Here is a 139,498-nt window from a genome sequence, read left to right as displayed (position 1 = left end):
AGTCCTTTTTGTTGCACTTTTACTGAAAGCCAACCTTTATGTCGGTGTCTTACTCATGTTCCTTGCATGCTTGTCTATAGTGACAAACTTGTACATTCATCAAGATGAAGCCACAAGCTGAGAGAGTAAGAAAAGCTCATGCCTATATAGTAAAGGAGCATTACACTAAGCAGCTTCAACAGCTTGCCGTTATCCTGATTACAAAGAGCTGACCTGGAAATACTTGAACCCGCCACACCCTAATCATAGTCGCAATAACTAAAGAGGACGTAATTTTTTGGAAAATCTCACTCAAGGAATCCGACTTGCATATCGGAGACCCATAACAAGCTTTTTTTATTCAAAATCACCCACATCATCATTTTGGCAAGACACCAGCAGACTTGAGATATTCCACTGATTCATCAAATATGCTTTCAATTCCGTGCTTGAAGTTAAAGCCTGCTCCGACTAGCTTCTTTGTGGATATGCTAAGCTTAGCTTTTGCTGGAAAATCACCAAAGCTGCAGGTTGAAATATTCAGAACTTGGAACCAATATAATTTTGTAATACGAAATCCACTTTTCTCACATTTTGAGAAAATATACCTATGCTGTGTCACACAGATGTGGAGTGTGGGTGTGGATGCGGGTGCTGGTGCTGGTGCAGCACATCCTCAAAAAAATGGGTGCAGTGTATATATATATATATATATTGTTGTTTCTTAGCTTAATTTATCCTTTTTTTACTTTTATTACTGTAAATAAAGAAAGAGAGGGAAAGAGAAGAAAAAAAGGAAAAAAAATTTGAAAGAGAAACCATGATATTATAAATAAAATGTCTAAGAAAATAAATTGAAGAAAAAGGAAAAAACCGAGCTTGCTTATAAGGTGATGGAAAGATTCCCATCTTGTTGACTATGATGTAGCACTGAGAGGTCGCTCTACTGATCTAATTGTTCCATGTTCCTATTTGACTGAATGAGCAAAGATAAAAAATGTAAAGTCAGATACATGCAAGTGCTTACTCTGTAGGGATCTTATACTCTGGGTACCGGTTTGACAGAAAATGTGCAAGCTCAACAACACTTGTATTGTGAGCGCAGCATATGTATCTTCCTGAGACTGATTCTTCCTCTGCAACAAATATATGAGCTCTGCACACATCTTCCACATGTGCAATCGATATGGAGCCTGAAACCATTTGCATACCCTTTAAGTTGTTGATTAGAAAGTCATTTCCTGCAAAGCCAGAACTTGTGATTTAGTCAGTCTGATTTTGCTTCTCTGTAAATACTCTTAATGATATTCAATTTTCTCATTGTCAAAACATGAAGTCGTGCACTTCTATTGACTTCCATATTTTCTTTTTCTCTCTCTTTTTTTTTTAAATGTTCAAATAGGCAAATACGATCATAACATGTGCACTCTCTCTTTCTCCCGCACACACACACTAAATGCATACATTTCAAGAGCTTTTCGTGAAAAATGCTATAACCTTTTGCATGTGTGAAGAAAGGTTATGCTTTCACCTGTAACTAAGGCTGTAGCCATCATGACGCTGCTGGGGACGGCCGTTGTAATGGAAGGGCCAGTCATCAAAACAGGAATGACAGAGACAAGGTTCAGATTGTTTTCTTCTGCAAACTTCCATGCTGCTTGTTCTGCTAGCGTCTTGGAAGCTGGATATCCCTGTCAATTCATTATTAACGTGAAAATGAGTATTCTGCTGCTGAACGTTGATTGTCTTTTGGTAGTTATCTTGTTCTCCTTCAGGTTTACGATGTTCTATGATGTCGTTGAATGAAACCAATCAAGCCAAGTCCATGAGGTATGCATTCTCTAATGAGTCCCAAAGTAGAAAAGTATGATGTTCAATAACATATATGCAAGTGGAGTCATCCTACCCAAGTTGGTGGCTTCTCCGAGTACAGGAAATCAGTATCAGTCCAGCACGTTTCATCCATCACCATGTTTGCATCGTCTCGCTTATTGAGTGTTACAGCGGCAGCAGAGGAGGTCAACACCACACGCTTGACTGACTTTGCCTTTAAGCATGCCTTGAGAACGTTCAATGTCCCTTGGACAGCAGGCTCGATCATGTCCTTCTGCAGGGTTGTAAGAATTTAAATAGCAGGTTCAAGCTTTTAGGAGTCTGTGCATGGTAAATGCATGGCTCAAGCATAAGTTAATTGGTTATCCCTGTTGAACTCACCGGTCGGTTGACATCCATAACCCCCTTACTGCTAATTTATGGGATGTAACAGCCTAAGCCAGAGGCTTTCCCATGCTTAACTTGCATGAGCATACGACCTAAACTGGTAGTCTTGGAACTCAATTGCCATTCTTCAGCAGTATTATTTTTTTGAATTCATACTTACCTTCCACCAAAAGAACAGAATGTCATGCACCCAACAGATTTTCTGTGGGCTTGTGCTGGTCTTCATGTAATGGGCACAGTCTCTGTGGATATTGGAGAAGGTTGGTCACAACTAAATTGGCAGCACTTCGATTGATTAAGATAAACTATTGGATGAGGAAACTCAATCAGCCGAAGTGGATAGTTCGATCTGATGGAGTTATGATTTGGTCAATTATATCATCGTCAAGATATGTTTTTATCTACCATTTTGCTAGATCTGAGAACTCATTTCACAGCTTCAAAACCCTTTTCTTGATCAGAGGAAATTACAGTGCAGAATTTTGTGTCGGTAAGTTGTGAATGTAATATCATGTGCTACATATATATCCTTAAGAAAAAAAGTAAGGATGAAAAAAGCAGATGTCCTAAACCATTTTGGTGGAAATGGGATTGGGCTAGTTGGAAGAGGGGAAAGGGGTGGGTGTTTTTGTGGGTTTACCAAAGGCTAGTAGGGAACGGACCAGCAAGAGGAAAGGAAGAAGAATGCTTTGCTTAGGAGCCATTGCTGCTATAGAAATCAACGACGCCCAATTGACACTATTTATAGAGCGAACATGGCCTCACATTGAGAAGCTGAGTATTGATGCAAGGCACAGGCCGCAGGCTACATTTCGGTGCAAATTTGTCTCCTATCATATTAATTTATAACTATTCATTCATTCATATATATATATATATATATATATATATATATATATATATATATATATATATATAGAGAGAGAGAGAGAGAGAGAAATTGGTAAAAACCAGACATTTAGGTCAGAGATAAAATCAGCTTTACTTTTTGGCTAAAAAATCATTTTAAATAAAATCTAAACATCCTAATATATTTATAAAAATTATTTTAATGTAAAATATGTTTTAAATTAAGTTGCTTTTATGAAAAATGTTGAATTTTCTATTGTCAAAATGTTGATGCTAGGATAGCCATTCATTTTTTGTTTATTATAAAAACACTATTAAAACCCACAAAATGAGCAACTTATATATATATATCAACTTATTCTTAAGATCATATTGGTACGGTTACATTTCAAAAAAACAACCTTTAAATATCATACCTATTGGTCTAGTCACTAGTGTGTGTTAGAAAAAAACAATCTCAGATACCAACGATGGCCTTAAACAGTTAAACTATCGAACCCGTCGACGGCCAACCTGGTCCAGCCTAGCCTGCCAAGTAAACTAAGTAAACGGGCGAATCCGGGCGTGGCCCTGGCTCTGATTCAATAGGCTCGACGGTCGATTTCTCGACCAAAGTCCAACCTATTACCGGCCTGATGCCCTTTCATATTTTTCTGAAAGTTCCTGATCGTCATAGGAAATTAAAAATATAAATATATATATTTATGGCTTTCAAATATAAATGGCAAATTTTGATGCTTCTAAAGCCGCAAATTCTCAAAGCCAACACTCATATTGCAGGGTCTCCAAGGCTCATGTATATTATACAGGAAAAATCATGAGAAGACCATAAGTAAATGGAACGATGCTGTTGGGGTGAGGAAGATTAATCTTACCTCTGGGTTTGTAGACTCGAAGTGCACCGGCGTGGCCGTGTGGAAGACATAGTCACAGCCAGAAACAGGGAGGTCAAGGCTCCCCTCTACTGTAATGTCCGCAGAGAAAAGCTTCAGTCTCTCTTTAGCTCCTTGGATGCCTACCAGATGTGCCACCTTCGCCTGATTCTCTGCATATATTAAGTAAATGAAACAAATTATCGTCCCCTCGACATCTAATCGTGTGTGCAGGTGTTTAAAATCCAGTGACAAAAATTTAAAACCTGTCGATCTAGCGATTCAGCTGACTCTATTATGAATCGGGGAAAAAAAGATATTTACTGCATTTATTTTTTCAAAAATGGTATTTTCATATAATTAAACAAAAAAAAACTTCTTTTAAAAATAAAGATCGTGGCATTTCTATTCGATTCGCTTTGCTGCGGGTGGCAATTAAGGCTCATTTTCAATGCATGGACAGTATTTGGTTGGGCCGTTGGGCAATTTGGCATTCCTTTAATTGCTTATGACTTTCATTTCCTTTACTTTTGCTATCTTGGGTAGGGATATACATCTCTTCGTTTTTGCAAGAAGAATTATTAGTGTCGCCACAACCGAAAAGTTGCCTGGTATTAAAAAAAAATTAATTGCCATCACTCTCTTAAGATAGTCGGTTGCTATCCATCCCACCCATCATCTTTACAAGAAAAAGAGTGGACACTTTTATTAGCAATATGTGATTTATTGGATGCAGTTCTCCAATCACCATTGAATGTCAAACCAGGATTTTGGGTTTGCTTTGTAAACTGTTTTTGTTTTCAATCCATGGACAGTTCTGAGAGAGAGAGAGAGAGAGAGAGAGAGAGAGAGAGAGAGAGAGGCTCTTCTTTTGGACAAAAGAGAAACCATGCTGCTGATTCTAGTTTCTTGCTTAGGACAAGAGGAAAGCTGTGTTGCTGACCGAATTTATTGGCATGAACTGTAAGTCCTCTTCCCACAACCTGTGACCTTCCCATATCACCCTACAGAATCAGCAGAGTTCTGTGTGGGCAAATTATGTTTTAAGATCAGCTTACTACAGTTCAGTTCGTGAATGAAATCTAAATAGTTTGTTAGAAATGGAAGTTTAAATGGAAAAAAACTGACAGTTGAGCATCTGGGGCCATCCGTTCCCGGAGCAAGAATGGTTGTCTATATTGCTGTTATACGCATTCTGCATTCAAAACTGTAAGTTTGAGACCCAAAATCCCGTCAAATTTTGAAAGTCGAAAATAACTTTTTTTCAAGAGTTAATACAAGAAAGAAACAGAACAGACGCAAAACACGGTTTTCAATAAAAAAATTTTAAAATCAGTATGTTGCCGCAGCTGAGCCAAACATTTAGAAGGCGAGGCATCATCTGTCATTCAGGAAAAAAAAATCTCACTGGGCAATGTATCCAAATGGGGACTATGGTCGACAATTGTAATGAACTGGATCTTTTAGATTGGATGTATTGAAGCCATCATGGGGGCAGTTTGGCAACAAGAATAGTTTGTAACTATTTCATGAATATATTTCAAAGATTAAGGTAGATTCATAAATCACTACAAACTATTTGTTTTCTTTACTCAACGGATACGTTGCTGCATAGTTGGGCAGCAAGTTATGCATCCTGCATAGTTGGGCAGGAAGTTATGCATCCTCCTTGTAATTGTTACAGAGTTCAGCTTCAGTTACCTCTTGGGAAGGGACTACAAATCAACGGAAAAGATAACAGCATGTGATGCGTGCGTGTGTGTGTGTGTGAAACATAGAGACGGAGAAGAAACCACTAACCAGCGTCTCTAACAGTTGCATGGACAGTGTAGCCTCTGTCAAGCAATTGCTTGACAAGGATGGAGGCCATGTAGCCATTTGCTCCTGTAACGCAGGCGGTCTGAGCTTCTGCTCCTGTGACTGTGGCCATGGTGGTAGCTCGATGGGGCAATTACAGAGGCACTTCTTGATTGCTTATGTTGCTTCTACTGCATCCTGGCCGACTTATTTAATAGAGGAAGGGGACAGCCTCCTTCTCAATTAACCTAACAAGATGGGCAGGTGAGAACGTGACTTTGACCGGTTGCGGTCGTAGGTGTTCTCGGGAGTAGATCCGGCCGTTGGCTCTCTCTCTCTCTCTCTCTCTTTCGCTCTCGCTAAAAGGTCGGAAAATGAATGAAGGCAACATAACGAAGGTGAACGAAGAATAAAAAATAGTTCTGTCCATTTCTGCGTCGGTACAGGAAAACAGCTGAGATGAAAGGCGAGCTTTGCTGGAAAACGACCAATTCGACCAAACTAAAGTGATGATATTGCAGACTTTATTAACATGAGAATGAGTTGCGTGCACCACTCTAATCTTTGCACGCAGTAAATATACACTAAAAATGAAAAAGGTGAGAGTAAGGTATGTTTTAATTTTTAAAAATAAATATTATTTTTGGTCTTTTACTATTTCATACTTGTTTTCATCTTTATAAAAAGGTTTCTTATTACTAACTAAAGATATTTTGGTTATTATTTACTCTGTCACCAAGGGATTGCATATAACCAGCTTTTGTAGTAGTTCAGAATGAAAGTGCATCTGATCTTGGGCAAGCGTGATCATTCACAATAGACAAGGAGAATAAGCCTGAGCAACGGGCCCAGGTACCCGGTACCTAGCCTGATCGGGCCCGGGTTCAAGCCTGAAAAAGTCAGCCCGATAATATATCTGATCGGCCCAGGTGAGTCTGATTCGGTTCGATTAGTTTTTTTTTTATTATGTTTTTTATTTAATAATATATATTTTATTATTAAAAATATATTTTATATTCAAAAAAATCTTTATATTTAAAAAGTATTTTTTATTTTAATCAGGTTGACCCAAACCTAGGCTCGGATTTCAGGTATCGGGCCGGGCCAAGCTGGGCCTACCCAATGCCCAGGTGTAGAAGGGAAGGAGCATGGGCAGACCCAAACAGTTTTTTTTTTTTATGTGGAGCACTAAATACATAATTAACACTATATATATATATATATATATATATATATATATATATATATATATATATATAAACCCCTCTTGAAATATGTTGCCCAATGAAGACCCCAATTAAAGACAAGGTAAACCATCAATTGGCATGTTTTATGTTTACTTATTATTATTTCTTTATTTATTGTTTAACTTAAAAAATAATTCTACATTAATTTAAAAATTAAAGCAAAAAAAATTGTAAAATCATATGGATAAAGGGTATAATGGGATGCCAATGAATCACATTCTAGTGGGATGTATTTTTAAAACCAAATCTATTTTTTAAGGGTGTTCATATATTTGTATTCAAATTCAGATATGGATGCGAATGAAAAAAAAAAAAAGGTCGTATTCGAACTCGATCTTCATAATCCTAATCCAATAAAAACCCAATTTTTGAAAGGCAGCATGTGAATCCAAATTCGAATTTTGAACTGAATCCTAAATCCAAACCTGAATTGTAAACCAAATCCATACACATTATCATATGTCAAGAACCAACGTTAAAGTGATATATAAACTTGTTTATTTAAAATAAACTTGATCCAAATCTGAATATGATGTTAATATCTTTTTATGTCGAATTTTGGGCTTGGCATGCAGCCATATTAAGTTATTAACAAAATTGCTTCTGGTTGTTTCATTTATAATAGGTCATGAGGTCGATTTTGCCGCCAGTTGTGCTTGGTGGATGCACTCACTCGTTGCCAGAAGTTCCATGAGCAGAAAATTGATGGTTGCAAATGGTTTTTCGTTTTCTTCAATTTCAAATAAATGTTACCGGAAATTCTACTGCAGTGGACCGCTTTTTCCAAATCTGGAAAGCTTTCCGGCGTAGCGAGCGGTTTCTCCACTTCGTCAATCGTCTGTTTATCATTAAAGCAAGACGGTTCAAAAGCATTGGACCGCTAAGTGGTTGGGGGTTCTTTAATACTCGCGGTCTTGATCGTTCTTGCACGGCATACCAGAGGCGCCGGAAAGATAAGGTAAGTTCGCCTCCTCCTCCTTCTCTTCTTCTTTTGTTGTCACATTATGAATTGTCGTCGGACTTTGCAATGCTTCTTAGAGCAAAAAACTTTTAGGGTTTAGCCTCATTTTCTCCTCCACTCGCTGCACTCACCAACGCAAGTTCTTCTTCTTGTTCTGCTTTTTCTTTATACACTAATTTCGTCATTCCCGTTTCTCGTACTGTTCCCAAGCAAAAAAGAGCCGGCAGAAAACTGGGAAGAGAAAGACAAAATGCTCCATTTCTCAATTGATTCTGTTTGAATCATGTTTATATTCTGTGAGTAGAGAATAAAATCTGTTGTGTAATTTTTGACAGATTATAATGGGACAGTGGACAGAGCTTCGATCGCTGGGACCAGTTCATCTGCAAGAACCACATCGAGGGCTCTAGCTAAGACGAATCACTTTAGCAACTAGACATTGGCTTGACGGCTTCTCTTGGTTTTTTGGAAAATGTTCACACCCATATCTGTACCATGTGTAATAGGTCAAAATATACTGCCATGGACAGGCATCCAGTTGTGCAGGTTTCGAACCCTAGGTTAATTGTGTCCTGTGTCACACAGACACTTTTTGACAGGCAGCCATACCATGTTGATAAGGCTGGACACAGGTGTGGGTATGGGGCATGGCGACCCAACTTGTTGATCTTTTGTATATTTTGTCAGTTTGCTTAGTAAATCTATCTTTTTTATGAATGTGTATATTGAATATATGTTTTTGTTTCCGTGCTTTTGAACACAAGTTTTTTAAAATGCCTTGCACCTGTATCTACTTTCGGACATGCACCCTTGTGATGTAGCTGTAAATGAATAAGTGAAATGACAATATATCTGTGTTTATTTTTAATTCATTTGCACTTTTTCCCTATATCAATATGCTAGGAAAAACTCATCTGGAGGCTCCATTGCTGAGGAATGTGAATCTACTCATTGATCTAGCGTTTGTCTTTTGTTGGGTATTCTTAACTTATTTGGTTGCTTTGTCTTGGCATTTTTTTATCATACCAGTTAACTTTCTGTGGCGCTACACTCTGGTAAGTACTGTTCTCGTTAATTTCATCTCCTTTTCTACTAATGGTGTTCTTGTCGCCTATAAACACATGAATTTGAATTTGCATAACTTGGTAGGACAAAATTAATTTAACCTGCTTCAACCTATGAATACGTTAGTGTTGGGCACAGTCCACTTCTGCCTTTATTTTCAGAAGCACACCTATGTTCTGCATGGTTCAACAAAAATAACTTTTTGCCGATTAATCTTAGGTTGTCACTTAAGTTGGTATTACAGTGATGTAAGAACTAAAATACTCTCAAGTAAAACAAATTTTAAGTTCATTAGTTATACCCAATTATATCAGTAGGTATACCCAATCATATCAGTAGGTAAAGTATACTCAATTTAGTTAAGTTCTTCAATATAATGCGTTAGGTGATTGTTTCTTTATTAATTCTAGACAATTGTCTGTGGAAAACTTATAATGCAGCCAGAAAATTATTTTATTTTTCATGTAAATTTTTAAAAGGCAAAAGCAGTTTTTACTGATTTAACGATTATTCTGACAGAAAATGATGTGGTGGACTTCCTTATTAATATTGGGAAAACTTGGGTGTTCTCTTAACAATATTGAAATGTTCAGTTATGGTGTCCAAAATCGCAGGCTTTTTTGTGTTTTGGCAAAATTTATTATTATTTTTTAAGTAAAGCTGAAGACGAACCCAATGATAGGCTTCTTTGCAATTGATCTTATGATTAATTGAAAAATTGTTATGATAATTGGAATGTCCAAGCAGACATCAATAACCAGCACATACTGATAAGGTTGTACAATTCCTTTAAATCTGTTTGTCACCCTTAAAATAGTCTTGTTGAGGTCCAAGATGCTCATCCGCCAACCAACAGAAGGTGCAATTCACTTGATGTTATTTAAACTTCTTAAGATTGAATGTTAAGCTTCTTAATTGAAAGGCATTCTTAGGCTTTTAAGGCAAAGAGTAAAATTTAGGGATGACTTGATGCAAACTAGTACAAAAGTTCCATGGTGTATAACAGTATATTCGTTGTCAAAGATTTTATAGAAGTTCAAATTTTATGGTCATTAATTTGTTTAAAGGTTCCAAGTTGTAGCCATACATGATGAAAACTTATTTATTTCGATAACTGTTAAGTACTGGGAGATTTTACTTGTCATTTCTGATTCTTCTAGAGAAACCATGCATACTGTTGGTAGCATGGGCATTACCTGTTATTTTGTTATGTTTATGCAGTTGATATGTATACACCATTTATCCTTTTGATAGATGACATTTCCTATACCATAGTTGCTTCTAGATTCATGTGCAGCTCCGTAAGAAAAAAAGAATGTTAGGCTCATCTCGGGTTACGCAAGATATCCGAAAGTCACGCAAAATGAGTTTGTTTCGTTTGCAGCTTTTGTTTTGTTCAACATTAACTACTAATTAATTAAACTGGTCCTTCATAAAGTAAATTCAATTCCTACAATACTGCAGTTTTGATGCTTAATAAATACCTTACAGATACAGAATCATTTGATATGCACACCAGTCATTCAAGAAAAATAGGGCAAACTTATGTTATTGTGAGACCTTGAATTTTTATTTAGTTTCAGTATTAAATTTATCTTGTATAAGTCAGCTATATGTTTCGCTCGATCATCTGTTGTTTAGGTATGAGGCGAACGTCTTCTGTTTCCTGCGAACTTTTGCTTCGTGAGGAATTGTTCATTGGTATATACATTTAGAACGGTGATAAGATCATCAATGTACGTTTAATGCTACTGTTTCGTTGTATTGGAATAAGCTTGATGCCTGTGTAGGCTTCAAATTCGGGAACGTCAGCGGGCAAGCTAGATTTACATCCCGTGTTCGGTAGGACCAGTGTTTTACGTGAACGCGATTTTAATTTTTGACATCTAATCAGAAAGATACATCCTCCAGTGATTTTTTTTACTAAAAAACTGAGATTATGCCTCCTCGCCTTCGAAATTAGGCTCAAACACGGCCACATACTGATTTTTAGATTTTTTTTTTTAAATTGTTAATCGTCTTTCGCATTTGCTCTCTCTCTCAATTGCAGGAAAGAATTGTCAGTGTCGCATAACAGAACTTTCGTTGGTTCCAGGAAATGTTTTAATAATTGCCATTTTCGTTATTAAATCACAATTCACATATTGCTGGAAAAAGGTAGTCCACTCCTTTCTTGTAACAGGATAGTTGGGATGGATCGAAACTCACTGTTTTAAGAGAGGGATGACAATTAAAACTTTTCCCGCAGCCAGGCAACTGTTCTATTACGCGACACTAAATAATTCTTACTGCAAAGCTGTAGAGAGAGAAAGAGTGTGTGTATATATATATATATATATATATATATATGTTAGATTTATGAATCTGCCCTATTTTTTGGAGTTATGAGACTCTATTACTGTTGCCAAACGAATCCTAAAAGTATTAAAATTTACCATATGTATTGGAAAACCATAAAGATATATGTACATATATTTTCTCTATATCGCCACAACCTTGTAATATCTCTATGCATGGCACCAGAAACGGGTGGAGTATTGTGGTCTTGGATATATATTGGATCTATTTCAAAACAGAGAATATATTTTTTCTTCAAAACCTGATAAGAACAAACTCCTTCTAATGAGTTTGGTTTGATCTGATCTATTTAAATTGAATTGAGTAGGCATTGGATGAATTGCCTAGCTCGCGCATGCCCCACTTAAACCGGGCGTGGCCCAGCCTGTTTATTACTGTGGCCCAACGGACAGGCTTCGTTTAGGCCCGTCAAAGCCTGCCAGGCTTTACAAGCCACCTAACAGGCCAGCCATGGCCCAGCACTCAGCAGCCCTACAATCCGGGACAACCAAAGACCAAAACTCAGTGCGAGCTCCCACTGCTTTAAGGCTGACGCCATAGAAGAGGCCAAGCCGCAAAATGGAAAAGTTTACACTGGATCGCTGGTCTTCAACTTGATGTCTGGTAGAACACCTTTCACCAGAACCACTGGTGCCTAATGGGGCCGATTCTCTCCGAGTCAAGATTGCATACTATCACTGTGATGTGGGCAGTCCTGGTTCGATTCACATGGGCGTCAGTCCTCACATAAGCTGAAGCTATAAATCGGGGTTAAGGTGGTAGGCCTGCCCCCTGTAGAGTTCAGGACCGTGTTTCCCTCGTTCTTATTTGAAGAAAAACAACATGCCAATAAAATTTTATTACAGTTGGTTCCTGCAGGGCTTGCTACTTAAAATTAACTCCCGAAGAACATGGTCATGGATGAAACATGCCGGACTCGGGTTGAACATCTTATGAACATCATCCGATTCCTCCTTCTGACTTATCTGAAACCACGAACGTCATGGACTTGGCTTGATCGGTTTTGACCAAAACATCACACACACCGTAAATTAACCGGAAGGAGAACAAGTGAACTGCCAAAAGCTATCAAGGATCAGAAGCAGAATGCTCTGTTCATGTCAGTGACTGGACAGGGATACTCAGTTTCTAAGACGCTAGCAGAACATGCTTTTGCAAAAGAAAACAATGTCAACCATGTCTCTGTTGTTCCTGCTTTGATAACATCACAATTGGCCCCTCGGTTACCATCTCCGCAGCAGCGTCAGTCTGCCTACAGCCATAGATGCAGGTCCAAGTACAACCTTTCCTCACATCAAGCTCGTTATAACATTTTTCAGGAAATCTTCTTGAAGTGTCTGTGTGAGAGAGAGAGAGAGAGAGAAGTGTAAAAGTGAAGATCAAACTAAACCACAACTTTCGGCTTTGCAGGAATTGACTTCTTAAGAAACGAATCGAGTTTATCCAAAAGCATTTAGGCTCCATAATTTGAGCACTTGAGTTATCCGATTTTACTTTTTGTATCTTTGCACATTCAGTCAAATAGGAGCATGGAAAAATTAGATCAGTAGAGGTAGCTTTCAGTGGCTATATCGTAGTTGACAAGATGGAAACCTGTCCAACTGCAGAAAAGCTCGATTCTTTCCCCTTCAATTTATTTTCTGATACGTATTATCCGTAGTATCATAAGCATACTTTTCCATAAAGGGATAGAAACAAAACTGGATTTCAAATTGCAAAGTTGCAAAACTTTTTCCAAGTTCTGAATAATCAGTTTGTGATTACGAAATTCTTAGCGTCTTCCTTGAATATTTTGAACCTGCAGCTTTGGTGATTTTCCAGCAAATGTCAAGCGCAGTGTATCCTCGAACAAGCTAGCTGGAGCAGGCTTCAACTTCAGACATGGAATCGATAGCATATTTGATGAATCAATGGAGCATTTTAAGGCTTCTGGCGATCTCTCTGTGGTTTGAGAAAACACCTACATAGTATAAGTAGATAATGACATTGTTGTGGTGATGTTGGGTATATAATATTTTGAAACGATTCATATCAAGCATGAGGCCTTCTCTAGTTGAATGTGGAGAGTCTACCAGTCGGAAACACGTTAAGATCATGCAAGTGTTTTTACAGTATCTGCTTGGTGTCTCTATCTACATTCTACTAATCTTTTGTGGTACAAGAGTTACATTCTGATAATTATAAGTGTTTTCCAAGATGGTCAACCGCCTCTGTGCGTTTCTTTTTAAGATCTGGCCTGCAAACCGAAGCCCCATGCCTCCTCCTCCTCCTCCCTCCCCGCTTCCACTCATTGAACCAAAAAGATCTTTAATCAACACAGTCAGGGATAATCCCTCTCTTTTCTCTCTTTCAGTTTAAATTACTGACGAGAACTACCTGCTTTGAGAAGAGCGAGCGTTTGGTCGATCGCTAGATTCCCGGTGTTCTGAAAATTTGAAATCCTAGTCCCCAAAATTTCAGATCCTTAATTGGCAACAAAGATCTGAATCTTTTCTGCTTCAAAAATGCGAATTACACAATGAAATTGTAATCTTTGCATCTTAAAGTTTAAGCATCTGATCGTACTGTCATCATAGCACTTGACGGAGAGACCCACTTGCCTATTCATGTGTACTCTTTGTAATATGACGGCACTCTTTATTTCCCACTTCCTCACATTCAATGTTTTAAGGGAGTGGCACTATATATGTTTCAATTGGTTCTTTTGGCTATAATTACATTAACACTACTTGGGAGGTGGGTGGTTGGATTTGCAGAGAATTAAATCTCGTTGGGTGAGCATCACAGGATTCACCGTATCAGCAGCCGGTGTTGGCTACATGTACATTCTCCCAGGAAGTAGACTCTTTCTCGTGAAAGGTCCATTTTCACAGGAAATCTCCTGTTACAGAAAGATGCTGAATCCACTTTCGTGAGAAGTGTTTCAGTCTTGGTGCCACTTTCTCCGAACTACATGTTTCTTTCATCCGTGATGCTAGAAGAGCAGCTATAAGCCAAACGTGAGAACTGAACTGAACGAAATCAAGTTGAATCTGAACGACAGAGACTGTATCTGAAGTATACATGGTAGTAGTGGGCCTGGTGAAATAGTTCAAACTGAAAAGGAAGCTCTATATCATATTCATGTCTGAAGTTTCCTAGGCAAGGACATACGTAGACCACCTTTTTCAGTGAAGGAAACCCGCAAAAAGCCTGGTAACCTTCAGGGTCACTCAAAGGGAATAAACGAGCCATTGTTATCACCTCACTGTGACATATACAAGGCAGAGGTAAGAAGAGACAGAAGAATCAAAGAGCTTCAACAAATCGGCCATGGAAGCTGTCGATCGCCAACCTGATCGGAAGGGGACTTTCTGTGTGACCGGTGCCATCGGATTCATGGGATAGTGGCTCGTGCGATCGCTTCTTGAGAAGCGGTATAAGGTGCACGCCACGAGCAGGGATCCAGGTTCAACCCTTTTGTCTCTGAAACTGCCATTGGGTTACTAATGGGAACTAAAATCTTAGTGGGGACTGGAAGTATGCCTGTTCTTCAGCTAAACTTTCAAATTCAGGGAATTTTGGAGTTCATCAACTGCCATTTTCCAACCTTCCACCATGTCGAGCTTACTTTTGAGTCCTAGTAGATGTCTTCTCCAAAGGTCGGTAATCCGGCGGCAACCTGATAAATAACCAGACATTAACTCAAGAAGGCCGACCAAATATTTAGGGAGAACATTTTTATACAAAAAGGTGAAGTCTTAAGAACTTCAGGGCCTGGCCTGGCCTGGCCTTGCCCCCGTCACTGATTGCTTTAAAAATGCCAGGATAATTAGAGAACAAAACAAAGATTTTTTAAAACAATTTAATGCCAAAATTAAGTGGAATAAATAAATTATGAGTGGATCCATATGATCACGTATCATCATATATACACAAGTTTTAGATGATTTTGATGCATGAAATCAGATTAGTACTTCCAATTCAATGGATTCAAATCTCCAAAATCAGATTTTGAAGGACCCAATTAAGGTAGGGGACAAATCCGATCAATTTGAATCAAAATCCAGCATAATTAACAATAAGTCACTATTTTGGATCTGAATTATCGATCTTGATAAGGTGGTGGTTAAAATTCTTAACCATTTCAATTGCTGTTCTAAGTTGCATTTGACTGATGACTGTCAAATATGATCCCTTTCCATATATGACATAACCTTAGGCACTCAATGCGGCAATAACGACATCATCAACCAGCATATAGTGGATCCAAATAAGCAATCAGGTTGAGGACCTTTAGTTAATCTAAATCAAATCAGATACTCAAGCCAAACACTAAGAATGGTTGTGGATATGGATCCTTGCGGAGGTTATATCTTCTTCCAGATACCCAAAAAAAAAAAATTATACTAAAGAACTTTCAAAATTTTCTATATGACAGATAGCTAAGCTGCTTGGAAGGCTAAATCTATCGGTGAAGAGGGTGTCCCGCCTCAACTCCATTGATGTGGTGATGAGCCCATGGCTCGATATCTCGGGCCCAGCCCACTTGGTGGGTTCATTCCCAACTCTGATCCCTTGGTGGCGGTAGGGCCACCAAGAAGCAGGGGTGCAGCCAAAAAATTTGTGTTAAAATTTTAAATTTGTAAGAAGTATCAACATGTAAATAATATAACTACCCCAAAATATAGATAAACATTTGTGGGTCTCTGTACGCTACGTCCCCACAATATTCTCACACCTGCCTCCCCCTCTCAAGAATATATATATATATAATTCTTTACATTTTTTCGCATCCCATGCTTGAAGGGTAGGATGGACAGATGGCTTGAGCATTGCAATTCCTCCACACACACTTTTTTTTCTTGTTTTTCTCGCAACCATTTATATACTTCAAATAAACGGCTCGGCCCTGATTAGACGACCAGGTAATAATCATATCATTTGTATACTCTAAATGATGACTGTGGCTATCTAGATTCATTCAACCAAGGGCATAGCTAGGAGGGGGCTCAGTGGGGCTCAATCTGAAACTTTGAATTTACATGTTGGATTTTGATATAATTATATGGAGTAGTTCCACGAGACCTGGATTGCGGACCCAAGTTCAATTAAAAATTTGTTAATTATATATTTAATACCCTATGAAAAAAAAATTCTAACTTTGCCCCCACATCTAACCATCTAATCAGGGTCATCCATCTAAAGTAAATGGGGGGTTGAGAGAAAAACAAGAAGAAAAAGTTGTGAACCAATATTAGATGATGAAAATATTCATCATATTTTTTCTTTGTTTTTCTTTTAACCGTACATCATGATGGATCGAACCATGTTGCTTGGCTGTGAAAACCATGTGTATATGCTCAATGGGTGGAAGCCTACCTCCAAAAGCCAAAAGGCTGAAGGAGACGGGCTTTGAATTCAAGCATGGTGTGAAAGATGTAATGAAGGAGAGCATTGATTGATTGCTGCGTGGAGTGTGGGTTCTTGGACACCTCTGGTCTGTCCGGTGTTACATAAATAACGCACAGATATAAAAAGAAAGTAGGTAGTTGACGATGGGGCAGGCTAAGTATATATAGAACAATAAATCCTGAACTCTAGGGTTGTAAAGGCTTGGAGTAAATGCCTGCTTAATTTCTCGTGTCAGGACCGTGTTCAATCTACGCGGTGCAAATACCAACTTAATGTGTGAAACTGTCAGAACTGTTTTAGAAAGAGAAAGATCTGTGAAATAAATTGTGTGAATGTCCGAACTGGGTCAGTCCTTTTTGAAATTTGAAATTTGAAGATCCACTTTCAATATTTCATGGATTGCATTAATGAGTTATTTTAAAGAAAATTTCTTCATTAACAAATGGTTAACCTGACAACTAAATGATGCACTAATTCTTGTAAGACTTTGTTGGTCTGCTTAATTTTGCCTCTTTTAAAAAATTATTAATTTTAAAATGTCCACAATGTTAATTAAGAAAGAGAGAGAGAGAGAGAGAGAGAGAGAGAGAGAGTCGATAAAATGAGAATACATAACAAAATTTGAGGACAAGAAGTCCCTATCTATAAGAACAAACCGCAAAAACATAAACAAAATGACGAAATATACAAGACAACTGCACAGTAAAACAAAATAAAAGGGGTGGGGAGAGAGTGGATAGACAGAGAGGCACAATCACCCAACCGTAGATGGAGGATAGCGCCGTATCCAAATAGCAAAATGGGCATCTCCTGTACATGTTGAGCCACAGAATCCGGCGATGAGAAGGTGCCCCTGAAGTCCATGTTGTTGCGCTCCTCCCAAATGAGAGAATTGACAAAATGAAAATATAATTGACAGAAAATGTAACAAGCTGCCATCGAAGATTACAAGATAATAAATCAACACGACAAGAAGAGTTGGTATTTAGCGACCTGGACATGTTTTCCCTAGTTCTCATAGCTCTACGAGTATCTTTTTTGTTGTGATGGATGCCATGTTCGGGAACTTGGAAATGTATATAAAAATCATGCTTTTAATATAAGTCGAGTTGAGAAGAGAGAAAGAGAGAAAGAAAGAAATTGGTAGAACCAGACCATTAGATCAGGAACAAAAATCAAACGATTTAAGTTTTTGTTAAAAGTTTATTTTAAATAAACTAGAAGCACATTAACATATTCATAAAAAACTATTTTGATATAAAACATGCTTTGATTCTTATGAAAAATGTGAAATTTTCCATTATAAAATTGTTGATTTTGTTTATTAAAAAAAAACTGTAAAAGTCCAACAATGATCAACTTAATATATGTTTCGTATCAACCTATTCCTAAGATCATATCGATAAGGTTAAATGGCTAAACATCACATTTAAACAATCTGGTTTTGTGGTTCTGTCCCTGACCTAATGGTCCTAAAAAACAGGATGAACTGGTCGGAACTATGGATTAGACAGACTTATTCATCCTCGCTCTTCCCCGTAGACAGAACCCCACCTACACCTACACCTGCATGCACGCTCATATGTACACACATATACAGCTGGAGGATTCGCTCATCACGAGATTGTCCCTTGCCTAAGAAACTGCTGAATATCGAGATCTGCAACATTTATTAGGATTTAGTTAATATTGCAGCATTGCATGAACAGCGTCGTCACCCTTGAAGCCCTTCAATTTGTAGGTTGACGGGCAAAGATTACAAGTCAAAGATCGATCCCTACGAATCCACGCCAATCAAGGCAATTTCACTTGCAAATATCCACCACAATGAAGATTTTGTCATATGAGGCTTTGAAACTTGCACCATAGATTTGCTCAACTCATTTATGGCGGTGACCATGTTAAGACATGCAGTATATAATACCAGTTATGGTATCGGCCGGCCGATGCAGATCGTATCAGTTCATCATATGGTTGTGTTCTATAAACCTCCTTGATAAGAAAAGTTCTTGAAATACATGTTCCTAAGTTACATGTCTCAAAAGTTTATATGTTCTCATTTTATAAAACATGGTTTGATTATGTTCAGTGTCTACTTATTGAATTCAGAAGTAAATAGCATTCGTAATCATATGATATTGAACAAGGTGTCATCGAAGTATATGGTCTAAGGGTACAATGTCGTTCCTATCAAACGCCCTTACAAAAGGCACTACTAATTCAAATTTTGAACACTTTCTGGACTTAGTACTTTTGCCTAAAACATGGTACGATTACGCTAGTCCACCAGCGCCGAACCAGCAAGAGAAAAGAGATATATTTAAATATATACTTCATTAATCCCTGAAAACAATTCATCGAAAGTATCGAGTGAAAGCTTTCAATCTAATTAAAAATTGCAATCCACAAGTTAGTAGTCGGAGAAAGGAAAAGAAAAAAAAAAAAAAATCTTTCTTTCTCAATATTTTGAGGTGCAGTAACAAGACCTCCGTCGAAAACCCACATCACACATGGTACTGTTCTTGTACGCATTTCTGATCTGTTCTCGACCTTGCCTTCATTTGGATTTGGATCTATCTTTTTCCCATTCAAAACTGGCCTGGTCTTTCTCTACCATGTAGGGAAATGTGTCAGGCACTTGATCATTCAATTGATCCCAAAATGAAGAACCTTTCGGCTTTGGTATTTATACAGTAATTGGTACAAGGCAGAAATATGACCACGGGTGGAATCGGAAACTTTAGAATGTATAGTTAAACTTTAGTTTCTGCTGGACTGGAAACAAAAAAAAAAAAAGGAAGAAAGCAAGAGGAACAAAAATACCCAAAGACATGTAGGTTTCAACATGTAAAAAGGTTACCCAATACTTGAAAGCTTAACTTTAGAAATTTTCTGAAAGTTGAGCAACCATGGTAATTTTCTATTTGCCAATGTTATTTTGTTTTAAGAAAAAGAGATATAGAGTAGGAAGGAGTACAAACCATCCATGAGTTGTCTTGAGAGGCGTAGCATAGCTGGTGGTACTTAAAATGAGAAGCAAAGGTTCAAGACTTCTTCAGGACCTGGGTGGTCTTATGGTACACTCTTCAACTTTAGAAATATCGCATATGCTACCATTTGTTGTTCAGAAGAATAGTAGCCACGAAAATCAAACTGAGGACACCTCATTTGCATGCCCTTCTGAGAGCACTGGTCTGGCTATTCATATTTATTATTTTCCAGTTTGAATTTTTTTACATTAGTAAAATGATTATTAAGAAATGACCAGAGCATGCACTGGTACTTTCTCTATCGCAAGGTTTGAGTTATACAGTAATAAATAGCTTCCACGTAGTCCAGGAAGGAAGAATATTTTCCTTTTCTCGGAAGTTAATTGAATTAGAAGAAGTGAGGGACAATTTGACTGGCTTGTAAAGAGGACAAGAAAAAAACAATTTGAGAGAGGGAAGGACGGACTGTCAGGATGAGTATATAGAAGAGACAAAATTTTGTGCTCTTGATACTTATTTCGATTGGATTCATTGGGGCGTCTCTTGGCATTTCCCTGAGTAAAAGTTATACCTCTCAGTGGCGGCCTCTTTGCTTTCCATGTGGCCATCACCACCCTGTACAGTGGATAAAACAAGTTTTAAATTGCATCACCTGTTTTTCACCTAGAGAGAGAGAGGTTTCCATTGTGAAAATCTTTTCTGTACGTATGATGTTTCATGTTCTTGCAACCAATGGCAAATTTAAGCATGTAACATCAAATGGTAAAATTTGAGTTAGTTTAATAAACATGTGAGACAAGCTCATATTTTTAAAGCAAAAAACCCTGTATTTCACCAGTTTCTAAAGCCAAGAATATGGCGTGCGCCAATTCCGAAAACCTTTCTCTTTGGGCCTGAGAGTGATGGTAATAAATGTTGCACTAATGACAAAAATAAAAAAAGCCAAAGGAAAAAAAAAAAACAGGTCCTTGATGAAAAGAATGGGAGAACAAATTGAAACAAGAAATCTGAATGTAATAAAACTAGAAAAGCATGCCTACCACATTGAATGAGCACCAGTTGCTTTCTCACAATATCAGACATGCCTCTGTTATCCCCTATTCGGCAGCTTAGTACTTATTACTTCTCCGAGAAGTTTACACAGCCATTCTGTTTTGGCATGTAGCATTGCAGCTCTGAGAAGTTCAAAACGCCATTGTTTTGGCATGGAGCAAACTTGTTTGGCATGACATTCATAGAAATTATATTTGGATGTTAAATAAGAACTACACAAATACACGCATGAAATCAAGAAACTAATTTTGACAGAACGGTCGTGCTTGCCATTATAATCTACAGAAATACATTCTCTTGCACAGAAGATAAAGATGGAATCTGGAAGTCAATTTTGACAGGAAGAAAATGGTTGACATTATAATCTACAGAAGCTGGACCAAGCAGTGAGAAAAGGCAGCGAGTATCTTTACTTTGCCTTAGTATGGACATGAATACAACGACAGAGCTGAAAAACTTTGATTGCCATGGTTGGGGACTCAGAGTACGATGTGGCAGAGAGTGGTCTGTCATCAAGATTTACAGATGACCACAAAGCATGGCAGGAGAGCTCTGGGATTCAGCAGGTAGAGCTCCTCAACGTTTGAATAAGGACCCACTTTTCCCGCAAGCGAGTCAAAACCCAATTGGCCGCTCACGTCTAGAATGTTTTCAAGTGGTCTGTGAACTCTTCCTGCAATCACCCTGCAGACCAGCAGGGCCTTCCTTACTGAAGGATTGTCTTCATACGCTTCAATGGATTCGTATGCTCTTCCACTCGTGGACGTTGTAAAGACTCCAACTCCTTCTTTCATTTCCTTTTTCGTCGAAAACCCATGTCTGATAATCCGGCAGACGCTACAGTTCTCAGAGACGCAGAGGCTGGACGAGCCGTTCATACCTAGAGGACAGGAGAGAGTGGTGCCATAAAATCTCAACAGTTCATTTCCATCAGCAAGGCAGCGTGGATGTTTCTTTGGTAGCTTGCTGGCTTTCATCTTTACTGATTCCCTGTATTCTTCAAATCGCGCAAGGGTCCTTTGCATGTTATGAACCTTTAAGACTCTCTCTATTCGGCCGCATGGATTCTCAGACTTCAACCAGCTTGTCCTGCAAATTATCTCCACAATCTTTCGGGATGAATCGCCTTCAACCAGCTCAGTAACTGCAAATATATGCGACACATTTATTCTTAAATTCTTGTGACTTCTCAGCAGAAGAACACAATATGTGAAGTTTCAAATGAGAACAAAATGTATTAATGCTTCAAAAGGATCAAAGACAATGCTGGACCAGAGCTGCAGCGTTTGAGATGAGGATAAATGCATTAAAGAGAATCTGTCGCTTTCATTTTTCGTTCTCCTTTTTATGTCTTCAAGCGGGCTAATGGGATTAGATCGGTTGTGAGGATGTCCACGGGCTGGAGGAGAGAATCAAGAGCCTAGAAATGTTTTGTCATTGGTACCAAAAGGAACTAGCTGTAAAGACAAAGGCTCGATTCCATGAGAAGTTCGACCAAAAAATAACCAGTTTCTTGCAAGGAAATGAAGCCTGGGAACTCCTTGAAGGAGTTTGAAATAATGGTAGACAAAAGTTATGGCAAGCTTGGAGACATTGACCAAAGGAAGAGAAAGCAACAATCTCTGTAAAGGAAAACATAATATCCGGAACCACCGTGAGTTGCATCCGTAGCAGGATTATAGTTGAAGAAACTATATGTCCTACAGGTCTAGAAGACTTCCTATTCTGCTCTGATCTGAAATGGTACAAAACAATTTTGGGGTTTGGGTTTATACGAACCAGGTGGACATTTCAATAACGTAATGTTTAACCCAGGTTTGACACTGTTAAGCATCATTCTGTCTGGCAATCTGAAGTTTCTGTCCTATAAAAATCAGAACAAGTAACAAAAAAATGCGCCAATGATCGCATTCTGAAGAAGCAACCTTAACTGAGACATGGAAGTTCTGCCCAAATTGAAGAATCTGAGAAAACCAGAAACACATTCACACAAGAAATTCATTCTGAGTAGCTGTGAAACCTATATTTGGCAGAACCGTCTTAGTCGGGAAGAGATGAGCAATTTAGACAATGAGGATTTCCAGTACAATGTAACAAAATCCAATTGGTCTCCCAAGAAGAGATGAGCAATTTAGACAATTGAGGATTTCCAGTACAGTGTATCAAAGTCCAATTGGTCTCCCAACCTCTCCTTTCTTCAGGGCCTTCTTCACATCAAAGCCACGCCCTCCAACCCCAATCATAGAGATACGAAAACGTTAAATTATTGGGACACTAGATGCAAATTATGCCACAAAGCAGAACGCTGAGAGAGAAGAAGAACAAGATATCACTTCAGTAGCTGAGCTAAAAAAGAACCAAGACGCTTCGGTTCACAGTTTTCTGCCATAAATCGATCATGCAAGCCGAAACCAAGGAGTACAGTATGATGACAAACGAGAAAACAAGGAAATCAAAGAAAGATTTCACAAATCTCAAAGCATGAACAACCATGACAAACCAGATAATTTCTTTTCTTACCAGCATGTTTTGAGAGATGATGAGATTCAAGAGCTTCCCACTTCACAAAATGCTCGCCACATTTGTGGCACGCAATACTGGAACATGCTTGAGCTTCGGAGTCCAGAGAAAACCTCCGGGTAGACACGACGCAGCCGCTCCCGCTAAAAATAGCAGCAGAAAGAGCAGCACCACCATTAATGGAGGGCTCTCTATTGGAGAGATGGAGGCTGGGGGATTTTCTTGGAGGGGTGGCGGCAAAGCTTCCTGTAAAAGCAGGACCATAGTGGAGGGCGCTTTGCCCTCCGGGACCAGGGGTACCAGGCCTGAGCGTACCCACAAAAGTAGACCCACCATCATTAGCACCATTGAAGCCTGTGATCTTGAGCTCACACCTTGAATTGCTCAGAATGACCTCATGGGTAATTGGATTGAGGAACTCACTGCTGCCTATTGACCTTGGGCTGCAGCTTGGGGGCCTGTCCATGTGCCTTTTGCTGCCGTGAATGACATCTTTGAGATTAGCAATGGACCTTGAACAACCTGACCTCCCACTTTTCTTGGTGTGAATTGTGCTCAAGCGGCGCCTGGCTTTCGGGTCATACACGTCTGAGGGCTCAGACTTGCAGTGCAGTGATCTCTTCAGAGCAAACCACACCGTTGGCATTTTTTTTTCCCCTTTTTTCCTCAATACCCTTGAGATTTCATGCCGTGTTGTTCAGAAATCCTCGCCCCTCTCAACTGTAACTCTCAGAAACTTCACCTTTCACTTGGTGTATCTCTTACACCTACCATGGAGCTTCTTTTCATCCAAAGCAGAAGCTTCCTGCTATCGGGCTGTGCAGTTTCACAGCTACACTACCGAACTCCTTTTCGGCCTCTGAAATAACAGAGCAACTAATAACGAACGTCCGGCCTTTTGCTCTGCTGCTTCAAGACTCAAACTACAGTTACAAAATCCTTGTCTACTCATCAGACAGAATAGGAACTCTACAGGAACAAACAGTAGCACTTGTTAGACATCACTGTTGCTACTTTTGGAAGGGAATTGACCAAGAAGGCCTGGCTAAAATGATACAGTTGGAAGAAAATTCAGGACGGAGAATTGAAGGCAAGCTGGCACTATGAAAGCTTGCTTCTCACTAATCTAGAGGTCAAGCCATAGATTCTCCCAAACAAAAGCTGAAGCTTGAACATGCCCGAGTTGGACTTCAAGGAAATTAACAAGACTCATCTCTCTTTCCTTCAAAGCCAAACCCGGATCTACCCTGAACAGAGGTTGTCTCTGTTAAAAGAAGACGCAAACCAGAACTCTGAAGGTAGGCTACTAACAGACAAAGAAAACCGAAATATGAATTCGCACCAGAACGACAGGACCTCACATGCAAGAATGGTGCCAAGAGACTATTTCATTGCTCTTACCTTCCTCCTGTGAGAAATGTTCCGCCATTTAAAATTGACCAACCTGTCAACCAGCCTGAGGATTCATCTGAAGAGTGCACTTAATGCTCCATTTACCTTGCAGAAGAGATGGTCCGGAAATGCCTAAACAATTAAAATCTAAAAAAAAAGAAAAGAAATGGGGCACAAGAAACAACAGTCGGAGGACCCGCGACTTCTGAATCTTGGTTTGGTTGCATGAAATTCAAGGCCTGAAAATTCAACTATCTAGACGGCAATACTCATAAAAAAATCAAATTAAATATTTGGGCTTTGAAAATCTTGAGACTATCATTAATTAAAGAGTCAAGTGGCCCCAAGTACATCTTGGGTATTAAAAAAATAAGGGAAGTTGGTGATGAAAGACGCAAATGAAAGGGAAAACATGTCTTTCTGGGACAAAAATAACGAGTAATCTTTGCTATGTTCTTGTCTCTTGCAGTAAAAACTAAAGGTGGAGATAAATAAATACGCGGGTATGATGGTACGCGGGTATGATGGTACTCATCGCCCCCACATGATTTTATGAGACACGTGACCTTCCGTATCCGAATGACCAAACAATGCTTCATCATGAATCGCCTTGTCTTTGAAAACTTGGTAACTCCAATTTTAATAGTTCTCCTTTGAGCTAGCACAGTAAAAACAGTCGGTAGTTTTTTGAGAATTCCCTGTTATAATCGTGGGATAATTCAGGATTCAATGCAATGATGAGAATTTTTGGAAATATTTCAGTAAGAATAAACTTTTTCTAGCAATATGACAATTTCCTTCATAATATTTAGCCCAACAAAGCACGCTTCTTGGGTTTTTTATGTCACCCATAGTTCTGTTTGTGATTTAATTTACTTTGTGTGTAGTTTTGTAAGGGATTAGACCATATTCGGATCCAACATTCCATCATTCATGTACTTGGATTTAGATCTAGACCTAGAAGTGACCAACTGCATGGAATCCAGGTTTTGTCAACCATTCATGCACGTTGACATGAATGGTTGACAATTCGTACATAGATTATCAATTTGGATCAAACGGACCTCGCAGGACTTGTTCTGAATCTGGATGCCGAAAGGCCCTTTCATGGTGTGTTTGATTGAGACCCGATGTTGATCTCAGATCTCTTGTATGTGGAACCTACCACTATTTGAAAAGGTCGCTTTGTGACCAAAACCTTATATTTGAGGTCGGATGAAAGGGGGTTTAACCTGGATTTGAGATTTCAACTGATCTCAAATCACTTTGGATCTCAAAATTTTAAATCATTTTGGATTTCAAATCCGAGACTATCAAACGCCCCTTCGATCGGCTTTTGGATAAGCGTTAAAAATTGAATATGACTAGCTGAATGGGGAGAGAAAGATCCAGATCCAGAACAGCCATAAATGAAATGACCCAAGTCATTTCATCAGTAACTCGACGATGCTGACAAGTGTGAACCGCGGGCCTTTCTCACTCCTTTGCATGCTTTATATGAAAATTACGTGTCTCTCGCCGAGAAGATATTTCAACATCTTATTCGCTAGCATATTTATTTCATGCTTGCAGATACTGTCCACAGAGGGCAACATGTTGCCAATAATAACTTCATGCACATGGCTACTTTCTGAGATCTTCAATCGGAGAAGGTTAAGGGTTCATTATTGTCGCGTGTCTCTTTACACTATACATTTAAGAATTTGTATAACCAGTTTATCAATCAACATAAAAGAAAGGCAAATCCATGCAAATGCAGATTGGGAATAGTAACATATTGTTTCATCATAAAAATTGAAAGCAGATTCATAGCATATTATATTACAATGATATATGAATCTAGGTACATCTTTAAGACAAATACATGAAATAATATGTTTTATTGTCAATGTCAAACTGCCTCTCACATTCTTTTCAAAAAAATTGGTAGATTCATTTAAACAATTTCTTACTGTTCCGATTACCAAACGATCATTTCTGTGCATCGAAAGTTTTGACAATAAGTCAACTCAAGGTTTACCTCATAATTTGGCGAAGTCAGTAAGAGCTTGATCGATGCTTGGAGTTTTTCTCCCAATCAAAAATAAATATGAATAAGTGACTGGCTTTTCTTTAGGGTCTTGTCAAGTTAGGTTCGGACATTAGGTTGAATAAAAGTCTGCCTAACCGTGCTTGTCTAGGGAACCCAGCTCATAATCTTATAGGAATTTGCCTTATATTTTAGCTTCTACAGAATGCAGTCTAACGGCTAGCCTAACTTTGCTTTGAGAATGTAACCCAGGCTAATTAGCTAGTGAGAGTTCACTGATTTGACAAAAAGGTTGAGGGCAATATGTTATCTTTTTTTCATTTTTCATCCCTCAGTGATGTGAATCTTGTTTAGAGAAACATATCTCGACTCAGGACACTCATTCAAAATCTTTAATTTCTTTGAGTCCTTTATATGTATAACAATCAAATATATCAAAACATTAACATATCTATTAAACTAATTTCGTGAAGCCACCTTGTGACACTGCCATTGTCTCAAAGAAGCTGAAGTCTTTTCTCCTTTCGTCTTAAGTGGAAAACATATATCCATCAATCAATTAGAGTGTTGCACATCTACCATTTACAGTACATAAAAGATATAAAATATAACGAATTAAACAGAACTTCACATATTCTGGTCACTCAGCGCAAAGAAAAATTGAAGCGAGAGTTAGAGTATTTTGGAGATTTTTCAAAAGAAAATGTTTTTTTTTTTGTTCTTTCTAGGAGCTCCCACTTTTATATGCCAAAGGTGTTATGATCATTATATATTTTCGTTCACACATTTTTGTATAGAAATGTATGCACATAACCAGCTTTGCTCATATTTACGGCACCACCTTCCCGATCAATTCTGGTTGCACTTTTATGTATAACATTATGAAGGCATGACAGTAGGGATCCCTACTGTCTTGACAAGGCTGTTGGTGCACAAAGTGACTGGAGTAAAGACTGAAGTGACCGGACCAGGACTATTTTGAACGGAAAACGGCACTGTGGACTGAACATGATGTTTCACGCACAAGCGGGACCAAGTAGAGGCATGAACTGGACATGGCTCAATCAATGACTGTCAGAATCTTGTCAACAAATCGACCAGTTCAGAACAATCTAAATTCATTTGGTAGTGGTTATTGCGTTGTAGTTTAAAGTTCCAAGCGGTTTCGTGAGTTCGATTCAAGGAGCTTAGATACACAGCTGCGGTTCGAACTCTATAGTCGTCAACTCTAAGCACAAGTCCAAACATTTATACGTTAATAGAACATGAGAGGAAGACAACTAGTCACAGTGGTTTCAAACACCCTTTACTTTAAAGTCTCCTCTTATATCTCTTGTTTGACATAGTTGGATTTGGACAGCTTGTGAATATTCTCACATTAGGGGCCGCTCATGTTATCACAGTCAAACACCTCCTTAAGACCCAAAGCTCCCTTCATGTTTTTCTTGTTTTGCATCATTCATCTTTCTATACTTTTAAACCGTTTTTGTTAAATCAATCCAAAAATGATTCATCAATGTATATATATATATATATATATATATATATATATATTATGGCCCCGTGTGGAGAACACAAGTTGAGCAAGATGATCAGAACATGCAGGCACCGGGTGTAATTGGCCAACTGGAGGTCTTTATATATTCTTTAAAAACATGATTGACAACTTAGAAGAAAGCAGCTCTAGGATGGTATGGGCCTCCCCTATTAATTATCTTTGGACCATCTTATGAGTCCAAGAAAACCTACCAAAGACCAGCTGCCTTTGGGGGACCAGGCTTCTCTAATTCCTGGGTGTGAGCTCCTCCATTGTCTACTGCGCCTCTACCTTTCCTCACTTCTAGTAAACAAAGTCTCCCCTTCTTTTGATCAGCTTGGACTTGAAGAGTATGAAAGATCATCATCTTATATATGTATATATATAGACATATTCTTCATATTAGTAAACCTAGTTAGGCATCAAGAAAAATTTATTTCGCATATCTTAGATCTATAGCAATTCTAAGATGAACATCCCGAATAATTTAAAAACAATTAGTTATACAGAAGGACATGATTTTTTTTTTTTTTTGTTTCGAAGATTTTCGAATAGTGCAATTAGTTCTGTAAATCGAGATATTGTAAAATATACTTGTTTTTTGTACGACAAGGTTGAGTTATTCATTTTAATTATTGAATTGGTAGCAGGTACTTCTGAAATTAAATTATGGGTGACTCCTTCAACCTCGGGTGAACATTGAAGAAAGGCACATGGCGGAGGTGGAGCCAAAATAATCGATGCACATTGTTGTCCTTGAATGACGTCGCATTGCATTCAACATGTGTGACCCTTTCATGGAACCTGCAGGATTTATATATACATATATATATATATATATATATATATATGTATATAAAACCTATTTTTTTAAACCTTAATTCAATATTGAAATTTTGAAGAACCTAGGTCCAGTTATATGAAGTAGCCTCACAAAATCCAGGTCACTATTCCATGGTCAATTAAAAAAAAATTAACATATATTTAATGTCTATGGAAAAAAAATTTATAGCTCTACCACCCATACTTATGGGAATCGAACTGAGGACACTTCATCAGCATGACACTTGGGCCGATGGGCTATGTTCACATAAAAGTGAAAATCTAATAAGTTAATGTTGAGACGAACAGTTTAATCACTTTCAAGCATTGATCGGAAGGTTACGTTAAGAGCAACTGTTTACCCTTTTTCAAGCAAAACATGAAATGTCCTTTTATAACAATTTTCTTACTTGCGCAATATTTTATAAAGATGCTTAATCCCAGAAAGGGCCCCGAGATATTTTTAATAGTGCTTTTCCCTTCAAAAGGAGACGTGGATCTCAAGAGACAGGGAAGAGACAAGGAATTTGATTTTTTAATTATTGCCCAAACATGCCTGTCCCTGGAGTATCGTTTCTTTGTCAAACTGAGAAAATAGAAACAAAACCGGTTAGGTGCAAAATCTATTAAACTACAATAGATAGATTGTGTACTTGACAAAGACATTGATGCAACATCTAGACAAAGTTAAAACAACACAAAATGCCAAACCCTTTTAGTTTGTACAATAAGATGAGGCGCCGAAGAAGGCGCTTATTGACTCTGCTACATTTATAATGGCAGATTTGGATTCATATTAAAAAAAACAAACAACTTTTTGACATCATATGGCGTCACTTATCGTAAGCAGGAAGCTCGCTTCGAGCACCAATCTAAGATCTTATCATCTCTATCTTCGAATCCCCTTTTTTTGGATCTTAGTAATTTATATTTTTGTTTGTAGCTCTAATCAAATTGGATCCAGTCCCAATCCGCATCACCCATTTAGTGAAGCATATAGATATGTGCACTATCTATCAATATCTAAAGAAATGGCTTTAAATTGTTTTTCATTAGATATTTTTAAATCGACTGCCTTTTGCATTTTTTTTCAAATGAGAACTTGTTAAATAATAGCCTGAAAAGAATTTTGGTGAGCGGAAACTGAAAATTTATTAGCTACATTTTTTTTTTAAACATACTCTCTTTCATAGTTTTGGTAAACAGCTCCTGCTTTTGGGAGGTGAAGAAAAATGCGTTTGAGACCCTTATTTCCTGGTTTTGCAAAAAAGTCTGGCCCTTATTAAAAATTGCAAAATTCGTTTCGGGTTTTTAGATAGCAAAAGCTAGGCCCTCCAAAAGAAAATGTGAGAAAAAAAACGGCAGTCCCATCGGCATTTATGTGAAACCAACCCCTTGGATGTTGCAGCATGGCCTTTGGTCCCTTCCCTCCTCCCATCACTTTCATCGCCTTTTTTTATCGTTCTCCTTCTTTTACGCTTGACCAGTTTTTCTGTTTCTTCAATTCAAACTTGACAAGCAAATGCCCGCAAAAGCCTCTGTTCGCCAAGCAACAGCCACGAAAGCTTCATGAAGATGTCATGAGTTTGACTCTGTGCGTGTGTGTGTGTGTGAGAGATATAAAGATGCATCGTTGTAAAAATCTTTCTCTGCTAACAAGTGTGATCAGCTCATACATGACAATGTTTACGGTACTTGGCTACCATGACAGAAAGATTAATAGCTAGCCGAGAAAGAAAAAGTTGCGGTTCTACTTTGATTCATGAATATGAATGTGTGTTCATAATTTATAAAGAGATTATGCACGAACATTTTAATGCATGAAATTGGTAATAATCTACTCGATATCAATTAAGGATCTATAAGAAGTGTGCGATGCACCGAAATGAGATATGCTTTACAGCAGCACGTCTTTAGTTTTAGTATAAATGGACCATGCATCATTCCCAGATTCAGATCAAGTCAAAAGGTTTATGATCATAAGCCTTCATTTTTCTATTAATTTATTGGTAGCATGTTGTAAACTTTGTTGTAAACTTCGAAAAGGGTGTACGTTAGGGACTACTGCAAAAGGTACAAAAAAGAAAGTAGACGATCTCAAGGGCCGTAATCGTATCCCAACCGACTGGACACTACCATCATCCCACTTTTTTAGTTTGTTTTCAACAAGCTGGGGCTGAGCGGATCCTGCCAGTCTATTAAGCATGCGAAAAAAAAATTATGTACACGAGAATAATTATTAAGACAGCACAATTTAGATGGCCTCTTCTTCCAAAACGGAGATCTCACTATACAAGCCTAATCAACCAGCGCGCAAGCCATAATATTACAAAGGCGTAAAACTGAAACTATTTACAAATTTTGTAAACTGTACAAGGAGTCAACAATTACCTCTGCCCATTTCATGCCTTCTGCTACAGCTTGCTAGATCACATCTAGAGATTTCTAAGAATAACCTGTTGTAGTTATCAACTTATCTATGTTCCACAAATTTCTGACCACAGTTCCCATTCCTTCCTCTCCGTTCTTTTACCACCTATGAAAGGAACCACCAAGTTTGTTCTAGACATCATGGAATTAGCCACACCAGGGGATGAACTGTTTCTGTTTCTACCAATCCGATCTAAAGCCCCTAGGTACTCCAATATCATTATTTCTGCCGTTATATTTGGTAAGTTGGTTTTACGAATGGATCTTGCATACTACACAATTCAACAAGCCAAACATGTATATCTAAATCCTAGAAAACCCAAACGACTATCTACTCTTCTTCCAGGATATTCAACAGTCAAACACAGACAGATAAACCTCAAAGTAGGTGCAAGAAATGGATATCTCAGGAGTACCAAAGTAAACAGTAGCTCAGTAGATACCCTCAATCTTGCTCCTGTAGTATTTTATTTGATATACTACACTCCATTGTCAGGTAGCACTAGAATGCACAAGGCCAAAGATAAGACATGGACAACTTTTCTCTCGTATTTACAGAAACATGTGCACTAGATTATTGCAGTGGTACACAGTGAATGAAACCATCTTACAGTACTGCTGAAGCGATATATACAAACATCTGAGGCTAACCCTAGATTTACTTATCTGATCTGAGCAAACTCAGACAGGTTTAGACAGAAGCAATATTACAACTATAACAGATTGTAATCAGGCTGAACCTTTTTTAATCTTGAAGATAGACCTGCATACGTAATTCTCAGAGATAAGATTCAGTATCAGAATCGACGGGCAAAGAATGGAGATCGCAGGCATTCAAGCTTCATGAGCTGAGAGTGATCAATGAAAAGGTTCACCTGAAGGCCAAGACAAAAGAAAAAAGGGTCGTGTGATAATTTCAAATAAGGAAGAAAATATGGTCACTCAAACTAACCTACCAAAGCCACTAGCATTATTTGAAAACCTGGCAAATAATTGCCATGTGTCCCATGCACTAGGTGTCTTGAAGCAAAATGTGAACAAAAAAGCACTTACCCTTGGACCATAGCGTTCAACAAACCACTCTGAGGTGCCAGGAGTAGACGCCTCAAACATGGTTCTCTCCAGTCCCAAACGTCCAACTATTTTTGAAATTATATCAGCTCTAAGAGAATTAAAGTACTCGCAAACTCCATCAGCATCAATCATGATCATATCCGCTCCAGCATTCAGACACCTCTCTGCCTTTCTTATCAGTAGATCAGTGTCCTCAACAAAAACTGCATAGTTTGAAGGTAGACTACAATCAAGACACTTTTAGACAAAAGCACAAAAAATGCACTAAAATATGGAGGACGGACAAAGGGAAACCCTTCCAAGTACAGTTCAAGGATCATTAATGAGGATGTCAACTCAAGAGATCCCTTGAGGCTGCAACACAATGGTGGTAAAATTGCATTTCGATTAGTGGAAGGAAAAAAAATGTAATGAAGTTGTTGCCATCGACACAAGTTTCCAGTCCAGTTAAAGAAACAAAGACCCACTGATTTACTTGTAGAGATAATAAATACCATTAATAATTTACTGTCAGATTTAAATTAATTAGTAAATTATGCAAAATGCCCCTCATTTTCTCTAATGCACAAGACAGAACTTTTGAGAGGGAGAAAGTGCAGGCTGCGACTGACTCACTGGACAACCAATTCACTTGTCAGTTGTCACCTTTCTTCAACCAAAACACACAAACCTCCACCTAGGATGTAATTTGACTGCAGAACCTTAACACATTAAATATGAGAATTTTGATAGAATTGAAAGGCTGAGGAAAAAAGAAGAAACAAGTCGCACATGCCCGGAGGACCAGAGGTCAATGCTCCAAGATCTACAATAAGCATGAAGAGGAAAGAGAATGAACCAATGACATGAACAACATCCTTGCATAAAAGAAGTTAACTCTTATCTGGTCACCCAAGATCAGTGATCGCCTACAAGGCACTTGTGAAACAAATTGCATTTTCTTGGTTTTGTGAATCCTTTAAAACTAATTTGTCCAACTATGGAAACAAACACTAAGTTTTATGCTAAATTACATAATTAAAGAATCGTCAATCTAAAACATGTACATCACAATCATTTACATCAAGTATCCATTCGCATCAAAAAAATGTTGAAGCATGACATACACCTAATTGAAGATTCTGGTAAGTACATGACATTAATATAATTAAAATAAAACAATTTTTCACATACATGATTCGTGAGAAAAAAAGTTGTAGCAACAAATCAGATTCAAGCATGAATTTGAGTCCAAAGACTCCAAACGGATATCAAATGAGAAACTTATTTTGCCTCATCCACCAAAAATATATAATAATTTTTCAATTTTTTTTCCACAAACCTAACATGCCACATGCATGCAACACTCATTAGGTCAAAGCGAAAGGCTTCACTATTAGTATAAAGCATAACTAAACAAGCGAAAGAATAATTACCAAAAGTTATCCCAATTTCAAAATGAAGTTATGTCCAAACAAGTAGAAAAATCGCAAATAAGAGATACAACGTCGACAAAGGAACTATCAGAAGTAACTCGAGAATAAAGGAATAGTAATAGATCTTCAAATCATTGTTGCAAATATCATTCTCGGGCTTTTATCAGCTAGCCTTTTCTCAAGTATTTTCAGTAAAGTTTTTTTTCTTCTGGAAAACTTCGGCCTCTCAAGAAATTTTAGGGAGGTTCAAAATCAAGAAACTATACAAAATAATATAGAAAAAAAAATGAAAAGAGTTTCCCATGTAATTTCTTACAAAACATTGACAAAGATTCAAATAAACAAAACGGATTTTCAAAAATTACAACAATAAATAAATTATGCGATATTTTCATTTGGTGATATTTTCAACTATCATGGTATTTTTGCCTCTTTGCTTTTTCCTTTATTGGCAATATTATCACGATATTTTGAAAATGTCAGTGATATTTGTGCTAATTCTTCAACTGTAAAGAACGTTAAATGTAGCAAAGCTTCCACAATGACTTGGTGCAATTTGAAGCCAACACAGACCCAGATCAAACGCAAGATAAAAATGATGGTGAAATCCTTTGAAACTAAATATGGTATATGACTGGAAACAAACATGTTCAGATACCATCATCTGGCTCTATTCAAATTGACCCGGGACTTAGTCTATTACTTGCACTTAGTCATACACCATGCTTTTTACTTCACCAAACCACCACCTTATCATGACTTCGTGCCAATCACATCATAACAAGGTTCAGTGAAATGGAAAAGACCAAGATCATTTATGCAGTAGCATGCAGTTCCAAATTCCATTGCACCAATAATAGAACTTAACTTTCAATGAAAACATTCATTTTGTCCCATGGCCGGTGAGCAATATAAGCTTCTGTATGTTCATATAAAAGAAAAGAACATGAAGTCAAAATATAACTGTAACAAACTTACCAGAGGTGCGTGGAACTGGAGCCATATAGGCCCCAAATGCCCTATTTTCTTTAGCAGGGATTTTTGATGTCTCCACTTTTACTGAGATCTGAGGTTTTACTTTGAGGCCAGCATTCTTTATCAAGTGAATGTATCTCAAAATGGTTTCTTCAGGAATATCCAGTGATCCAACGTCTAGCTCAATAGTGTCAAAGCCCAAGTCCTTGCATTCCTATTACGTTCAACTTTTCAGCAACCGAAAAAGGTAATGATGCATCTGAAACAATAAAATCAGTGCTTTAGCATACCTCAACATATCGCTTGAATGTGGCTGGTCCTTTATGAAGTAAATGCTCCGCCCAATCTCCAGTGCTGACATAGACGTCATGTTTGTGAGCCATATCTGTGATTTCCTTGATGAAAGCTTTTGGCAACAGACTGTGCGAACCCCCAGAGAACTTCAAGCCATCCACGAATGGTCCCATAGACTCCAAAATGTCCTGCAGAAAAGCATTAAATTACACAAACTGCTTTCAGATAACAAATCCCATGAACTGTATGAAAATTTGTAAAAGCATAGCAAAAGTAATTTTTTTCTTTAACAGGTCATGAAGCATGAAAGCCATAAAATGCAGACTGCCTATGTCATACCTAGTTTTCCTTTTTGCCATTTTACACCACAGAACCACAACCAAGGTCAGTAGACATTGCCGCTCACCCAGGTACACAAAAACATGTTCCCCTTGGCCCCAAAGGAAGGACCTGCATTGGCTTGTGCAAGGGGTGAGGGCCCATGTGGTTCAAACCTTCAACTGCTTTTTTTAGTAGTTGTCGCCTGCTCCCCACCAAGCAGCACCACCTAGTTTCTATGTTATTCCTAGTTTAATTGTTATGTTATATGGAAAAATCGCAAAGCATACATAGTCCACTTACAGTCTTAAGATTCAGCTTCCTGTCACGCATGTTAACACTATTTTTGTTTGTTTGCCCTGGGATACTACAAACCCTACAGCAGTTGAGTAATTGTTCTCTTCTGCCAATGAATATAAACAATTTTGGGATGTGACATTATGTTTTTGATGGTCACAAAATGTCACTAATATAGTGACAACATTGTCTGAACCGAAAATTATACTGTAGTAACATCCTTCAGTTTGCCAAAAACTAATGATAAACCTTCAAAAAAGAACAGTTTGACTTTACTTTGTTTGTAACGAGTTTTTCTCATTTAGTGAAGACATCATATGCCAACAGTAGAATAGGGATTCACATCATGAAGATACAAAAGATGGAACTCATAGAAGTATGAAAGAAAAAATAATAATAAGTAACGCTCTTCTCAGGATGCATTTTTGTCTGTTCCCCAGTTAGGTTCTTGAAGAGGATAGCGCAAAGTGTTTGTAGAAGAACTGGTGGTTACATATGTGTTCACGAGAAAATATATTCTGAATCAAACTTAAGTTAATGAAAAAACTTTAAATCTCTTGCAATCATTTTGTAAAGAATCTATATTATTTATTTACCAACCTCTTTGGAAAAACAAACAATGCCATAAAACATCAAAACCGCTTTGTTCTTCTACAGTTCTACTAATTAGCCTCTGATAAAACCAATCAATTGTTCAGGTCCAACCAAAAAAAATAAGAGTGTTCAGGTGGGTCTATCAAGGGAATCTAACGAGTGAATCCAGTGGAGAGTGTTTCTTGTTTTCTTATATATATATGTATATACACACACACACCAAGAGAAACACATTTAAAATTTTAAATAATATAAAGGCAACAAATGTTGATAAAGAAACACCAATTCAGGTTGATGAGAATCACCAATAACAACTAAAAGTACTTAAGATCAACAAAAAACATGAATCTTCTTTACAATTTATTGCAGAAAGCTTCTCAAAGGGCAATATATCTTTGAAATCTCTTTAAAAGCTTCTCAAAGGGCAATATATCTTTGAAATCTCTTTAATTTGTATTGTCATCCTACACCAAAATCTTGAATAGACATCCATCAGATTTTATCATATTACTTTCAAGATAAATAGGCTTTGATGCACAAAGTGACTAAGTGCGAAATACAAACAGTAATATAGGTGTGCAATTGCTACCATTTGTCATACTTGCTTGAAAGTTGAAACTTTGGAACCTGTTGAGTTCGTATCACCCCTTATGGTAGCATTTCTTCCCAGGAGAACGTGTTACATGACTTGATTGGCAGTTTCCAGATACCTTGATTGGCATAATTGTCACTTGAAAACATAAAAAGCAGACAGACAGACCAAAAAGCAGAAACATGGGGACATGACATGGTTTCATCAATAACTAGAATAAAATACCATAAAGGAATCATTAAAGCTGCTTGGGTGGATCAATGTTATGAGTCCAGTCATTTTTTTGGAGCATAGCCGCATAGTGGACAAACCCATGACTCGCCTCAGGTTGGCTGACAGCTAGGTCACTGGGTCAGTGCATTGACACAACAACTCGGCTGCATTAGGTCATAAGTTTTTATATTACATTTTTTGTACAAGTAGATGAACAAGGTCAGTTGGTCAGAAGTTCATGTTTGAGTTTTTTCTCATGTAAAACAGTAAATTGAATAATGTGTAATATGAACGTTTGTGTGCATGTTTATTAAGGTTAATGGTTGGATGGCTAACAAGGCAATAAGTTAGGGAGAAGAGAGCATAGGTGTGTGCCCGTTCTTTGCTCACTTTCATTACCAAGTCACTGAAAAGTGAACATAAAGACAAGTTTACAACAAGAGGAAAACCATTTTACAACCATCAAAGATTGTTATATATTTCACAATTCGCAAAATAAAAACCTTCAGTTTCTAGCAAAGCAAGACAAAAAAAAAAAAGCCTTGTAATTAGTTGACAATCCCAGCCGACAAATGCCCTATTAGATGCTAAAGAGGCTTCGATCTGACATAAGTGGCATACAAATGGCCTATGTTATGTTCTTTTTCCATCTGAAACTTTACCCCAGATATCCTTTCAAGCACTTTAGATTGTTACATTGTAATAGAAGATTCACCTAGTATGCTTCTATGCAATTGCTACTATTTCATTTAACTTTTGATATGTAAGTATTTATTCCTCTTAAGGAAGGAATTATCATCAAACTAATAACTAACATATTTCAGTCTGCGCCACATGATGTGAATAAAGCTCATGACATCATTACCAAAGCAAACTGCCCAAGATGGACACATCAGAAGCTTTATAGTGAAGAAGAAGCTACGCAGAGGGCACTGGTAGCCAGAATCTGAGATCCAGGAGAGACACAAAAGTTAAACGCAATGGACTTGCCCAAAGACCGATGATCTCTACCAAGTTATACACCAGGAGAAAAATTGAAATGATCTGGCTATGGAAGAGAGAAGGTCCCAAACCTCATGATAATTGAAATAAACATCAGAACCAAGATGTTTGCCAACGCATATAGTTGTTGGTTTAGAAAATTATACCCAAGGGACAAGTAAAAGTACAAGACCTTAATGATTTGTGACGAATGTTCGTGCAAAGGATAGATTACGACATAAGGCATCAGGTTTCCACGACAAAAGAAGAGCCATTAAACACGCGCATCGGATGAACCAAACTAGACTCATACAATTATCCCGTCTTAAATACACCTATACAAGCAGCATGACCCTCATTTCCAAAACAGACAATAGTGTCAATGGAACAGAAATCTCATCAAGAAACGTATTGCATACTACCATTCAACCATGAAATCCTCTATAGAGTTCCTCACCCGCATATGGCCTTCCACAAGGCCTGCATTTCAATTAGTAAAACGGGAACTCGCGTCACTAGTCTCAAGAACCAAAATCCAAAGAACCCTAAAGTACAACATCAAGGTAACACCACCAAATCTCCTCTAAAATTATAAAAAAACAAAAGCAGAAAAGAATGCACTTAACCCAAAATACCGATTTCCACCATTTAAAGCAGAAATTTTGACAAACCAGCGTGAACTTCCGCGCCAATCAAGCAAAGCCGAGCACCAGTTCTTTGTAATCAAAACTTGATCAAGTAGAACCGACGCAAACAATCTCATATCTACGAGAGAGAGAGAGAGAGAGAGAGGTCACCTGAACAACGTTCTGGTTCATGATCGTGTAATTGGGGCCCCTCATCTCCGTGACTCCATACCTTCGAGGCTTCTCCGGTCGATCATCCTCGTCCCCAACAAATTTCTTCCACTGGAGCACAGACATTCTCTTTCTCTCTCCCTCTCTCGCCCTCTGTACCTCTAAGCCGAGACGATTTCATCGGCATATATGATACACAGGGGTCCATTTTCTGGAAGGTTTGAGGCCTGCCCAGAAGTTTCTCTTCCACCAGATGCCCAATCTTGTCAAACTGCAACAGCAAATGAAAGTCGGCCCCTGTTATCCTCAAGACCCTTGGTTTGCTTCCACGTTCTTATATCAACTTCAATTCCCCTGTTACATCAACGACAGCACAGATCTTAACTGGAGGAGTGCGGAACTTGACTCAAGCTAAGAGGTTTCTTTAGTTCATGTAGAATGGAAGTATTGTTGTGATTTTCTGCCGTCGCTGTGTTGTTTTATAATCTCTAATTAAAGAAAGTCAGCATTTTTGTATTTATCTTGTTCTAAATAGTGAAGTTTGAATGCGTATATTGAAGTTTATTTGTCTTCCGAACCATATAAATCTTAGTGTTTTTGTGGCCTTGTTTTTTCTCCTTCTATCTCAAAGTGTCAAAGGGCCTATTCTTTAACATTATAAATTCATGAAATTTAACATCAAAATGGATTAGTGGCCAGATCAAAATTGAATTCGTTTGCACTAAATAATCTTACCCTTACTCATTATGGTATCAAGTCTTAGCCTTCTTTTCATCACTTAACCTTCTCATCGTATCTGATTAGTCGAATGGAGAACCCGATCCAAAATTTATGAGTATCATACAAATTTTAATAGCATTTCAAATTTGTTATATTTACCTCTACCAACCTAGTATTTTGTGTATTATGATATTTTAAGTACACTTGTTCATTCGAGAGTTGGCTGAAAAAAATATTGAAATTCCATGGTGTTTATTCTTCTTGAGGGTTTTTCTTAGAAAGAGATCTTTCAAAGCATTTTTCACTTGTCATACTAGACAACAGCAAATTTTAAGGTTTGATAACAACTAAATGAGAAATTTATGACGCTTTGGGACACTTTTAAAATGTTGTGAAGAAAAGGAGGAGAAATATTATGAATAAAATGTTGATTTGAGTTGAAGTTGTCTTTCTTGATGCTAAGGTTGCGTTTGTGCTTTTTGAGGCTAAGGCTGCTAGATCCTTCTATCTTTATGGGACTTTTTGTCCTCAAATTTTGATATACATTCTCATTTTATCAGCTCTTTCTCTCTCTAATATTTTTATCTCTTTGGAGACATCCAATTTTCACTTTCATGTTAGAAGCTTCCCAATAAGTTTTTTCCTTCTTGTATGCCCTGTACAAACACTACATTGGAGATTGGAGATGATAACAAAAACGAAGGGGAGAAATCTCATGTGGTAGTCTTTGTCTCTTGTGTTACGCCTCTCTCCACTTTTCAAGCAGGACACAATTGATTACCTTAGATTTCAGCTGAAGTATTCAGTGTCTGATTTAACAAAAGGTCCACTTTAAGTTCATGGTTTTGACAAACAGTGGATTTGAAGATAATATATCTAAGATCATCATTATGCCGCAAATTTATAGGTAGTGTTTGATAGCGTCGGATCCAAAATCCAAGAATTTTAGTAGCGTGGACCTTAAATGAGTGTTACATATAAAGAATAGTAGATTCAATGTTGGATTAGGAAGGGGGGAGGAGGGTCCGACCTTAAATTCATGGACATGAAATGTTGGTAATCTCATATCATTGTAAATTCATGGACATGAAATGTTGGTAATCTCATATCATTGTAAATTCATGGACATGAAATGTTGGTAATCTCATATCATTGTGGATCTGAGATCTACGATGATCCGTGTATTTTCCACCCCCTCCCCCTCCTATCGGACTTTAAATCCATGGTTTTTAACGTGCCAACCTTTTAATGCAGCATTGGATTTGACTATCAAACGCAACCATGGTACATAGAGTTAAAAGTTCGTGATCGGATCATAAAAAAGTAGTCAAACGCCTCCTTTAGCGTCATTCAGTACACATTTTTATGGTAATTGATTGTACACATTTTTATGATCATGGAGGTGCATGGGCACACATGTCAAAGCATCAAAAAGCAAAATTTCGGTAGAAATGATCATTTTGCCTTAAAAAAAGAATCATTTTGCAAACTATGAGTTTGTGAAAAAAAAAAAAAAAACACTAGACGATGTTACTTAAAAATTCAACTATAACATCGCAATGTCATGTTAGGCGTGCATGTTATGTCATGTCATTAACATGAAGCACGCGGCTCATATCCATATTATCTTTGTGACAATGAATGAATCATGTACAACTAATTATTAAGTGACCGTAATATGTAATCATGTATGTTAATGAAGGTCTAATAAGTTAGAAATGACTCAACTTTCAATTAATATTTCTGAAAAAGGATTGAGTATGGTGTCTCTTAAATAACAGGGAATCATTGGGCGGTGGAAAGATGAAAGACAGCCACAATGGAATTAGCAAGTTCCATCTTTTTCCTCTAAAGCTTGAAAAAGGAGTAAAGAGGAAAGCCTCTACTAAGGGCTGCCAATCCTTTACTTGAGGAAACTGGTTCGAATCCGAACAGGGGAAAGGAAAGCATCATTTACATGAAAAAAAAGGAAAAAAAAGTAGAAGGAAAGAAAAGAACTTTTTAATAAATAAACTCCAATATTACAGCTGAATAGAATAAAGGCAAGGGCTTTGACGAAAGAAAACTACCATCGTGCCCCGAATTTCAGGGACAATGACTAAAATCAAGGTCGATTGTGGTTTCTATGGTGAAAAGCCACGTTCATCTTTTGTCCACTGGTTATTCTCATTCTTCAACATGATACCACAACAAGTTTCTTGCTGAAGAAGATCAAAACCTGAAAATGATCTACATATGACCAAAGAAATTGCTGCATTCTCTACCAAAATAAGGACTCAGTCTTCAACAATTTTTTTTTTTTTACAGCAAATTAGGCAACCTATGTTATGTTGTTATATAGATTGCAAGATAAATGAGAAAATGGTACAGTGTGTTGATCGTGATGACAATAGCAATCACTCATGGCAAACCATACTGCACCCTAATAGCCAAGAAGAGTTACTGCTGCACATTTGAAAGGAAAGGATTCCACAGATAAGGGAAAAAAATCTTCTCTGAACTCAAAATTTATCTCTCCATAAGTCTCATCAAATTCATGCCAAAACCTTGGGATATGCCCAATTTACTTAATTTATCATGCTAAATCTTGGGGTATTCCCTATTTATTTAATTTATCTCCTTACATTTTGTAATCGAAGGAGATTGCAGCTTGAAAAAGACACATTTATTCATGGTATTAGAGCAAGAAGATATGTGCGTGAAGATAGACTGTGGATGATCAAAGAGAATATTGCCTTCTTCACCAAACCAAGAACTCGATCTAATTTTAAACAAAATCTCTACAGTAAGCTAGAAATTTCCTTTCTTCCTTCCTGTTATAAGAAGCAGAAGGATGTAGGCAACCGGTGCTATGTTGTTATAGAACTGCCAGATAAACGAGATAATTAATGGTGCAATGTGTTGATCATGACCGCAACGGCAAGTGCATCATGGCATATCATAATGCACCACAAGAAGGAGATCAAGGGAAGCCATTGCTGCACATTTGAAAGCAAGGATTCCAAACAAATAAAGCCAATTTGAATGAAAGAAGGAAAAAAAAAAAAATCTTTCTCGAAAATCAAAATTTATCTCTCCTTAAGTGCTGCCCAATTGATGTTGAAATCTTATGATTTTCCTTTTTTTTCCATTGCATCTTATACTCAAGGTCGATCGTGGCCTTCGGTGGTGAAAAGCCACGTTAATCTTTCTTCCATGGTTATTCTCATTTCTTGGCATCGAGAACCAGACCCGGCCCCGTCGAGAGTCGGCGCTACAAGGTCATTTTGCGGAATGAGTGAGGTGGTTTCCGTAAACCTGGTTTGCCTGCAATATTCTTCCAGCTAAAGCATATCGCTTTTCTGTTGGTGGAAGGAAGAAGCCCCAGGTAGCAAGAGCCATTGAACTCCTTTTAAACTTGTTGGTGCTGTTCCCCCCTAACACCAGAGCGAGAGATATCAGAGAGAGAGCGACAGAGTTGTTAACTTGTTGGGGATCAGATGGCGAAAGCTGCGGCGATCTTGATATGCATCTTGGTTGTTGCACTCGATGTAACAGCAGGCATCCTTGGGATTGAGGCAGAGGTGGAGCAAAACAAAGTGAGCCCATTAAACTTGAAGCTCCTGTTTCCACGTCTCTGCTCTCCGTTTTGCTGAGCACTCAATGAAGAGAGAAAAACTTGACTGCAACTGTTGAGCGTTCATGTCATGGATGTTTATTGTTTCTTAACTTGTGCAGCAAAGGCATATCAGGGTGTTCATATTTGAGTGCAAGGAGCCGAGCCGCGAAGCATTGAGGATGGGGATCGCTGCAGCTACGATTCTGCTACTGGCTCATGTAATCGCTACCATGCACGGAGGCTGCATCTGCATCTTTTCCAGAGAGGAACTCGCTAAGTCGCCGGCGAACAGGCAAATAGCTGCCTTCCTCTCACTTTTCTCTTGGTAACGTTCTCCCCTTCTCTACCAGCTGGTAGTACTCTCTCTCCCTTGCTCTTCTTCCCTATTTACCTTTTCTTACTGCCCAGTTCAGAGGCTCGTAAAAATTGTGGCGCCTTACTGTCCTTTTCCTTTTTGTTTTTTTACCATGCCATAACATAAAACAGGATTCTATCATATAGTGGACATAAACACCAAAACTAGTTATTGAAAACTATTTAAGAAAAAACATTTTTCTAGATTTTTTGTTCTGATCTTATCAGTTGTCTCCTAAGAAACCACAACACCGTTTTCAAATGGTGTCATCCAAACGCTACTCAAAAAATTTATTTAGAGCAACCTGAGTGCCTTTCTTCCAGTTATGGAGCTAAGGAAAAAAATCACAGCAAGCATTGGATCTGGATGTTAATATGGATCATAATGGTGACATATCATGATATTCTTCTTGAAGATACGACAAATCTGGCCGTGTCAGCCCATAGAAGAGAATTGGCCTAAATCAAGGTTTTTAAATTAGTTTTCAGTTAAAAGTTTCGAAAAATAAAACTTGTATTGTTATTATGGTGAGATTCGGCCAATCCATGCTGAATTGGCTGGTTCAGGCCGGTTTAATTCGCTGATGTAGGCACCGGATAAGCCAAAATTGCTCCACATATCGGCCGTTTGGTGCCCATACGGTATTGGGATGGCCGATACGGTACAGATTGACCGATACGATTCTGCACTTATAGAAGATGCTTTGGAAAAGATGAGGTCCCTTCAAAATAATGATAATCACATTCATTTGATACTATGTAGTTCGCGAGATGCAAAGCTATTATTCTCTCGTTTTCTCTTACTCTCACGGTTTAAGACTGTTTCGGAACTTGGGTAGTCTTATAGTACACCTTTCAACATTCATTTGATATTTTATATGTCCAATAGAAAAACGCGAGCCATTGAAATCCGAGTTCTTCAAAAATTACTTGCTTATGGATGTGGGCATGTGTCGCAGGATCATACTCGCCATTGGGTTCTCACTGCTGATAATTGGAGCCCTTGCCAATCGCCATTCCAAGGGAACTTGTGGACTCTCTCACCATAAAATGTTGTCAACTGGGGGAATTCTATGCTTTGTACATGTGGCTTTCATCTTGGGATTTTATGTCACTGCCCTAGGAATCTCTAGGGAGGAGGAAGAAAAGGTGCACAAGAGACCTGCAGGCACCATGCAGATGACTGAAGGAAGACATGGACCAGAACATATCTAGTTTCATACTTTTTCTCCTTTTCTTGTTTCCATTTTGATAGACTGATTTGCCTTTCTTTTCTTTTCTTTTTTTTTCTCCTTGTTGGGTTGTATTGCTTTCCTTTTTACAATCCATTTTGATCTTTGTGCTTTTGTATGTGGTGATTCAAATTGTGTTTACTGCATCAAATTTGGTCTTTGTGTCTAACTTGGTATTATTGATTTGTTTCTCTTTTTCTTACATAGCAGAATTAGTAACAAACTCCAATTTCCATACAATTAACTTAGATTTTTGAACAACTTTAATTACTACATCTCGAGTTCATAATGATGGATCTCATCTCTGCCCTAGTGGTGGAGCCAAATGGTGACTGGTGTGGGCAGTTGCCCACACTAGTCTCTTGAATTTTTTTTATTTTTAAAAAGGCATTTTTAAAGATTTATCATTATATATATATATATATATATATAAGTATTTTTAAACGATAACCCGTCAAGCCGATTTTTTTTTGGCTCTGCCACTGCTGTCCCGCACTCTGCTTAAGTTCAACGTCCAAAGGTGCACAAGTCAAGGCACAATACAATAAAAACTCATAGATCACCATGATTATCCTTACAAAACTTAATTTTGAGATGATTTTCGATATATTATCGCGCTCAAATATTGCCATCAAACCTTCTCTTAAAAACATGCGCATGCTCATCCATCGGACATTGAGTCAAGTTTCAAACATGAAGCTAAGATATACTATTTAATCCTGCTCAAACTTCACCGCAGTGTTACGGCAGAGGGATACCAATACATAAACAAACATAGCTATAAAGTATTGGTATGTGAGTAAGCAATTTGTGTGAGTCTGTGTTGGCAATTGTCCACACAAACCGCAGTACCTGCCCACCCTTATTAAAGGCTTGACTCGATTATATATCAAATCAAACCGAGCTCAAGCCGATTCCATGAAACCAACTTGTTAATGCAGACGGGTTTGGTCGGCTCAGTTTTATGTTGGTTCCTTAACCATGCAAAATCAAATACATATTATCATTATGTACAACACGTTCAAATGTGCTTAATTAGACTTATTTGGCAAAATTATACACTGATTCATGAATGTATCTAATTTGTTAGCTAAGGTTGCGGTCAAACAACAAATTACTACTCAAATTTTAAAAGCTAACAAATAAGCACTCAACTTTTGATAAAAATTTTCGAAGTACGTTTTAGAAATTGAATACATATTTATTAACTTTAGATGGTTGAACTGTTGTTGTTCAACCAAACGCTAGACATTCATTTGTAATTTTCTTTGTACTCTTATATATCGAATTGGAGTCGAATAGCGGATCAGTCCTAAGCGCCCAGCTGGGACCTTGCACGAACTTGTTGTGCTTACTGGTAGAATCAAATAAAAAACAGCCATCATTTCCATTTGCTTAGTGCAAAATTGAAGTCATGACATCAAAGATCAGCAAATGACCTTACAAAATAAAAAGTTAAACAGCTTCAAACCTAGATGGGAATAATTCATAAAAGAATGCAGTTGATTTGGGAATTGTTTGAATCCATGAGTTTCAACCAACCATGGGCAGAGTCGTATTTTTTTTTCATGAGACAGTAAATATATAGTCAACACTTAGGTCCACAGAAATGAATGAGATAGTGATCCTGTCTCGTGGGACTGCCTCATATAACTGGACTCAAGTTCAATATAAACCAACTACCAAAATTAAGCTTTGAAAGTATGTTTCATGAAACACACGTCCCATAGAGGCCCCACATGTCTCCGCCCCTGGTTTCAAATAAAACAAAAGAGCTTATCACCTTAGAAGATCTAAGATAAAAAAGAATTACAAATCTTTTAGATCAACTCTAGATGAGCAGGAAAGAACCCTACCACTTTGATGAAAGGATGAAACCTTTCACCTTCTTCATATTCTTGGGGACCATAACTGTATCCAGATCCAAATGAACTTAGGTTGCATTTGATAATCTTATATATATCTGAGATTACTTTTTATAAAAAGTGTGTTTTGACTGAGGATCTCAATACATGTTAAAAACAATGGATCGAAGGTCGAATGGAAGAGGGAAGGGAGGTCCGATCTAAAATCTAAAGATCTGACATCATAACGTGGATCTCAAATCTACGATGCAACAGGCACAACTTAATGTTTTTTTTTTTTTTTAAAAAAAATTTAAAAATAGCGCCTACCACCGTTTACAATTCTAAAAGTTAAAATGGAAAGTTATTTTTCGCTGTCTACCACGTGGCAGTAGAACAAGACGGCGCCTTGTGTTTAACTTGTTCATGTGGCGTGCGAGTAAAATTTGAAAGCGGAAGAAAAGGGGACATGTTCGTAATTCCATGTTGATAACGAGACCTTTTCGGTAAGCACCGAGTACAGCGCCACATGAGACGGCAGAGAGAATCAATCGCAGCCGTCGGTAAGACAATGCAATGAACGGATCAGATGACGATCCGTGTGATTGCTTCTAATTGGTTACCTCTCTACCGAAGAAGATTTGCCGGTATAAATAAGAAGCCGTAACCAAAGTACCGACTATTCCTTCCCTCGCTCTCCCTCGCATTCTCTCGCTCTCTCGCGCTCTTTGTGGAGAAGTAGAGAAGGAAGAAGATGGCCGGAAGAGGGAAGTCTCTGGGCGCCGGTGGGTCGAAGAAGGCGACTTCAAGGAGCAGTAAGGCTGGACTGCAATTTCCCGTTGGCAGGATAGCTCGGTTCTTGAAAGCCGGCAAGTATGCGGAGAGGGTCGGCGCTGGAGCTCCAGTTTACCTTGCCGCCGTTCTAGAGTACCTTGCTGCTGAGGTGAGTTTCTTCAGTTTCTCTACTGCGGGTTTTGTGGGATTTGTTTTGAAGTTCTTGTTCGTTTTGCCGCCTGAGGGGCTTCTTCTTTATGTCGGTTGCCCTGGCGCGCTTCCTTTAGTTTGTAAAATATTAGGTACTGGATATCTTCTCTCTCTCTCTCTCTCTCTCTCTCTCTCTCTCTCGGATTTATTTTGTTCGATTTGCTGTCTTTTTTTGTGTGATTTTGTTCTTAATCTAGTATTTTTCTGGTTTCATGTTCTTTAATGGCTTCATTTCTAAGTTCGAGTTTTTTTTTTCATTTTTTTTGTTTGTTGGTATCTTTAAAAAATTGCATGTCGATGTTGTCGAGCCAAAGAGGATGGTTTCTCTTCAACTCTTTTGGGAGGCGGTTTGCTTCAGTCTTCTAATTCGTTTTAGTTGTATAAGTTTTCCATGCTTTCCTTTTCTAATGTTTGGTTTGACATTTATTGGTTATGCATGAATCTTTTTCGATCTCGATTGGATGCTCATTGTTTTTCCTTTCGATGATTTTGTCAGGTGTTGGAGCTCGCCGGAAATGCAGCTCGGGATAACAAGAAGACGAGGATTGTTCCTCGCCACATCCAATTAGCTGTGAGGAACGACGAAGAGTTGAGCAAGTTGCTCGGTGAGGTCACCATTGCTAGCGGTGGAGTGATGCCCAATATCCACAATGTTTTGCTTCCCAAAAAGATTGGGGGCTCTGGTTCTGCCAAAGTTTCTGGCGAAGACGAAAGTTAAAATTGTTCGATACTCTCATTTCCTTCGTCCGTGTTCTGTCTGTAGTTTTAGGTCGTAACTATCTTCTTTCTCTCCTCCTTTTTTCGGGCCCTCTCGTTTTCCTGTGTGGATATCTCTAACTGTTAAATGAAGTTCTACTTTTTACTTCATGCCTCAATGAAATCTCGACGACGATCTTTGAATCTTTTCCTTCCCAATGGTTGACGCTGGCATTCTTCGAGTCGGAGTGTCTCAAACTCGTGTTCCATGTAATGGATGGGCATTTGCTGCTCTGTTGATGCGAAATCTTCGTTTGACAAGTCATGAACAAGGGCACGATTTGGTAATCGAGTTGAGCATTTCGAGTTGAATGCATAGGGTGGGCGACTGGGCGTTAATCTGTTCGTCTCTCATTCGCGTGTTTTCGAAAGTTGCACCACCCTCGATACTGCGATTCTTTTTCTCGGATGCAAATCCGTTTTCCGGGTTAAAAAATCTGCTTGAACTGCTGCAGGTAATAAATGACCAATTATGTAATAATATAAGATGGTTGATGAGGGATGCGATCAGGTAAATAGGTGGCAGATCCTCTGACAATCTCACGCTGATAGGAAGAAAGAAAGAGACAATAAACTGATGCCGTCAAGGATGTAGAGTCTACCAAAGAAAATTCTATAAAGAGAACTGCTAGAGTTATGTGGTGGTGAGGTTGGGGGTGCATGCGCGGTTCACGGCGCGGATCAGAAATTAATCAGAAACATTTTGTCCTAATATCGTTTCTGCGTTCGACGTACCCTTTGAAGCCTGAAAATTGACAGAACTGTTCTAAAACTTTTAATACATGGATTAGATATTACAAATTTGAAAAGCAAAGTCTAAAGTATCAACCGATATTGATCAATCACTTTTGATACAGTAACTGACAGGAATATGGTGATTTAACCAGTGCATTTGAGTTTCTAGCTTATCCACAACAAAAATTCGGTGACGAAACACATCCCGTCATTGAATCAGTTCTAATTTTAGTTGGTAGAATGAGGGACGTTTGATAACCCTGAAAACGATTTGTGTTGTGTACCGGCCGTGAGTGCCAACGGCAAAAGAATTGGGAAGAAAAGTTCAGCTCTAAGAGGCTGACTTGTTTTCTGTGTTGCATTAAGCGGCAAGAAAATTTGCTTGAAAAGATCTTCGTCATCAAACACCCGCTAAAATAGGCATATAGTAGCCAAACAGTTGCCGAAAGCCCAGCTCGGTTACTTAGCAATTCTTGGAGCTCATACGACTATATCAATTCGAAAATATATTGACTTATAACGGAACAGCTCTCCACTAATATCACCCAAACAGGATGGGAATAACGCTGGAAGGACCATCTGAAGGGATTCCCCCGGCGACCGTTTTCAATTTTGTAGCAGGCTGCAGCTGCACAATTTTGATGAATGAACAGGAAATCATTTTGGAACAACCCGAAAGTGAAAGAGATATAAAACAGTTAACGAAATGATCCAAGGGCACTGCTTAGGCAGCAAACAGCATGAAAGAAAAGTTCCCGCCCACATGCACTATAGAATTTCTACAGCTTGCTGACTTTAATAGAGCAAGATGGTAAAACAACAAAACCACCAGCTTTGGTGGGTTAGTAAGCGTAACTTGCTTTTGTGACCACGACAAGAAATGTGAGATTGCTGCATCTAATTTATGTAGCATCTCCATTTTGCAAAACCATCAAGAAGTAAAACTATCAGATGGTTTTCCTACAGCGACAGGTAGGAAAAGCTTCGTCAGAAGAACGGTGCCGCATCTAGTGATTTACCACTAATCAAGAAGTAACCTTTTTAAAGTGGGAAAAATAAATTACAGTAAAATCATTAATGGAACCTGGAGAGGAATGCTGTGGAAGATAAGAGAAGAACACTTCACTTTAAAGAATGAACGAATAAAGATGGAAAACATATTTCATGAACAAGCTCGCCATGGGACATGCATACTTGTTAGCTTTTCACCTTTAAATTGATATGATGATGGTAATGCTTCTTCCGATAAGTAGCGATGGTTGCTTCGATTTGAAGTCCATACTAGGCAAAGCTCATTGAGTCATATCCTTCAATATTCCCCCTGTTACCATTGAGAACTGTACAGGCTGCGCCCCACTACCAGACGAACACATCTTCTGTATGAGATGGTCATCTTGTCCTACAAAAGGATGTTGGTTCAAGTATGAAAACAGGGCAGAGCCGTGGGCTGCGTAGACGAGCCAAATACCTTTGGTTCGATGGCAGCTGGAGCTCTCAGCTTCTGGAGCGTCTGATGGTATGTTCATTTTCAGGAGAATAATATGAAAATTTCTCCGTAATTACCTGCCGAAAACACCAAAGAAGAAATCAGAACGATGAGGGGATTCCCAGTCTTCCCACTGATTTTTTTCATATATATATATATATATATATATGAAGGCAAGAGAAAGCAAAATTTTTGCGAAGAGGCAAGAAAGATGTTTCTAAATGAACAATATCTTAGCAAAATATGGCCAATGAAAAATTGATGCTTGTTGGAATTGAAGAACGGATGGTTAAGATTTAACGACCAAAACTGAAAGATTTTAGACTAAGCAAAACGTAAACTTCAAGTGAAAAAATCAGGAGACATCATATGTGTGACCAACCACTGACTAGAGAGAATTTTATTACTGCTATGCGTTTAATGCCCCAAAGTATGGACAATTGAAGCCCAAAAAAGGGAACTTAGACGGAAGCTGGCGATCTACCCATTTTGCCTTCCTAGGACTGAAACAGAGTGTTAGATGTAAGAGATGCACATCACAGAAATGCTATTAATCTCAGGTTCAATGCATCTTTACGATTGATTAATAAACAATGCCTCCAAAGCAGGCTTCAACAACTATTAAAAGAAAAGAACATTTACTAGTGATGTGTTCATGCACAAGTCAGAACATAGATCCTTATCCTTGCTTGTTGCTGCAAAACTGATTTCTATTTTAGATAAAAGTGGAGTACATGATTAGGTACCTCTCACTTGTTGGTAGTTCGAGATAGGCCACCTATTTTATCTGGTTTATCATTACTGAAGAATATATGTGTGTTCTACAATATTATATTTCTAGTAATCTATCATTCTCCAAGAGAAGCAACATTCTAACTTGAATCTGCTTCAAATGGAATATTTTCACCTTAGAAATCCATCTTTCATAATCTCGATCAAAATATAACTAAAATATTAAATGCACGGTAACGCCAATCAAATGAAAAACAAACCTCATAGTGACATTAGCGAGATGAACTATCCTCATCATCTGAGTCATCAAGTCGACTATCCATGGCTGGGAAGAGTGCATGCTTTGGGCTTCGAGCTGTCACAGATGATGGCCCTTTTGTCTGTGGTGTCTGTGGCACATGCCTTGGGTTCTCACGGACTTCTTTACATACTTTGTCCAACATGCATAAAAAGTCACGTACTATGACAAATAACCGTAACCCTTCATCTTTAGAGGAATTACCATGAAAATAATCTGTTGTGCTCTTTACCAGTGACATAATTTTCTTCTCCTCAGTCAGCAGCTGTGTAATTTCATCTTCTGCATTTTCCACGAAACACTTCAAGATTTGGACAAAGTGACCACTTTCTTCCACACTTTTCATCTCTGAATTCAAGAATGTCTTGGTCTTCAGAAGCATGTTGGCAAGAGTAGATACATTGCTTGTCAACATGTCTGCATCAAATGCTGCTGCCTTTTTCACATTCTCAAGCTCAGCCCCGAGCCCAGATACTGCCTGCAAACCTAAGCTGCGGAAATGCTCTATGCTTTCATTGGGATATTCTTCCAAGCTCTCCTCAGAATTTAGACTGGAGATACTCCTACTTTCTCTGGCTGCACGAGCTGCACGCACACCTTCAGATCGTATGATCTCCTGAACAACAAAATGCAGCAAGGTTGTCTTCCCATCTGTTCCTTTAACATCAGAGAGCTTTAGCAATGTGTCAAGTTTGAAAGCCTGAGCACCTCCACGGAAGGTCCCATCATTCATGCGATTTCCTGTTTTAAGAACAGCTTCCAGAAGTTTCATGAAAAGACGACTGCTTTTCAGTTCTGCACAAGCAACCTGTAACAAACTCACAACGGATGGTAAAAAGTGCTTAGATCAATGAAAAATACGTTCCTTGTCAGAATAGAAGACTTGGTGGGAACAAATAAAATGCCACACAAGTTTGAAATAAAGTAGATTTTACTTTTAATGTTTGTAAGCTTGGATGGGGTTGTACTTCACTCTTTCTAGTGTAGCATGTCATAGGACCACCTTAAATAATACATCTTGATCAAAGAATCATCATGAAGTTAAACTCTAAATTTAGTAGAAGCTGCAGTGCAGGTGGCCGTAATTCTATCATCTCATAAACAATTCTGCCATCAAATGGTGGTGCCAATTTAGCGGGTGTGACCAGTCCAATTGAGACAAGTCACTTAGTCACTTGAAACAAAGGAAGGTTTTTCACGGAGGTTCAAGAGAGGAACCACCATTGTGCCATTACAATGCACATATAATCTGCTCAGCTTTGGGATAATTTTGCATGCTAATTTTCCCCATTTATTAAAACCTTCAAGTGGGATGATATTCAAATTAAAAGGTCCTGTTGAGCTCGGGACCCATCATATCTTCCTCAAGGATGCGATAGCATTATTTAGCTATATATAAGTCTACCAATGGAGATGTCTTTTTGATAATTTCATGAAAAGAATTATCGTGTACCATTTTTGTGCAATGGGACAAAATGGTACTTGCCAAGAAACAAGCAGCAGCAAGCACAACACTTAAAGATATAATTTAATCTACGCATTGATATATAATTTAATAATGACAAGGTGTGATATGCTAATTGGACTATGAAAAAAAAAACTCATTAAGCAGGAGGTAGAACAGAAACTTGTTTGGAATTGGTAAATATCACATCATGGACTTCAGCAAGTGACAAATGATCAGGCTAAGAACTAGAAAACACGTTGAGAGCAGATTATATAACATAAAAGTCTTTAATAGTAAAAATACTTGCCTCTAAAAAGTATTAAATATAAGGTAGAACAGACACATCTTTGAAATTTTTGTAAACATCTCATAAACTGCTGTACTTTTCTTTGCTAATTAGAAAAAATAATGAGGCACAAATGCAACAGACCCTAACAGCATTGTTCTATAACAAATGTACAAGTCTTGAATAGTAAAACACTTGCCTCCAGAGTCATAAAAGATGCCTTAATGGTAGAAACTTCCTCTCCAAGAATGCCCATGAACAGCAATGCATCAAAGCGCCTAAAGGCAAATGGGATATTTACTAATGCCTTCAAAAAGCGTTCTGCAGGTCCAAGCTGTGAAAGATCACCACTGTACATTCTGAGCTTAAATTCTTCCTCAGCAGTTGGTTCCATCTTTATTAAAGTTTGAAGTAGCTCAACACTAAGCTCATTTCCTGATTATGAAAACATAATCTACTCAAATATTTGAAAGCTAGCAGAATATATCTGCAACTGATAAGTTGCATTCAAAGCAACTAATATGCTGCATTCAATAAGGGAGAACCTTAGGACTGCCAAGTCAATTAATATGGAGGAAATCAAGAAAGCTTATATTTTCACAAGATAAATAAGGTTAACATCGAAAACGTTGATGGCATGAAGCAAAACAGAATATCCCCATCTAAGTTGCGAATGTTTCATGGCAGTACTGTAGACTGTAGTAGACTATAAACAACTGATACTTTTAGAGAGTGATGCAGGAAAAGTTTAGCATCATGTAGAAAAAGCCTTCAGCTAATATCATGAGATATTCACATTCTCAAGAAATTTAGATTGACCATAAATATAATCACTTTTCTTTAAAAAACACGAAAAAACGGGCAAATGAAGGAAAATGAACAAAAACATTAAACAATCAGGTGTGAAAAAGGAAATAAAAAATGAAATTATCATGCTTTATTTTGCACTTTTTTCAGGAAAAAATGTTCTTGAATATAATTTAAAATTTGTGACATTTCTTTCAACATTTTAATAGCTATTTTGGTTTAGCAATTTTCTCTTAAGAAAAACAATATAAATTACAACTTTTCATAATTTTCATTTTTTCTTTTTACTTTTTAGTCATTTTTTATTCAAATTATTTTTTCGAGAAAAATAAACTTCCCGATTAATATTTGAGAAGAACCTCACCCATAAAAAATCAAGAAAGATATTTGCAACAGTGACTTGATTGTCAGGAACAGGATGCTTTTCTCTTGCTACTCCAGCCAAAAATAGAACTTCACATCATAGACCATCAATGGTTTGACTTGCATTGAGGAACAGACATACCGCGTAAAAAGTTTTCACCCAAATTCATTGGATACGAAACATGTGGAATGCCATGTTCATCCAATATTCATGGTGGGTTATTGGATCCAGTGTTTGGTGGAACACCATTTTCCCTAATTCTAAACTGCATGTTCTGCTGAATCAAGACACTCTTAAGAAACCAAAAACTAGCTTTGCCATGATTCACTAACATCTGTAGCAACCATGATAGGATGACATTAGGTGCTAAATTCACAGTTGAGATCACGACTTTCTGAACACATTAAAATGGAAGTATACACAAATTGGATGCTTGCACTTATTGAAATATAAAATGAACTAACAGTAGCCAGAATGTCCACATTTTTAAATAATAATGGTCTTTTTTGCGCCATCAGTTGCCACATATACACAGGGTACCATGTGCAAAAGTTCATGGAAGACAAAGTTGAGTGCCAAGGTGCATTAAGCAAAAGATACTTTGGACATAAAGAACGGAAATTTTTGGAAGACAACATATAAAAAGTACACATGATACAGAAAACAATCATGCAGACCATTTCTCAAATTCCATAGAGCACTCAGGAAAATTTTGTGGCCTATAGAATGAAATTTCAACCTGAAACATATAATTCACCAAGTAAAAGAACTTGTTTTCTCCACAAAAACTTCAGAGAAACAGTTGGATTTTTGCCTCACATAAACTATCTCAAGAAATTACTTAAACAACAGCAGGAGCATGTCAAGCCAGAAACAACTTGTAGAATTTTTGGAAGAAACTCTTACCTTCCAAGAGTGCATCACAAACTTCTTCAGTAGTGACATTAAGAGCTCGTAGAAGAATGGATAGGTTCTGTGACTTCTTCGGTTCAAGAAGCTGATAATGCTGGACTGAAGCATCACGCATATTTTCTTTCTTTAGATTGTTCTTTTGCTTATTTTCAGAGTTGCAACCAAAGAGCGTTTCGATCATTTCTTCATTGAATCTGCATAAACACAAGAAAACTATTTAGAGAAATCTAAAAGAACTAACTTTATAGCTTGTTTCTCAGCAGAGAATGGATTTGGTATCCTTACTGGAAAGATCCAGACTTAATTTGATGCCAGACCATCGAGTTATCAGGGTTCGCCATAACCTTGTCCCAGAAAAATGGTTTAAGCTTTGCTTTTGGAGCTTCAGATTCATCTGTTGCATCAGATTTGTTTCCACTTGTAGATGTTCCTTCTTTATTTCGTCCAAGTGGAGAAGGCCGACCAGTTTTTGGAATCATGGTCGGAGGCGGCGGACGAGGAGGAACAGCACCTTTGGGTGGTGGAGGTGGCTGTGGACCAGGCTTGCCACCATTAGGCAAGGGTGGTGGAGGAGGGGATGGTCCAGCAGGACCAGGCTTCCCACCATTAGGCAATGGTGGCGGAGGAGGGGATGGTCCAGCAGGACCAGGCTTCCCACCATTAGGCAATGGCGGTGGAGGAGGGGATGGTCCAGCAGAACCAGGCTTCCCGCCATTAGGCAATGGTGGTGGAGGAGGGGATGATCCAGGAGGAGGAGAGGAGGAGGGTGGAGGAGGGGCAGCAGAGGCAGGAGAATCAGATGGGGTAGGAGTGGGACTTGGCTGATTATTTGACAGCAGACGGCCTGGTGGAGGAGGCACTCCTGATGGAGTCTCAGCTCGTGAAAGTGAAAGATGGGATTTCTCAGGCATTCCTGATGGAGTCTCAGCTCGCGAAAATGAAAGATGGGATTTCTCAGATTGTACGAAGGCAGCACCATTTTGAAGAGATACAGACTGCAAGCCTTGCCAAGAAAGAGCAGGGGACAATGCAAGATCGCCGGCCTGTCCAAGCTTGCTTGGGTTTGATGAAAATGAATATGCTGCAAACTTCTCATTGTTCATTCCCATATGTGATCCACCGACTAGAGAGTTATCCATAATCAATGACTTTGGTGAAGATCCTGAAGTTTTATATGCCCATAAAGAAATAAAAGATTAAAGAGCAAGAAAAAGAGGGGGCTATCAGTAAATGATCACTATTGCTGCATTGCACTGCTTACCTACTGAAAAGTCGCTCATACTTAAGGCAAGAAGAGGCCTCTCGTCCCTTCGTGAGCTCCCTGAGCTTGTGCCGCTCCTGCAGCATTTGTAGTAACAACAGAAGAGCAATCCAGAAAAAAGAAATGTAGAAACTGCAGTTACGGCAACAGACACTGCAATAACCCTTGTGGCATCGAGATTGTTTTCTGACAGTGGTGGGTCAGGATTTGCATTTCCATGTATATCTGTCCCACTAATAGGCGGTTTACTAGAGGAGTCAAACTGATTTGATGAAGAGGAATAGAATTGCTGAGTTGGACCTGTAACCGGTGTAGGGGAACTTGCGGGTGCTTGACCAGAAAATGGAGTAGGGGCAGGAGAAGAAACAGAAGCTGGAGCAGGAGCAGGAGAATGAGAATGAGAATGAGCATGCCGATGATGATGAGCTATGGTAGCAAATGACATTTCATCAGCCAAATATCTTCTCCATTTTCTATGCCATCCAAGCAAATACTCAAGTTGCTCAATATACCAGGTACTAGATCTGTCATCTTTTCCTGACACACTTTCTAGAAATTTGGCTCTTGAGAGGCAATCCAAGAGTGAGTCCTTCATTTGAGGTGGCAGCAGATTTATGGCCTTCTGAACATTGGCTACTGTTGATGGACTAAATTCTAAATTAGAATCTTCTAAATTAGAATCATTCATCTCCCCAAATTCTGGTCTCCCGGAAGAAGCATCAATACTCGCAGGATCCTGTTTGCAAGCAATCCACAATTGATTCACCTGAAAGTTAAAAGTTTAGTTGCCATCAATGTCAATGAAAATATAATTAGGGGCACATATACGTACAACACCATCCAAGAAATGTAATAGTGATGAACTAGAATAAACAGTAGCCAAGTGTTTTCCTTCTTTTTCTTCCTTTTGGATTGAGGGTGAGCCTCAATCACCAGGTCTCACAAGGACAAAAACCATGAAAAGGCTCAGGCAATAGAGTGGCAGACTTGAGACTTGATCTAGGGTCTTCAACTGGACACTCTCAACTCTTCCCGCTCTACCACCTTCTCACCATGTGTGGTGGTAATAAACCCTTCAGAATTCATGTGACAATGCATGAATTTCAAAAAGAATATGAAATAATTTGATAGACTAGACTAACCATATCTTGCCCAATCTCTCCAGATTCCTCTAAAGACCGGTCATTTATCAGCGTCAATAACTCCTTAACTGTGTGCCTCCCCAATGCCCCTAGACTGGTTAGCAGGAGGAAAAATACCAAAATAAGGGCTTCTTTGCCATGACCCATCTGCATGGAAAATCATTAGCACAAGAAGTTCAAAAGAAAGCATAAAGTAAACAAGACAGCAGTGTGTACAAGAACAGAGAAACTGGAAGTGATGAACTTATAAGACAATCAAGAAAGAAAGCTGTAATCGCTATCAGAGCTCATAACCAAAATAGGTACAGCCATGTCAAACTAGTCTTTTTCTATGCACATTGCAAAAGTGAAGTGCAGATTATGAATGCAAAGTAAACCAATATTTGACATGAAGGCCTGTTGCCCATTTGTCACTTGCAAGTGCTGAATTATAACAATTCTTGTTTTAACTTCAAAACTGTTTTAAAAGAACCTGGAAGGTTTATGTGCAAAATTATTCACACTGCAAGCTAGTTGAGTTTTCATGAATGATCATGATTAGATCAATGACTGCAAGCATGCAAAAATAACTCTGTAAATTAGTCATATGGTAAAAAACACCATCCCTGCAACTTCACCATATCTACTGGCAGATACATTCATAAAAACTTTTTAAGAAGCACAGACTCTCTAGGTGATCCAAATGCAGGTAAGGAACCAATTTCTTCACTATAATTTCAATTGGACTAAAAAGGAACACAGAAAGAAGTATGCAGAGAAGCTATTTGCAAAACTGCAAGAACAGGTAACTCAAAAGAACACAATTTAAGACCTAATATGTGTTCCTGTTCCAAGACAATAATTGAAATAGCAGAGGGAGAACCATGATTCTAGCCATAGCCACAAATATCGATCTCGGGTTTTTATTGATGAGGTTTTCTCCGGGTATTTTTTGGCAAACTTATTTTTTAGGAAAATCTCCAGAAAATCATGAATTTTTTTAAAAAAATAAAAATCAAAATGTTAGGTAAAAATACAAAAAATGAAAAACTAACAAGTATTGTGTTGCATTTAGTAGGTCACTTTAATGCCTAAAAACTAGAGGAAATAAAACAATGAAACAAAAGTTGAAAAAAATAAAAGCAGGAAATGAAATAAAAATAAATGAAAAAATCCAAAAAATTGCATTAAAATCACGATAAATTGTTTTTTAATGTTTTTTTCAAAATATCACGATCTTTTACCCTTTTTTTTTCTTCGGTTTTACTAAATGTCTTGATACGTTTGAAAATATCGGGATATTTGTGGCTCTGATTCTAGCAAAGCAAGAAAATTCATGTGTTTCAAGCGGCAAATAAAAAGAAGAATAGTAATAGGTCTAGGAGACAGTGGACAAAAATGGAACTTCAGTTGGGTCATGTTAGAACTTAGAAATGAACAAACGTCATTACCATTTTACCGAGGCTCTTCATGACTATTTTTTATTTCCTACTGCTTTGGATATTTATCAGAATCTTGAGTGAATTGCTCAATCCAGTACCCATGCATATATTGGCTCCTTATTGTATTTTGGAACAAGCTGACAAATGCAATTCAGTGTTTGCAGTAGCTGAGATAACAGCTTGATGGATAACAAAAACAAGCCATTGTAATTCGTCTTTCCAAATTCCAGTTCTTTCAATCATGGCCACTATTGATCCCTTATATCTATTTCAAGTCTTAGTGATTCCTCTAATGTTACACTATATGTGCACTTGAGCTTCCAAAATATTGACATAAAAAGTCCAATTGAATAACTTATTCTACATCTCATTTGCTTCCACCCTAAGTCACATGGATACGGGTGTGGTTTGTGTACGGGTACAAAGATATGGGTATGACACGACAATGTTAGAAAATGTGAGTACAGGGTACGACAGGATATACATATATGTATATATGTAAAACAACACACAAAAAATCGAAATGAAAACAACATTTGAATCAACAATTGATATAAATAAAAACATTATGTTAATGCACAATAAGTCTACAAACAGAATGAAAACAAAGTTGGAAATAACTAAATCCAGTAAAATTTAAACATTTTGGATCAGTTTCAATTCAAAAAGTACCCAAGTGTTTTCAAGTAGGCAGGTACTCACTTTGGGTACGGGTATGGTGACACGGGTACGTGGACCTTCCTGAAATACCCATATGGCTTAGCTTCCACCATAGGTGGGGATAAGTTCTTAAGCATTGAACACAAATAACATTTTCCAATAATCATGAAATATTAACTGAAGACTTCAGTCCAAGAACACTTGCATAAACGAATCCTTGTACAGACCATTAGTTTAAAGTCTCCAGCTTATTGCAACTTTTATGCACCGCCCTCATTATTTCAGTAGATAAGTTAGTTTCACGGTTTACCTTTATAGCGTTTACTCTCATGAATCCACATTCATCACAAACAACAATAGTGTGACATTTATACCATCTACGCTATACATGCATCACAAATAAGATTTTCTTCCCAACCTTAACAGCATCCATGGAAATGCTGAAACGAACCAACCCAGGTAAAAGAAACGCATACGAACACGAGAAACATGCTTCATCATAAGTTTATGAAACCAAACAATGCTGACAAGTTATCCTCCAGGAAGAAACGAAGAAGTGCATTTCTAATCCAACGAACACAGGTTTCTACTTATCAGTCATCGATAACACTGGACACAGAATGCAATATTATGAAATATGAAGCAGAAAAGCGAATCTCGCCAGCTCACACCTCAAACCATCCATCCACATCATCTCAGGGCTCATTCGCCGACAAATAAAACTATTTCAGGAAAAGAAAAGTTTGTGAGCAGATCTTTACGAGGATAAAATTCCACGATCCTTTTCAGGGTCTCATCTCTTCCTGTAGAAAAAAAAAATGAAGCAAATTGTTTGCTTTAATTGCTTCGCTGTTTTGGAAATTGAGGTGCTTTATCCTAATTGATGATCTTAAAAAGGGATATTATCAACTACGGTTGCAAATAAGCAGCAGGGAACGATAATGCAGGAAATTCGAACATGGAGACGTCAAACATTTGCGTCTGAAACCAAACATTTTTCCTGAATAAAAACAAAAATAGCATAGCATGGTAACGGCACTTGTTATCCAAAACGTTTAAGATGAACGGTTCTCATTTACACTGAAGGCTTCATACTTTCCGCTAACATTGTATCCACAGAGATATATATATATATATACGCACCTGCTTGGGCGTAAGCGCTATCTCGTCAATGAACCGGAGAGGGGAAAATGAAGATGAGATCAAACTCGGCGAATCCCGTCATAACTCTCCGACATTCCAATCAACCCTTCAAACTCGCCTAACAAACGAGACAGCCCGAACGATACGACGTCCCTATCTCCAGCATCCGCGCTCCTGATCATCCTCCCTCCTCAATGAGAACCAGAGCCCAGAGAGAGAGAGAGAGAGGAGGCGACGTCAAATGAAGAACGACGACGACGTCGTCAAATGAAAACGACGACGGCGTCACCTGGCTAAGATTGCAATGCCGATAAATATCAGGACGTCTCGTCGGCAATGAAAGCCAGAGTTTCAGGCGATTCCACCGTCAGAATAGAGAGAGAAAAGACAGAGAAAAAAAAAAATGGAGGGGAGGAGGTGGAAAAACGGGGGAGATGGGCTTCCGCCGTACGCGTGTGAAGGGCAAGAGAAGGCCTCCCGTGGGACCCACTCTCCCCCTTCCCGCGGGTCCTGCCGGTCGTTTCCCCTTCTCGGAAAACGGGTGAAACTTTACTTAAATTAAAAAAAATTTAAAATAAAAAAAACTCGCTTTGTTTTCACCCATACTTAATTACGGTACGGATCCACAACTTATAAGCTATTTGCAAAGTCCACATAACGTTTATTTATTTATCGCTCAGGCACAAAACAGACACTTACAAAAAATAATAATAATAAGTTTTTTTTAAAGAAACTGCTTTATTATTTACTTAGATAGACCAACAATACACCATTTAATGTTAGTGTCATACTACGTGATGACAGCTATAAAATTCAATCCTAGAACATAATACCTCATATTTTTCAAACCTTTTGGAGAAAAAGTTCAAAAAAAACTTTCAACATCAATCTTTTTCAAAAACGTATCTATCGGTTGGCGGAATCACTCATCACTTGACCCATTTTTTCGCTGTTCACTAGAAAGAGAAGTGCCTATAATTATTATCCAAGCATCTCCATCAGTAAATCTCCTTTTCAACATATATTAGAAAAGTTCATACTTTCCCTTTCATACCAACAGCTCAAACAATGCGATTGAATGCGTTGTAAGTCAAACCGGATTCGGCACATTAAAAAATTGACAAGAATTTTTCAAATCAGATCTGACTCGAAACTCATGAATATATCTTATCAGATCTGCTTGTACGTTCTTATTTTACCACGCTAAGTTCGAATCCCGATTTAGAACTACACCACAAGATCCGATTGCACTGCAGATTGATTTTTGAACTTGCTTGCTTGTTTTGTTATACGGGATTCGATTCGATCTGCCAACTATCTCGGATCCTTTTTGGACCTCCTTAGAGGCGCTGATGGCTTGTCTGATAGCTGGAAGCTGATTGGATTAGATGGTTTTCAACTGGATCCAAATCCAAATCAGGCTGGAGAACCGGTGGCAGATGTATCTATTTTTGCTTTATATGGCTCAATAATCACTGCGCGGTCATTCAAAGGCAGAAATTATCTGTTATGCCAACAAATGCGGTATGTAGGGCCGGCTTAAGATATTCAACTTCAATGAAGTCAAAGAGTTTGGTATTTAAGTGCATGGGCTCCGGACAGCCTGCCCAACTCGTAATAATAATATATAATAATAATAAAAATAATTCAATGTACTTTTTTTTTATTTACAATTTTGGAAAAAGTTTATTTTATGACAAATAAAATCTTTTGTTTGCCGATATAACTTCAGATCTTCCTGTCAATTCTGTGGAGATAAATCCAAAGTATTCAACTATTTATCTTCTTCAACCTCAATTTTTAGAACGAACAGCTCTTTGATTTGATCCTATCTGATTACTCACCGTAATAAAGTTTTTTTCAGAACCCAATACAAGGTTGCGAAATTTTTTCATATTTGCAACTGATAAGTTAAATGACTCTGATTGACCATCCAATGTTTTCTATTTAAATTTGAATCCGATCTCCATATATGCCAAAGAATCTCCAAACGCTCGATGTTAAATGTAATTGAAAATGTAAATGCATTTTTGTACCATTGTTTTCCGATCACTCTTTTAACAATACGTTCTAAATGCACTTTTTTTTTTCCAGTTGCACATATGTGCGAGATTTTCTCTATATCCTTTACTTTAAGTTTTCTTTTCGGTTAACAACCCACCATTCCGAAAAAAAGCGAGATCAAATGATAAAGAATCCAATTGAGTAGAATCCAGTAAAAGTTAGATTGCAGAGTTAGAAAAATTGGGTGGAGGGACACTTGTATATATATAAGGATAAATATTTGAAGATGCCCATTTAAAAATAAAGAACTTTTAAGAGACTGATGTGGGCAAACCGCCCACACCAGTCACCATGTGGCTGCGCCACTGGATTCAGTATGTTTCTTTGTAATAAAGGTCATGAGTCTATCTCCTAGCAATCTTTCATCAGATAGATGTGGTGTTTCAATGTCTTCCACTTGTATCGTCCTCGCTGAGTCGTGTCGTGTCCTTGTGACAAGCGACTCGTTTTAGGCTACCAACCAAACCCACTAATGAACAGTGGAGCACAATTGCACATGCTTGCTTGCTATTGGATCTTCCAAGATCATCCCATTATCTCCAATTGTGTGAACAAGTCCATTTCCCTTGTGGAGAAATTAGTGCACAAGGTGAGCAGTTGCATTTCATGAATAACTTGTATCAATAATAGCCAAAAGAAGAAGTCGGTAAACTGGACAAGAACCACTAAGCATGTGCGTTGCACTCAAGATTGAGATATTCCTCTATGGTGCATTGAACTTATGTATGAAACGTATCTTATACTCGACGACGAGTTGTAGCCACTTAATATAGTGTGTTTCTCTAAAGTTAACTACGTGGACGTTCTGTCTATATCTGGAATAAAGTTTGTTCATGTGCAGGTTAAGTTTCATAAAGAAAAGTTCATACTTTATATATATAAAAGAAAAAATTACTTTCATTTTCAGTATGGGTCGCAGTTGTATAGCTATAATACCGGTCTTTACAGAACATTTGTCAATTTTGGCTGGACTAGGGGTGAACAACTAGTCGAGTTACTCGTTAAAACTCGGCTCGTGAACAAGTTCGAGCTGAGTCATTTGCTTAAGGAGTCGAGCTCGAGTTCGTGAGTCGACTCGTGTAAATAATCGAGTTGAGTTCAAGTTCAGCACGTAACTGTGGAGTCAAGCTCGAGCCTTAATCAAGTTTGTCGATATATTCAAACGAGTTTGCGAGTTTGTCGAGCCTTAATTGAGTTGAACTCAAGCTCAACACGTAACGATGAATATCAATTCTATTCAAACGAGTTTGTGGAGCCTAAATTGAATCGAGCTTGAGCTCAACACGTAACTGTCGAGTTGAGCTCGAGCTAATTCCATCGAGCTAGATTGAGCCGAGTCAAGCTTAAGGTTTCATTAATTAAACCGACGAGCTGATTGAACTCGGACTCTCGACTATGCTCGTATTTACCCCTAGGCTGGACATCATTTAATTTAATTTCAGCCAAGTCTGTCCAAAATTCAGTTTCAGTCTTACGCGGCTTTCGTGCTGTCCCTCCCCAAGCACAAACACAATTGATTCTGTTTGGACTGGACTTCACTTTTTCGTGATCTTTGCTTTTTCTTGAAAGAATGAAAAGGTAAACGGTGGCAATGTATTTCCAAAGTCATGACCTTCCCTTCCAACTGTATGAAATAAAAAAAGAAGTCTACCTTTCCTTGACTTTGACATGAGGTACGTAAGATTAAATAATTTTCAATTCTTGGTCTTTTCCTTTTGGAAGTTACGTCAAAGAAAAAGGTTCAGTTTTGAAGTTTGAACAAAAGTCTGCAATCCTCCCATGGTTTGAACCAATTTCTTGAAACTTTTTATATTTTCAGAAATTATTTTTTTCACAGAAGTACTGTTTAGATGTGATTCTTCGTAGCTCAAAATTTAAAATTATGTGCATGCATCAGCTTAGATGTTTGCTTTATAAGGATAAGAATTCATCTATCGACATAAGAATTGCATCTCTAGGCTTCGTAAATTATGATTACTACAACCTTATAGTTAAAGTTTTTGAAGAAAAAAAAATACAAAATACCGATTTTGGAATCTGCATTCAATTGTGCCTCTTTGAATCCTAAACATAGTTTAGAAACCTGCATGCACTTAAGATATATGCACTTAAACATATATATTTTCTTTTAATAATAAAGTTGGCAAGAATTGAAACTAGATAAATTTTGGTCAAGGCTCACAAGGCCATATAAATATCAGATTTGGTCGGGATATGAACAGTGGGATCACGAGATCCCATGTTTTCTGCAGTCGGGCATTATTTTCAACACCTACTTGCTTCATGTTGGCCCATCATGGCAAAAATCAACTTTCTTTGGCGCCATATAGTGCCGTGATGTTCGCATCCCAAATCTTTCACATTGCATTATATAAGAAGGGCCGAAACACATGTCTTGGTGTTGATGAGGCTCAAGCGTTTAATTGCTTTCATAGTTTTCTAGTTTGGAATAGTTTCTATCTTTTATTTTCACATTCTGGCTGAGAGATTTTGTTGCTTGTCTCATAAGAGGTTGCCGCCCATGAAAGTCGAATCAAAGACTGGTCTTATATAGAGATGTTAATGTATCCGATTTGAATCGGGTATCTGGCAGAGAAACCATTATGAAAAGATCAGATATAGAAAGAAAATTAATATCAAATCAAAAAATCAGATCGGATTCAGATTTAAGAAACGACAACCCATCATGTTCATATTTAGATACATATGAATAACCAATCGGATTTGGATTTGGATCAGACTTAATTTTATATATTATATCCAATGCTCATACATTTTGAAAATCGGAATGATTCGGTTCAATATTGGATTCAGATTTGAATATAAATGTAAAAATCAGATTCAAATTGTAAAATCAGATTTCGGCTTCGAATATGACTTTTTCGGTTCGCATTCAAATCCGAATAAGTTAATATTCGACTGTTAGGAGTGTATCTGATTCAAATCAGATACTTGATATCTTATCTTCATACCAGCTGCTGGCCCAACCAACTATACCAAACCCTTGGATAGGATTTTCAATTTTTTTTTTTACTTTTTTTTAATTAAATCCCAAATTTACTGCTTCAAGCCTTTGGCCGCATAGTAAGATGACTACTGGTCATCATGTAAAAACTTATAACGAACACCATGTCAAAGGAATGTCCAAGGGCCTTGGAGACTTGTGAAGTACGCCACATAGAACATATATGTTGGGGCTTTGTGAACCAAAAATTGTTCAAACCATTTAACAAAAGCTTCCTTAGTCGACAAATTTGATATTGCCAAAGAATTTGGGTGTCTTCATCATCCTTGAGGGGATTTTTGGCAACAAAAACATTGATACAGTATTCCATAAATATATACTAAAGATTGAAGCAGTTTCATAAAATACTATATCACAATATTTTAAAAGTTTGCCCCAATCTTTAGAATAGATTCATGAAACGCCTTGGTAGTGTTCTCATTACCAAATATGCACTTAGAGACCGACCGGGCCATAAGTGATTATTCTCCCTTCTTTTTCATCTTAACAAGACTAAACTTTGGGGGTGTTATACCCTATTTTTAAAAACCATACTTGGATTGTTCAGAATATTAGACTTGGTTTCAAATTTAGTTAGGAAATTTCATAATAAATGGCTGGATTTCTTTGCCAAATCCAGCTAAACAGGATTGGAACTAGACATAACAGATATAACCATACGCCCAGTGTACTGTTTCCCTATGTAAAGATAAAGACGAACAAGGAGGAACCGACAACGATATTTAAACAGAAAGTTGGGGTCAGGATCTTTAACCTGATAGGGAAGTAGCCGCTGCAGATTTAGATAAAGATCAGATTGGATAGAAGACGAGATGCCCATTACCATATCCTATCAAACTATATCCTACTTAGGAAATTTAACCGCTAGCGGTAAATAGAAAATTAATTGATCTCCACCACAAAGTTTTTTGGCGCCATTTATGCGACAAAAAGTTTTCGAGTCTTTTCTGTTTTCCCTAGAAAAAGAGTGTGAGATTCGAAGAGCCTTATTGAAATTTTTTGCATGATGAACTATCGCACGACGCGCATTCACTGGTTATGGGGAGAACAGATTCCGTGCAATCAAACCATACAAAAAATCTTGAGCAATTGCTGTCAAGTGCTTTGCAGAATTGATGTGAATTCCTGGCTTAAATCAATTCATCTGTAAGTACAAAATTTTGTAACAGTTGAAAACCAGACGACCAATTTTACATGGAAGTGCAAGATTTTATAAACTATTCAAAGTTTGAAGGATTGGCGGCATTCTAAAGTTGTTAAAAGTCTGCGTGACGATCACATTCTATCTCTGGCTTTCTGTATTTTTTCACTGTGTGTATATAATCCTTTTCCAACATGAAAGCAACAAGAAGAACGTCGTGGGGATTTTATTTTTTCTCAAGGAAAAGAAAATTTCCAGTTGCTTGTTAAACTGGAGATGCAGCAGATGCATGAATGGAGAATCCTTTTCATTGATCCACTAAGAAAAAGTCTTGATTCAATACACAGAACGACAGCAAGAAAACGAAATGACGAAGGAGCAGAAACAGAACAAAACAATGGAAGTTCAAATTTTCATTCCATTCAAGAAAGAAGGAAGAAAAGATCAAAGCGCACATATACCAGTGAAGCAAATCACATTTCAGAAGCACCAACAGATGAGTGCAGCGTCCCTGAATCAATTGAACATCTCTTCGTCGAACCACTCTTCTTCTTCTTCCTCCACTTCATCGGGACCCCAATTGTTGTAATGGGAACCATAGTCGTAGTACTCCGCCTCATCAATGTAGTTGTCATCCAGCAACTTGTCGCAGTCACTGTCTTCGCAAAGTAACTGCCTGACACGCACCGCACAACGAAAGGGAGAGAGCAGCAGCGCGAGGAAGGCGACGCAGGCCAAACATTTGGCAGCCATGGCAGAAATCAGCTTAGTTTCTTTGATCTCCCGAGTATAATAATGACCACGTTATCGGATACGTGGGTAGGGGTTTAATACGCAGGCGGAGTTGTGATGGCTGATGACGTAGTACGCCTTGGAGAGTTCCAAAGATTATCCAAATCTGGTTCATTTATCATCTCATGGTAAATAAAAAGAAAGGCTTCCTGATTTCGTGCGTTATCCAGGATCAGTTCGTTTATCCTCTTAAGGTAAATAAAAATTTTTACTGTGGTGAACAAGCCTTCAAGACTGAACAAAGGAACGCAGCTTGGGTTAGCTAATTAAACCCAAGTTTAGATGGGCTCGGTTGGGGCAGGTCCGGTCTCGAGTATCAATCATGGCTCATCCCAGTGGTGGAGCCAGAAAAAATTTCTCGAGAAAGCATTTTTCCTAGATTTTCATGTCTAAGGGGCACTCATATACATATATATTTGAAAGGAAAGAAACCTTAAGGAGCTGGCCCGTATGTGGCTCCTTCTCACAAATAACATTTGGAAGTTTTTTGGTAAATTTTAAAAAATTAAAAAAAAAAACTAAAAGTAGGAAGAAAATAAAATAAGATAGAAACTAATGACACAAACATCGAGAGATAAGTAGATTTGCAATAAATAAAAAAAAATGTTTGGCAGTAAAAAAAAAAGAAAAAACGTGTTTTTTTTGTTTTTTTAACTTTTGTAGTTTTAAATGGCTATTTAATTTATTACATTTTTCACATTTTTTTTGAAAAAATTCATTTTTTTTGAAAAAAATCATTTTTTTTTTATATAATAATAATTGGATTTTGGGTTTGGGTGGAAGAATCCTGTAGCCTCTCACATGGAAAACCATTGGGCAGCTTTGATGGGGGTATATGATGTTCATTAGATGCATGATACAATTCTGGGTCCATGCTTAGTCAATGGAATACTGAAATTGTCAAAGCAAAGAGAACACTAGATAGACCCCAAAGGGTTATAGCTGAACCCTTTGGTAATTGACTATTAGTAAACCTGAACCCATAAACTATTAGTAATTGAAGTTCTTAATTTTTCCAAGGTCCATATGAACAATGTAAGAGAAAAAAAAAAAGCACACTTAAGTGTTTTAATTATTATACAATCAATTTTGCGATCTTCGAGACTACTTGAAGCTGATAACCATGATGACAGGAACAAAATGATGGTATTCTTTACAAGTGCATAATTGTTGGGTTTAACATCTCAGGCGATTATCTCATGTATTATGTTAGAGTTGGAATCTTCAATAACAGGATTTGAAAGCTTAAATTTCTAGCAAAAATTTGAATTTTTTTTGTTAGAATGATGTAAGCATTACACTACTAATTTTATAAACCTTGCGTTCCGAAATTTATGGATATGAAGTCGGCACTTTGTTTGCAATTTGAAATCCATTTAGTTGAGATATGGTGAAGATGTTAAACCCATGGTATCAAATCTGCAATTTACTAGAACCATGAATTTAAACTAGGCCTTATTTTAAATCAAACCTTCCAGTCTAAAATCCAAGGTAATCAAACTGCCCTTATGAATGACTTAGCCAATCGGCTACAAATTAGGATGAATTTGAGGTATACCGAAGATCTTAAATTCATGATGCTCAAAACTACAATTTACTAAAACCATCAATCTAAAGTAGTCTTTGTGTTAAATCTGACCTTCGAGTCTAAAGTCCGAGATACTCAAATGCCCCGTTATGAATAGATTATTCAATCGCCTATAAGATAGGATGAATTTGTGGTATATTGACGATCTTAAATCCATCGTTCTCAAATCTGCAATTTATTAGAGCCATGAATTTAAAGCAGGCCTTGTGTTCTATCCGTAAAATCCAAGGTAATCAGAATTTATGAATGGATTAGTCAATTTCCTATAAGTTAGGAATGAATTCACAACAAACAAAAAAAAGGAATTAAAGCCTGGTTTAAAAGATGAAAAATTCTTTCAACAATTCATTTACAAGTATGGTTCATACCAAAGAGGCGGTTGCCTTGTTCACCAGTGTCTTCTTGGTCGCTGGCCAACTTGCCCTGTTGCCCAACAGTGCTTCTGCAGAAGACAGCTCCAATCCGTTAATGCCTCCAACAGCCGAATGCTCTATCATTTATCATGGCAGATCACCTAAAGATGACACCATGGAGGATGAACAACAAACGGAATTCATAGGCAGTTCTAGAGTGGAAGAAGAAAGTGGAGCGCTGAAACTAAAGGCAAGAAAACTAGAGACAACTCCTGAGGTTAGGAATAAAGAAGACAATCACTTGTCTTCCAGTAAGGGAATGATAATTTTGGCTATTATCGTGATCGTCCTTGTTCTTGCCTGTGCCCCCATTTTTCGTGGCAAAAGGGAGTGGTTATGCGAGACTGTGAATGACGGCCATACCTGATAGATGTTGTTGAACTGGGTCTCAAACATGGAAGAGAAGTAGGGATGGGGAGAGGCAAAATTTGTATCCAATGATGACCAACAATTTGTTTTGTTTTTTTTATAATCAACAGTTCGTGTCATTTATTTAGAAGATTACATGTTTTAGACAGCAGTTTTTTTAAATACTTGAATGTGGTTTTCATGGCACTACAAATCATAGGGCCCAAACTGCTCTATTTTGTTGAGCATTAGATGCATTGAGGCATTTGGCCTCAGTTTCATGAAGAAGTAGCATGCATACATGTTCCGATGATAAAATCTAATACACTGTTTTGGTGTAAGAGGAAATATAAAGTTCTTATGAGCAAAATAAGTGGTCATTATCAAAAGGGTACTGGAAGTCGCCTGCTGTGGACGTTTCAGCTTCATTTTTCTCATTTTCATGGTCATGATGGTACCATTTGTTTATGGCATATGACTGTATGGGTACGTTTACTGGTGAAATTTGAAAAGATCAAAGGCAATGCTTTAAAATTGATAAAGGAATGTTGGAAATCCTTCTTGGTACACGAAAAGAGAGACAGCAAATACAGTATGAAATATATTTCAGCGATTACTTTTCGTTTCTCAAAAGAGGAGACTTAGAACCAAGGGTTACGGCAATAAGCTGTAGGGAAAACAGATTTTCTTAATGTAAAACACCACTAAGATATAAGGATAAGCATGTAAACGATTTGGATTAAAAAAGGATCCAGCATTTTAACAAATTCGACTTAATCAGATTCTGGAAAATCAGAGTTGGATTCAGAACCTAATTTTCAGGATCAAATTTGAACCAGACAAGCACAAGATCGGCCATTTATGCGTGTAATCAGGTACCGTTATCAGATTGTGTAGTCGGATGTTGCATTTGATTCAGATTTGGGTACGAAACTGCGAAACTGAACAGAATCCAATTAGTAGTTCGATCTAAATTTATTTATCAAATTCCGCTATACAGACTGGTAAGGAGATATTCCCGATCCATTTTCATTGTCGGCTGTCCTTTCAGCAGTTTAGTGAAAAACCAACATGCCTAACCCTTAATGGTTGTAATGCACTATGATATTATATATTTTTCCAGATTAGTTAATATTTTATTTGCTCTTTTACATGTCTCAATATCAAACAGTCAAATGTGATTTAGAGTCGGTTTACTTGAGATTGACTTTCTAAATCACCGGAAGACTCGTATCAAAGTTTTATTATGGTCCAAATACCAAGGAAAGAAATGCATCAATTTAGATGAACTCAGAAATACCTATTTCCTTTTGTGAAGAAAACACAAACAAGGAGGCAACAGATAGGTTTTCGAAAATGTGGCATGGATACATAAATGACCATTCTTCAATAAGGAATTGATGAAACACTTTTCTATTTTCGGTGTATCAAAGTTTAAAAAGGCCCGAGAGCCCAAGATTAACTGCTTAGCATTTTAACCTAATAAATTACAGGCATTTTGGGCTTGAAGATTCTTTAAGATATGCTCAAACAGGGCATAAAAAAAATATGAATTGGATTTAACCATGACTCCATGAGTTCAGAGATGTCCAATCATGACTAATCAATTGCAAAGAATCTAAAAGGTACATGTAGCGTATCAAGTATAAAATCTTTGAAGACAGTTTGCATGGTTCGCATATTTTCAGTCTAAAAGATCAGAATTTTGCCATGAACATGATCTTTCAATTTCAGATGGACAAATGAAGCACTAATTTACCAAGCAGCCAATGTCAAGCTGAAATCTCTATATTTTCAAATTTTCTGGAAAATCATATGTAATTAATCCATATTTTCACATAGAATCCAAAATAATTGACACAATCATCCCCAATTAAACCACTTGGGAGCCAGCTAGAAAAAATGGCAGCAAGTGAAAAACTTTCCGAATATCCAGCCGGAGAATAACAGGTGTATAACAATTGAATGATACAAGGACTTGCACCTTATATGTTCTAAAGAAGCAAATCTTCAAGTTTCCTTTCTGGTTAATCCTGTCCATATTTAAAGACAAGCAATTTAGAACATTACCATAAAGAAGCAGCCTAGTCCCTGATCCGTGAGTTAAAAATTTTAAAAAGAAAAAAGTACAAGCATTGACCCACCTGTACATTCTAACGTCCATAGCAGAGAGTTCAAGCTTCTTTTCTGGTAATCCTGAACAGGTACAGAAAATTTTTAAATATAAGCAGGACTATATCCATGCATGTTTAATGTCTTTAGAAGTAACCTAAAGAACTTCAGAAATTGGTCAAGGATCCAAAGCAGAGAAATATCTCTACAAGGTACAGAGCATTAGACGTATAGCAGAATCTGGTTTACTTCTCTACAAGTCAGTGTGGCCAGATGATGCAGCTCTGGCAGAAGTTAATGGACTGGGTTGGGATCATCTCAGTCAAAGTCATGACTCAAAAGCAATGTAGCTTGGTCCAATTTGATTTAATGATGTTGGATAATCCAATTACACATTACTAGTTACACAAAGTTCATCCTAGTAATTCATATAAGATAAGATTCTGATGGTCCAGTCAAAATTTTCACCCTCCCATAAGGTAACCTCACCAAATCAGTCTAAACTTAAGTAACTAATGCCTGCTTCCAGCGTAGCAGTCTGAGTTCACTAGGACTATCAGCATTATTTTTGGGAGCTATGACCTACTAAGGAAGTACTTCTGAATGGTTTTCTAAGAACTTAACCTCACTATGCCACTAAGTGCAGTGTCTAAGTTCAAATATCATTAAGAGCAGACATGTATAATTTCTCACCTGAAGCAATATATTCCAAGAGCAGTTGTAATCTCGTGGACAACAGAAGTGGCAAAATGCATATAAAGGGACACTTGCACAGAGTAGAATTAAAGGTGAGGCAGCCAAAACACCATGCAGAAATCAAAATGAAAATGTTTTGAAAAATCATTTACCAGTAAATGCACAATATCCAAGAAGAATCAAATATTCATCGATAAGTGGTATCCTGCAACAAAGCAAGAGAGCAACTTAGAATTCTTAATAAAAGTTCTAAAAAATTCAGCCAATAAAAGTGTTCAGAGTTCATGTACCCGCCAAGAAGACTTGCAGACAGACAATTTGCTATTGCAAGTGGAAGATATAACAAGGACTGTTACAAGAGGAAACAGTTTAGTTCCAAACCTAAACTCATGAAGAAATTAAAAAAAAAAGAGAGAGAGAGAGAGAGAGAAGTGCGAACTTGGGTATGAAAATTCCACTATCATGTTCACAAGCTTTAATATGAGACTACTATCTCAAGATAAAAAAAAGCTTTTGTTATAAGGTTACATGACAAGAACGTAATGCTCTAACATTGTCCATTGGGAGGGCAAATAGTGGGTGCCTCCTGTGACACTTGGTGGTCCAGGGTGGGAGCTTAGAGACTACACCGTTTCTTTCCCTTCAAAGATTGTTTCATCCATGGCAGAGAGTCTGCATTGCATACCCTAGTTCTGCCTTTGGACGAAAGATAGGTAAGGGATTCAGGAAGAGAATCGGATTTCATTGAGAAGACTGTTGAGACCACTTTGCAACCCAGTGAACTGATATTATAAATAAGTGTATCAAAAAAACTGACAGAAGAGAGAGAGAGAGAGAGAGAAAGAGAGAAAGACCATGCACATTCCAGTTTTCAAGCCTTTTGGTTCATCACATAAATGAGCCAAGATCATCCGCCCCTGCCAACACAAACACAGGTTTAATAAACATGGAAGTGCCCTTGTTTTCCATAGAATTTTTCACTACATAAATAACTACATTAGACAATATTTCATATTCAGAACAATCTTAACAGCAGAACAGCAGCGCGGAATCAACTTCCAATATTAATCTGCACTGCAGGGGAGGCCCTCATGGCTCAACTCCCCAGGGGGGCAGTGCAACTTACAAGTCTTTCCTAAGACATGGTAGCATGGAAAGATTGTTTTCTACCAGCACTACCTTATGATAGATATGCATAGAATCTCTGGGATTCTTAAATTTTTTTTTTTTTTAAATTCCTCAAGCAAGGACTCATTGCACTAATAGTGTTGTACGATGCAGGAAAGGTAATCCCTACAGTAATAATAAATTACTAACAACAGGCCAGGCAGGTACTTAACCACAAGAAAACCAAATGCAAACCCAGTTCCCACTATCAGCAAATGAGGATGGTGGCGCATGATATCTGAAGGAGAGAGATAACACCTGTATAAAAATTCAGTAAGTTACGTGACACCAGCATCTGATTATTCAGCAAATTGACCATAGAGTATCACGTAATACTTTAGTATTTCTTACCACACCAAAACTCCCCCCAAAATCATGCCAAATGGGAAAAGCTGCAATAAAACAAAAAATTATGCCAACAAAAAGAAGACCCTGGAACAAGTTTTATTTTACAAAAGGAAAAAGTATACCATAGCTAACGCAAGGAACATGCTTCCCCTCCTTGCTCGCACAACTTTGCGTACATTGAATATACTGCATAGAAGGAAAATGCAGAGAAATTGGCACATGCACACCATGTTCTTCAGCAAGGAAGATCTGAGGATGACAGCACAGCATGCTGGAGATATATTTATTCAAATACAGTTGAAAGAACATGACATATTACATGAACTAAGCATCTGACAGCCCAGTTAAAAAGAAAAGCATCCAGTACTGTTGGAGGCAGAACCAATTGTCACAGAGCACCTTGACAAATTCTAAATTTTAAGACAAGCTAAACTCAGAATGTTTAATCCAATGTCATTTTTAACTAAAAATAAATTTTTGCAAACAACCCTCTAAAATTTGAACAAGAAAAAACACACACCCCTAAATTTTGGATGTTGTTGAAAGAACACCTAAAACTTGGCAAAATTAATAGAGAACAAATTCCAAGGTAGTACATGGTTATATTACCTTGAGTTAGATATGCAAAGAGACTAGCATAGCCTCAAAAAAGTATTCTCTTTGTTGTCACTCTTCATCTCAGAATATACATATACATATGTAGGACTGAGTCGGCAGAAGATTTCACAAAATGAAACCCATAGACTTTTTAAGTAACTATCAGAAAAGCTTTGCATCTATTGGATGGAATTCAAGTTTTATGAGTGTGTCATTTTGTCATAGTTCATATTGCTTTTCAATTTACATGTAGACACACAGTTCTTTTATTGGATTTTAATTTCAGATGTACATCCCAGCATAAGGCCAGATTGCTGCTGCAATTTAACCTTGAGACTAGTAGAGGCCACAATGTTGTAAACATCGAGTGGGAACAATTTACATGTGTAAGCAGTTAAATGTGTAACAGGGTTCGAACAAGGTATCAAACCGGTAACACTGCATAATCCCATATGCTGAAATTATGGAAGGAGAAGCAGTCATCATCTCATGACTGCTAAAATGTGTATATGAAAGGATTCATGATCATGAAGGTAGTTCTGTTGGAGAGGAAACATGTAAAATCTTCTCAATCAAGGAACAAAATAACAATGACATTGGTCTTGTACTCACGCTATAAATCTAGAATCTGAAGCTAATGAATACCACAAGCCAATATTAAAATGATGCAATAATCTTCACAGGGTATCAAATTGTTAACAAGAAAGAAGGCAATGTCGGTGAACCGAAAAGAGAAGCTCATCTGGTACAAAATAGTGTTTGGCACAAGGACTTCAGAGATTTTATCGTGCAAAAGTTACCATTCCTTAGGTTGAGAATATACAAGTATACATGATGACTTACTTGTATGAAACAGTAGGCACAACACCACCAATAATCATTAAAAACAGCACCATCCGATATGTTGGAATTTCTGAATACAGTAAAAATGACTAAGTTGTCAGTGGACTAAGAAATCAAAAGAAAAATGCGATAGGAAAAAAGGTTTCTCAAGGGATAAAATAGAAATACATAGACCATCATAAAAATTGAAATAATAAGCAGTTCAATATTAGGTTTTCACAAATAACAGAGTAATGTGGTTTCAATTATGTCATCTCCATTTGATTCAGTGATGTTATTGTCAAACAAATAAAGGATGGAAGCTTGATGATGTTTTATGACAGTGAGGCCTGACCACATATCAATGACTAAAGGATAACAATGCCACCAATAAATAAACTTAAAATGGTCCAAAATGGTATAAATAATACAATAGTCTATGTCACATAGGTGTGGGGTGTGGATGCAGGTGCCAAAGCGGCACTTCCCAAAAAATTTAGGTGCAGCGGTGTGACAAAGGTGTTATTATTATTAATTTACTTATTTTATATATACATACATACATACATATATATACATACATATATATATATATATATATATATCATACATTACATACTTATAATGTATGATGTATCTGAATATAACATGCTTACAAACATTAGGCATATGATATCAGGCATATATAATTATGTATAGTAATTTGTAAATGTAAAGTAAGCTAAATGTGAAATACACTCCCACAATGTACATGTACATTCGGTGCTACCTGCTAAGTAAAATATTAAATAGTAAACACTGAATGTGAAATACACTTCCACATTTAGTGGTAACTGCTAGAAAATGAAATATATAAATATAATAACAGGAAACTTTCCACATTAAATTAATGTACACTATAAAAACAGTATACTGAAAAAACATACAGCAAGAAAACAAAAATTGAAAAACACAACAGAAAGGAATCCTAAAAACATGCTAAACAGCACCATAACAGTCATTGCAGTGAAACAGAAACTGAAAAACGTTAGCAATCAAACATCGACATTATAAGTATTTAACAGCAATATAGAAGCACCAGTAAGTCGTGACACTACAAAATGAAAATAGAAGGGCAAGAATGCAGACTGCAGAAATTAAACTAAAAAATAAACTAGCAGTCTAACATTGTGTGTGCATGAAAAAAAACCAACATAAACAAAACAAATGAACAAAAAAAACTTAAACAAAGGCCCACAGTCACTACGATGCACAATAAAACAACGAAAGGGATTGAAAAAAACAATAAAACATTCATTTGAGTAAAATGGAGTCTGAACCAGAGAGAGCAACAGCCGGACGTCGGACAGAACAGCCGGTTGCTGGAGAAAAATGAAAGGGGGCTGAGAATGCTTGCGTGGACTGCCACAAGAGGAAAAAAAAAACGGCTGCAAGTTGTCAGAGACCAGTTGGACGTCACTGTTGGCCGTCAGAAGTACACCCAAGAGTCTCAGTTGCGGAAAAAATCCTTCACTGCACTGGAATGGGAAAGGGAGCAAGCACAAAAGAAAGGAGAGATGGCACCATCAAAAGTAAACGACTGTGCCTTAATCCCTTACTTTTTAACTTAAAAGTTAAAAATAAAATAAAGTAAAATAAAAAGACAAAAAAGGCCATGACGCGGGCTGACTGCACCCAACTTGTGTCAAACTCGAGTCAGGTGTGCATCCAATTTGAACGGAAAACGTCGGGTGCGATTGACTGCACCCGACACTTGTTGACAGTGCATGGGTGTGAATCGAGGCCACACCCACATCAGCATCATGCCGATGCTGGTGCGACATTCCAAATGCAACGCCCGTGTGACATAGACAATAGTCATGGAACTGGCAAGACATGTTAGCAAATTTAACATATGACATCAATCAAAATCTTGAAAAAAGCATCTGTCTATTTCCTGAAATAAATAACTATGACTTCAAATGTGCAACCAAGCTGATAAAAAAAAAAGAAAGAAAAGTTGCTTTAAAGATATAGCAGAGAATATCATTGACCACTGGAGCTACTCTATTAAGTTTTATAGAAAGTAAACAAAAAGGACACACTCCTAAATCTTAAAATGTGCGGATTTTTTCTTAAAAAAAAAGAGAAAAAAAATGCTCTAAACCTTTTAGTAAAACATCATGGTGCTCAACAATAATGCAGAAGAAAAGTTACTCAATTCTTTAAAGCTTGTAATGGCTAAAAGGGTGAGTACTTACGGAGTCATGCTGTAGAATATAAAGCAAAATTTGAATCAGGTCAAAGAGTTTGTAAATGGGATACTGGGATACAGTATATCACTGAAGTAGCAAAACTATTAATGCATCTAACTATCTAAGTGCTGCAAACGTTCACAATTCGCTGTGAAGGACCACACACTCACCTACACAGAAGCACTTCAGATGTTGAATTTAAGGAAATAAAATTTTAACTATTACAGCCATCTGTAGAGACAGATGCAGAGGGAGAGAGAGAAGCATCCTTTTTGAGTCATAGTTACATGCCTTACAAAGTTATTTGCATTTGCGCAACTGGAAATGTCACGTTAAGATTGGATAATAAGTAACACTGAGGATATTAGTAAGGTTCTTTAATCTTTACCAACATAATGTCACTTACCAAAAACTATTGGGATACCAAAAACTATTGTTTAAATGAAATGTAGAGCCTTAAAAGTAAGAGATGTTTTATGTGCACACCATGGTGAAGTCAGCCAGAGTTTGCAGTTATTACAGATTATGCACAATCAACTAAATCAACAGTACCAACTTTGTCTCCCATCACTGGATGGTAGTTACACCCCACGTCTTATCAGAAAGCCTTACCAGGAATCAAGGGTATCCAATTCAAAATCGGAATAGACGATCTAACATCCTGCACCCACCATTCAGCACCTGAAAGTTACATAAAAAATGATTTATAGAAAACAAGATAGTAAAAATTAATACAGGTCACTTCGTCAGGCATGCTTATAAAGGGAAAAAAAGATTATCACCATAAGAATCATAAGTTAATGTGCCCAAAACTTGAAAGATAAAAAAAATACGCTCAAACAATGAAAAGATGCCCAAATTGCATCGGCAAATAATAAGAAAGTGATCAAAATCAATGAAGGAAGCCAGATAAACATTCTATCCACACAATAGATAGCATTTAAAATATATGGAATGATTAATGCTAAAGAAACTGTGTAAAAGAAAAAAATAACAAGTACACGGCATTACCTACAGCAGCTGTGAAAAAATGAGCCATGTAAATCAGCATAAGCCCTTCGGTAGGTCCATTTATTTCTGGAAGAATAAGCGTGTTGGTGAAGAAGCTGCAGAAATTTTAAGAAAACCAGGAAGAGATGAAATAAGTTTAAGCTAAGATGATAGAGAGCTAAAGTTTCAGACGAAAAGATAAAAAGAGATGTTGCAACCTTACTTTTTAGTTTTACAAACTTATTTTAGAAGGCAGAGGCAAAGAAGAAGAATAACAAAATATCCATACAGATAACTGATGGAAAATAAAAGGTTAGAAAACAAGGCGATAATATTCATCACAGTAAACACAAACATGACTTACTGTTCCCATGTAGCACAGTAGAATGGAACTGCTGCTATCACCCAAAACCAGAAAGTATCCTTTCCACACATAGCAGTGCTCCCAAATGCCAGAGCCTCAAACTAAGAAGCAATCATTGAAAGAAAGAATCAAGCAAAGCCCAATCCTTCAACTCAGGAAAGCTGAAGAAAGGAACATACCGCACATGTAAGCGCATCACAACCTGCAATTGTACACTTAAACCAGTCAAGCACAATTCACACAAAATTGAGAAGTTCCTTATAGCTCAAGCATGATGAAGAAATCACCATGATCAAAGAGTTCACCCAGTGGACTGGATGAATTAGTGCGCCTGGCCTGCTTGCCATCAACAGCATCAAAAGTCTGGAATATAACATACACCAAAAATAAGACATGAAAAATGCAATAAGAAAGACAGCTGATAGGTTCAACATATTATGCAGCAACATCAATCTTAGCATGTAGTGGCAACAGAAAGGAATTAGAGCATGTATTTGATATCAATCAATCAAACCAAAAACAAGATAAAAATCACCCAGTAAAATGTAATAGCAAAAGAGGAAACCGATGGGTGCTATTAGAAAGTGATTTGCCAGTGCAAAAGAACAAATGCATAGAATGAACAAAATGGAGGAAAAGCACATTGCTATCACATATTAAGGGAGCATAAGCCTGTACCACAGAATATCAGCCAGACAAGCTCTCCTATTTCAAGTTTAAACAATTTTCTTCAGACTTGGACAAGAAGAAAAACTGATGATGGTAGTGCATATGACAACAAAGATTTTTTATGGGTTTAGCAAGATAGATGCAGTCCTTGGAGAATACACAAATTTTCACACAAAACAGTTAATATATTGAATTTTATGTCTGTAAGCAGAAAGTTGACATCAAATTTATACCCAAACAACTTCAAATACTGGCACAGTGTCTCATGCATTAGCTGTAAAGCCTGTAACCAACCATGTAAGTATTAAAAGCAGACGAGGCATGCCATTTACTCAAATCAAATCCTATCATTAAGAAGTGGTAGTTGACCAAACCGTTGCCTTGCCTTTAGACCTCGATACAGTTTTCTTGTCACTAGAAACCCAAGAAGTCAATGAAACCTGACACTTATCTTACGCAGGCCACCCTAAAGAATACTGAAAGGCCCCAAGTTCTAAATTGCTGTTAGTCCAAGGCAAAGATGAGATACCTACTTTTAGATGCTCATGCTAACTTGACAAAGGACACAACACAGTCAGCTTTTCGAAATAAAGCACTTCAAAAGTAGAAGAAGCTTCAATTCTTTATCATAGGAGTTATTTGAGAAAGCTGACTTCCTCCTGAAGCCCGTTTTCAGATAAAGATGTTGACCTAAAATTGTTCTGACAGTACTCTCAACTCTCTGTATAGGTGTCTCATCTTGAGGAGACAGTAAATCCTGGATATGATCACTGTGGTGCTCCAGAACAACCAGTATGGAGTTTTCATTTAGTCTATTTATGGATTTCATGGTTAGTCTTTTCCAAGTGTTTTCCAAATAAAGCCTACACTTGTTCCCCTTTTAGATTTTGAATCATTCTCTGTTGGACAAGACAAGGAGAGCTTGCACAAACCTGATATAAAAAGAGGAGCAACCCATGTGCAATATGCACCCAACGTGGTGGAGGAGAATCCAGACGAGGAGAATAAATCTACAATGACAATCAGAAACTGAAAAAAGTCAGAGGAAGTACTAGACTATTGGACGATGCACTACATAAATGTCCTATGCATGAAACTAATGCTACATGGAACGTACAATGAGGGAAAAAAAAAACATCATCATGAAAAGGTTATGCAACAAAAAGAATGAGTGGACCACACACTCCACACTGGACAAGGAAAAGTATAAATAGGTTACTCCAAAAGTAAAGACAAAAGGGATTAACTGCTGATATTAGAAGTTTCTAAATTTTATGGTCATATGTAGAACTAAATGTTGCCTGATAATGGTACCAGTTACTGGAACATACTTGAGTTAGAACCATTGCAACAGATATCAATATAGATTTTTTGGTAATGTTTTCTTCAGTAATTAAAAAGCTCTTTTTCTCAAGAAAATCTCTGTGATCCCAAAAAAATACTAAAATATAAAAATTCTAAAAACAATTATGCAATTTTGGGTTTCCTACTCATTTCATAAATTTCAAGTAAAAATGTTACAGAAAACCCAAATTAAAATGACATTAAAAAAATCAATGTTAAAATTTGGTGATGAAAACTTGATATCTTCATTTTGGCAATATTTTTAAAATATGGAAATTCATATTCTTTCTTTTTATTATTTTCCTATGTTGTTAAGGTGTCAACTAGGCCACGCCTAGGCGTGGACTAGGCGATATTCCACACGCATTGCCTACGTCCATCACTTAGGTAATGGGTGTGGTGCTGGTGCCTAGGCTCGTGCCTAGGCACCAGCACGCCCAGTCCATGGGAAGGTATGTACTGATTTTCATAAGCTGTTATAATGTATATTATATGTCTTGTAATGTATGTCATACGTATTGATTTAATACCATTTTCGTTTGAAATTATTCAAATGAAATAGTCTATAAGGTCCTACACAAAATGGATTACAATTCATAACAGGATATACAGTTATTTACACCAGAATTCATATTTAATTTTTCTATTGCAGTACTTTATCTAGAGAAACTGTTGTTTTAAAGTCAGAATGTTTTAGGTATGTTTCTGGCATTGGATTCTGATATGAACTCATCCTAAGAAATGCAAGCATTGTGTCTAGTATGTAAACAAGAATGACATGTCTTCTTTTGTCTATCAAACTAAGGCATCAGCTAGAACAGAACAGAACGGTTTTCCAGTATGTAAACAAGCAGCAAATGTACTGTTAGTTGTCATGTAAACAAGAGCAGAACAGTTTTTCATGTTTTACTTTTTGGCTTTACTAACAAAGTATAATAATTCAATTATAATAGAACAGAACAGAATAGTTTTTCATGTTTTATTTTTTTGTATTGCACATGTCTGTGTTAATGGTGATAGGCACACCTGGAAATAGAAGCTTACAGTTCAGTAAGTACATAATTTTATTATGTAATAGTTAACAAAACTAAAAATATTAATAAAAAAATATCAGTCGCCTTTTTTGCCTAGGCACCGCCTGGCACGCAGGCAAAGTTACCTTCTAAATTCACCATACACACCTAAGAACAACAAAATGAAATAGCTGGCAAAAATTTATGACAATATCCTAATGTCAGTCAATTCCCATCCAAACAATAACTTGTTCGTTCACATTTGTCAAGTTGCTCACCATGTCAATCCCCTGCCAAGGAACTCTATGGAACTTCATTAAAGAAATATTAAGAAGAAGGGGACTAGATATAGTTGCTTTCGCTGTTTCTACTTCTAAACAAAATTATCAGTGGCATCTCATTGCAAGGGGCCACTTCAGCAATCTAAACATAGGCTGTACACCAGCAACCACAGTGTTACACAGCATGTGCGCATATATGCAACAATGTAACTGAAAAAATAAACCTTTTAGAGTTAAAACTTTCAGAAATATTTTTTTTTTGGGCTGCCTAGGTGGCCTAGGCATCTATATATGCAGCCTCCCAATGCCTAGGCACACTTTTAAGTTTTAACTATAAAGGTGCACAGAATTTTTTAATTTCACCTAATGTCTCTGTTACCACTTATCATTGATGAGAGATTGCAAAAATTCAACTTTGAATGCAATTATGGATCAAATGCAGCTGCTGATTCAGCCTTAGTTGGTTTTACTCATTTTAAGGATGTGAAAGGCTATTCTAAAGCATAGCAAGAAACCAAAAGCTGGTACAAAGGCAAGAAAGGGGGCAGCTAATGAGCAGAGTCTGCAAACAAACAGGAAAAGAGAACCATCAAAAGCTCTTACCAATTGTTGCATGAAAAAAGCATACACTACATCTGCAATATCTGCTTATATAGAACTAATGTAGTTATTTGCTTGACAAATGAAAAAACATTAAGAAGACATGGCTGGACTAAGTCCCTTATTGTTATAGCCATCCTCAAGCTGAATGCAAGCTACTGTCATACAGCTAGTTTTTCACACACACTTGCAAAATCTGAGAAACAAGATGCATTAGAAAATCATCTTCAATAAATTTCAGTACATTGCACCACAACATTAGTTCAGAACTGTCCTTGGGAGCGGAATAACCATATGATACAAGGCCTACTGCCTAAGACATCTGAGATTCTGAATTTAGAAGAACTACAATATTAAACATCAACCTTGACATAACAACAAACTCTGGAAAGTATAACTTACATAACCCAGAAGAGCAGATACCACCAAGAACATGAAACCCGTCAAAGTGATCTGCAGTAAATAACAGCACGTGCATCCCAAGTATGATTAATTAAACCATCATATGGAACAGTCATAGTTCAACTGTTACTGAAGAATAAGATCAGACGTACCATGTTTGGCCTGTGGATGCACCCAAAGGTACAAAATGAAGAGAAAAAATAAGTCAGTATTTATTTCAAATGACAAAACAAACTAGAATGTTCATTCAATTTCACTTACCAGTTATTAAGAGTAGCAAAAGGCCTAAAATAACTAGCATTGCTACAAAACCATAATCAGATCAATTATTTGTTTACAAGTATGAATAAGAGCCTAAGGGCCGGTTTCCAGTACAACATATAGGTACCAAAATAAAGATGAGTGAGTGAGCTATAAAAAATAGAAGGAACTGAACTACAAAAGATCTAGTAATTCATATAGACCATAAAAAATCGGACATCTAAAAAATTAGAGCATTAGAATAGGTGACAGGGGGATAGGAGGGAGATACACAATCATATACCACCTGCTTCACCCCTATCTCTAGATAGAAAGAGACAAGAAGAAAAAGGAGCAAGATGACATGCGTAGATCAAACCCAACATTTGTCGATTATGGTGGAATGATGATCACAGCAAGCTGACCTAAGAGGTCATCCAATGTCATGGTAGAGGAAAGATGATGATAATGTCAATGACGAGTCAAGAGAATATGCTATGCAAAAACCAATGTCCCGATAGCCAAAAGAGATTGCTAGATCTAGAAGAGCCATGGTCCTCTGACATATGCAGGGTTTTAACAGCCAATCCCTTCAGCATGCAGATTTGCTTCCTAGACCTACATCTTTCAAGTGTAAAAGAGATATCACTAGCAAAAGAATAAAACTGAGGATTGACGTCAGAAAAATTAAGAGTACTGACATCCTAAAAGAACGGAGAATGTAGGGATATATCAAATAGTTACAGGGCGCATGTTCTAACTTGACCATCAACATTGCGCAAGGGAGATTGTGAGCCATAAGATCGCTCTAGATCTGCCCCAGGCTTCTTGGGCTGTTTCAACATGAAGAATCTGGCCCAAGACTTGCTCAGAGACAGTAGCCTGAATCCAACTCAATGTGAGTTGATGAGAATGCTCCCATTCTTCATAGGCTGGATTTGGTTCTTGCCTATTGTTTTCTTTCTTAATATATTGAGATGGAGCAAAACACGATCAACAAACTTCAGCAACCCTTGAGAAGTCATTACGGACCTGATCTGGTTTCGCCAGAGCAAGTAATTTCTTTTGTCTAGCTTCACCGAAACTAGGCATGTTGCAGCATTCCATTGGGCAGCATACTGATGGGTGCCGGAATTGGCTGCCATAACTTCAGAACACACACGATAGATTGAAGGACCGATCTGCTCTAGAGCTTCAATGGCTTTGATACCATGAAGAGTTTTTGGATCAGAAACGAAAGATGGAAAGAGATTCGCACAATCAGATATTGCTGTATTTATCAAAAGATATTTACAGATATTACCAAGATGTTACAGATACTAGAAGGATAACCATTAGAGGACATGGTTTACAACAATAGAACAGAAGATAAGGGAAAGACAACTAAATCTGATGATGTGTGTATGTCCTTAAGTTACACCTGAATTCAAATTCTTTGAAGCTGAAGTTTGATCCTTATACTCAACAATAACAACACTAGACGAAACAAAATAGGTAAGCAAAGAGATTCGGTCGAACTCACACCCTAGTCTTGTTACCGTCCACATGGAGACCCTAAGACATCTCCACGAAAAGATTGTAAAAGCAAAAAACTGCCAAAATTTTATCTTGACCTACATAATGAGAAAGAGAAAAAGGAGACACACTCAAAAAGAAAGATGAGGGAGCAACAGAAACGTCACTTACGGCATCCAAAGTGGGAAGAGATTCACACAGCGGCTCCAGAATGGCTGCAAGACATACTTCGCCACATAGGACCTATCGACGCCACTGTACTTGTACTTATGCAGTGTGTTGACACCATGAACACCTATATAGCCCATTTGAAGAACGTCTAGAACGCAAATGTTCCAATTTCAGGATAAATGGACCACGTAAAACCGTCCTCTTTAGCACTCAACCTGCACAAATAGACCACCACGATTAACAAATCAAACTTGACCCAGGTAAAGCAAATCACGAACGGAAATCTTGAAGTAGAATAAAATCTAGAAAGACGGCGACCTTCTTTTCTGCTATACGCTTACTTGGGAGCGCCAAACAAATCAACCAACTTAATCTGACCACAAATCCATGAACGGGTTTGAAACAGAAGACAAAACAATAACGCTTCGAAACAGCGAGAACGGGTGAAAAACGATAACCAAGAAAAGTCCGCAAAGAAAACCATTTATTTCCACGGCAACACATAGAACACCATTGCTTGATACGCTAAAAAAAGCCTTCTGCACAGACATCGCACCAAACATTCGGTTCGTACTAATGGAAGGAAAATGGCCATAAGAATATGACGCAAATTCTAAACCAGAAACAAACGAACAAGCATGAGATCACGGCCGAGTTGCAAGAGCATGACCAAAATGAAAAAAGGTCGGATCGGACCAAGAGAGAAAAACCGTCCAGAAAAATGGAGATAGAGCTCACTGTATCGACCAGGGAAGAGACAGAGAGAGACGAAAGAAGCGGATCGATGGTGCTGTCGCCGGCGGATCAAAACGAGAATGGAAGAACGAACGGCGGGATGGTTCCCTCCGTTTCCTCCCGCCCTAGCGATCGAAAATACGAGAGCGATGAGAGTGTGGTCGGGCACAGTTCTTCGTGCCTTTTCTTATTTAATAATTTCGCAACGGTATTATTCGGTTAACTTATTTTTAACACCAGATTTTTTTTAATTTAAAATTAATAAATAGTGAGCAAATACCCTCGTTTTCTGGACCACCTTCTGTTTCAATCCCCCATTCCAAACGCGAACCATCGTAGTTGCTGCCCGTTCGCCTTGGGCTCAAGGCGTTCGCCTTCAGAAAGGTCAAAAGTTCGAACCTACGTGGACACGTTTCATATCTACCTAATTTTGACTGGTCAGTCTGCGGCTCGGACCAGACCGCCGGAAAATAACAACATACACCTGTACTTATCATGGGGTTGTTTGGTAATAATAACATTTCGTAAATTTTTTATAAATTTTTATTCAAAAGTAAATTCATGTGTTGATATTGAATGAATCTGTTTTAATTTTTGAGATTGATGCAGATTAATGAAATAAGATTTTATTTTCGCTAATGGATGGCCTCAAAATCATTTGATAATAAAGACATACTATATAAGTGTTTCATATAAACTTCGATATACTCACCTAGCATTTCTACCACTGATTGGATATTTGATAGCTGTGGTATCTGAAACCGACATCAATTATTTAAACTTTGAATAAACGGTATATTCGGGCGTGGATTTCAAATCCTCCTTAAAATTTGTTGAAAAGTTTTGACGGAACTAGGAAGGCTGCATATGTTTTTAATAAATATCTAGTGGACGCACTTGGTGATTTTTAAGACATTCTCCTGTTAGATTTATTTCTCCAAATATTTTGGGGAGGATTATGTTCGACCATAATAAATTGCTTAGATATTTAATATTTCTTTTTCCACAATATATGAGAGGTGTGGGTCTAGCCCATCCAGTCGAAACCTTATGATTATTATGACAGGGTGTATTTAATAGTCTCGAATTTCAAATCTGATGTGACCTAAGAACTATTTTTTATGTTATTTTATGTGGGATCCACCGTGTAAACAAACAAACACGAGACTGTGGTGTTTGGAGGGTAGAGGTGAGGGAGGGCGGGCTTTCACACTTCCGGCTCATATGTGCATGAAACCAAATTCCATATCAGTGGATAGAAAGAGTGAAAGGTGAAATTGTAGAGAAATAAGCAAATGAAATTTTTTTTAATTTTTTTTTTGGTCTGAAAAGAATATTGAAAGTAATGTAGCCGTTTTTAAATTCTTTTTTTTTTTTTTTCATTTAGAAACATGTGCACATGAATTATTTTATAAACTCAAACAGTCATTTATGATTTCTCAAACATCAAGCAGTTATTGGTAGAAACCAACAGTTGATCAGTTTTACTTGTAAATTTCTCTAAAACGAATTACTGTTTTCATTGATCACCAACAAAGTTTAATAGGTGATGTTCAAACTAATCATGCATTGAGCAACTCTTTGAATCACTTTTAAATTTCCAATTGTTTAATACAGATCTCTATTAGATTACACCATGATCCGTCTCCTCTCATCTAATTAGATCTGTATGGGACAATTTGGCATTAGAAACAAGGTGCGAGTATTTTATAAATTTGCTTCAAAATTAGAATAGATTCATAAACATATGTCTCATGAATCTGCCCTAATTTTAAGGTAAATTCAAGGAATGTCCACAAGTTATTGTTAATGCTGATCGGCACCTACTTTTAGATTTCCTTTAACAAAATGTTAACAAATCTTGGTCATTTATTTGCCTTTTTTATCTACGAAAACCATAATACATGGTAGAGAGATGCAGTCGCACTCCCAATAGCATAAAACCTCGGGGCTAATACTTTTGTATGTGGCTTATGCATGCTTGGGTTTATGGTGAAAGGTTTTTGAATACTCTGATTTTTCATATAAGAAGAGAACTTGAATTTATTTATCTTCTTTAACCTAACTCAATAAGTTGGCTTGACCCATGTGAAGTAGACCCCAAATGGTTCCTCAACTTTTATGAGGACCCCTCCCAAATCCCAACTAAACAAAGCTGTGAGGCATGCTTCTAGAAGCAATTCCAGATACCAACTTCATTTCTCCAGTTGAGGATGCAGACAGGCAAGGCTGAAATTAGATGGACACTTCACATTTTCACCTGCCACAATCCTCTTTTTGTTACTTACTATGACCGCAACGCTTCAAGTGCTTCTATTTGTTTCGGTAATGAACTAAAGGAACTGAAGGCAATGTTCTTCTTTCTTTCTTTCTTTCTGCTTTTAGCTACTTGGATGACTTGGATGACGTTCGTGGGAATCAAATCAACACCGACTTTTTAAAAAGTCATTGGTCCTATCGAGGTAATGTTTTTTTTTGCAGTTACTTTTTTTTTTAACTTATTTTAAGCATTCAAGAGAGACCGTAACACTCCAAAAATTTAGTCGGGTATTTAAAATTATGAGGGATTTTCAAAGCCTTATAAGTAAGGGTGGGCATCGGGCCGGCCCGTTGCCCAAACCTACTTACAAGGGAGGTTATTACACAAATGGTTGTATTAGTTCTTAGTCTTTTTAGGGTTATAATCGAAATTGCTAGAGAACTAGATAACCAAGGGCTCGAGCTTAGGAGTGGGTCTGGTTGCTACAGTGATATCAAAGTCAGTTCAACACTCAGACTTAGGGTCTCACATGCACGAACTCGTGTGCCTTATAAAGAGTGGATTGTAATACCCAAAAAATTCAGTCTCATGTTAAAAATTGTGAAAATTTTTTAAGAACTTATAAAATAAGTTATTACATATATAGTTGTTCGGGTTTCTAACTCTTTTTTAAGGTTGAAATCAAAACTGCTATAAGCTAGATTAGAATCTGCAAACCTGAGACAAAGTAGAAGAAGTATTCCAAAAAAAAACAAATCATCTATCTAATTATAATTATGAGAATATCGTCTAACTCTCTCATCCTAATAAAAGCCACTAAAATTAGTGGATATTTTTTTTCCTAAACCATGTAGCGCCTCAACGTGTAGCCGAATTTGGAAAAAGGAGAAGCCACCTGCCATCATTTTTCAGGGAATATCTTAATGACGGATCAACGTCAACCTTTTCTTTGTTCAGAAAATTGCAGAAAAGTGACATCTTTCAAAATGACCAAAAAACATTTATGAAAATTTCAGGACCAATGAGCAGCTTTTCCTTTTGAATGGTTTCCTTGATTTTTTAGATGATTTTAAACTATTATATGTAACCAAAGAAAACAAAAATCAGGCTTCGGTATTATATGCTAAGGAAGACAAAAAGCAGTAAATCAAGTGAGAAAGAAGACAACGTCCATTTAAAATTTAAGATCCATATGAGACTACTTTCATCTAATTTTAAATTCATGGTTATGGTTAATTTAAATGATTCTTAGTTTGTTTAAACTAAAAATAACTCAAAATATACGTTTTTATGTAGCTTTAGATTTAAGATCCGAGGCTATCAAACACAACTTTAGTGTTTCTTTGCACTGAATGATTCACTTTCAAAACCGATAAACAGCTTTTTGCATAAACTAAATCAAATTTTATCTGGAGATTATCCTGTAACTTGGAAAAGCCACTTTAGCTTTACGACAAAGACGAAGAGGCAAGGAATTGGTGCTGGAAATATTCGGAGCCGCACCAAAGAGAGATATTCCTTATAGCTAGGCATATGCGGATTGGTAAATGTTGTCTATCTTAATTAGTAAGGAACTGGTCATCAGAAGAATCTATGTCTTGAGAGTGCAAGAAGAAAGAGTTTAATCACATGAAATGAATTTGCTGAGGTATTGAAACGTTGAGGCCCATCAAGAGGACTGAGGCGATGCATAAGCTTCAAAATCAAATTAATAAATCATATAATCTTAACAAAAATAAAGAAAAATTCAGGAAAATATAAAACGAGAGGTAGGCAAGTGAACAACAATATCAAAGACAACATTCGCCCCACCATAAGAAACACGCGATAACTGGACAACCTAATAACTTAATAATGCACGTCGCCAGCTAATGCAACATAATCCGACAGCTCCTCCCTCTCTCTCTCTCTCTCTCTCTCTCTATAATATATATATATATATATATATTATAGAGAGAGAGAGAGAGAGAGAGAGAGAGAAGAGAATAAAAAGCTAATCTGTAGCCAAATGCAAACGCTGGCTAAGGCCGAGTGCAAGAGAGAGTGTCCTAAGGAAGAGAAAGTTCAATCAACTGCCAATAAGCCATGCTTGGGCATTCTCTATTGAATATGCAAGACAAGGAAAAGGGTGGTTTTGCCGGGCCTCAACCAAGATATTAGAGGCAGGAAGAATGGAAATTTTTTGAGTCAAACATTAGGTTGTTAGCCTCTTGTCCACTCGAGAAAAGAAAAAAAAGAAAGGTACAAGCAAAGAAAGTACTAAAAAAAGACAAAGAAAAAATTAAAATAACTAACGTATCTCAGGGCAAATACATATGCTAAAGAGACATTTCATCGCCTCAGTGACTCAAGGAAGCAAAGGTCCAAGTCATCTTAAAACAACGTCGATATCTATGGCCGATACAAGATAGAAGAATTTAATAGAGAGAGGAAGACAGTGGTAAATCTTTTGATTTTTTTTTTTTAATTATTTCATTCTTCGGCATTCTCTGTTGAATATGCAATAGAAGGAAATTCAATCTCAGCGTAACTTTCAACATCGTTTTCCCGCTCAACAGAAACTGCCTCCAGGGATGGAGACCAGACGCATTAAAGTCGCTCGACGACCTCTTTTACTGCATCCACCAATTATTGTGAAGTTCACATTAAGAAAGTATCAACCAGGAAGATTCAAGACTATGAAATTGTAAACCCCACAAAGTTCTTTCCCGTTGGTAGACATCTTCTAGTTTTCAAGTAATCCTAGTGTCTTGACGTCCCACGAAACACGAATGAGCATAAGGTACACCAAAGCAACCACCTGGGCCAAGAAAGGATTTGTTGATCAAGTGATCGAGCACGTTCCTACCCATTTTCTCATCTCCTTTCTCATAAATAGCATTCCAATCTTCCTATGACCAAGATTACTTGCTTTAGATCAGCTAAAAATAGGAACCAATCAGACCTGTCACATTTATAGCGAATCCAACCCCAAAAAAATGTTGAACCATGTTGACACTATGGCCAACAACGAGCTCCATCCCACAAAGGATGAGTTCCAAGAAATACACCGAGAAAACTGCCTACAAACAAAAACGCAGAATTTTCGACAACCTAAAACAAAAGAGAGACCTAGAAAGGAATGTATCTTAAGCACCCTTTTCTGCCTTGGCAGCAGTAGCAGCAGCCTGTCCCCTGAGACGACCAGTTCTTCTAGCAGCGATCAGACCAACCTTCTGGCCAGGAGGAGCATCACGGCGAACAGTACTGGCGTGCCCAATGTGTTGATGGTTACCACCACCATGAGGATGCTCGACTGGGTTCATAGCAACACCCCGAACCTTGGGCCAGCAGTTCCTCTTCACCCTGTACTTGTGATAAGCGTTGCCTGCCTTGAGCATAGGCTTCTCAGTTCTACCACCACCAGCAACCTGGCCAATCATGGCTCTGCAACCGCCAGGTACAATCTTCTTGGCACCAGAAGGAAGCTTAATCCTGCAATCAAAAAATAAAAAAGGTAAATAGCAATAACAGTCATAACTTAAATCTAAGGATTTATGAAAGCAGAAGTAGAAATGTAGAAAAAAAGGGTAAATAGCAATGACAGCCATAAGCAGAAGCTAAGGACTTAGAAAAACAGAAGTATACCTGTAGAAGACACCGTTGATTCAGGCACAAATACTAGAATCAGAAAATATGTTTTAAGAACACATGAACGGTTAGCGTGATCACCCAAGGGATCACGCAAAAGATTCTCTTCCCCCCCTATCTCTCTCACATACACACAAATGATCACCTACCATGCTCATTAAACTCGAAAGACAGATAACTAGTGGGAATCACCTTAAATATGAGCCTGAGCGTCTAAAACATGAGATGCAATCAAATAAGAATCTTTTAACAACTTCTGTGCCAAATCATTAGCAAGATAAGCTCTCTTCATCTACGTTAATTCATGCTTGCCCAAAGACTTTACATGCTACTCGTACAGAATTTATGAAAAAATTTATGTTATATCCTTTAACCATGTCCAATACGAGACAGCTCTTCACATGGAGCCATCATTACATCCTTGAGCAAATTTTTGTCAAGGGAAGCTGACATCAAGATCACTCCTGGAACTTAAAAGGAATAGGTCTGGAATCAACAGTTGATTATTTCTTTTCTGAATTTTATGAACCACATTTATAGAAAGCTTAGTTGTCCAGAAAGACAAGCAATTTAATAATCACCTCTACTACCATATCCAGCTAAAAACTTTCTCTTGCAAGCAATTCGACGTCCCATTAAACTGAAGATTCCCAGAGCAGACACATAATTTCACACCATTTCAGAGTAACTATCAGCTTTGTGATTAGAATACACAGGTCTAGTCTTTCTACCACGAAACTCCAAAATACAAAAGGATGCTTTTTATTTTCCAGATTGACTAAGTGCGCTAGGTAATCTTGTTTATATTGGCTGTCAATATAATCAATTACAATAGATTAAACCCATCATGATATCCTTAAAATATCAAATCTGGATTATAGGGAACGTCAAAAAAATAGAATCATTTTATTCATCATTCAACACTTGAACTAAAATGTCACTGTTTCCTATGCTATTTTGACATTTTTTCCAATAATTTTTTTCCCAAATATTAACAAATAAAATATCCAGCAACTTGGACTTAAATCAACATGAGACAAACCATCTTTTCATTAATTAGCAGGTTCCTTCCTAAACAGAAAGTCAGAAACTTATTTCTGGTTCAGCCGTTCAGGCAATTCAATATCAAGTTTAATGTGTACTTCTATGCCAAACAAATGCAATCAATACAGGCAAGATTTACCTCTCTCTTCACCATTCTGATCGAGGGACTTTGTAACAAATTATAGATCGAATATTCACCAGTTGCAATAAATCTTATAACACAATGAATTGCTATTTAGCCTACCATCAGATAGTCAGGTTGCCCATCGAAAAACAAACTTCAGCTTAAACACATGATAATCCTTGACTCCAAATATAAACTTCCACCAGCTTACGTCTAGATCCTCAAAATAATGGTTATGATATATGAACGACCCTTGAACTTTTTCAGTTTTCTATGTTTAAAGAACCAGTGAAGCCAATAGTTCTAAGATGAACTGTAATCACTTCCTCCACCTAGAAAGGGAACCCAGAAGAAACATTTCAACTACAAATTGCTATAGAAAAACTTTTCTGAATCAAATTAACTAGAATATAATAAACAATTTAAAACAAAGCAGCAGTTAAAATACCAAAATCTGTTCAAAAAACTCAGTGAGTGGCTTACACACCTCATACTTAAAAAGCATAAAATCCTACAAGTCAAGCAATAGAAACACTCTCTCTTCACTTTGTAAACGTGAAAAACTTTATCTAGACCTGAAAAAATGCGCTACTATAGACTAGCACAAAGTCACCATTATTGATCTCAATACCAAATCGCAAACTTATAAATTCTTTAACTAACAGCATGCAAAACCAATATCACTGCTAACGAGCGGCAAAATGGCGTCAGTTGGTCTCAATGCCAAAAAAACAAAATCAGAGCATTCAATCACTCCATAACATCCCAAACCTAGAATTCCGTCTTACCTAAGCACAACCCTGAGAATCCAATACATCAACACTTCTCAAATTGCTAGAAACCCCAAATCATTACCACAAAACCCTGACAAATACAACGCTATCCCCTCTCCAGCACCACAACCCCATTATGAACCAGCTCAAAATTCCCAAGCACCAACATGGCCACTCAAACTGCTTCCACTAATATACACTAAGTTCTCATTTGAACCTCAAAAGCACCCAATCGGTATCCTACATCAGATCCCTCACAAGCATTAGCGTGAAACAAATTGAGCCTTTTCCACCATGCTGATTAGGTGAGAAAAGCAACTCAGATGCAACCAATAGTACAAAGAGAAAAAAGAAGGCAATACTACAAACCGAACAACAAGCAGGAGTTCCAATCAATAAATGAAATGTACCTGGTGGTTCCATTGTCCGGGTTGTGGGAGATGACGACAACGTAGTCCCCGGAGGATCGAGCGAAAACACCACGGTCTCCGACATGGTGCTCGACGTTGCACACAACGGCTCCCTCGGGGATGGATCGGAGTGGGAGGACGTTGCCAACGGAGAGAGTAGCCTTCTTGCCGCAGTAGACGAACTGACCGGTGTACATGCCCTCGGCGGCAACGAATAGCTCCTTCTGATGTTTGTAACGGAAGGGGTGGCGGAAGGTCACCCGTGCGAGCGGCGCACCCCTCCCAGGGTCGTGGATGACATCCGTCACCGTCCCCTTGAGGTAACCATTCCTTTCCCCGAAGTCAAGCGACCGGAACCTCGCCGGACCCTTCCGGTGGTGGGTGTGCGAACGGAACACCGACCCTGCACCCTTCCTCTGAGCTCTGATCACGCGTCCCATTTCCCCTCTCTCTCTCTCTCTCAGAGGAAAATGGTGAGGGTGGAAAGAGGAGGCTTAGGGATCAAGAGACGATTTAAAGGGTTTTAGGGCTCCTGTTCTACCCCCGTTTTGTTTAAGAAATTACGAGTTGACCACGCCGATTCCGGATCGAGACTTTCTTTTTGCACATTAGGATTCGGATTAGAATGAAGAACAAGTTTGAACAAACTTTATTTGATTCTTAAAATACAACCTAAAATCGAAAGTCTCACTCACCTATGCATTTGATAATGAATGAATATGCAAAAACGTTAACTGGCCGTATTTCCTTAAGTGGTATCCATCATTCAATGGATCCTTATGTGAAACCAAACCAGGATCTGAATCCAATCATATGTCAGTTTTCAAATCTAAATCCAAACCGATTTTCTATTCGATTTTGAAGCCTTTTGAGCACTGATAGCAAGAAGAGCATGGTTTCTTGTGAGCTGGTCTTGTCTAATATGTTGCTTCCGCCACAAAATTGTCAAATCATCACGGCTTTGGTGACGGAAAAAACACGAACACAGAGACAATACTCATTGGATCATCACGATGTATCTTCTTCATCCTGTAATCTTCCATATCTTCTGCTGTAACCTGCCACAGATCGAATTTTTTAGCACTGAGTAGCAAAATAATCAAATTGCCTTCAATATATAGGTCTTCTCTAAGGCTAGATTCCTTGACTTCGTAACCCACTACAAACAATGGAACGGATGAGGAACGCATGCACTTTTTATGTTCAATCTGTGCACATGCAATGGCAACATAATTGGTGTCAGCAGAAAGTTTTAGCCACTGATCCATCTTATTATTGCAATGAATTGGGTGCATGTAGACGCACTAACCTGGGTCTGGTGTGAGCACGTCTGGCTAGGCTTGAGTCCAACACATGATAATAAAACTTTTATAAAGGTTTACACGGGCTGGGGTAGACAGTTGCCCACTCCAGCCCCATGGTAGCTCCGCTACCGCAGAGGAACATATCAAAGTGGTGGCAATTCAGAATGAGTATAACAATTCTTCAAGTTCAAGCACCAGGCAACATAATAGAGTCTATGGCCATACGAAAGTGGCTGCCAGTCAGGACGAACATAATAGCAATTATTAAGCAGTGTGCTTGCCGATCCAATTAGAGTGACTGTACATGTATATATATATATATATATATATATATATATATATATATATATATATATATATATATATATATATATATATATATATATATATATATATATATATATACACACACACACTTATATACATAGTAAAAATGGCTAAATTACTAGCTATGACCCAACCACTAAAACGAGAACAGATTAAATTTTTTTTTCATAAATTATAAGTTCTGTTAATCTATAACCAGATAACAACAATCAAGGACAGTCTCAGCTGCTGTTTCTCATTCCCCCAGGCCCCACCTAAACATATTATATATTCACCAGTAGAAATACCAAACTGAAACTTAAGTCCAGGTACGAATTCCATTCTTATGTGCTCAGGTAACTCAAAACCTGGTTACCTGGTATCTGGGTAGTGGGCAAGTAACCAAACGCATGGTCAGTACTATCCATATTCGTAGTAAGTTCAGAAGAGAAGTAGTTATCAAATAGTCATATAAACCACTACAGCAACTTCTAGTAGACTTATTTGGCATCCAACAAGAGAAATAACTTTGTGCATAATAGTGATAAACTACCAACAAACTTCTATAGTTGACAAAAAGGTTCTGGCTCTTAAACTCATACATAAAATTAGTCTAAATTTGACATAACCATCTCCAGCAGTATTGCATTCTTTAATCAAAATTTCCCAAGTTTCGTTTTTTCAAAGAGGAAAAGAATAGATCACCTCATCATTCCATTTAACATTGTACTTCCGCTTTCTCTCGTCTTTCACTTCTCTTCTTCTTTCATCCTCCTGCATGGATAGAAAGACAACAGTGAGCAACAGCATATCAAAACAGGCCAAAGAAATAAAAGTTAACCAAATTCCAACACTGCTAAAAAAAGAGGACAAAAAAGTTCAAGCATACGTTTTTTTTTATTGCATCTGGGGAACAAGACAAACATTCATGTTGCACAATACATAAAATTTACCTTTTTAAGTGCTTCAGCAAAACGCTTCTGATCCAAAACTAGGTCCTCAGGGACATCAGTGCCCCAAGTGGCTAATCTTTTCTCTTCAACAGCAGAAGGTCTTTCTGCAGATGCATAATTTCAGTGAACAACACAAAATAACAACATATATACAACCATAAAGGGAAACAACAAACACATGCGCAACCACAGTCTAACTATTCCTTAGCAGCCAAATTCAAGCCTCACAATATGCAGTGTAGACTGTAGACATTTCCAAAAGTTGGTAACTGGACCTTCCATAGCATCTTTCCATGCAATATTGGCTTTCATTAGATCAATTGCTGCTTCTGCAGCCTCAATTCCCGCAGAACCAGTACAATAGCTGTTCCGGATGGTCTGCCTGCAACACTTGTATCCCCACTGGTGGTCTTTCCATCATGAACCCCAAACACTTGTGTGATTATTAATATAAACATCTTCCTCATACTTGCTTTTTGGAAGGGCTTTCTCCTGCAAAAGCGAAAAATATATAAACTCGTCCCCAACAGAAATTCCGAGAGTGTCACAAGCTTAACACAATCACATGAAAAGCTCCTAAAGTTAGACCAACCAAAATGACATGGATTGACTGATAGACCAAGTTTACATTACATGATCAAACCCTTAGAAATAAGATGAGAATGGTATATGCAAGGTTATTAATCAGATGAAACCCATCATGTGAAAGCAGCAAAATAGAAGTAGAAGAGGGGAGTTCACAGTGATTCCGCTGGAGCTCCACTGAGACGAGTTCAAGTCGGTAGTTCAACTTGAGCAGTTCAACAAGTAAAGTAAAGCTACATGAACTCGGCTTGCTTAACCTCGAATAAGCCTATGAAGTCATAGGTAATGCATGTTCTTCACATTAGCCTACCACTGGGCATCTAATGCAACTTCTAGACTCCACATTTCCATTTCAAATCCCATGGCCACAGGACAATTTTGAATTGAAAAATTAACTTGTTTTATTTGTTTTACTTACAGCTCATAGCTCAATCCAACCTTAGTTTTAGGCAGGCCGCATGGATAGGCTTGAACTTGTTCAAGTCAAGTCGAAAGTATCATTTGAACTAATTCAAGCCTGAGATCAAGCAATATGACTAATGAGCAGCCCTGCTAGGCTCGAACTTGGCTTGTGTCCATCCCAGTAGTAGAGATGTATATAGACTACCCCAGGAATCATGTAGTTTCTCATGTAACTCTTAACATCATATAGGAGCTATGTTCAAGCATGGGATTCACTACAAATATATAAACAACATCATTACTATCTATCTAGTTCAAATATAAGCCACAACATGGAGGTTATGCAGGTCCTGTTTCTCCAGGAAAACACGGCATTTTACTGTTCATTTGAAATATAAAACCTAGTAACCAAATCCACATAAGCAGCAATATTTGTCTCCATATGTCCAAACACAAAGAACTATAGACGAACAGTTTATTCAGCAGACAACATGTTCCCTTGTATGTTGATCATTACAGCCAAAATATAATCTTAAGGAGTGGAGAACTAATTAACTGACAACTGTCAAATATAAACTTGACTCATAAACTATGTATGATGAGTTCATGTTTTTTGTAATAAAAAACCCAAATACTTTGCCATACAAACTGACCAACAACGTAATATGCACACATACAACTGTTCTTATAGATGTGTACGTTAACACACAGAAGTCCATCTTTTTTAATATTAAAAAAAACACAAGTAGGAAGACATGCAACTTCAATTTCCACCACGTTAACTAATAAATGCAAATTCTCATGATTCATTGACACATTTGTCAGTATTTAACCAAATTAGAAGAACAACTTGTGAAACTATAAAACCTACCTGGCCCTTGATAATTCGGCCAGCATGATCATACTCAACCTCTCTCTCGCTCTGGCCTAGTAGTAGTTCCCTTGGAATTTCTTCTTCAGAAGCCGCATTTCCATATTTTTCCATTATGGATACCTTCGTTTGAGACTTCAGCTTCTCTTTAAACTCTTTGTAGAGTAGTTCAGCCTGAGATGGGGCTGCCTGCATATGAATGTCTTGTCCCTTTTCAAAAGCTTCCCATGCATGGATGTTCAACTGCTTAAACTCCAGTGCCTGCCCACTAGCGCGATATTGATTATCCCCCTGGGTCTATGCCACACGTTAATAAGTATGTTCAGTGCATGAAAATTTTATGAACTATCTTTTGGAGAAAAATGCTGTCACATACACAGATTAAAAAAACTTGCTCCATAGAACTTCTCATTCGGATCAGCATCTGGAAGAGGATCCTCTCTCATGGATCGAGTTTTTGGATCATAATGAGCAGATTTCACATCAAGGTTCAAAAGATATTTAGCAGTATCTTCTCGAATACGCAAATTCCTGAAGACGGTTAGCCATTTGAAAACCACTTAGAAACACATCAAAGATGAACATGCGAGAGAAGTAACAACAAAAGTGCTCCACAGTACCTAACAGTTCCTGCGCTGCCGCCACCAGTTGTACGCACACGTTTCTCAACCTTTGCAAAATCCATCTGTTTACTTTCATCAACTTTTGCTCCATCAACCTTCAACTCATCTTCTTCATTCTCCTCCTCGCTACTGTCACTGCCATTTTTCTTCCCATAATTGTTCTTTTCTTCCAATTTTTTAATTTGTAGCTCTTTGAGATACATAATTTGGATATGTATCTTATCCAATGTTGGCTACTGAACATAATTTCAGTTTGAAATAAATGTTAGGAACGACAAGTTTGAAGTCTATGTTATTTTTCTTTTACACCTATATATATATATATATATATATATATATATATATATATAAAGGTGTCCCTGATATGATATGACTATCCACGGCCCAATTAGTTGTTATTTTGCGCTTGAATTATTTATTGGGAATCAGGTGAGCAACGATGAATGAACGTGGGGTTTTAGAATTAAAAGTAAATGCTAATCGAACTTTTACCGGTTTAATTCCTAAATGTTGTTTTTATCTGCTAATTCATATCCCAAAATATAGAAAAATGAGCATCAATATTGGCTAAGTGATAAAAAAGATTGCATCGCCAAATTGTCGGGAAAAAAACTTTTGTTCTTAACGACATTCCGAAACTTATTAGATTGTTTATAAATAAAAAATTCTACTTGACTTGAAGAAAGCAAAGATAGGACGCTGTAACCGCTTGTGCAGCGTGGAATTTACCTCCCAATAATTTTGGGCACGGTAAAAAAAATTTCACCGCCCCTAGATTTTGGCGGTTAAAAGCTGTTGGCGCCCCCTTCTTAGTATCTTGTTCTTATTGAGTCAAAACTGATCCTTCCCTTTGGCTGACGTTGGGAGAGAGAGAGAGGGAGCTTCTTTTCCTTTTTCCTTATATCGATCGACTCTTGTTTTCGCCTTGTTTTCTATTTTTCTTATAGTCCTGGATTTGGGTTTTGGGTGGCTTATAATAAATTTCTGGAAGGAAGCCAATTCCTGCCTTTCTTTCGCTCTTTGATCGACGAGTTTTGGATGGCCGCCGGTGGTCTTCTTCTCACCTACCGATTGCCGAAGATTATGGTTCCTTGCTTCTTCTTCTTCTTCTACGCTCAGTGTTTCAGGTCTCGTCTTCTGAACAAGCAGAGGGATTACATTTAGGATTAATTAAGGCTGAAAGTGAGAGAGGAGACAAGGAAGGAAGATATGGCGAGAGGTGAAATCTCTATCTCCCTCTGTCTCTATACAGATATCGCTTGTGCAATTTGATGAAAATTTTGTAGAAGAATAGGCACTTCTGAATTACTTGTCTCGGTAATTGGTTCAGATTTGATCATTTGTTTGCGTTGTGGTTGATGGTAGGAAAATTTTCCTTTTCTGTTTGTTTTAATCAATTTGTCTTCTCTTTCGCCTGAATATTCGGAGGCCAATGAAATGAATTTATGTTTCTTTGGTTTTATTTTACGTAGTTGAGCCGCTTGTTTCTTTCTGTGTTCGACTGTAATGAGTGCAGGAATTTTTTTTTTTGCTTTAAGCTGATGGGGGAATTTATCTTCTTATTAAATTGGGTCAAAAAATACCGCGTTTATGTTTCCCACCTTAATGGGCGGGCCTCCTCTTGTGGTTTCTCAGCTGATGACAGGAGATTTCTTGTTTTCTCTTCTGTGTTTATGTTTTTCTTAATTTTCTTTGATAAAGTAACTACAAAAATAAGTGGTTTATTTTTTTCTTTATGGTCTGGTAGATACACTCCTTTTTTCTCTTTCCGATGAACTGAGCATATGGGGATTTTTCTCAACCGATGAGCAGAAGTTCCTTCTTTTCTTTTGTGTGTGGTGTTTTATTCTTTCCTTATTACATTACTCGCAGATGACGACATTTTTCTTTGCTCCGTCCAATTTGTTAAAGTTTTTTTCTATTTTTTTGTATGTGTTTGACTACATTGGCTCAGGAGCTCCAGATTTTCCTCAGCTGATGAACGGACGTTTTTTTCGAGAATTTTTTTCATTAAATTTCTGCAGCTAAAATGAATGCGAAAGTCCGTTCTGCGTTCAAGGTTCTGCTATTTTCTTTTCCTTTTTTTTCTTTTTCAAGTCCCTTGTTTCGTGAATAATTTTTAAGTTCGCTCTCAATGTGTCTGTATTTGGGCGTGTGAATATGTCCATGACTCCATGTCATGCTTGAATACCTTTCCTGACGGGCTGTTCCTTGCTATTTTAACAGGGAAAAGCCAGCGGAAGGCTGCCGCATTCCCTGCGAGCGATGAGGAGATCCTCAGTACTGTTTCAACAATCGACTCGTCTGAGCTGTCGTTGGCGATTGAAGTCGATGAGGTTTGCAGTGAGATGGCTGACCTTGATAACTACTTGGATGCTCTCTATGAGAAGAGGTTAACAGTTGCCTTTTGTTTTTAGTTTTCTTGAATGCCTTCCTCTATTATCCTGAACAATCGAGAGTTTATAGTTTCTGGCGTGCCAGCCTTCTTCTGGCTCTTGTTACAAATCACAAAAGATTAATCATACAGATAGGAGCTCTTTCTAATTTACCAGTGGTCATTAAGCATGGAAAAAATGGAAAAATATTTAATGCCTCTGTGATGAATAAGGGTGGTTTAGTTTTTCCTTCACCACCTTTTTGTTTTTTTTTTCTTTTTCTTTTAGATTGTCCATGAGTGTTATTTATCTTGGCATGACGATGTATAAAAAATCTGCTGCTTTCCGTTATTGCAATACTGGCTGCTGGATGAGAGACAGTGATGATGTTGTCAATTTGACTGGAGCTGGATTGAAGCATGACATTTAAGCTTGTAGATATTATATCTTTTATCATAATTTTCTTGCCTGTGCAGTTTAACTGCTGCTGATCATTGATGCTATTGCTTTTATTTGATTTCCAAGAAATGAATCCATGCTTCTAGGTTGTCAGTCAGGGAAGCTGGACTCAATGGCCTGTGCAAGACATTAGCTACTGGAGTGCACAATGACTTTGCAACAAGCAAGTAAGGTTCTAGATAAAATGAGAGAAATTACGCTTAGCTATTCTTTTGCCATAGTTGATCCATTTGCTGTGCATCTCTTATTCAGGGGTGAGACTTTGCTTCACCAGTGCGTCTCTATCCTCAAACGAGGATCGGCTTCTGAGACTGGCTTGGCTGCACGTGTGTTGGGTAAGAATAGTTTGTTTTGTTATGTCCTGAGAAAATATTTTGGATCTTTTTAATAGCCAACTTGTTCTGCAGGGTTACTTGTTATTACAGCAGGAGAGGGTAAAGTAGCTTCCATGGTTTACAGTGAATCAAGTGCACATTTATCCCGTATTGCTAAGCAATCCTCAAACGTTACTAGCCGTGTCTGGGTATGCTCATTAGGAACCTTTGTTCATTCAGTCTCTTTTATTTGTGTTGATGGCTTTTAGAAGTCTTTCATGCCAAAATTTATCTTTTTTGGACTGGATGAAACATAAAATCCTTTTTGCCAACCCATGTATGTCCTAAAGGAAAGGTTTTGCTGACATGTGGGTCATACAGCTTAAGCAGTGTTCTTCTTTGGCTGCTTTTTATATTACTTAGATTGGGCCTACGCCTTGGGCCTAAGTTTGCAACCCCGCTTTGTACCATTTCTAGGCTAGATAAATCTTCTTCCTTTTTCTTAAAGTAGAATTCTATTTTTAAACTCTATTACTTTGTAATTATGGTGGTCATTTTCCAGGCACTGAAGTCTCTATCTATTATGACCTTTATTGTGGGAGGTGATGAAGATACAGATAGCACGCTGACCGTGCTCTGGCAAGTTGGTTCATATGATAAAGTTTCACATGCTCACGAGGTGAACAATGGCTGCATCCTGGCTATTTAACTGTTTAACATTATATACGAAAGTTGAATATGTGCTGCCTCTTTCCCGCCAGCATCCACAAAAATGGGAATTTTGTGAAGTTTTGCACTGCTTTTTTTTTCAGGCTTCGGGAATTACTGAGCCTAACTATGAGGTCAGGGTAGCTGCACTAACGTCATGGGCATTTCTTTTGACAACAGCCACAGCAGATCAGATTGATTTGTTTTGCTTGGAAGGGTAAACATTTTATCTTTTTCATTGTCATTGCCGTTTCAGCTGTACCTGTTGTCGCCTGTTGTGGCTGTTGATTTAATGACATTATCTGTAAACGTAGATTCCCTGCTCTACTCCATCTGTTAGAGATGGAAGACCGATCAGTAAGGCTTGCTGCCGGAGAAGGAGTTGTCTCCATTGTTGAATGGGCAAAAAGAAATGCATCTCACCCTGATGATAACAGTGTGAACATGTTTACTGGATATGAAGATGTGATAAATCAGATGAAGTCTCTCTCGATTGAAGCTGGTGGAAGGGGAACATCGAAGAAGGAACTGGGTAACCAGCGGAGTTTTTTCTATGATGCCTTGGCTTATATGCAGGTTGGTTGGCTTGTTTTTTTGTTTTAGTAGTTTATGTGAGTCTATTCCTGTATAAGCTGTTTGTCTATTTGATTGGTCCATTCATTTTATGACCCTTTCATGTTTTTGTTATGTGCTTGACATCCCAATCTTCCGGAGAACTTGACCTCCCAATCTTGCTAAAAGTGGCACCGTCTGTCTAACATATGTAAAGACCATGAAATTAAAGAACTGACCAGAAGGATAGTATTCTGCAAATTGGTTGGTAGCGACAATTCAAAAGCCAATTTGTCAATCCTGTTGCTTCTAAGGACATAAGTGTAATATTTTTTTTTGTTCCTGATGTCAATCGCTCAAACGAGTTCTTGAATAGGCCCGTAAGGTTTTAAATTGGTGCTAACTTCCCAGTTATTTGTTGAACGCCACATAATTTTCTTTTGCAATTATTTTCGTGCATATTAGGTTCTCTATTTGTTTATGTCGTCGACAGACTCCATACCGTTTTTTGTGTGCGAGAACAATCTGATACAGTGATACTCATGCCTGCTTTAGTGTGATATCCGTCAGGCCACTTGTTGCGTCATATCAGTATACAGAATCTCTAGATTTTACACTCGACTTTATGGCATACGATGCTCGTACAGGATGGCGTAGCACCAGATGTGATTGTCAAGTTGAGCAACTGTGACTGTTTGAATGTCAACTCTTGGACGCGGACAATACAGGTATAAACTATGCTACAACCCGATGACAATCTTGGTATTGATTGTGATTCTATACTGTCAAACCTGGACTGCAGATAAACATGTTTAGAGGCTTTCTTGGTGGTGGTCTCCAGACGCATTTGCTGGCAAGTGACCATCCATGTCTTTTGTATGTTTCTTTTACAGTTTTTGTTGCATATTATGAAAGTAACGGATGGGAAACATGATTTTCAGGGCAACCCGTTCTTGTACGATGTTTTTGACTTCAAGCCAAAGCAGAGTAGGAAACAAGTATTATCAACCAAGGAGAAGGTAAATTACTTGATGCCAAGTACTCTTTTAAAATTAAATGTTCTAACCACGTACGAGTTGCAATCTGCAGAGAATGTACTTGTCTCCGAATTCTGTTGCAAATAAGGCACGAACGCAAGAGCTGAACAAACGAAGAGCAAATGCACGGGTCTATCTCTCTCTCCCTCCCTCTCTCCCTCGCACACACGCGTATAGAGTGCATTTATGCACATTCAAGATTAGTTGTTCTCAAGGGAAATGCATTTTCATTCTTCTGTAACAGGTTGGCAATTACGGGCACTTCAGCGTCGGCATGGGCGATGATTAGGTGCATCTTGGTGCTGTATTGGTGTCGAACTGTGAACCTTAACTTCCCTGTACTACAAAATTTATTGTAGAGGTCCTTTTTTGATGCCTGACTGGCCGCTGCCGGCATAAATTCCAGATTCCTGTAAACTGTAAAGTTGAGTGTGTTTTTCACCTATATTATTCTTACATTGATAAGAACAGAGGGATTAAACATCACTTTGGATCTTTATTTGCATAGACTGCGTCATGCTTTTCTGTTCCGTGTCGATGGGATTATTCCACAGTTGCAACCACAGCCACACTTTTAATGACATGCAGCCTCATCCATGGAGGCCCAACAAGGATGTGGTATAAGGATTAGATATATAACTTCTTTGGTAGCAAAAAATAATCCAACACCAAAATAACACCTGAATGCTGACATGTCAAGACTTCACTAAAGAATTCACATGCAACCTTCTAAGTTTTTGGTGGAGTGCGTAGGCTTAGAGAAACTAGCGAACTAACCAGGCAAAGACGTTCTGACATGGTTCTTTTTTAGGTTTTTTATCACGATTGGGATTATTTGAGATTAGCGTTCATATTCAATGGAAGGCTGCTCCGTTTTTTCCTTAGATGCTTGTTCCAAACAATTATTCATTTATGGATGACAACTTTTGGGGTCAGGTAGGGAACATCAATCTTCACATCCACCATTCCATGATGGAGGAGGAAAACGACTAAAAACAAGGCAGGAAAATCACAGAATTGGAAGTGCAAAGAATACTGGACCTTGGATTTGGATGCCGAACACGTCACATTATTCAGATACTGGAGAGTTATATCCATTGGTTGATGTATACCTCGAAATCAAATTTACACAAGATTCATCGTGCCACTGGAAGAACAAGATGCATAAAATGCTAAGGCTTAAGTTCGCAGCTGTATTACCGTAAGATCGACGAGACAGCCAATTTTTTAAAAATAGAACCTAATAACATCTATGCTATTAAGTGAAAAAAAACAGAATATAAAGTTCATCTCAGCAAACAATATCACTAGCACGCAAAGCATATATACAAATCTACGTGATACGATAACTGACAAAGAACAAAAAAGTTTCCAGTCTCTAGTGAAAATTGATGTTTCATGTTTCTTATAGAGAAAGAGAGAGGGAGGGAGAGAGCGCGGTAAGATGAAGATGCTCTGAAGCTTCTCCCCAAGATTAGAAATGAATAAAATCTATTAGGAACATCTGTGTAAAAAATAAAAATTCAATCGAAGAATAAAAAATAGTATGAAATCCATGTCAAATCTAAAGGGAACTCGAAAATTAAAGATCTAATTCAGCGTGCAATTACCCGACACGAAAGACGCCCCAAAGTTGGTAGCTTACCGAGGTGAACCACAGGTTGCTCCGGAACACAGACGAATTCAACAGAAAATTACGATATTTCGATTGTTAGCTTTCAACAGAAAATTACGATATTTCGATTGTTAGCTTTCAACAGAAAATTACAATATTTCGATTGTTCGGTAACTAAGTGAGAAGATAGCAAATTAGCATATCTTGCAAAATTCACGAAGATAGCACATCAGAATATGGGCAGCTAACACCAAGTCAATTTGCAAAAGAGATTCTCTTGCTCAGCAAAAGAGATTCTCTTGCTCAGCGAGACTTCTGCTCAAGGGACGGAACGATTGTGCTTTCTGTATTCCCACTTGCTAAGAATTGGCTTCTCCAGAGACTTAATCCACTAATATTCTCCATCTGTAAGCACCGTCACTACAGGCCTTATCCCATAAGGATTTGACAGGAGCGAGTTTTCTAAAAGCATAAACAAATTCAGCGAGCCTCCACTAATCTAGCTTCATTTTCCAACTATTCCAGCTCCATGTAAGACCTATTAGTTCAAGTCCTTCCTGATACTAAACACCGTGGTTCCATCACCAGATACGTTCTTCAGACTCGGAAGAACGTCTAACCCTGCCAAGAATTAAGAAACTCCGGCACCAGATGCAAAAATGGCTTCAAATCCAGAATTCCAACAGAGCATTCAAATTACCAGAAAAAAACATCCAGAAGAAAAGAAAACAGATTCTTTTCATAGAAAAAGCAAGATTTTCATAAAAATTTCATTCAAAAACGAACATAAATACGATTCGGTGTAGTAGTCATTAACAACATCGGTTTCCTACGGTGGAGAAACCCAGAATATCGGAAACCCCAGAAGAAGACACCCAACCGTTCAGAAGACTACACGGAATTGCGGAGCGTTGGATCCCGCGGAAGGCAAAATCTCCCATCGGCACGGCTCGAGGTCGTCCGAAACGGGGCAGTACCCGGCGAGAGTAATCTTATCGCCAGATGCGGCCACGGAGCCAAACTCAAAGACGGTGACGGCGTCTGGCCTCCGCACTTCCAGGGCGCCGTTCATCCCAGGGACTTCCTCACCTCCGGCCGAAAGAGTATCCGGCTTGTCGTTCTTCCGGCCGTCCTTGGCTTCCGGCTTGTCGGTCTTCTTTCTAGAGAACCACCCCATCGTCGGCCGCGTCCTGGAATTAGGGCCTTCGCCGATCTTTGGGGCCTAGGGTTTTGGTTGGCGAGAGAAGAGTGAGAAAGGCGGTGGTTTTCGTGGATCTGGGTCTAGATCACGCTTATCAGTGTTCACCATTGCATCCGACTCCCACCAAAAGTGTTCTTTTGTCAAGCTTATTTTATAAAATCATAATTTTAAAGGAAAAAAAGGTTGATGTGATCGGTTTGATGTTGTGGTGCAAAATCGATTGAAGAATTTGAACTTAGAATTTTACGATGGATGCTAATATGGGTGGATCGGATAAAAAGGTTGTGGCAATTTTTCAGTTCTAAAATATATTTTGAAGATGAATGGAGCATACAGCATAGTTAGTCGGATTGATATATCAACAAAAGTCTTGTTAATTTGATTTATGTGGACATATTTTTCTGAACTGCAAATTTTTAGGTAGAAGCGTTAAACTAGTCGACATCCATTAAGATTTAGTTAAGCCCAAGTTCAGTTGTTCTGCATTTCAAAAAAATAAAATGCAGAGCTTACAGATTCTAGTGATTGAAATTGGAACCAATCAATCGCAGAGAAGGAGCCCTGTGAACATGAAACAGCCAACGATCTTTCAGGGAAAAAAAAAAAAACATAAGGTGGAGTTGAATCGAGAACTGCCCGCATCTTGCTACCGTGAGAGCAAATTTTCAAGAACGATAATGCATTATTAGCACTAAAAGAGATTGTCTTCTTCCGTGAAAATAGAAGATCTTGACACTTGCAGACCTTCATGTTACAGTAACTAACAGCTGCGTTTCTTCTAAGATTTTCAGACTTTCTACCAATCAAAAGGTCTCATGACCTATAGACTTCCACATACTTGTAGCTCTGCGGCAAGTCCAAAAACACCGATGGTGTCAACTGCATTCGAAATAGTTGTGTATCAGAACGAGGATGCATTTGGAACAATCTTTAGCCCAAGGAGACGTCTGGTTCAGGAGAGTTGCCAACATCTTCTGGCTTTTCAATGTGAACCTCCTCAAATTCATTGTTGTCTGTGGAAGGGCAAGCGAACAGCGGAGGAACAAAACAAATAAAAAAAGAATGTCAACGAATCAAAATAAAAAACCAAAAGAGATCGCCATGGAAAAAAAAAATTTTGAACCATGAAACAGTACAATTTTGGACAAGGAGAAGAGAAATCAGGGAAAATACCACTGTTAATTATGTATTACCTACAAGCAAATTATGTGTTCATATGCATAGAATAATCAGATCAATGGTCATATAGATCCCTTATTAAGCGAGAGTGAACAACGTCAGAATGGTAACTAGACAAGATCCACACGTTCCTTTTTTTTTTTTTTTTTGACCACCCGTGACTTGTATCGAGGAGAACATATGCGTGAAAATTGAAATGGAAAAAGATGTCTTGAACAACCTTTTGAAATCACGTAGATTCTGTTACAAATATCTCCAAGATTTTATATCATCACAACATATTCATCATTATTTCAATATGCTAATCTTGCGGTTACGTCACTATGTTCAGAACAGTTGGCGATGCCAAATTCGCATGTAACATGACAAAAAATGTGAGATTTAAATAATATCGTAAGATTAAATATCTACACGAAAAAATCTTTGAATTCATGAACTACTCCTCTATTGTTTCTCTCAGATTCCAAGGAAATTTACCAATTTAGAATTTCTGAAAATTTCATTTTTTTTTGCCTAAGATACTTCTGAAATTGCCAAAAAGGTTCAGAGTTTTCAAATATGTCATAAATACTTCCCTTGTATCGGTGAAATACAATTTATACATTATCAACTGACTTTCTAAAAATTATCCTCAGAACTTCTCCGAGAAAAAAAGTGCATGTCATGGCTATTTCACATGAATAAGATCTTCAAAACAATAAAATTGTTGAAAACGTCCTAATGAACTTGAACTCAAAAAGGATAAATGGTAACAAAAAAAAATGCAAGAAAAAATATTAACAACGTCCATCACAAATATCAATGCTGAAAGTACCAACAAAAGATACAAAATACATAATTGGTTTTGGGAGAAGGAGAGAAGGAGGAGAGAGTCGAGACCCAGGATGTGGGGTATACACAGATGTTTAACAGTTTGGCTTTGAGTCGGACGTGGGTAATGCTACATGTGAGTGACACGATATATACTAACTCAAACAGGAATACAGACTGAATTTAAGTCCAACATTAAAGTTGAAACCAACCGAAAATTTGATGGAGGTGAATCAGATTAAAATCCACCAAAGAAACAGAACTCTTCCTACAATACTTCACAACAGATTGGTGGCTGCGAGGTGGTAAGATTAGGACAATCAGTCTCATGAGGTGGAATATCCTAGTGTTGGTATTAACTCCCTAAACATCATAAAAGTGAAATTTACTTTTTTTTTTGGTAGGATATCATGAGAAACTAACCGTATTTTAGATAAAAAACCCAATTCAACTAAGATTGTTATTTTTTACTGGCCTGACAAATTGGGTTGATCAGATCTCCAATTCAAAGCTCAACCATTGACATCTTTAGGGTATAGATTCACACTTATGGCTCATGCACATGTGCATCCATCCATGTGCATATGTATGCTGTGCATGCATGCACAAGAACAGATTTCCTGAAAAGATAAAGTGATGATAAAGCAATGACCTTTCCGCAGAGTTAAGGCTACAATTGCATCATTTTCAACCTGCACGTGGAAACAGAAAACTGTGAGAACTCAATGGATGACAATGCATCAGTTATTTATAATTCAGTATATTTATTATTTTTACTATAAATTTGCAATCGTCTGTAAACAATAAAGTGCAAATGAAGCCAAATTATATGCTTGAAATCAGTTGATGAACACAGTTTAATAAAAAAATCTCACCTTTTCCAGAATGAGGTTCAACATACATTCGTTTATTAGGAGAAATTTGACACTGAAAGGCATGCAAGAGACAGCACACAGTTGAGCAACAGGTTGCTTCGAATTTAGCATTAGAACCAAGTGCTGGTGGCCAAAAATGTGGATTACAGGCCCAAATACATGTGCAAACACATACACAGCTGTGGTGTACATGCACATTTTGGAGGACTCACTTGCATGAAAGGCTCAACAAAAGACGGGATGTAGTTATAAGACACACAAAAAACAAAATAAGCACATGCTGTCATGTTTCAATATGGAAAAGTAACATTGGATAGTGTAAATAGGAGTCCTAAAAAGTTTCCATGTATTACAAATAAGTACAGGTACTTACACATCATTGTGGATCGCCATCATATTCATGAACTGTGAGCCATAATTTATTCCTAGTTTGAGGTTTGATCTACTAAAATGATGAAACCAACTAATAAAATCATCCTAAAAACATTTTGCTGTTAGTTCAAACAATTAGTGCCTGCTCCCTACAAACAAGAGGCCATACCACCCTACAGTGATAGGGTTCAGAACCAATATAGCTCTCATCCTTCACACTCAACTGTTATGAGTGCATTATCAAGGATATAAAAGTTCAGAATCACATCAATTAAGCATTTGATATAGAAAAAATGTAGCTCAGCAGTATCTGGAAGACAACAATCCTGATAATACACTAAAAGAAAAGACATCATTGGATGTTATCCATCACACAGAACACTTGAAATAAATACTGGTTTAGCTTTTAATAGTACCTTCTGCTCAGCCAATGTTTTGTTATCATCCAGTGTTTCTCCGGTCGCAAGGAGAATTAACCGCTGATTACTAGTCACATGGTCAATTAAAGAATGCAGCTTTTGCTTCACATCTAGAATTGTCTCAGTTGGGTCGCATTGCAGAAAATAAGTTGTCTTATGACGCTTCACACGAATATACATTGCCTGCACAAGAATAGCATTCCACTGGTACTCAGTCAAAGAAGTAACTAGAAACACAAAGATAGCTACTAGAGTAGCAAAATTTCTTACCTGAAATCGTGAAGTTGATAAACTAAGAAGAAAAAGAAGCAAAATCCAATTCAAAGCAGACATCTGGCATTATCATAATTTTTCTCAATAACTACCTTGCCAAAGACAATTGAACCACCTGAACTCAGAGAATTTTTTAGTTTTTTGGCAGGCATCTAAGCCAAATCCATGTTACGAAGACATCTTAAAATGGCCTATTTCATGTGAACAGTCTATTCTCATTAACTATCACTTCTTCTATGTCAATTCATAGTGAATACGGAGAAAAGATAAACTACAAAAAAGGAGAACAACCAAATAAAGAGGAAAACATGGAAAGCACCATATTGTGTGCTGCTTATAAAGATGAGGAGCAAATAAAAAGCTGTCCTCCTAGTTTTCACGAAATTAGCTCAAGAGCTCTCTCAAGCAAGCTGACAGTTGAAGCCTCCAACCTAAAGGAAAACAAAAAGAACAAAATAAGCAACGTAAAATTCTCATGACGAAATGAGAACAAAGAAAATCGAGGAACTGGAAAATGCTTCCTTAGCTACATGCTGCATGATGAAGCCAAACAAATAAAGCGTATAACGAGCCACAGTTTCCAGTTTTCCGACACCATTGCATGGCATAGTAAGGTTAATGCTTTATTGTTATAAGAAAAATCTAACATTGTGGATGAAACCCAGAGGAACAGATATCCGTAAAGAGTGCCCAAAAATATGCCAGAAGAGATTACCCACAAACTAAAATTGCATCCTACGAACACAGATGAGTAAAAGATAAAAAAACTCCAACTAGCTGCCCAGGAATACATCAAAGCATCCAATAAATCGTGGGAATAACCAGAATTCAGAAAGAAAAAGACTGAAAGGGCGGTGCAAATAACAAAAGGGGAAAAAGATTACACAATTAAAACCAACCCAGTTCACAACCAACTGCCATCTGAAATTCCCCAAAATCGATTCCAGTGGAAAGCACATAGCAGATTCAGCCAAAAGAAACAGAATAAAAAGCCGACCCCTTTACTGCACGCTATCGATCCCGTGCATGTGAAACTCGGAAACCAATATCTTACAGAAAATGACTGCCTTACAAGGAATCCATACTGGGAACAGAGACCCTTGAAAGCGAAATTCTATTCATTCGGTACAAGTTAGTGCTACGTTTAAAATGCTTACAGAAACCCACGTCAAATAACAGAAAACAAGAATACAAAAACTGATTTTAGGGGATGGAACACACACCAACTGCTCTCTTTCTGCCGGTTTCAGTGCTTCTTCGTCTACCCAATGGCAGGGGAGAGAGAGAGAGAGAGAGTTGGGGTTTTTTTAACAGAACCCACACACATACAAAGAGGAAATGGGTTAAACACGAAGGCCTGAACTGCGTAGGACACACGACGGGTTGACCGTAACTCGCATACTTTGCGGGCTTCGCTAGTCGCACACGGTAATTTTTGAAAGACATTGTGCGTTGATTTAAAAACCAGAAGATAAAAATTAAAAAGCATGCCAATTCAATTTTTAATAAGATGAGAAATAGTAAATGTTAGTTTTCCAATATTATCTTCGGTCGCTAAATTTCATTATTGCAGTTTTAGCTGACATTTTTCTGTTTGCCATGTTAAGAAATAATTACTTCAAGTCTTTATTTTGACATTGTTTTAGGAAATAGCTTTCGAATTTTCTTTTTGCAAATTGGAGGAAAAAAGTAGCCAAAAAGTTTCCCTTTATATAAAAGCCGAAAGCGAAGCAGAAGCCCTCAAAATGAAGTGAATCATTAAACGTTAGTTTTCCATTATCATTGATCGCTAAATTTCATGTAATATATTTTAGCTAACATTTTTCTGTTTCTCATGTAGAGAAAAATTTACTTTGCCTTTACAGTGACATTTTTTTATAGAACTATAGATTTTGAAGTTTTTTTTTTAATTGTAAGCAAAAAGAATTTCCTTTAAAAGCAAAAAAAAAAAAAACTACTTGGATAAATGTACAGTAAAATTAAAAGAAAACATTATTACCAGTCATTAGATAACGCATGAAATTAAATTGAAGTGCTTGATCGAACGGTGGAATGGAATTTGTTAATACCAGATAAACGCTTTGACATCGTAGTCGATCACATAAATTTAATGGTTTGTAAATAAAAACATTTCACTTCAAGTGACATAACCTACCTTGTTGAACCATGCAGATCGCTAATTTGATTTTCATGAACCATATAATTTGTATATATTAAATGATAAGCACCAATACTTAAGTTGAAGGATGCATTGTTGCCATCATCAATAATTTCATAGCAGCTTAAGACCCTAATAAAAAAAACAGAAGGACTACATTTTATTTGTTTTAAAAATTTTAGAAGACATGCTCAACTTAGACATATTTGTGGTGAACACCACTTTACTATTGCAAAATGAGGTTTAAATGCGTGATATTCAGACTTAATTGTCATACACACACTTGTTAAATTGAGCATAGTTGTGAAGTGATTGAACCTTTTTTAAGCATAACAAATGACCTACTTCAGGATGGGCATGTGGACAACTGCTCATTGATATAAATTGCCAGTTTACATATCAATAGCTTAAATTATCTATTTATTTATTTATTTGTGGCCTTTAAAAGTAAGCCTGGGCATTGGGCCCGGGTCGGCCCGATGGAGTTTGATTCTGTCTGAGTAAAATTTTTATTTTATTTAATAACAATATATATTTATTATTAAAAATGTATTTTATGTTCAAAAATTTTATTTTATATTTAAAAAAATATTTTTAAACTGAAAGGAGTCCAAGCTCGGATTTTAGGCATTGACCTGCTCGATGCCCAAGACTTACTTAGTATAAAATTTGGATTACCATTACCGCTCAACCAAAAAGTTTTGGTTTCACGAGAGAGTTGTGCATCTGTCTAAAGGCGAAGTATAAACGATCATCGAAATTTCAAAGAGAAGTCAGAACAAGGATTTGACTTTCTCGGGTAGCTCGACTATATATATATATATATATATATATATATATATATATATATATATGTTGGAGTCTTGGAGATAGTTGTGCATTCGACTTTTTACTTCTATTTTATATATATATATATATATATATATATATATATATATATATATATATATATATATATATATATATATATATATATATATATATATATATATATATATATATATATATATATATATATATATATATATATATATATATATGTTGGAGTCTTGGAGATACTTGTGCATTCGATTTTTTACTTCTATTGTCGATATGAGTATGAACGAAAAAATGGGAGTTGTTAATCCATTTCATGTTAACAACGACGACGATCATGGAAGGATCTATTAACTATATGAACATGTAATTCTCTGATCATATTGGAAAATCCTGGTATTATTTCTAGGTATGCAGATGGACATATCCTCTTCTTTCATTCCTCCATGGACCTTTCTTTGTAGCTTCTGATCTGAAATTAAGAAGCTCTATATGGCAATGTGCAAGTGCTCCATCTCACTACAGCAAGTCCTCAAAAAGATACAATTCCATTATATAAAAGCACACGGACTTCTACAAGCTCAACAACAGGGATGTTACAGAACAGAATCCATGGAGCTTAGCCCAGCTTTGCCAGAACGTCATTTAGTGCTGAGACGGTCTGAGCGTAGTACTTCTCTGCTTCCGGCGAACTCTTTATCTTGGCTGCATGATCCAGCTGACCAACAGAAGAAGTGAACATAAGAAATTCTGACTTCCAATATCAAAGGCAGATTTCATTTAAATTCCCATCTATGAATCAGTTAATCTGCTAACAAAGTTCAAATTTGCCGCTGACCGGGATGAAACTGGATCCCTGAGCCAAGAACTCATAATGTGATTGCTGATCCCAGAAATTGATTCATTGTCACAAAAACGTGTACGGGTATTATAGGGCGAAGAAAGAGACGGGTATAATACGACAAAATTGTATATCTCGAAAATAAAACGAAAAAATCTAGGCAAAATTTTAAAAAATTTAAAACATTTAGTAAATCCTCAAAATTTTAAAAAAATAAAAAATCATAAAAAATATGGAAGAAACACAAAAAACGAGTATAATTTATACATGTTTTTTTATTTTCTGACGTTTTTTTTTAAAAGACGGGAATAAAATGGGTATTATACGGCTAACTGTGTTTTGCCGTATTACATACGTCTTTTTTCAATAGGACACATTTTTTGTGACGTCCAATAAACACTTCAATATGTAAGTTTATGTTGCATAAGTTTTTTTTAAGGGCGAGTGGTTCATTCCACCACTTTAAGAGAAACCACAGCCTCCATGTTGCTTGAAAACCTATTACGATCCAGAGGCGAAGTACACTAGGATGTGATAGCCTCCCTAAAAATTGAACTCAACTCCCTTAAGAGGTGAACCACCTTGCCACCCATTATGCTCATAAATGGCAACCAGACAAGCTTGTGAAAGAAAAAAGAGCTTACACCATCAATTGTGGAGAATAGCTTTTCGGTGAGTTCTACCAGCGGCTGCTTCTCGCCCTTCGGCTTCGCTTTGATAACAGTGTTGAGATCAAAGCGGAGGTACGACGCCTTGAGGCGGAGATCGTTCTTGACATAAGGCCAGGCCTTCTTGTCAATGAAGCTCTTGACACCAACAATGTCCTTGGCGGAGTCCTTAGCCCTCTGGGCAGCTTCTGCTGGGGGGAGTGGCTGCAGGAAGAAGCGATCCTTCAAGGGCAATAGCAGGTCCCTTGGAACATCAGAGTTCTTAGTTCCAGCTGCATGTTTGGCAAATTATGGAAGCGACTTATATATATAGTTGACTCAAGAAAAGCTGAATGATCCAAAAGATGGTGCACCCACTTGATTATCGTAAGAAAAATTTCTGTTTGTACCTTAATTCTACTTGCATTGACCAAGATGTGTGCATTTATGAATGAGAAGCTTTCTCGAAATTCAAAGACTTGTTTGCTGGGAAGCAAAGATATGCCAGCAACATGCTCATTCAAAAAGAACTATAGAAGTGGCAATTTGAAGTAGATCTAGAGCTCTAAGAATGATTTAAGGAGAATTTTGGAAAACTTACGCAATCCGCCGGAGGGCGGCGGAGGTGGGCCGACTCTAATGCTCTTTGCCTCCGCCAAGACTGACTTGACAACGGAGCCGGCGGTGACACCGGCAGCTAGGAGGCCGAGGAGAGCTCGGCGGCTGCTCTGAGAGGCGGCTTCCGGCTCCACTGGAACCTGCTGAGCTCTAATTGGACTAAAAGCCACCCGGCTTACGGCGACTCGGCTGCTGCCACCGGCTACGTTCAGCTGGCTTGAGCCGCTTAGTTGAAGGCTTCCGTCCAGAACGGCCTGGTAGGCGCCATGCAAGCCAGCCATTGAAGCTACAGCATGCGCCATCTCCTCTGCACCGTCGCCGGCAATTCGATTCAGGGACTGGAGTGAAGTGAAGGTGTGGCTTTTTCTTTATGATCTTTGTGTATGAGGTGGGAGTTGGTCCGGGCAGCGGGCAGGTCTCTTATCTGCTTGGGATAACACGAGGCAATCCAGCCACTCATGGGATGACACGTGTTGGAGCACGAAGTTCCCATTGCACTGCCGTGGATTGCTTTCCAATGACAGAGTTACACGTGTACATCGAGTAGATACGTGGGGTGTCCCATGTGTTGTGGGGCGGGGCAGTGCCAATAACTCTGATTCCCAATTGCCTGGAGTTGTGTTATTTTCATTCAAACTCTAGTTTAAGTATTGTTTATAGCTACTTATCTAGAAAAGTGAGATCAATTTAATGGGATATTTTGTCTTGCTTTGGTTTTCCACAAAAGTTCTCCGACCAGTGTATACATTTTAAATTTGAAAAAAATATAATTGTGTATACGTTTTTAAAAAATGAAAGGGAAAAATAATTAGAATAAGAACAAACAAGAAAAATGGGTAGTGTATGACGCTTTACACCTCGTATCTGTCAATATATATATCTGTTTGAATTTGATATTCAACCGATTCGATCCAAAAAATCTAATACGAAAAAAAAATTAATATCTAATTAAGAAATCGGATCGGATTCGGATATACATAAATATCTGATCGGGTTCGGATTGAGATTTAAATTCGAATCAGATTCATTTTTAGGCAAATATCATGTATCTAATGTTATTAAATTTTGAAAATTGGTAAAATTCGGAGCGGATTCGGATTCAGATATGACAGAAAAAAAACAGATATGATTAAGGAAATATCCAATATGTTGACATCCCTATTAACCTGCCTAGGACACGAAAACGTGTTTGCCACACCAGAAAGGCGCTGTCCGAATAGTATCTAATACAAATCTCCGGACCACTGAGCCAAGATTGGCGGTGGTATGTTGAATCTCAGTTTCATAGCAGTTCATTAATCATCTAACCTCTGTGTTAAACCAGCCAAATTTAGCACTGGCATAGGCTTGGATTTATCTAAACCAATCACTGACTAGTCCCCAAGTTCAACTTGGAAAAAGAAATTAAATTGATTGGGTTTAGCAAATCTTTTATATAACAAAGAAGACACTTTTTATTCTTAGGTAGGTCACACTTACTAATTAATTGTGTTAAAATTAGTCCAAAGCTTTGCATCCAAAAGTGATGAATACATGCGGACCTAATTAATTGCAATCTGTTTCTTAATAAATCCAATTATAAGGTAATTACATTGATCTAATCATGGACATACATTTGCCAGTCATTTACATGTGCACTTTAATAATTTTTTTGCCCGATAATCCTAATATGTTTGTGGTAACATGGGATTGGTTTAATGGAGATTAACATTTGAATTGCCAGAATGCATGCTCAGAGAGGCTAGATATTGAACCTTTTGGAGGTATAAAGCAGGGTGGAGCCAAAAATTGTTCATGAAGGGGGCCGAATTAAAGTTTCTAAATTTTGATTTCAAAATATTTATATAAGATAAGTGAATTTTTTTAAAATTACATGTAATTTTTTTTTGAGGTGGGGCCTGGGCCCCTACGGCCCTACCTTGGCTCGGCCCCGATGTGTAGGTACATTGAAGAAACTGAGGCCCCTCCCTCCTTCCTCCTATCCCAAAGTTACGACCGCTTTGGAAGCGAACCCTTTATATTCAGAACCGAATGTCTTAAACCAACTCTTTGAGCCAGCTAATTTGACAGAATTTTTTTTTTTTCGCTCCAAATCCAACACATAATCTATGTGAAGTTAGTTATATAAATTCATATCTGAACAAAATTTTATGAAACAATAAATCTATTTTCTGGTCCATTACGACCATCAATTGTACTCACCGGCTCTGATCAGATATGGGGTAAAATCCACTCCGCGTGTAATCCTAAGCTTAGTTCTAACCTCATAGTAAATGTTATAAGGGCAGAACTGTCTACTAAATTATACTGCTTATTGTTTACTTATTTAAAGATATTGATAAAATTTTTAATATATATATATATATATATATCTCCAAACAAGATCAGACTGTTTTAAACAGAAAAAGAGAACGATAATTCTTAATTAATTGTATATGAGCTGAAGGTTATCATCTTTTCTAATTTATGAGATATTCTTTGCAGCAACTTCAAGAGTTTAGATTAAGATCTATCCCCAGAAATAATGCGCAAGGTTCACGGGATTGGGGCAATGGCGGGCTTCTGCTGGAACTTATCCAGATTTGTATGCGAGTCTAACATGGGTTAGCCCAAAATTAATGTTTTTGGTTAATCCTAAGTCATATCTTATAACATGTAAAAAAAATATTAAATAATATTTTGCATTAAGATATTATTCAAAAGGAGTTCATAAACCAGCATGATTAATCCGGATGCCGGATAAGTCATATCTTATAGGATTCATCAGTTAATGCCCGTCATTTGGGGAGGGTCGCATCTGCCAGTTGATTCCTAATAGCGGAAGGAAACCATGCAACTCTCTTGCTTATATAAGCAGAAGAAAGGAAACCGCAAAAAATATTCCCCGCGGAGAAGGAAGCCAAGCTCAGGCCCGTTGTTGCGCTTTCCAAATCGGGTGGACGAAGCAAATCTTTCTAACGCCCGTACTCAGCTCCCCGAAACTGCCTTCCTATTTCTTTTCCCCCGCTTATTCTCTGCAGAGATCACTATTTCCTTTCTCTCTGCAACGGAAGGGTGCCCAAGAGATTCAGGCCTTTCTGCTTCTCCACCAGCATTCGTTATCTCCTCGTTGGTGTCCTACGAACTCTGCATGCACAAGGAGATGGAACGCGAGTCTGCCATTAATGCTCTCGTCGAGTTGGTGCAACAAGCTAGGATGGGATGCCTCGGACAGCAAATGCAGGCAGAGTTGGAAGACATGAGAATCGTACTTGCTGAAACAAGTAAGCTTTGTCCCCTGTCGATGCTAGTATGTGATTATGATTGTTCTTGATGGTTTTTTACAGAAGAACAGTGTGGTATACCTTCATGGCTGATCATATTATATTACCATTGATTCCTTTCCTCATAAGTTCACAAGCAGTAAAGTAGTACTGCCTACATTTCCCTGTGGGAAAGATATTGCTACATGTTCACGACAAAGAATGTGTGTCTGTGTGTACTGTCACAGGAACTGTCGCATGTTTCCTTTTGAATGTACTTTCGCTTGTCCAGTTCTGGTATTAGACCCATCGCAGGGAGGTTTCATTACATTTGCTCTTGTTCATAGTACAAAACATTTTTGTTGTCAAATCTATTGATGCGATATCTTCATCACCAACTTCATTCTGTTTAGTTGCAGTACTCGAGGAAAAGGACAAGGAATTGGCAAGAATTAAGGAGAGACAAGAACAGGAAAATCGTGATTATGAAAAGCTCCATAGAAAGTATGCAGCTTTACAGGAAATGTATGCTCAAGAAGAAGCCCGTAGACTGGTAATCATTGAACTGTTATTATAACTCGTTCTTAAGCCGTAAATGGGCTGCAATTCAAAAAATTTTGAGAATATCGTTGTTGACTTCTTGGTTTGCGTTTCTATCTACAGGCAGCAGTGCAGTCATACGAAGATGAGACGCGGCGAAGACTGACCATGGAAAAAGAAATTTCAACTTTGGTTAACAAATATGAGCGAGCTTCTGAGCAGGTTAAATCAGAATCTATTGGCTCTCTTCAGCCAAGTTTAAATTAATTAGCATGATCAAGTTTATAACCATGACTTCCTGTTTGGGCTGCAGGTTGTAACTCTTCATGAACGAATCTGGGACCTTGAACATGAAAACAATTTTATGAAGGAGTCTATTGATAGACTCCACGGCAATGTTAGTTTTCTGGAACAGGAAAAGAATTATTGGTGGCATGATGCAGGCTTTGCTCGCAGGCATGCTGCTACGCTGCAGCAGCAATTGGATGCTTCTTATGTAAGTAGGCTGCTCACCCATGATTTGGTTTCTGTCTTATATTACTAATGTTACATGGCATGAGGAAACTTGTTGTAGTTTTTGACTTCTTGTTCCTATGGCATATAAATTTATGGTTCACTTGTGTGGCTACCATCAAGTAACTGATTGGCATCAATTTATTAGAACATGTCTGTTCCATCAAGTCACTAAAGAAGATTCAAATCCAGATAAGGTGAAATGAATCATGTTGAATGACTAATGAGTACAGCGAAGTTATTGGAGAAAAGTGTGCTAGGTACTAATCAATTATTGGTGAACAGGATTTTTGAAGCTGCACATCACAAGGACGAGCAGTAATCAATTATCGGAACCTGCTAAAAACATGAAAAGACCTATAACAGTTATACCAATTATTACAGATTATTCAGCAAGGGTACAAAATTGTGCATGAAATTTTGGGTATTTTTTTAAGAAAGAGGCATGTGCATTAATTTTCTTTGTGCTATAACTGTGTAATCAGTAATTTATTCACAATATTGTTTAATCTTAAAAATATTCTTAGACGACAGGAAAGAAGGAGAAATTCAAGAAATCCCTTCCACAAAATCACTGTCGTATAACAATAAAATTATAAATAGCTATTCCTATGTAAATCAATTTTCACAAATTCTAAACCTGCATTCCTATTGGACTTGTTCATGATATGATCAATTTTTCCTTTTGGTTAGCTTCTTCAGTGAAACTGAACAATCTGTTGCTTTTCTGCATTTTTGTTTTATCCTTGCCTAGACTATGTTTGATATTGCCATCTGAATTCTGCTTTATTCATTCAGGCTTCATTGCGGGTCAAGGATCAAGAGATCAAGTCATTGCGAGAGGATATTGAGGATATCCATCAAATGCAAGAAATTTACGTGGACACACATCAACAACCAGTTCTAGTTCAGAAGTTTACTGATGAACTGCATAAGTGCAAAAAGTCTATGGAAAATTTGTCCTTAGCTATTGAAGATTTCAAAGCAGATGTAGATCTTCTGATGCCTTGATATAAGATAATTCTTCTGCAAATTATCATATATTGTGAATCTCATTCGTGTGATTTCATTTGTTATTGCAGAAAAATGTCATATCACAGGCTGAGCAACTTGAGGAACTTCAGCATCAGCTTCATTCCATTCAATTGGACTTGCAGGTAACTTGCATGATTCACATACAATACTTACCTTACTTTTACAATCAATTTCATCTTCTGGTTTCTACCATTAATCCACCTTTAGAATCGACTCATGGATTACACGTTCTGCATTCCTTATCATTTTTTCTGTGGCATTTAGCCTTGATGTTTTCTACTGATTTTGTTTTGAAGATGGACTTCAAAAATTCTAGACCTATATCAAGTTTTAAGATTTTAGATCTAGCTCTCTATCTTGTCAGACATGAATTTTCTATTCAATGGCATGTTGAAGAACCATAAACCACTTGTTGTTCATTATGCTAACCGTAACCATATGGAATCATGCAGTTTCTGATACAAACCAACTTGATGTTGATGTTTGGTGGTGCTTAAAACTTGAAAATGTCATAATTGCTTACCATTTTGATCTTGACAGCCCCAAGATTTCAGTTTAATTTTTATTGTTCATGTAAAGGTTGCTGAAGATGAGTCTTTGGCTATGAAACAAACAAATGAAGAACAAAAAAAGGAGATAGAGGTGCTGAAAGACCGGCTTGCTGATGTGAGCATTGAGCTGTTTGAAAGCATACTCCTGCAAAAAAAGTTTCAGAGCACAATTAAGGTACTCACCGATCTCTTATTTGCCAGAATGTGTTATTCAACTGTAATGGACTAGTGTTGGAACCCTCTATTTATTAGTCGTTAAACTACATATAATTCAAGGGATACTGTCCTGGAAGGTTGAAATCTGCTTTTTCCTTTGCATGAGACTGAAACCTCCACAAAATCAAGCAAGCATGCATGCATATAGAGTCAAAACAGACAACACACATAAACGTTGTCGATACCACTACTAGATGCTTTGATATAACTGATGTTAAAAAAGAAAAGGGCATTTAATCCTTTATTGCAATTTTTAGCACAAAGAGAAACAGCTTTAACAGTTTATCTCTCCCAGATGCATACATGGATTTCAAGAAACGCCTAGCTTGATGCAAGTTTTAAAGTGAATAAATCGCTATAGACATTTCTACTTGCAACTTTGCATTTTCAAGGAGTTGATTTCTCAGCATTTTCATCGACAAAAAATGTTGGCATGATCTAAAGGTTAATTCTGATACATTTGTTGGCTTCCTCTTTGCGCACACTTGTCTACTTGCTCGTGGGGATGCATGTGGTTTTGTTTTTACTTAATTCTCATTCTGTTTAATCTGAAACCTGCAGAGATTGCAAGCAAAGGAATGAAGTTGCCTGGTGGAAGTCTTTGAGTGGAGATCTGCAAAAGAAAAGCTTCTTTTTGAAATTGGGTGCTTGGAAAACCCTCTGTGCACCTCCTCCTTGATCTGCTTATAGCAATGTTTCCTTTCAAACTCGACAGACAGTCCTCGACATTAACAGAACCGAAATTATACTTGGAACATTTATGATGATCAACTCTATAATAGAGTGCTTGATGCATACAGTAACCAGGAACCCTGCTTCCTTTAAATTTTGCTTTCCTGCTTCCAGTTTGCTTCTCCCTTCCCCAAATAATCTTGCATATCTTAATTACTCTTTCTTGGGATGTTGGCTTTTGCGCTTATATTTTCTTTTAATCATCTGCAAGATTCTTTCGAGAAGGTAAAAGGCGACCAGGGTCATTCATTTGGTTGTCGATTTACACGAGGTCCAATTAAGTAGTGAGCTATTTGGGAAAAACTGGCGATAGGGATTCGTGATCCCAACCTTTTATTCCACACAGAATTTCTTTATTAAAAAGTACAAAACATTAAAATGCAAAAGGGACTGGGAATCGTACAAGAAGCTAACATAAAAAACCGAAGTTAATGATGTGATATTTTTATGTTATAAAACAGAAAATATCTTTTCATCGTATGATAATTTAAATGGTAGAAGCAACGTGCAGGTTTTTGTCCACGCCAAGGCATGAAGATCTAGTTTTCTCATGATAATGGAGAGTTTGTTTCCTAAAGAAACCCTAAAAAGTTATTGGAAACTCAAAACGGTAAAAATTATATGAAACCAATAAAAATATGTAATTTGTTTTGTAAAAAAAAAAATGAAAACGATTTAATATTCTTTTGAAGGAACTCATGGAAATACCACGATATTTTTACTTTGACAACATTTTCAATTGAAATGCTAAAACGGGGTTCGAAAGCTCTTTTACACAGTTTTTTTGTCATCCAAACGAGTATAGATCTTGTTCGTCAGATAGAAAAGGTGTGTTTGTTTCACCGTAGATTTCAAATCCGCAGTGATACGAGATCCTAGTGATCTCAAAACACTAAGATATTTGATCCATGCGGACTCGGATCAAAAGTCTGAAGCTATCAAAACGCTACCGAAGCTTTTGGATGTTCACAATTCAATCAAATCCAAATCCCACACGTTCATCTGACCCGGAACCGATTGTCTGTACCTCAAGGCATGACTCACAGAGTCACAGTTTGTCTGATAAAGGCCGATTGCAATTTCATCTATACAAGTAAAGCATTTTCTGCTAATTTAATCCCTCGATTATGACCGTTAGTTCAATAGGTGGGCCCATAATTTGAATTTTCAATTGAAATCCGGTACTGCGACCCGTTGAGCTAAAAAATGCTACAGCTTAGGAATCAAAGTGAATGAACTAAATTTAAAGTTATAAATGGGTTGGTGAGTATGAACAAATTTATAAAAAAAAAAAAAAAAATGCAGCTTGTGATTGTTCAACCCACTTTTCCAAAGTAAATGCTCTTCACACCATGTAATATTTTAACCATACGAGGAAAAAGGTTGTGATTCCTCAGCATGTGATAACCAAAGTTACTTGGATCAAAGTTCATAGCTTGGCAAAAAACTGATTACCATTTCGAATTTGGAGCATTGTGATCAAATCACCTCAAAACTTTCATGCATAAACAGAGTTAAGTGATATTCATTTCTTGTTCAATTGGAAGTTCTCATGCTTATGGAATTGGCACCGAAACCGTCATTTTCGGATTCAGTGGCTCATACTATCCGTAGCTAATGCTCTAATGAGATGTCAACTTCCACAATAACAAGTTGATGGATCAATCACATTGCGGTGGTTGTTGTTATTGGCACAAAAAGGAAAAGGCTGACAGGAAAAAATTGATCCCGGCCAGCAAAAAAGAGCAGTAGTTGGGTGTTCACTTGAACAAGCTAAGTACCAACAACTAGCATCACGTGGAACACTTGCTTTTTCCTATAAAAGTATGAGCTGAAAATTGTTCAAGCAACAAAACTGTGTCCTTTTGAGCTATAGTAGTTTGCCATGGGCTACACCAACATCCCCAGTTTCGATACTTTTCCTGATTTTTATCATATCAAGTCACATAGATGTGATTTTGTCCAGCTTTGTTTAGCACAAAATATTAGTTAGCTTGTCAAATCGTATCATTTAATTTGGTTTCTTTGGAAGCTCGAACTTTATTAAAATTCTATAGTGCATTAAAATTTTGCCAGTATAAATCATCTCGTTTCTATGTATTATATATATACTCGAAGTTATACATAAGCATTTGATTTTATTGCAAGGTTACGAATCATAACATATGGCAAAGTAATGGATCATCTTGATAAAGGAATTGAGTGACTTAATCAACAAACACGCCTAAACCGAAACTGGTTTGAAAAATTGGGAAGACGGCAGATGGGTTTAGATTCAAATGTAGTTTTAGACGGCTTGATTCGACCCAGATCCAAATCCTGAGATAAGCAATGCATCCAAAGAGAAAAACTGGGAGCCCAAGATGATAAGGTTTCAAACCCAGCCAGACATACATTCCTTGTATTATACGAAGATTTATATCTTATAATTCCTTGGGTTCAGTTTAAAATCCAATTCAATCCGATCCGCTTTTACATCGAATAGAAAAGGAGAACAAGCTCAGAGCATGCTATGGATTTGGAAACTCAGCGTTGTCCAGGGGCATTGTTGTCAACACGAATTGCAGGTAAGGAAAGCCTTTTTGGCCCGCCCAGATCGAATCGATTCAAAAAATTTCAAATCTCTGTCTTTCTTTCTCTCTCTCTCTCTCCCATTTTTCCGTTACCCTCTGCTAACCCTACCTTTGCTCGATCCGTGCTTCTCTTCCTTTGCTGTTCTCACAGAGAAATGAGGAAAAGATAAAGAGGGAGGGAAGTAAAGAAGAGGGTAGGAGCAAAAGAGGCGTCAAACACGCCGGCCGACGGAAAAGCATCGCGTTTTGGCTTCTGATCCACGCCAAGAGAACGGAAGAACTTCTTCCTTTTCCCTTCTTGATCTGTTTTCTGGTTTTCCGAGTATCTTTCTTTTCATCCGTTGCTTGTGCGCTTTGAGCTGAAGAAGGGGCGTAAAGTTTTGTTCTCGGAGTAATTACATGTCGTTTCGGAAGGAGAACAGAGCATCTGGCAAGCCCCCCAGGAGCCCTTTCGGCGTAAGTTTATTTTCCCGTGGATTTTTCGCTGTTTTCTAGCATCTTTGCGCCAGCGCTGGGATCTCTTTGGTCAGTTAATGCAGTTCCTGCTTGTCGGATCTGGTTGGTTTTCGGGCAGTGGTGAGGGATGCATTATTGCTTGCTTGAGAATTGTCAGAGTTTAGTCTCGTGGGTTTCTTGTGTTAAAATTGGGTTTCACATACGCTTGCCTGCACAGAACTTTCTTGGTGGACATGGGCTGTTAATCTTTTTTGGGCTCTATTCTGCTTTCTGAAAATTCTGAACTGGGATTCCATTGCTAGTGCCAATTTTGTGAGGTTTTGCCTTCAAGGTGGTTTGAATTATACATTTATATGTGTGGAGACGGAAGCAGTTTCACTTCTAAGAAGTTTGCAACTTTTGTGCCCCAAATGCCAATACCGAAGCAAGGAGAAGTTTCTTTCATATACTGAAAATTTGGTGTTTTTAGTGTATACGTCTGCGTATTCTAGTCACTAACTTTGGCTCATTGTTGGCCTTTTGTGGCTCAGAACAGACGTAGTATCTGTGGGGTTGGTCCTTGGTCTCACTACGACAACGTATTGTTAACACTGAATGGTGCATGTTCTTTTGACTACAAAATTTGTAATTTTCTATTTTCTGTTTATACATTTCTCAGGGAAAGGGGCTTTCGGAGGAAGTGCCTTTAGACAAGCGTCGGAGATTAGGGCGCGATACTGCCGGAATGGGGAGATTGGCGGCTCCATCCCTGAGGAGCAGACGGGCACTTTCTGATGCAAATGCTGGTCAAGTAGTGGGGGAATCTATGAGCAATGCCTCTTCAAACACCGAAGGCTTAAGTACTGAAGATGGTGGGTTAGTTGAGTTCCGAAAAGAGGATGCGAATGCACTTCTGAATGAGAAAATAAAAGGAAAAACAAAGTTTGATTTCAAGGTTTGTTTCTTTCTGCTGTTTCCAGTGAAATTATGAAATGGAGTCTCAGAGAGATGGTAAGAGAAACAATTTTGGTTTCAGGGCAAGTGCGAGATGATGACAGAATATGTAAGAAAACTTCGAGCTTGTGTCAAATGGTACTTGGAACAAGAGGAACTCCACGATGCTGAACGAGAAAAACATGTCAAAACATGTAAGTAAGATATAAGTGTTAATTTGGTTAGTGCTTTCTCATTTCTAGAGTTATTTCTTGTGCTGTCGGATCATATCAAGTTGATGTCTAAAGCCACCAATTATTGAACATATCATTTAGGAATTTTATAATGCATATGAGCTTTCACTAAATTTGCAAATATTCATTTTAAACACCTTCTTTTATGAATAGTGAATGAGCTGAACCAGAAGCTGGAAGAATTGACTTGTACGATTGATGAGCTAAGAAAAAACTACACAGAACTGAATGACAAATTCTTAAAGGAAGAAGCTGCAAAACTGGTAATTTAATATTTTTTATACTTATTATTATCTACTTGAGAATTTTTACTGGTGCTTTCTTGGGTTAGATCCTTGCTATCTTTCTTGTTTACAGGCTTCAGTTGAATCCTACCAAAAGGAAGTGCAGGCTAGAATTCTTGTGGAAAAGTCGCTAGCATCTGTATCAGAAGAGCTTGAGAAAGCACGTGAAGAAGTAAAAAATGCCAACGAACAAGTGTGTTCCTTTGCACCTAGGTTAAGTTCAACGTCCTTGTCAATGAATTGCTAACATGTTTCTTGCTTCCTTGTTCAGATAAATAAACTTCGTTGCGATCACCAAAGATTACAAGAATATAATTCCAGTTTGCAGCAATACAATAGGAACCTCTCCAATGATGCAGTTAATGCTTCTGCTACAATCACTAGGTTGCAAAATGAGAAAGCTACAATCATGGAAACTTTGAGTGGCATAAGAGCTCATTTGGCTTCGGTGCAAAATCAATTAGCAGCTTCTAAAGTATGTTCTTTTGATCTCTTTCCACTCTCTCACCACTATCTTCTATTTTAATTGTTAATAATATTCCACTAGTGGTCTTCTAGATAGCTAACTATAGATATATCGCACAGCTTTGTGATTTATATTTCCCTTAGACTTCTTCTAAACTTTGCTTTTTTTTCCTGGTGATGAGTAAGCTTTTGAATCTTGAATCATTTCAAAATAGCTTATCGAACGGATGTGCTTGAACCTTGAAATATTTCAACAATCATGGATAGAACATCTAAGTTAAGATGCTGCTGTGGCTGGAAGCTTGTGCCATCTTGTATGTTTCCCTGAAGATTTTTTTTGGCCAACTCATTTCTAGCTTAATATTATGTTGAGAAATGTTTATCTTGTATCAATTTTATATTTCAAATTTCTGTTGAGTTGCTATTTTATATGTACGTCAGTTAGTATGTACAAGGTGCTTGTATTAATGTTTTCATGCATGTCATTTTATTGTGTGTGGATGCATAAGGATCTAGGAATTTGCTTGTTCATCAGGATTCCTTGAAAGAGGCTATAGATGCTAGAAACTTGGCAAAAGAGGAAGTGGCACGCATGAGTGCTGAATTGCAACAAATGAGGGAGGATAGAGATATGGAAAGGGCAAATGTGAAGACCTTGACTGCTGAGGTTGAAAGATACAAAGAATGGACAGGAAAATCCACTGCTGAGTTGGAACATTTGACAACAAGGGCTAATTGCTTGGAGGTATCGGTGAATCTTTGTTTTGAGAATGTCTATATGATGGTTAACTCAATCATCTTTCCACATTCTGTTTCTGCAGGAGAGTTATGAATCTCAGAAGGAGCGAATAAGAATGCTTGAGCAACAGCTTAAAATTGCTCGTGAAGAAAAACAGGTTGACCAACTATCATCTTTTGAGTTTGGGGTTTATTTGTACAGTTTGTTACTTGAATTCAGTCGTGATATGTTTTATCTGTTTTATATTTTTATGTCTTATGAGGCCTGACAATTGACATTCAACTTAGTTTTATTTTTGTGTTTTGATAAATTTATCGTGCTAGTTCTTTGTATTACTTTGTCACATGGATCACTTTTCGGATGAACTAGTAAATTACTGAATAGTGCGAGTTAAGTTTTTATTGGTTAATTTAAGTTATAGTTTTCACTGAGGTTTAGATAAATTTACTTTCTTGCCCATTGTGATGTATCAGATGTCTGAAGCGTCAGTCTCGGATTTGAAACAAGAATGCGAAGATAGGAAAAAGGCAATGCGAGAACTTGAAAATGTCCTTGCAGAGAAAGAACTACTAATTTTTGAGGGAGAGTTGGTCCGCAAGAAGTTGCATAATGCTATACAGGTACCTTTTTTTTAATGTTACCTGCGTAGTTTTCTTTTATGTTAGTTTACTTGATAATTTTTTGCTTTCATTGCAGGAGTTGAAGGGGAATATTAGAGTTTTTTGCAGGGTCCGCCCTGTTTTGCCAGATGACGAATATGGTAGTGGTGAAGCAACTGCTATTTCCTATCCTTCATCCGCTGAGCTGCTCGGTCGTGGGATCGAGTTGGCTCAGAATCCTGGTAAAGAATATCCATTGGACTTTACTTTTGTGATAATGTAAAAAAAGGGATTTGAGTTCTTATTTCTAGTCGAGAGATTTTTTCTGCACTATGAATGAAACTTTGATGTTGGCTATAGAATGTTACATGCAACGCTGCATTTGATTGTATAAGTTCAACTATTTACTTGAAACTGGATTTGTTTTTGCAGGACAAAAACATTCATTTAGTTTTGATAAAGTATTTAACCATGATGCATCTCAAGAAGAAGTGTTCACTGAAATTTCCCAATTAGTTCAAAGTGCTCTGGATGGTTATAAGGTGACTATGCTTCTTTTTATGACTTCCATGGAGTGTTTGGTACGGTAGCAGAAATGATGCTTGTTGAATTAGCATGTCACCATCTTGCAAAAGGAGAGATGACTGACTTAATTTTTCTCCCTTGTTAAAGGAACTGGACGATCTTAATTTGCTCCCATGTTAAAGAAATTCTTGACTTGTTGATGATGCTTCTAGAAATGCATACTGGACGATCTTAATTTTTCTCCCATGTTAAAGAACTGACAAAAAACTGGATGATAGCTCTAATCTTCATACTCAAGTGCACCTAGGCATAGAACCGCAAAAAAATTTCCTAATTCTTTTGTCTTCTGTTTAGGCTTTTTTATTATCTTTTATTTTTCCCTTTCCTTTGTTTTATTTTTTTTCTTCTCTCTCTCTCTCTCTCTCTTTCACTTTTGTTTTTTCTTTCATTGACACTTTTTGGCATCTCCTAAGTGCCTCCTTGTCTTTTTTGAAGAACCAACCTCTGTGGAGATTTTCTAGAGACTTTTGTTCCCTTGGGTGTTTGTTGCATCTCTCTGTTGTCAGTATGGGTGCTTCCATGATTTAAATGCCAAATGACTCATAATGTGTGCTTGCGGGCGTTGACGTTCAAGTTGGTCAGGTCAACTTTCTGACTAATGTGGATCATGACGAATTTATATTTGTATAAAATATGTAAATGTTTATGTACGGTATATCTGCTGTACATTTGATACTTTTTATGGTGATAAAGCAGTGCTTAGGATAATGTGCACAGAAGGTTTGCTCCCACATGCATGCACTCTGCATGTGGATTCGGGTTAATTTTCATTTATAATATTTATTCCATAAACTCGACGATGTATTAGTTGATTTTGGAGTTCTAAATGATACTGGTTGCATATTGCCTGTGATTTGCATCTTGACTAGTATAAGTCCTTCGACATGGTAGTGCCTCCCATTACAAATACAAGTTCTCGTTTCAATTTACCTTTATTTCCTCTGCAATTTGGTTTATCTTTTCTTCAGTGCCTGCTTTCGTTATTGCTTCTGTTGTCTACGTAATGTAAAAATTGATGATGTTGCTGAACCTCACATGAATCGGCTCTGGATTCAGCCAACCTGACTTCGTAACTTCTTGGTGTCATGACCAAAGGTATTATGCCTAGGTAGAGTCATACCATGCCTTGGTTTGGTTGTAAGGTTGTGGACAATTATTGGGTTAATCTAGTAGGAGGCTGATTTGATATGGTAGAGCTGAAGTCATCAATTCAATAAGTTTCTTTGCATTAGCAACCAGTATGCCATCATGATAATTTTCTCATTGTTGGTGTCTATTTTTGTTTTCATGTTGATATGCCTCTGTTTCCTAATGCATTTATTGGTTTTTAAGCGCTTTTTCTTTCCGTGATTGGTCTCTCAGCCTAATTCAGTCTTAAGTTTATCCTTTTGGTAGGTTTGTATTTTTGCTTATGGACAAACTGGCTCTGGTAAAACATACACAATGATGGGCGGAACTGAAGCTCCAGAGCAGAAAGGGTTGATTCCTCGTTCTTTAGAGCAAATATTTCAGACCAGCCAATCTTTATCTTCGCAGGGTTGGACATTTAAGATGGAGGTACGTCCATGTGACCAGAGACTTTGTCGTATGTGATATCCTTGACTAAATTGTTAGGTTATGGATATTTTATAATTTTATTACTAGCGACCTTTTCTTTTCCACAATTTCAGGCTTCTATGCTAGAAATATATAATGAAACAATAAGAGATCTGTTATCACCTAGCCGAGCAAGCTCTTATGAAACATCTCGACAAGAAAATCCCTGCGTTGGGAAACAGTACACCATCAAGCACGACGCAAACGGGAACACAACTGTGTCTGATCTTACTATTGTAGAAGTTGGAAGTTTGATGGAAGTCTCGTCTCTTTTTCATCGAGCTGCACAAAGCAGGTAGCTGAGTGTATAGTGATATATATGCATTATTTTTCTTGTGCTAAAATACTTTTTGGCTGTCAAAAATTTGCATAAACAATTTAGTTTTTCCTTCAGTGGTTCCTCTTATATTTTAGCCTGCGCTTCTGACTTGAAATTATGACACGAGAATCATGATTGTTCTGTGACTTGTAACTGATGACGCAAAGCTTTTCTTTAAACGGCAAGTTTCACTGTTAAATTCTGTCATTTTCCCCATCGAACGGAAGACCACCCCCCCCACTCCCCCGCCCCTCCCTCCTTATTGTTGTGCTATCTGGTTCGCAGTTTGGTGTTTGATTGATTGTTTCTGCTATCTCAGGTCTGTTAGTCGAACTCAAATGAATGAGCAGTCATCACGAAGTCATTGCGTTTTTACATTGCGAATTTCGGGATTTAATGCGGTACTGGTCATTTTCTTTGTTTGTCATATGTTTAAACTTTTGTTGTGATGTGCTTGAAATCCGACCGTTTGTCATATCCTCAGAGCACTGAGCGACAAGTAAATGGAGTGCTTAACCTTATTGATCTGGCTGGAAGTGAGCGCTTATCAAAGAGTGGATCTACAGGCGAGCGTTTGAAAGAAACTCAGGTTTGCTGCATTTCCTTCTCATATTATAGTTCTGTATCATTACAACAGGACAAACACACGGTTATTTTACATTCTTATTTGATGTTTATTGAAAAAGCTAAGCATCTGTTGTCGGGCAGGCGATTAACAAAAGTCTGTCGTGCTTGGGTGATGTCATCTTGGCCATTTCCAATAAGGATAACCATGTACCCTTCAGGAATTCGAAGTTGACCTACCTTTTGCAGGTAGAGATTCTGTCTTATATGTGTCGACATTTTCTGATAGTTCCAATCTTCCATTTATATGTCAGCGTTTCCCTCTTTATTCTGATGTTATATCTACCTGCTTTGATAGCCTTGTCTTGGCGGTGAGTCCAAAACGTTGATGTTCGTCAACATTTCGCCTGTTCCTTCGTCGGTAAATGAATCACTCTGTTCTTTACGATTTGCGGCGAAAGTTAATGCCTGTGAGATTGGAGTTCCTCGCCGTCAAACACATCTCCGTCCTTCTGATGCTCGCTTGAGTTGCAGTTGATGATTGTTGAAAGGTAATGTTCTCCTGAAGTTCTTTGTACTATGTTTATTTTCAGGTGCCTTGTTTTAACCTTTGTACTTTCTTGGTGTCAGGTCTCTTGATTGTGCAAATGCACTTGAGCTCCTCAATTTCTCTGCTGTAGTTTTGTTTTTTTCTTTGTTGGCTGCATAATCTTTATGCAGTTGTAATATGTATACAGGTATCTAATGGTGCCACTGTAGCATTATTTGTGAAGTATGAGGGATGATCTCTTTGGGCATCCTTGCTCTTTGAAATTGAAACCAAATCTAAATCTCTATTGCATTGTGGAAATTTGTGAAATTTTTGTCCAAACTCTTTATAGGTCGGCACGGCATGGAATAATTTGACATGAAAAATCTCTATTGCAAAAAACATGAAATAAAATAAACCACTCCTCGTCAACCTAGGTAGCTAAACTGAAATCCCCGGACATACCTTTTATAGGTAACTAAACTGAAACCACTCCAATGTTGGACTCAAACTTGTTAAAAAAATAGTGAGTTGGAAGTAACTAAAATGAAATCCCCGGTCTTACACGACCCAAACAAAAAACATAAATATTTGGCTTCTTAAAGAATTGTAGGGTTTGCCCTTAAGAAGGGGACCCTTCCAGAAATTCTCCGAGGCCTAGGCTGAACCTAGGCCTTGGAGGGGGTTTGGAAATAGTTTTCAACCAGCAATTGACGCGCCTCGGTTTAACCTCACTAGCTGCGTCATTGCCCCAAGCGCAAAGATACTTCCATCGTTTCCTCCGACGCTCTTTTATAGCCCCCGAGAACCCTCTTAACTCCTCTTTTCTTCGATACAGGACTAAAACGTTGCTCCATGACAAGTTCGTTACTCTCTCTTCTCGCATTCGTCTCCCCCACTTTCTAGTTATGAGCTAAGCGCGCGAAAACGTCAGGAAGCCAATTCACCTCCGTCGTAATCGGGCGGCTCTTTTGATGAGCAATGGATTTCTTCGTTTCAAGTCTTTCAAGCTATCCACCAAATCCAATACTATCAATCGTTGGCTCTCGACGGGATTTGAGGAACACCAGCTTACTTCTGTTCAGTGTGGGGCTCTTCTTCAGTCTTTCATGAGCACGAAATCTGTTGGGCGAGGCAAACGGCTTCATGCTTACACTATCACATCTGGTCTTCTCTTCAATAACACTTACTTGTGCACCAAACTCGCTGCTATGTATGCGAGTTTTGGCGAGATGGTTGATGCCGGGTTGATCTTTGATAGGATCGTGCTCAAGAGTTCTTTTCTTTGGAATGTCATGATTAGGGGCTATGCCAACAGTGGATTGCCTGAAGATGCGTTAGTTTTGTTTGGTGAAATGATCTGTTTTGGGCAGAAGGCCGACAATTTCACGTACCCATTTGTTCTGAAGGCTTGTGGTGATCTGCTGATGGTGAGGTTGGGGAGGGAGGTTCATTGCCAGATTGTGGTTCGCGGGTTTGCGCATGATCTTTACGTTGCGAATTCTCTTTTGGCGATGTATTTGAAATTTGGCGAGGTTTGGGTTTCCCGCCAATTGTTTGATAAAATGTCTGTACGGGATTTGACTAGCTGGAACACTGTGATATCCGGGTATGCTCAGAATGGCTATTTTGATGAAGCGATTTCTGTTTTTCGCGTGATGGAGCAAGCTAGGGTGGGTCAGGATAGCGTTACCTTTCTGAGTTTGGTGGCTGCATGTGCTAATTTGTCTGATTTGGAGCTCGCAAGACAGGTTCATGGGCGAATTGTCGGGGAGTCTTTGGAGTATGATGCCTTTGTCCGGAATTCACTGATAGATATGTACTGCAAATGCGGTTTCTTAGTGGGTGCAGTGAAGCTCTTTGAAGGGATCGTCGATAAAGATGTCGTGTCATGGAACTCCATAATTGCTGGTTGTGTTAGGAACGGAGAGCCAGTTAGGAGCTTCACTCTTTTCCGAAGAATGCGGGCTGAAATGGATGAAGTTGATCAAGCTACTTTGACCAGCTTGATTTCCGCTTGTAACCAGCTTACTGCCCTTCAGTGCGCACGGTGCATCCATGCTTACATTATTGAAATTGGATTTGGGTTTGACATAACTTTAGGGTCTTCTATCGTAGATATGTATGCCAAATGTGGCAGCGTCGAGTTTGCACGGCAAGTTTTTGATGAGATACCGACGAGGAATTTGTTTTCTTGGAGTGCTATTATTGCAGGCTATGGACTTCATGGGAGAGGGAAGGATTCACTATCACTTTTTGGACAGATGAAGCATAGTGGAATCAAACCAGATGGAGTTACCTGCGTTTCAGTTTTAGCTGCATGCAGCCATGCAGGTTTGGTAGATGAGGGTAGAGAAATTTTTGAAAAAATGTCCAGTGAGTATTCTGTAGTTCCTCAAATGGAGCACTACATTTGCTTCGTTGACCTCCTTGGTCGAGCTGGTCGACTAGAGGAGGCATATGATTTCATTGAGAGGATGAAAATGGAGCCCAGCATTGATGTGTGGGCATCTCTCCTTTCTGCTTCTAGAACACATAACAATATGCATCTTGCAGAAGCTATAGCAGATAAGATTTTTCATTTGAAGCCTAAAGGAACTGGGGTCTATGTTGCTCTGTCAAATATTTATGCATCAGCCCGTAGATGGAAAGATGCAGAAGTCGTCCGTGCAATTCTGAGGCAGAGAAAGTTGAAGAAGCCGCCTGGTTATAGTTTTGTTGAACTAAACCGAACAGTCCACTGGTTTCTGGTAGGTGACAGGTCCCATCCTCAGTCTGAGGAGATTTATGCTAAACTGGCTGATTTGAGAATTCATATGAAGGAAGCTGGTTACAAGCCTGATACAAGCTCTGTCTTCTATGATGTTGAGGATGATGTGAAGGAGAAAATGCTCGAATGTCATAGTGAAAGATTAGCAATTGCGTTCGTCCTCATCAACACAAGGCCAGGTACTCCCATCAGAATTGCAAAGAACCTTCGCGTATGTAATGACTGCCATTCTGCAACGAAGCTAATATCAAAGCTTGTTGGTCGGGAGATCATTGTAAGAGATGCCCGTAGGTTTCACCATTTCATTAATGGCTCTTGTTCTTGTGGTGATTACTGGTGAAACCTTTGTCATGCTCGAATCTTCTAATCATGCAACTGAACAAATGCAATGCTCCCATAATGGAATGGGTTGCCAATCAAATGGAATTCTTTTCACCGTAGACGTCTATATACTGTATGATAACTCAGGCCTCAACGCCTAAAAGGTCTTCATCTGGCAGGGTGACTTGTGAACATGACCACATTGAGTACAGGATGCCACAAGTTCAGAAACCCACAAGAGGACACCCTTTACGTGAATGTTGGAGCTGGGTAAGATGAACCTCGCAGATTTTCCTGACGCTCAGAAAAAGTGACGGCTCCTTATAGAGGAGGTTTCCTGACAAAATACTATATAAAATCAACACAGCGCTAGGTTGAGTCGGAGTGTCTGCATGGGCATACCTAATGTGTTTTGGAATCAAAATTCAATCTGAGATTATAATCTTAATTTTCCACTTCTTCTGTGCACACGTGGATCAAGATTAGATCTAATCTTCTTATGATTTACCCATTTTGTACCAATATTGCCTTTATCTCTAAAAACTCGGGTTACAGGGAAATTCAGTTATGAATTTAGGTTCATTGTAATCCACAATCAGCATCTGACTTGAAAGAGCTACCATGTTCATAGCTTTAGACAGGGAAACTTTACATCCTCTGCAACCAAACTTTATTATGGTCACAGTGTGTGCGAACAAGAAGAAAACCAAGAAAACAAAGAATCACAATATTCCGAGGTCCGAGTATAATAGTCTACATCCACTACCTGCTGTCCTCTCACGCTCTTTTCTTCTTTTTTTTTCATAAGAAGAGAGGTTTCGCTTATTCATTATTTAACAGTACAAGGATCAGATCCCTTTGCGCAAGATGAAGATCTGGATTTTTTACGATAAGGCAAGTGGATCTCTCAAGAAGAAACGTAAAGCGTTGAGCAGCGAGTGGCTTGGTCATATTGTCGGCAACTTACATAAATCACCTGTAAGTGCTTCTTGGTAATAGGATCTCCTACAAAATGCACATCGATTTCAATGTGTTTTGTACGCTGGTGGAAGACAGAATTACCTGTAAGTACATAGCTCTAATATTGTCACATATAAGTTGAGGTGTGTTGAGCAAGGAAAATATATCTCAGAAAGCGAGTAAGAGAGAGATTCAACAGCAGAGCCCCCTGTATTAGTTCGGTACTAGAACGAGCGACCGTAGCTTGCTTTTTTAGCTGACCAAGAAATAAGAGAGGGTCCCAAAAATACTGCAAAACCACCAATCGATTTGCGGTCATGACAATCATCGGCCCAATCATCATTTGGTAAGGTAGTAAGAGTGAAGTCCCGAGCCGGGCGAAGAAGAAGAACATAAACTCGTTTGACTGCAGTCCAGTGAACGTCTTCTGTGGAGGAATGCATAAACTGGCAAAGCTTGTTAACAGTTAAAGGTAAATCAAGACGTGTAAGAGTGAAGCATTGAAATGCACCCCCGACTTGGATGTACTGAGCGGGATCAAGAAGGGGGGTGTCCCCCATTCTTAGAGAGAGATCCTGAAGTGCTAAGAGGGGTCGTCACAGGCTTTGCTCCATGCATATTTGTTTGGAGAAGCAAGTCAAGCGGATACCATTGCTGAGTTAAGAGAAGCCCTACGGAAATCTGAGCCTCAGTTTCAAGAAAACAGTGAAGCTGCCCAAGATCTTTAATGGAGAATTGAGATTGTAGTCGCTGAAGGAGACCCTGTGTGAGAGTCTGAGATTAAGAAAACTTTGTCGTGTTTTGTACACATAAACAGGGACATGTCGATCATGAAGCCAAAAAAGCCAAGAGAGAGCAAAAATGTGGTAAGACAATGAAACCATGCCCTAGGTGTTGCTTAAGTTCGTAAAACGCCTTATGTAATTTGAAAACGTAGTGAGGGAATTGAGGATCGACAAAACATTGACACTGAGGTTTAACCATGTAGACCTCTTCATCTAAACGTCCCTAGCTGCCGTAGTGGCCACCCTTGAGGAAGAGCAAGAGTTAAAATAATACGTATAGTAGGCGGCTTTGGCTTAACCACGAGAAAAAGTTTCAAAATAGTCAGGTATTCATTATTGTTGCGGCTTTGGCTTAACCACGAGAAAAAGTTTCAAAATAGTCAAGTATTCATTATTTAACAATAGATGGCTTAACAACTAACCCGATCCATTTATAAGCTCGAGTCCTTATTTCAACTCGTTTTCTAGCCCCCTTTGAACATTCCT

At 37.8% G+C, this 139,498-nt stretch overlaps 15 protein-coding genes, 1 long non-coding RNA gene, 1 other non-coding gene and 1 pseudogene across 22 annotated transcripts; 7 read left to right on the top strand and 11 right to left on the bottom strand.

Moving 5' to 3' along the window:
- Window positions 1–144: 144 nt before the first annotated feature.
- On the bottom strand, window positions 145–5,913 carry LOC116263884 (anthocyanidin reductase ((2S)-flavan-3-ol-forming)). Its single transcript, XM_031643698.2, has 6 exons — window positions 5,721–5,913; window positions 3,924–4,093; window positions 1,886–2,086; window positions 1,511–1,670; window positions 1,007–1,220; window positions 145–503 (listed from the first exon to the last, which is right to left on the bottom strand). Exons 1-6 carry the CDS (start codon window positions 5,848–5,850, stop codon window positions 359–361), a joined length of 1,020 nt encoding a protein of 339 aa, XP_031499558.1. The 5' UTR covers window positions 5,851–5,913; the 3' UTR covers window positions 145–358.
- A 1,729-nt stretch (window positions 5,914–7,642) lies between these two features.
- LOC126410509 (uncharacterized) lies at window positions 7,643–8,655 on the top strand. Its single transcript, XR_007574595.1, has 2 exons — window positions 7,643–7,922; window positions 8,261–8,655. It is a non-coding gene; the product is annotated as an uncharacterized LOC126410509 (long non-coding RNA).
- A 12,362-nt stretch (window positions 8,656–21,017) lies between these two features.
- Window positions 21,018–24,920, bottom strand: LOC116264952 (uncharacterized). Its single transcript, XM_031645425.2, has 2 exons — window positions 23,306–24,920; window positions 21,018–21,929 (listed from the first exon to the last, which is right to left on the bottom strand). Exons 1-2 carry the CDS (start codon window positions 23,949–23,951, stop codon window positions 21,298–21,300), a joined length of 1,278 nt encoding a protein of 425 aa, XP_031501285.1. The 5' UTR covers window positions 23,952–24,920; the 3' UTR covers window positions 21,018–21,297.
- Window positions 24,921–32,046: 7,126 nt separating this feature from the next.
- On the bottom strand, window positions 32,047–39,405 carry LOC116264993 (protein HEAT-STRESS-ASSOCIATED 32). The gene is made up of 5 exons (XM_031645490.2): window positions 39,066–39,405; window positions 35,270–35,461; window positions 34,983–35,193; window positions 32,569–32,792; window positions 32,047–32,390 (listed from the first exon to the last, which is right to left on the bottom strand). Exons 1-5 carry the CDS (start codon window positions 39,189–39,191, stop codon window positions 32,313–32,315), a joined length of 831 nt encoding a protein of 276 aa, XP_031501350.1. The 5' UTR covers window positions 39,192–39,405; the 3' UTR covers window positions 32,047–32,312.
- Window positions 39,406–43,148: 3,743 nt separating this feature from the next.
- Window positions 43,149–45,138, top strand: LOC116264650 (protein DESIGUAL 2). Its single transcript, XM_031644983.2, has 3 exons — window positions 43,149–43,363; window positions 43,503–43,708; window positions 44,697–45,138. The coding sequence occupies exons 1-3, from the start codon at window positions 43,265–43,267 to the stop codon at window positions 44,950–44,952; spliced, it is 561 nt and encodes a 186-aa protein (XP_031500843.1). The 5' UTR covers window positions 43,149–43,264; the 3' UTR covers window positions 44,953–45,138.
- Window positions 45,139–47,496: 2,358 nt separating this feature from the next.
- LOC116263511 (histone H2A.6) lies at window positions 47,497–48,659 on the top strand. Its single transcript, XM_031643247.2, has 2 exons — window positions 47,497–47,756; window positions 48,294–48,659. The coding sequence occupies exons 1-2, from the start codon at window positions 47,568–47,570 to the stop codon at window positions 48,513–48,515; spliced, it is 411 nt and encodes a 136-aa protein (XP_031499107.1). The 5' UTR covers window positions 47,497–47,567; the 3' UTR covers window positions 48,516–48,659.
- A 742-nt stretch (window positions 48,660–49,401) lies between these two features.
- LOC116264956 (formin-like protein 5) lies at window positions 49,402–61,757 on the bottom strand. 4 transcript variants are annotated; one of them, XR_004174944.2, is made up of 9 exons: window positions 61,248–61,757; window positions 58,024–58,170; window positions 56,882–57,647; window positions 55,906–56,782; window positions 55,615–55,814; window positions 53,737–53,972; window positions 51,767–52,612; window positions 50,498–50,851; window positions 49,402–49,916 (listed from the first exon to the last, which is right to left on the bottom strand). XR_004174944.2 is itself a non-coding variant. In XM_031645435.2 (9 exons), the coding sequence occupies exons 3-8, from the start codon at window positions 58,168–58,170 to the stop codon at window positions 51,779–51,781; spliced, it is 3,060 nt and encodes a 1,019-aa protein (XP_031501295.1). In that variant the 5' UTR covers window positions 60,866–60,907; window positions 61,248–61,757; the 3' UTR covers window positions 50,030–50,851; window positions 51,767–51,778. The 4 variants fall into 4 exon arrangements, 2 of the variants coding, with proteins under 2 accessions (XP_031501295.1, XP_031501294.1); XR_004174946.2 differs by lacking the exon at window positions 49,402–49,916 and having other exon boundaries at window positions 50,030–50,687; window positions 50,757–50,851; XM_031645435.2 differs by lacking the exon at window positions 49,402–49,916 and adding an exon at window positions 60,866–60,907 and having other exon boundaries at window positions 50,030–50,851.
- A 10,756-nt stretch (window positions 61,758–72,513) lies between these two features.
- On the bottom strand, window positions 72,514–87,090 carry LOC116264377 (choline/ethanolaminephosphotransferase 1). The gene is made up of 20 exons (XM_031644544.2): window positions 86,922–87,090; window positions 86,184–86,398; window positions 84,410–84,419; window positions 84,258–84,308; window positions 81,550–81,627; window positions 80,236–80,311; window positions 80,128–80,150; window positions 79,949–80,049; window positions 79,606–79,700; window positions 79,207–79,275; window positions 76,382–76,451; window positions 75,064–75,127; window positions 74,945–74,985; window positions 74,767–74,851; window positions 74,281–74,343; window positions 73,717–73,775; window positions 73,579–73,631; window positions 73,424–73,496; window positions 72,763–72,814; window positions 72,514–72,651 (listed from the first exon to the last, which is right to left on the bottom strand). Exons 2-19 carry the CDS (start codon window positions 86,318–86,320, stop codon window positions 72,793–72,795), a joined length of 1,170 nt encoding a protein of 389 aa, XP_031500404.1. The 5' UTR covers window positions 86,321–86,398; window positions 86,922–87,090; the 3' UTR covers window positions 72,514–72,651; window positions 72,763–72,792.
- A 5,010-nt stretch (window positions 87,091–92,100) lies between these two features.
- LOC116265068 (60S ribosomal protein L8-like) lies at window positions 92,101–95,652 on the bottom strand. The gene is made up of 2 exons (XM_031645605.2): window positions 95,160–95,652; window positions 92,101–92,652 (listed from the first exon to the last, which is right to left on the bottom strand). Exons 1-2 carry the CDS (start codon window positions 95,597–95,599, stop codon window positions 92,307–92,309), a joined length of 786 nt encoding a protein of 261 aa, XP_031501465.1. The 5' UTR covers window positions 95,600–95,652; the 3' UTR covers window positions 92,101–92,306.
- A 460-nt stretch (window positions 95,653–96,112) lies between these two features.
- LOC116263667 (pre-mRNA-splicing factor SLU7-A-like) lies at window positions 96,113–100,406 on the bottom strand (annotated as a pseudogene).
- A 633-nt stretch (window positions 100,407–101,039) lies between these two features.
- On the top strand, window positions 101,040–106,153 carry LOC116263793 (uncharacterized). 2 transcript variants are annotated; one of them, XM_031643572.2, is made up of 13 exons: window positions 101,040–101,422; window positions 102,430–102,595; window positions 103,124–103,204; window positions 103,290–103,372; window positions 103,445–103,560; window positions 103,914–104,030; window positions 104,164–104,276; window positions 104,374–104,635; window positions 105,259–105,339; window positions 105,414–105,464; window positions 105,553–105,630; window positions 105,701–105,778; window positions 105,893–106,153. In XM_031643572.2, exons 1-13 carry the CDS (start codon window positions 101,413–101,415, stop codon window positions 105,935–105,937), a joined length of 1,281 nt encoding a protein of 426 aa, XP_031499432.1. In that variant the 5' UTR covers window positions 101,040–101,412; the 3' UTR covers window positions 105,938–106,153. The 2 variants fall into 2 exon arrangements, 1 of the variants encoding a protein (XP_031499432.1); XR_004174697.2 differs by lacking the exons at window positions 105,701–105,778; window positions 105,893–106,153 and having other exon boundaries at window positions 105,167–105,339; window positions 105,553–105,569.
- A 1,830-nt stretch (window positions 106,154–107,983) lies between these two features.
- Window positions 107,984–108,571, bottom strand: LOC116264526 (uncharacterized). The gene has a single exon (XM_031644809.2). It carries the CDS (start codon window positions 108,438–108,440, stop codon window positions 108,147–108,149), a length of 294 nt encoding a protein of 97 aa, XP_031500669.1. The 5' UTR covers window positions 108,441–108,571; the 3' UTR covers window positions 107,984–108,146.
- A 536-nt stretch (window positions 108,572–109,107) lies between these two features.
- LOC116263718 (uncharacterized) lies at window positions 109,108–113,774 on the bottom strand. Of its 2 annotated transcripts, XM_031643458.2 has the most exons (5): window positions 113,616–113,773; window positions 112,712–112,823; window positions 112,117–112,302; window positions 111,106–111,145; window positions 109,108–109,477 (listed from the first exon to the last, which is right to left on the bottom strand). In XM_031643458.2, exons 2-5 carry the CDS (start codon window positions 112,712–112,714, stop codon window positions 109,395–109,397), a joined length of 312 nt encoding a protein of 103 aa, XP_031499318.1. In that variant the 5' UTR covers window positions 112,715–112,823; window positions 113,616–113,773; the 3' UTR covers window positions 109,108–109,394. The 2 variants fall into 2 exon arrangements, with proteins under 2 accessions (XP_031499318.1, XP_031499319.1); XM_031643459.2 differs by lacking the exon at window positions 112,712–112,823 and having other exon boundaries at window positions 113,616–113,774.
- A 2,121-nt stretch (window positions 113,775–115,895) lies between these two features.
- On the bottom strand, window positions 115,896–117,830 carry LOC116263821 (oxygen-evolving enhancer protein 3-2, chloroplastic). The gene is made up of 3 exons (XM_031643609.2): window positions 117,456–117,830; window positions 116,852–117,147; window positions 115,896–116,084 (listed from the first exon to the last, which is right to left on the bottom strand). Exons 1-3 carry the CDS (start codon window positions 117,772–117,774, stop codon window positions 115,986–115,988), a joined length of 714 nt encoding a protein of 237 aa, XP_031499469.1. The 5' UTR covers window positions 117,775–117,830; the 3' UTR covers window positions 115,896–115,985.
- Window positions 117,831–120,302: 2,472 nt separating this feature from the next.
- LOC116263666 (uncharacterized) lies at window positions 120,303–124,185 on the top strand. The gene is made up of 8 exons (XM_031643397.2): window positions 120,303–120,735; window positions 121,128–121,267; window positions 121,378–121,476; window positions 121,568–121,750; window positions 122,566–122,757; window positions 122,850–122,924; window positions 123,382–123,528; window positions 124,131–124,185. The coding sequence occupies exons 1-8, from the start codon at window positions 120,303–120,305 to the stop codon at window positions 124,149–124,151; spliced, it is 1,290 nt and encodes a 429-aa protein (XP_031499257.2). The 3' UTR covers window positions 124,152–124,185.
- A 2,745-nt stretch (window positions 124,186–126,930) lies between these two features.
- On the top strand, window positions 126,931–134,506 carry LOC116263832 (kinesin-like protein KIN-14D). The gene is made up of 18 exons (XM_031643621.2): window positions 126,931–127,330; window positions 127,989–128,264; window positions 128,346–128,457; window positions 128,650–128,759; window positions 128,854–128,973; window positions 129,052–129,255; window positions 129,781–129,990; window positions 130,067–130,141; window positions 130,458–130,604; window positions 130,681–130,825; window positions 131,016–131,125; window positions 132,564–132,725; window positions 132,839–133,059; window positions 133,403–133,484; window positions 133,568–133,672; window positions 133,792–133,896; window positions 134,006–134,198; window positions 134,278–134,506. The coding sequence occupies exons 1-17, from the start codon at window positions 127,274–127,276 to the stop codon at window positions 134,183–134,185; spliced, it is 2,421 nt and encodes an 806-aa protein (XP_031499481.1). The 5' UTR covers window positions 126,931–127,273; the 3' UTR covers window positions 134,186–134,198; window positions 134,278–134,506.
- A 283-nt stretch (window positions 134,507–134,789) lies between these two features.
- Window positions 134,790–134,941, bottom strand: LOC116265100 (U4 spliceosomal RNA). Its single transcript, XR_004174984.1, has one exon. It is a non-coding gene; the product is annotated as a U4 spliceosomal RNA (small nuclear RNA).
- Window positions 134,942–135,022: 81 nt separating this feature from the next.
- On the top strand, window positions 135,023–137,720 carry LOC116263920 (pentatricopeptide repeat-containing protein At3g26782, mitochondrial-like). Its single transcript, XM_031643746.2, has one exon. The coding sequence runs from the start codon at window positions 135,151–135,153 to the stop codon at window positions 137,284–137,286; it is 2,136 nt and encodes a 711-aa protein (XP_031499606.1). The 5' UTR covers window positions 135,023–135,150; the 3' UTR covers window positions 137,287–137,720.
- Window positions 137,721–139,498: the final 1,778 nt, after the last annotated feature.

Source organism: Nymphaea colorata, chromosome 11 (genome assembly GCF_008831285.2).
Source record: "Nymphaea colorata isolate Beijing-Zhang1983 chromosome 11, ASM883128v2, whole genome shotgun sequence".
Classification (NCBI taxonomy): Eukaryota; Viridiplantae; Streptophyta; class Magnoliopsida; order Nymphaeales; family Nymphaeaceae; genus Nymphaea; species Nymphaea colorata.
Note: the sequence above shows the minus strand (reverse complement) of the source record. Positions and strands in the feature narration are given on the sequence as shown.

Bases quoted from the DNA above. Each gene is read 5' to 3' on its own strand.
- LOC116263666 (XM_031643397.2), top strand. From the start codon at position 120,303: ATGCAACTCTCTTGCTTATATAAGCAGAAGAAAGGAAACCGCAAAAAA. The intron at 120,736-121,127 runs GTAAGCTTTGTC...CATTCTGTTTAG, and splicing joins AATCGTACTTGCTGAAACAA to TTGCAGTACTCGAGGAAAAG. The intron at 123,529-124,130 runs GTACTCACCGAT...TGAAACCTGCAG, and splicing joins AGTTTCAGAGCACAATTAAG to AGATTGCAAGCAAAGGAATG.
- LOC116264650 (XM_031644983.2), top strand. From the start codon at position 43,265: ATGGCGAAAGCTGCGGCGATCTTGATATGCATCTTGGTTGTTGCACTC. The intron at 43,364-43,502 runs GTGAGCCCATTA...TAACTTGTGCAG, and splicing joins CAGAGGTGGAGCAAAACAAA to CAAAGGCATATCAGGGTGTT. The intron at 43,709-44,696 runs GTAACGTTCTCC...CATGTGTCGCAG, and splicing joins TTCCTCTCACTTTTCTCTTG to GATCATACTCGCCATTGGGT.
- LOC116264526 (XM_031644809.2), bottom strand. From the start codon at position 108,440: ATGGGGTGGTTCTCTAGAAAGAAGACCGACAAGCCGGAAGCCAAGGAC.
- LOC116263920 (XM_031643746.2), top strand. From the start codon at position 135,151: ATGAGCAATGGATTTCTTCGTTTCAAGTCTTTCAAGCTATCCACCAAA.
- LOC116263718 (XM_031643458.2), bottom strand. The intron at 111,146-112,116 runs GTACTATTAAAA...TTCCACGTGCAG, and splicing joins AAACATTGGCTGAGCAGAAG to GTTGAAAATGATGCAATTGT. The intron at 109,478-111,105 runs GTCATTGCTTTA...GCCCTTCCACAG, and splicing joins AGCCTTAACTCTGCGGAAAG to ACAACAATGAATTTGAGGAG.
- LOC116263511 (XM_031643247.2), top strand. From the start codon at position 47,568: ATGGCCGGAAGAGGGAAGTCTCTGGGCGCCGGTGGGTCGAAGAAGGCG. The intron at 47,757-48,293 runs GTGAGTTTCTTC...TGATTTTGTCAG, and splicing joins TAGAGTACCTTGCTGCTGAG to GTGTTGGAGCTCGCCGGAAA.
- LOC116264377 (XM_031644544.2), bottom strand. From the start codon at position 86,320: ATGGGCTATATAGGTGTTCATGGTGTCAACACACTGCATAAGTACAAG. The intron at 74,986-75,063 runs GTATACTTTTTC...GTTTTATTGCAG, and splicing joins TGTTCCTTGCGTTAGCTATG to CTTTTCCCATTTGGCATGAT. The intron at 73,497-73,578 runs GTAAATGATTTT...ACTCTGTGCAAG, and splicing joins TGGATATTGTGCATTTACTG to TGTCCCTTTATATGCATTTT.
- LOC116263793 (XM_031643572.2), top strand. The intron at 105,465-105,552 runs GCAAGTGACCAT...CATGATTTTCAG, and splicing joins GTCTCCAGACGCATTTGCTG to GGCAACCCGTTCTTGTACGA. The intron at 105,631-105,700 runs GTAAATTACTTG...TGCAATCTGCAG, and splicing joins TATTATCAACCAAGGAGAAG to AGAATGTACTTGTCTCCGAA.
- LOC116264952 (XM_031645425.2), bottom strand. From the start codon at position 23,951: ATGCCAACGGTGTGGTTTGCTCTGAAGAGATCACTGCACTGCAAGTCT. The intron at 21,930-23,305 runs GTAAGAAAAGAA...ATATATTTGCAG, and splicing joins TCATCTCTCAAAACATGCTG to TTACTGAGCTGGTTGAAGGC.
- LOC116263821 (XM_031643609.2), bottom strand. From the start codon at position 117,774: ATGGCGCATGCTGTAGCTTCAATGGCTGGCTTGCATGGCGCCTACCAG. The intron at 117,148-117,455 runs GTAAGTTTTCCA...CCAAACATGCAG, and splicing joins GCCGCCCTCCGGCGGATTGC to CTGGAACTAAGAACTCTGAT. The intron at 116,085-116,851 runs GTAAGCTCTTTT...TCTGTTGGTCAG, and splicing joins TATTCTCCACAATTGATGGT to CTGGATCATGCAGCCAAGAT.
- LOC116263832 (XM_031643621.2), top strand. From the start codon at position 127,274: ATGTCGTTTCGGAAGGAGAACAGAGCATCTGGCAAGCCCCCCAGGAGC. The intron at 133,485-133,567 runs GTACTGGTCATT...TCATATCCTCAG, and splicing joins GAATTTCGGGATTTAATGCG to AGCACTGAGCGACAAGTAAA. The intron at 133,897-134,005 runs GTAGAGATTCTG...CTGCTTTGATAG, and splicing joins AGTTGACCTACCTTTTGCAG to CCTTGTCTTGGCGGTGAGTC.
- LOC116264956 (XM_031645435.2), bottom strand. From the start codon at position 58,170: ATGGGTCATGGCAAAGAAGCCCTTATTTTGGTATTTTTCCTCCTGCTA. The intron at 56,783-56,881 runs GTAAGCAGTGCA...ATAAAACTTCAG, and splicing joins TATGAGCGACTTTTCAGTAG to GATCTTCACCAAAGTCATTG. The intron at 52,613-53,736 runs GCAAGTGTTTTA...AGTTTGTTACAG, and splicing joins CATCTTTTATGACTCTGGAG to GTTGCTTGTGCAGAACTGAA.
- LOC116264993 (XM_031645490.2), bottom strand. From the start codon at position 39,191: ATGTCTGTGCTCCAGTGGAAGAAATTTGTTGGGGACGAGGATGATCGA. The intron at 35,194-35,269 runs GTATGCTAAAGC...TGAACGTAATAG, and splicing joins CATTCAAGCGATATGTTGAG to GAATGCAAGGACTTGGGCTT. The intron at 32,391-32,568 runs GTAAGTGCTTTT...CTTGGCCTTCAG, and splicing joins TTGAACGCTATGGTCCAAGG to GTGAACCTTTTCATTGATCA.
- LOC116263884 (XM_031643698.2), bottom strand. From the start codon at position 5,850: ATGGCCACAGTCACAGGAGCAGAAGCTCAGACCGCCTGCGTTACAGGA. The intron at 1,671-1,885 runs GTAGGATGACTC...ATGAATTGACAG, and splicing joins CGGAGAAGCCACCAACTTGG to GGATATCCAGCTTCCAAGAC. The intron at 504-1,006 runs GTAAGCACTTGC...TTCAACCTGCAG, and splicing joins GAGTATAAGATCCCTACAGA to CTTTGGTGATTTTCCAGCAA.
- LOC116265068 (XM_031645605.2), bottom strand. From the start codon at position 95,599: ATGGGACGCGTGATCAGAGCTCAGAGGAAGGGTGCAGGGTCGGTGTTC. The intron at 92,653-95,159 runs GTACATTTCATT...TTTTGATTGCAG, and splicing joins CCGGACAATGGAACCACCAG to GATTAAGCTTCCTTCTGGTG.